Source organism: Myxocyprinus asiaticus, chromosome 30 (genome assembly GCF_019703515.2).
Source record: "Myxocyprinus asiaticus isolate MX2 ecotype Aquarium Trade chromosome 30, UBuf_Myxa_2, whole genome shotgun sequence".
Classification (NCBI taxonomy): domain Eukaryota; kingdom Metazoa; phylum Chordata; class Actinopteri; order Cypriniformes; family Catostomidae; genus Myxocyprinus; species Myxocyprinus asiaticus.
The window spans coordinates 39,508,116-39,632,862 of record NC_059373.1 but is presented as its reverse complement, the minus strand read 5'-3'; the positions used below and the strand labels follow the sequence as shown (position 1 = coordinate 39,632,862).

At 39.6% G+C, this 124,747-nt stretch overlaps 1 protein-coding gene across 6 annotated transcripts; it reads left to right on the top strand.

Moving 5' to 3' along the window:
* Positions 1-7,985: 7,985 nt before the first annotated feature.
* On the top strand, positions 7,986-101,043 carry LOC127420677 (transcription factor HIVEP3-like). 6 transcript variants are annotated; one of them, XM_051663131.1, is made up of 9 exons: positions 7,986-8,259; positions 28,757-28,821; positions 49,899-49,973; positions 72,783-76,902; positions 77,248-77,387; positions 91,069-91,244; positions 92,655-92,756; positions 95,061-95,707; positions 98,200-101,043. In XM_051663131.1, the coding sequence occupies exons 4-9, from the start codon at positions 73,159-73,161 to the stop codon at positions 98,749-98,751; spliced, it is 5,361 nt and encodes a 1,786-aa protein (XP_051519091.1). In that variant the 5' UTR covers positions 7,986-8,259; positions 28,757-28,821; positions 49,899-49,973; positions 72,783-73,158; the 3' UTR covers positions 98,752-101,043. The 6 variants fall into 6 exon arrangements, with proteins under 6 accessions (XP_051519091.1, XP_051519090.1, XP_051519092.1 ...); XM_051663130.1 differs by lacking the exon at positions 28,757-28,821; XM_051663132.1 differs by lacking the exon at positions 49,899-49,973.
* The last annotated feature ends 23,704 nt before the right edge of the window (positions 101,044-124,747 follow it).

Sequence of the window (124,747 nt, the reverse complement as noted above, 5' to 3'; positions counted from 1 at the left end):
AAATAAATGCATTGTATTATCAGTGCTTGCTTTTTATTTGCAGCTTTAAATAAATACATCGAAATCTAATATTTTAAAGGAATGTTCCATGTTCAAGACAAGCATAATTTTGATAACCACAAAAAAATTAATAATAATATTTCAACATGTCCCTCGTAAAAAATAAATAAATAAATAAATAAAAAAAACAATCACAGTTACAGTGAGGCTCTTACAATGGAAGTGAAAGGGGACAATCCATAAACATTAAAGTACTCACTGTTTCAAAAGACGTGAACATAATATTGTTCACGTTTTTAGTGTGATAAAATCGCCCTGTAAGCAATTTTATCACACTAAAATCATGTTAATGTGAATAATGTTTGTGTTGTGACTAAATTTTTGAATCGGTGTGTATTGTATTAAGATAGCAGTATTTTTCATCCCGTTGGATAAAACAGTAACACTACATGAATGTTCCCTTTGTTAAGAGTTTATAAAGGGGTTCATTAATGACTAATAATTAATTTACAAATGAATTATAAATCATTGATATGTGATTATAACAACATGCATAAAAAGATGACGCATGCAATTTCTGCCAAATATTGAGCCGTTATACCTTTCATGTTATAAATGTATAGTGACAATTATTCAACATTAGTAACCCATGAAAATATCCCATAATATAAAGTGGAGACATATAAAGCATTAATTAAGGAGTTGCCAACATTAAAAACTCTTGTACTTAAAGTTCAGTTGGTTTAATGGTCTTCAGGCTTTACTATATGATATCTGCTGTGAGTGCGCAGGAAGAGCTGGAAAGTGTTTTTGTAGAGAACTTTAGGTAACTAGAACTAGTTAAGTTGCGACAGCACTCGGAGTAGCACCATTCTTTTGACATCAACCTGACAACACAAGTGAGTCAAGACATTACAATAATGAATATAAATGCAAAATGACATAATCCCACTACAATCTATTTTTGCTTCATTGTGACATAAATTATTAATTAGGACATTTTATGTTTTTGATTGATAATAATGTGAATAAGTGATTATTAAGCATTTATAACAAGTACACTGCATGCACAATTATTAGACAAACTGTATTCCTCAGGATTCATTTTATTGTTGAACAAACACAATGCTCTCAGTCAATCCAAAATGTTATTGAACCTCAAACCTGAATGTTAACAAAGGAAAAGTAAGTTTTGTCTTCCTCAGGGGAATATACAAGTGTGCACAATTATTAGGCAACTATTAGTGTGTACAATTACTAGGCAACTAAATTAAAACTCAACTCAATTGTTTATTCTCAATTTTTAGAGTAAGTGCAACAAATAAGTAACAAAAATTGACAATTACATTTTTGGCCTTTCAAAAATATTCCAATACAGCCACACTTCTTTTCAATAACTGCCATGTTTACCTTGATCTCTTCACGTTCAACTTTCGCTGAAGCAGCAACCACAGTCTCCCAAATGCTGTTCAAAGAGGTGTATTGTCTTCCCTCACTGTAAATCTCACATTTGAGAAGGGCCCACAAGTTCTCAGTAGGATTTAAGTCAGATGAGGAAAGGGGCCAAGTCATTATTTGGGCATCTTTGAGGCCCTTGCTGTCTAGCCAAGCAGTGGAGTACTTGGATGCATGTGATGGGGCATTGTCCTGCATAAAGATCATAGCCTTCTTGAATGCTGATGACTTCTTCCTGTACCACTGCTTGAAATAAGTACTTTCCAGAAACTGGCAGTAGGTTTGGGAGTTGAGTTTCAGTCCATCTTCAACTTGAAAAGGTCCAACTACCTCATCCTTAATGACAGCCCATCCCAGTACCCCTCCTCCACCTTGTTGGCACCTGACTCGAAGTGGTGCCCTGTGCCACGGGCCCATCTATCTGGTCCATCAAGAGTCACTCTCATTTCATCTGTCCATAAAACCTTTGAAAAATCTGTCTTCAGGTATTTCTTTGCCCAATCTTGATGCTTCAACTTGTGAATCTTATTCAGTGGTGGTCGTGCTTCAGCCTTCTTGACCTTGGCCATGTCTCTGAGCACTTGACACCTTGTACTTCTGGACACTCCAGGTAGGTTGCAGTTCTGGAATATGGTGGCACTGGAGGATAATGGGTCCCTGGTAGCTTCAGGTTTAATTCTTCTCAAGTCTTTTGCAGTTAATTTGCGCCTTTTCTTCTCCATGCGTTTTTTGCGCCCCAGTTGACTATTCGCAACAAAACGTTTGATTGTCCGCTGGTCACGCCTCAGTAGTTTAGCTATTTAAAAGTGTTGCATCCATCTGAAAGGCATTTTACAATGTTTGACTTTTTAGGTGATAGTCACTTTAGCCACACCCTCCCTCATTACACAAATACATATCACCTGAAAATGATTGAATCCAATAAGTATTCAAGTTTATATGGTTTGGAGTTGGAAATTGTGCATGGAAATAATGATAAGATCAGAATACTCACTTGCCTAATAATTGTGCATGCAGTGTAAGTTAACATGGCTCACTATTTGGAAAGTTTTATATGAAAGTCACCCTTTTTATTCATGTTGTTATAACGGCATATGAATGATTTATAATGCATTTGTAAATGATGTAGCAGTCATTAATTAACACCTTTATAAACCCTTAATAAAGGGAACATTAATGAAAAGTGTTACCGACAAATCTCTCTCTCACTCACACACTGTCATCAGCTGCCTCTGCTTCCATGGAGTTTCCCAACCCATGTATCACTTCTGCTTCTACACCAAGGAATCCTCTTTCCTTTATGCATCATTTCACGGTGACCTCATGCTGTCTATCTCACTTTCAACCCACTGGCTGTCCCTCTGTGGGTACTAACTCTTTGTCTTGTTGTTACCCCTGATGGGTTCATGTAAACAGTGCTCTCTCTCTCTCTCTCTCTCTCTCTCTCTCCAGGGAGCAGTAGGCACATCTAATTCTGTTATATAACAAGAAACTGCATCATAACATAGTCTAAATAGAGACTGTGTGTGTGTCTACATGGCAAAAAAACAAACAAACATAAAAACAGTCATAATTCTTTATCAGTATTTTCGTCTTGTTTCCAGTAAATATACCTGAACATCCTAAAAACATGATACATTTACATTTTGATGGCCCAACGCAGGCTTTTTACAATACCAAAAGCCCCCTCTTCAGAAGCAGCAGACAGGGGAGGTTGATGCACAGGTTAGGGACACTATTACCCTCCTCAGATGCGTGAATTAGCTGTCAGGGTAATTAAAGATTCAGCTGCCCTGCCTCTGAGACTCAAGTGTTGTGTGTAGGGAGGCTGCCATGGTTATATAGCTGGAAAAACAGCAACCGTTTACACCTGCTCCATAACAACAGTAATTGCTCCTAATGTTGTTCATTGTGTTGTCCATTGGAACTCATTTTAGGCTCTACAGTGTGGTTAGTCTACCAGGGGAGAGCCGAAAAAAGCATTCAGCATGGAAATGGTTTTATAAATGCTGTTTAGTGGCCCTCATTTACACAGACTCAAACTCAATGTCCCTTATGCATTTCTTGTTTGAATTAGGTTACTATCAACTTGACATATATATATATATATATATATATATATATATATATATATATATATATATATATATATATATATTTAATTTATATATAAAAAAGCATGGGATGGAATAGGACATATGAATAAACAATGACCCATACAGAAATCTGATATATGGAAATGAAAAACGCATATATAGATTTTCATATGGTTTTCACTTACATTAAAAGTCACATACTTGTAATACTTATTATTTTAAAGAAAGAGCACAAGCACACTTGTCAAGCAGAACATTTGACAAAAGGTTTGTTAGGTTTAACATTTTCAAGTAATAGATTTTTAATAATAGTTTTTCAAAATCAAGACAAAGAGTATTCTGGCCACTTTAGTTGCCAAACAAAACTGTCCACACAATGCAATAAATAAATAAATAAATAAATAATTATGATAAAAAAAAAAAAAAAATTGGCAACACTTTATTTTAAGGGTCCACGATAATGCACTAGTTAGGCATGAATAAGACAGTAATTAATAATTCACTAAATGTTGACTGTCTTATAGCCATAATTTGCAACTTAATTAAACATAATTAAATGTCTTGTTTTTGTGTAGAAAGAATGTAAAGAATGCTCTATTTCAGAGTTCTTATATCAAGTTTACTAAACAATCTCAAGGCAGTAACTAAGGCTAATTAGTATTGGCTTTACAAAGCTGTTACTAATAAATTACTAAAATCTTCTATTAAAGACAACTTGATCCCCTGTTCTAAAGTGGAAGTTTTACCTATTCAAGGTATTTGTTTGTTTTACACATTTCAATTGCACTAAAACTCTCTGAAAATTTTTAAGTTTACAACAAATACTGTAAACACCAAATACTGTATATCTAAATAATACAAATAATAACTTGTGTAAGTAGATGTTTCACTTTGGGACAGGGAGTCTAATTGTTTTTATTTTAAGCAATTAATAAGTACGAATTTTTGTAAAACCACATAATCAATCTTAATTACTGTCTTAAAGGGATAGTTCACCTAAAAATGAAAATTACCTCATTATTTACTCACCCTCATGGTATCCCAGGTGTGTATGACTTTCTTTCTTCACCAGAACATATTTGAAGAAAAACAGTCAAATATCTTCGCTCAGAAGGTCCTTAAAATGCAATTGAATGGAGATTTCTCTCTTGAAGCTCTAAAAATCACAGACAGTCAGCATAAATGAAAAATATCAATATTTTTTAACTATAAACCAACTCTTCCGGTCTGCAGTGTTATGCGTGTGTAACATAATCGCGTTGGCATGTGAGACACATGAGAACTGACTCACATGAGTCACAGCCAGAAAAGCAGCGCTGTTTACAAGTGAGAAGGAAGAATACTAAAGAAGCTTGTTTGGTTTTGGTTTAGATCTGTATTTGTATCTGATTGTTTACTCACAATTTTGCATTTATGTGCTCATCCTGGATGTCTCCACCAAGAGAAGGACGTGAGATAATGTCTGTAACATGCAAACGCACTCAGCGCTCTCGTGAAGCTTAACGGAAGCGTTGGTTTATAGTTAAAAAGTACTTAAATATTGATATTTTTCGCACAAAAAGCGATCGTGTCGCTTTAGAAGACATTAATTTAACAGTTGGAGTTGTATCATTGACATTTATGTTGATTGTCTGTGATTTTTAGAGCTTCAAAGAGAAATCTCCATTCACTTGCATTTTAAGGACCTACTGAGCTGAGATATTTTTATAATTTTCTTCAAATGTGTTTTGGTGAAGAAAGAAAGTCATACACACCTGAGATATCATGAGGGTGAGTAAATAATGAGATAATCTTTATTTCTGGGTGAACTATCTCTTTAATATATTTAAACAAACTTGAATACCACCTGCAAAATAAACCAATAACTTGAGTAGGTTAAACTTTCACTTTAGAATAGGGGGTCATGATTTTAATAATTTATTAACAACTTTGTAAAGCCAAAACTAATTAGCCTTAATTACTGGCTTATTATTGTTTAGTAAATTACTGATTCTTGAGATAAGGGACCATTTTTTTTTTCTTTTTTTATACTAAATTAATTTGAAATGGATATATTTGTAGACAAAGGTCTCAGCTAATGAACAACGTAAGGGAACAGGTTTTTATAAAAACGCTTTTTTCTTTTCTTTTTCTGATAATTTACATTTATTCACTTCATAACTTGCATCTTACTGTCATTTGAGTCAACTCCGTCAGACACATCAAAAAGCGTGCTATTTTAATTTTATTCAGCCAACAAGTGTAAAGTCTTTAATTATCTAATAATATTGTTCAGTAAAGGAGTTAAGTGATAAAATACATTCAATATATATAAATATATATATATATATTTTCTGTTTTCATACTATTCTGAAAATTCTGACTGAGTTGACAAAATGTAATACTTTTCCATCTTAACCATGTGTTGTACACTGGAGCCATTTTTTTCCCCCCTCAGTTGAAGATGCCTCTATAAACTAAACTAAAATGCCAAAATTGATCCCACAATTTTAACAGAAATTATAATAATGTGAATGACGGAGTTGACAAGTTGAAGCTGTGACCGCAGAGATTTATACATTGTTGAAAATATGAAAAATATCAACCATACCAGACCACGTGTCCTAATGTTGCATCCACCATGAGCAGGAAGTGGGAAAGGAGTACTCGGAGTTAAAGCTGATCAGGACATTTTCTGATTTATTCAAGATTTTAAAAAAATCTGATGGAGTTGACGCAAAGTGAGGACACAACTGTGATAGGCAATTTTTTTTTATGGAAAATATCATTAAAAATGTTCTTAATGTATTGTTTGATATCTTACAGATCCCTACCTTTCATTTTATATTTATATTTATGAACTTGTTGCATTTCTAAACACTTTGTTTAGCAGTTTAACACTGTGACTTCTTGCTGAGGACAGGTTAAGTTACATGTGCTTCCAAGTATAGAGCATGCATTTTTAAAAATTCTAATGAAATTATTTTAAAATATAAGTTAAAAAAATGCCCTGAGTGTACACATTTCCTTTAGATTTAACTTTTCCAGTATTTTTATTGTTATGAATTTCTTGATTTTTAAAATAAAGATTACTTTTATATGTAAGACATGTTTTGTCCCTTATCTCAAGAATCAGTTAAACTTGACATATGATGGATCTCTGAAATTGAGCATTAATTGCATTAGTTTCCACATTAAATAAGCTGTACATTATGGCTTAGATAGCCTTATTATGAATTAAGTTAATTATTAATTACTTTCTTATTCATGTTAGTGCATTTTTGTCAAATAATTAATCGTTGTTATGTTACTCTGATAAAAACACAAATGTTCATTGTTAGTTCATGCTATTTCATATTGTATTAACGAATGTTAACAACTTTTAATTTTAAAAAGTGTTGATGTTGAAATAAAGTAAATGTTGAAATTAACATTGACAAAGATGAACAAATGCTGTTAAAGTATTGTTCATTGTTAGTCCATGTTAACAAATGTAGTTAACTAATGCTAATAAGTGGAACCCCATTGGAAAGTGTTACCAATTTGTATTTGTGTTTTTTAATTTAGTGTTTGTGTGTGTTTAAATGTGGTTACTCTAGGACACCTGTGCAAACATGAGGGGAACTGACTTCATATCCACTGGTTGGTCTAAAGTCATTGTAAAAATGGTTCAAAAGTGACATTAGTTCTGAGGAAAGTTCGTTTATCTTTTGTTTGAGATGACACTTGATTTGATATTTTGAACCGAATGCAATGACATTCATACATTTTAAAGGTTCAATATGTAATATATTTACTGTACTAAAATGTAAAATTATCATAATATGTTATCAGAGATTTAGGAAACATGCTAAGTTGAAATACTGGCTTCTCCGAAAACAATGCTACAGCCAGTATATTCTACTTTGAAATGTCCTTTTCCGAATTTCTGTTTGTTTTGGCCTGTGTGATCCCGCCCACTACCCACTCACCAATAGTATTTTGACACCCCAGGTTTCCAGATTTGAAACAAGTTAGTGGGCAAACACAGCACGCTGCAGCCATGGAAGCCAGCAATACATCTAGTTAACATTGACAGAGTTATAAAAAATCCATATGAGCTGGTTTATAATTTACAAACAATAAAATCAATGCAAACGTATACATTAGCTGATCAGCTTAACAGTGTAAGGCTCGTCGCTTGCAATGGTCAGTTTGCTCGTTCCTGTTGTGTGTCCTTAACCTGGCAACCCACGTGAGCTTCAAGTCTGGGGAGGAAGGGTCAGGGGAGACAACTCTCTCCAATATTTAGAATTTGGACTGCAGTACCCATTTTAAACTCTTGATGTCAGTGTTATATATTGCTCCTTTAAGTGTGACTCAAGTGTCCTACTTTTCCTGGGGCCTTTGTAGGCATGCACACTGTTGAAACCTTACTGTGTAACAAACGGGTTTTCCATGACAAGCGTGCTGCTGCACTGCCATTGATGACAGTACACTGAAGGAGGCGTGGCGCGGGCCGCTCAATGGTCTCGTGCGGGATAGCGTGGTGAGCGCGGCGCTTGCGCTCATCGAGGCAGCGTGTTCTGCGCGCGATTGCAGTTCAGCTTGTGCCAACCGCTGGACGCGAGGAGAGGCATGTGTACCACCATCCGACAAACCTGCCTCTCTGGACCTAAATGCAACTAGGCAATCGGGTGTCCGTTTCATCGTGGAATAATAGATGGAGAAGCAACAGCCAAGCCGTCAGGTAAACGTCTTTTCTGATATCGCACGAGCAGTTTACTTCCATATGTCCTGCAAGCTACACTAACTGTACGTAGTAATGCTGGTGCTTTGTGCGTAAAATATCCTTTAAATAATGCCATATATGCCAGATCCCCCTTACAGTGAAGTGAAATGTGTTGTTTAAAACCCCTTTAAATAAGGACATATTTGCCAGATGCTTGCAGTAAAGTCAAATGTAACGCTTAGTGCTTATACAGTGCATCACCCTGAGTGCCAATCACAGGGTGGGAATATGTTGCATTGTCAGTGGTTTAAAGGGGGGCACAAAATATGTTCACTACTACACTGATAGTCATGTGTTTCCAAGCTGTCCTCTTGTTGAAAGCCATTTTTAACGCGCGAGATCAGTCGCTATGTGTTAACGAGAGTAAACGTAAATATAGCGTAACTGAAGTAAAATGACATCATCGCTCGATGTCGTGAAAAAGAGGCTTTTCTATCGTTTATCGTAAGTGTAGCTTAGCATCACCGGGTCTTACAGCCTCACAAAAATGCGAAGCATTAAAAGATATCATGCAATGGTGTACGAACGCATATTGTTTACTGCAAATGCGCGAAGTCAAATGTTGATATCTACAACACGGCAAAGGGTGAAAGGGATTTTGTCGCTGTAATGCTCAGTTGGAGTATCCAGGCACACAGTATTCCCGGCATTGTTCACAGTGAGATGAAATCATCAATAATGTTACATAATCGCAGAATGCGGGATTGGGTTAAACGGGGGGTCATTACGACCCCGTCGATCCTGGAAAGATGTGAAATGTCACTTCATGATGACAGCCGCGTTTTGCAGATCAATCAATCAATGTGTCGCGCCGTTTATTAATCGCCTTTGTTGCATAGACACACGTGCGTTGAAAGCTGCACGCGGCGAGTGTTACATTATAGAAAACAGTGATTATTACACGAGTCTTTATTGCACGAGAGATCTAGCGCCCCATCCATACCGCTAAAATTAAAACATAGGCTACCCATTATAAACAACGGAGCTATAAGGGGGCGTTCACACAGGACGCGTTGTAGCGTTCCGTCTGCGCTGTTTTTTAATTGTTGTACACAAGACTGCGTTTTTAAGACGGCCTTTCAAGTTAAAATTCACAAAACGCTGTCTCAAGGCCCCAACATTCTGTTTTCACTCTGTTGCGCTCTGTCCAGCATTTCGCCAGCACTGGTCTTGTGTGAACGCCCCCTAAACAGCATAGTTAAATATAGAATCGGAGCGTTCCGTGATGTTCGCGTCGCTTGCACCTACCAGCGCCTTTGCTCTAAAGTTAATGTGGCCTAATTATAGTCCATCTTTTTGTAATTTCCAGTCATAGCCTGAACAAGGACACGTTATGATCACAATATGAGCAAGTAATAGAGTGTTGAGGAAAATCAAGCAGTATTTGATTTTTCAGTAGTGAAAAATTAGTATTACAGCTGATCCAGAAAGAAACATGGACTTTCATGCCGAGGTCATCTCAAATATAGGAACAATTATACACTATATCTCTGATATTTTACCAGCAGGTTTTGGCCCAGTTGTTATAAGGGGCTGATCTTAGCTGACATTTCCAGGTTGAAGAGTGTACCGGAGTATCTTGAGACTTGGGGCCAGAGCTTTTGGAAATGCGATCTGGCACTGTGCTTGGAATTTTTCCATTCCTTGTGTTTGAGAGATGCTTAGATTTTCAGAGTCAGACATGTTAATTGCATGCAGTATTTGGTTGAAATCATTGTTTCATGTTACAGCTGAGATCTTAGATAACACCTTGCATTACAGTGTTCATGTTGCTATTATTATCATATCACACAATAATATAATTGATTACAAGAGCCATAAACCAATGTGTAACTTAATACTGTTCCAGCAAAATAAAAATAAAATAATAATAATAATAATAATAATAATACAAATACATAGCCTAATATGGACATTGTCCATTACTTTTACACAGAAACATATAATAACACTGTAAGTTAAAGTGAGACCAGGGTGTAATGTCACAGTAATAACTATATTGGTTAACTGATTTGATTGATGACAGTGCCAGTAGCTATAAGAACTGGTTTATGCACAATTAGTGATTCTCACTAATCCTGTCAAGAAAAGGTTCTGGTCATATTTAACCCCAAATCAATACTAAAACAAACATTATATTCTTCATAAAGAACATTAGGCCTAAATTTGGAACAATTAAAATTTTTACATTGTGAATAGAGGTTGAACGATTGTGGATTTTGCAGATACAGATTAATAACTAAGGTGGTGGAAAAGGCTGAAAACCGATTAATCGGCCGATAATTTTTAAGTCGATTTATAGAATGTAAAAAAATTATTCTTAATGATTCATTACTATGACAGGCATAGATACAGAAGCTACAAGAGTACTAAAAGAATAAAATCCCAGACGCAGTTTATTGTTCAACCAAAATCCCAATAATAACCAGAAAAAACGAGAAGAAAAAAAAACAAGCAAAGATTTGCTGCATAACGTGGGACTTTTAACTGTAAACAAGCCCAAAACACACAAAGGCTCTTATTTTGAAGAGACCTGGTTCCATTATCAATGCTCTAAATGAAGCTTTTTATAGCCTATATATTCAGGGTTTTGTAAATATATATTTCACCAGTTGAGGTTTGAGGAATAAGTTTTATTTATATTATATTATTTCAGATATGAAGTTGGAAACACAATGTATGTGCTGGTGGGGCATATTTTCTTTGAATGGCCGACGGCTTAAATTTAGAACACTTGACCATCTAATCAAAATAACTAAATATGCATTGAAGTGAAAAAAAATATGGATGGATATTGTCAATGATGAAAGATTTAGATACAGCAAATCCCCACATGATTATATAAAAAAAAAAAAAGCTATCAGCAACTATAGGGCTGCACGATTTGGACAAAGATTATTTTGAAAAATTTTCAATTACGATTTGAACTGCGATATGATAAACAACAACAAAAAAAAAATAGTAAGTGATTCCTTTTAAACAAAATTGGCTAATGTTTTGCCTATGTTTTTCTGCCAATAAAAAGACAGGCTATTCTTTGAGTCCTTTTAAAAAGAACCAAACTCAGACCTTTTTACTTCTGCCACAAACAAACAAATAAATAATAAAACAGTGATAATTAGCAACTGCACAAGGTCATATTGTGATTTCGATTTTATTTCGATTAATTGTGCAGCCCTATCGTCAACTATCGGCATAGATTTTTGCAGATAACAACAGCTCCAAAAAGCAGCTATCTGCTTTTTTAATTGGTTAAACCGATATATCGGTCTGCCTCCAATTGTGACATTATTTTCAGGACACTTAAGCGCATTTAACCTCCCAATTTTCATTACCGCAACGTGTCTGGACGTTTAACTATAAACATTCCCATTGTTTCCAATGATGATTCTCGTTACTGTATCATAGTCATTTATTGACTGTGATACTCTGGTGTACAATATCCTGTTGTGGTTTTAAAAAGTAAAATCAGCTTAATTAATGTGTTAATTAATAAATGAGTAAAAAAAGATGAAAATAATACATTGCATGATTCATTCAGAGACCATCCAGTGCAGTCCAGTTATTAATTGAACTTATATGCCTGATTGAAGAACTGGACAGGAATGGGGTGTGATGGAATCAGTTCTTCACTGCAGCACCCACAAAGACACCTTTCCTTGTTTCTCTGATGGTCTCTGGCATGTTGACATACAGATAAGGCAGTTCTACTCATTCTCCATAGAGAAGTGGGGTTTTTCAGGTTGAGCCTGACAGACCATGCCTTCTCATGGCTCTCAGGAAAGCCTGTGCTCATATATATCTCTCTATCTCTTCATTCTTTTTTTAAGGGTGCTTTCACACTGGCAGTTTAGTTCGAAACAGAGCACGGTTCACATGAAAAATTGGTAATGCGAAAGATGTCATGCAGACCAGGGAGCGCACTGTGGTACCGAACCCAAGACTACCTGAAGGAGGTGGTCTGAGTTCGGTTGCAATGGAACTGTAGCGCGATTTGCGTGAATGTGAAAGCAACTCGGACTCGGGTGTGCACTCATTCAGGAAGTAAAGTAACCTGTGCATGCGTTTTAGCTGATGACGACATCATTAGTTTCGACTAATAAATATAGGGTATAATAGGAGATGACAGTGGCGATAACTTCACCTTGGACACGAGCGTGAGTAAGCGTGCAGTGTAAACAAAGATGCAAATTAATTCCTTGCAATCAGCTGTCTCCTCAAAAACCGCCTTCCCCTGGACATCTGATGAGTTATGCCATGAAGTGCACATATACGCAGTTGTTGTTCACTCTGCTGTGCATAATGGCACCAAAATAACAAAAAAACAAAAAGTATGATGAGTCGCGTTGTGTTCTCCATGCGTGTTTGTAATAACGTAAGATGAACGCAAATGGACCGGGGTTCGATAGAATCAAGTGAGTGTGAAACCAGACCAACGTTGTGGAGGGCACCAAGAACAATCGCACTCGGAATCGGACCGCAGCAAACGTGCCCAGTGTGAAAGCCCCCTAAGAGACATCCCCAGAGGACATAAGTGCAATGTTGCTCAAGATTGACCTAGGCTCACAAAGCCTACTTTTCTGTCTATAGCACCAAACTGCTAATGAATGATGATTAAAGGAATAGTTCACCCAAAAATAAAAAGTTTGCCATCATTTACAGTATATCGATGTGCCACGGTACGTAGTCCATATGACTTTTGTTGTCCATTGCAGAGCAGTTAGGAGGGACTGTCAGTGAACAACAGTCTGTTCTTCACACAAAGCTACCGTGTGGCTTCAAAAATGTTGAGCATAAGTCATATGGATTACTTTTATGATACTTTAATGGAGCTTTTTTGTCATTTTGGAGCTTAGAATACCCAGTCCCCAGTCACTTTGATTAGCCTATATGGAAACAAGTGTCACCTTCTGTGTTCCACGAAAGAGTGAAAGTCATATGGATTTGGCACAGTATGCAAGTGAGTGAATGATAAACAAACTTTTTGGGTGAACTTTTTCTTTAGGAAAGATTAAGCTCCTTTTTTTATGTTGGCCGGTAGTTGTTAGCTCAAATCAACATGCAATATGCCAACCAAGTCATGGCCAAAGTGTATAAATGACTGGCACACTTAAATGTACAAGTGAGTCCAACATTAAAGAAATAGAGAATACCAAGGAGAAGAAACAGGTTTTTAATACCAACCTTAAGTTGTGTGTAAATTGAATGGTTATGTAACTAAATATACAGATCTTTCTTACATCGCTCAATGGCTACCTCAAATAATCTGGAGTATTCCCTTAAACCCAAACCTGATGCTTAACTGTCCTTCCCGTAACTCCAGATGTAACACAGCTCTCCTCTTTGCTAAATGTGTTCTGCCAATGTAAGATTTACCTTACAGTGCCTTCTCTCTCTGTGGTTATTTAAGACAATCCCTCTGTAATCATACTTAAAGTCTCAGCTGTTATAGTCCCGAGGAATAAAGCCTCGATTGTGAAACTGATAGGCCCAGAGCCCAAATGGCACTCTGAAGGAGTGTCATCAGAGCCAATATGGAGTTTGATTTCTTGATACCTGATACACAAGCACAGTTCAGAAGGAATTAAACCCAATCTAGTCAGGCAAGTAAGAGCCAAGCAAGGGCCAAATCTGCTTTAGCCCTTTAGCTGTTTGATAAGTGTATTGATGAGTGATGACAACATGACTCATATTTGGTGATGCACACCATGATGAAGCTCTGGCCTAATTGCTGACTCTGCATTAGTTTACAGCTTGAGGAGATTACAGTCAATCCAGTTTTGGAGAGTGATTACCTGACTTGGCCAGGTAGGTTGCATTTAGGATTGTCACAATACCAAAATTTGGATTATGAACTGAGACAGTGGGGCCAGTGCCAGGGGCCTCCAAAGACCCTCTTGTGGCCTGCCAGGAAGCTGAATAATATTTGTATATATTTTTAGTTAAGGTGCCGCTGTGCTTATTGTATTTGGATGCAATGTATTGCGTGTATGTTATGTGTAAACCCTGAAATTTAGATTTATAATGTTGTGGATCTTGTTCATTTTCTTCTTATGATTCAGTTTCAAATATGGCTGTATGGGAGGGACTGCATGATGTTAGCCAATCATAACAGTGGCCATTTACATTTAAAGTCTTAAAGGGCCAGAGAGCTTAAAACCGGGCGTTTCAGACAGAGCGCCAGAGACAGGGTGGAAAATTATTAAATATTACTAAATTATGACTATTTTGGTGCAGAAAAACTTTACTACCATTATATGTGGACATCAGGGAAGATAATACAATTATAAAAAGTGTATGTCATGACCCCTGTAAAATCATGGGCACCTGCAGGATTTTATCTCAGGGTACGCACAAAAACCTGAACAAGTAAAGAAGTGTAGGCCTACCCTTATTGTCTATGGGCACCCTTGGGTATGGTCCCCTGGGAAACTATTTTGGCAAAAACAACACCAAGGCATTCAGTTCTGATAATCTTGAGAGAAGCTTTTTGTTTGTTTATTTATTTACATTTTTTATGTGTAGCATTCATGTAATTGCAGGCTAAATTATTTCAAAAAGACTGAAAAGAGAGGCCGTTCACACCAAACACGTTCTTGTACAATTTCATGAACACCCAAATATAGGAAGAAAGGAATAATCACAATTAATGCGTTGCCATGATAACAGTATTTAAGATATCAAATATCCCTTTACAAATTTAATTCAGCCGTGGCTTGATATTATTCTAAAGAATTTTGAAGCAATTCATGTAAATATAAGAGGGCTATTTCAAAGTCTGTTAAAAATGCCATTCTTCCTGCTGCCAATTGGTGGCGCTATGACCGTGACCCATAATAGCCACATAAATGTGATCAGCCCTCATTACCAAACATACAGCTGAATTTTCATCAAAATCATACAATGCACACAGAAGATATAAGGAACTTCCTGTTTCCCATTTTTCGCCATAAATGTATTGCTTTGCCATGGTGACAACGTTCAATATATCAAAAATCCGTATGCAATTTAGCATCTACAATGTCATGGCATGATGTTACACAAATTTGGTGCCAGTCACATGAATGTCCCTAGGAGGAGTATCTAATGATTATAATTATGAAAGTTGTCTGGCTTGGTAAGAACTATATATTTACCAAGTTTGGTGACTGTAGGTGAAAATGGGGGTGCTACAGAGGCCATCTTTACATGCACATTTTAAACAGGGCACTACAGACCCCCCCCCCCCCCCACGCACGCCAATGCATGAACTTTTGCCCATCCCTAATGGCCAATGACTCTGAAGTGTGTGCAAAATGTCATGAACATTTAAGCATCCCAAGTGCCTCAAAATCACCCAAATTTAGGAAGAAAGGTATAGTAACAATTTATGCATTGCCATGGCAACAATATTTAAGATATAAAATATTCCTGTACAATTTTACATACTCAGTGTCTTGACGTTATTCTAAAGAAGTTTGAAGCAATTCATGTGAACGCAAGAGGGCTATTTCAAAGTCGGTTAAAAGTGCCATACTTCCTGCTGCCAATTGGTGGTGCTATGACTGTGACCCATAATAGCTGCATCAATGTGATCAGCCCCCATTACCAAACATGCAGCTAAATTTTCATCAAAATCACACAATGCATACAGAAGATATAAGGCACTTCCTTTTTCCAATTTTTTCGGCATAAATTTATTGCTTCGCCATGACAACACCGTTCAAAATATAAAAAATCAGTTCGCAATTTAGCATCTACATTGTCTTGGCATGATATTGCACAAATTTGGTGCCAGTCACATGAATCCCCTAGGAGGAGTATTTAAAAGTTCAGAGCATGCGATTTTCAGAAAATCCAAAATGGCTGACTTGTTTTGTTCCTTATATCAATAATCAGTGATTTCACCTGTGCACACAAACACACACACACCTTTAAGCTATTGATGGAGTTGGTGCATCCACGAAGAAATTGCACATCCATGCAGAAAATGCACTTACACAGACTAAAATACTCTGCTGTGAGTTGTATCCACTCCACATCTGTTGTTGCATTTGTGACAGCAATGGAATTTAAATCTTTTTGGCAAATTCTTTTCTCTAGGGTTCATTTTTTCAAGCTAACTAAATATGGACATTGGATAACTTCCCTGAGGTAAATGAGGAGTGCTGATCGGAGAGATGCTATATGCAGCACTTCCTTTTACATTGTGAAGTGATTTGACACACTGCATTTAAAAACAAAATGCAACATTTGTAGTTTGAATTTTAGAATAACATTGACATAATTTGAAATCTGAGACATTGTTTTATCAAAAAACAATAGAAACCCCCCCCCCCCCCAAAAAAAAATAATAAATAAAAATAAAATCAAGTTTAAAACAAATTTTAAGTTTTTCCAGAAATGACCCATTGCTACCCCAGTGCGTTTCATAATGTGATGTGATAAATAACGCACACTGGTGCTTTTTTTTTTTTTTTTTTTTATAAAAAATGTGCATTATAAGTACTTATCTTCCTTCTTCTGTGGCACAATTAATCCTTAGTAATGTGCTAAGGATCCCAGCAGATCTCACCCCAGCTCTCGAGTGGCTGACCACATCATCCTGGAAAAAATCTTTATGCTTCCAGTAGGGATAGTGCACAGTATCCATAAGGTGCTGCAATGTGGCAGATGGTCCTTGCACTCTGAACAGCAGAAACCAGGACTGTCAATGTCCCTATATAATGCTGAATGCAGCCTTTTCCAAGCCAGTGGGGAAGGCATTTACCAATAGCCTTTAGTTTGGTGTAGGCTAGAAATGAACCTGGCCTTAACCAACCACCCAGATTGTGTTGAGTAGTTTAGTACTTTTACAGGAGGTCTGAACCAAGCTGTTTTGGCTTCTTTAGTGACCCTAGTTGTAACATTCCCTGAAACTCCTCTGAGACTCTTCCAGGGACTAGAATAAGCTCTTTTTCTTATGTGGTCCAAGGAAGGACAACCGGTGAACCAGCGACAGGTTCATGGGCGCCCAAGGCTCACTGATGCGCATGGGGAGCAGAGGCTAGCCCATCTGCTCCAATCCCACTGAAGAGCTACTGTTGCACAAATTGCTGAAAAACGTAATGCTGGCCATGATAGAAAGGTGTCAGAACACAGTGCATCGCAGCTTGCTGCATATTTGGCTGTGCAGCCGCAGACCAGCCATAGTGCCCATGCTAACCCCTGTCCACCACCGAAAGTGCCTACAATGGGCACGTGAGTGTCAGAACTGGACAATGGAGCAATGGAAGAAGGTGGCCTGGTCTGATGAATCACTTTTTCTTTTAGATCATGTGTACGGCCGGGTGCGTGTGCGTCATTTACCTGGGGAAGAGATGGCAGCAGGATGCACAATGGGAAGAAGGCAGGCTGGTGGAGGCAGTGTGATGCTCTGGGTAATGTTCTGCTGGGAAACATTTGGTCCTGGCATTCATGTGGATGTTACTTTGACACATACCACTTACCTAAAGATTGTTGCAGACCACGTACACCCCTGATGGCAGTGGCCTCTTTCAGCAGGATAGTGCACCCTGTCACACTGCAAAAATTGTTCAGGAATGGTTTGAGGAACATGACATAGAGTTCAAGGTGTTGACTTGACCTCCAAATTCCCCAGATCTCAATCTGATTGAGCATCTATGGGATGTGCTGGACCAACAAGTCCGATCCATGGAGGCTCCACCTTGCAACTTACAGGACTTAAAGGATCTGCTGCTAACGTCTTGGTGCCAGATACCACATGAAACCTTCAGAGGTCTTGTGGAGTCCATGCCTCGACAGGTCAGAGCTATTTTCGGGGCATGAGGGGGACCTATACACAATATTAGGCAGGTGGTTTTAATGTTGTGGCTGATCGGTGTATGTTGCAAGCAGGAGTCATCAAAAAATATTGGCTTGGAGTAAAAGGCCTGCTGCATTTCACCAGTGAAAAAGGAGGCTACAGTGTGAGTGCTTGTCGATTTCAGCCCTCCTGACGATAAACTCAAAGAATGAATGATATCTGCATTGTCTTTCTCAGATAACTTCAACAGTATATGGAGGGAAACCTGCAGGTGTTTAGACAGGAGGTGTAGCTAGCCACCTCCTGGCGGAGATGCAGTACACTGTTAAAAAAGTACCTGTTAATGTACAGTAATGTTAATTTTTTTATTTTTAAAGTTAATGCAGTTAATTTTTCAGCACAGATGCCAGTACATTACTGTAAATAAGTCGTATGGTACCGTAATTCTAATTTACAACAACTTACCATATACCAAATACATTTCGCTTACTGTTTGGGCTGTCACTATTGATTATTTAGGTAATCAAGTAATCTAACAATTTTTTTATGAGTAATCGAAAAAGTTATTTAATAACTCAGATTGCATAAAGTTTTTGAGGTGAAGTCTTGTTTGGCTAAAATGTAGGGTTGCCCCCTGATAGTCGACTAAAGGTTAGTCGATGAGAAGAGTCTTGGTCGACCAAGTTTTGATTGGTCGATTGGTCGCAGAAAAAACTCCACATAAAAACGATGAACACCGGTATTACTGCTGGTTGGATGCTAGGTGGTACTATGGGGTAAATTTCATTAAGCAGGTTTAGGGTTAAGCCTACACAATAAAGCAAGACACCTTGATTTCAAGCTTAGAACTTAATTTTTTATTTATTTTAACTAAAAATTCAAATGAAACTGGAAAAAAAAATAAGTGCAATTAAAAGGTGTGTTGTTCAACTTTTTGAAAGATGGTTTTACAACAGATGTCAACATTTTCTGGAAAGAACCTGCTTCATCTGTGCATTCTCTACCGGTCGGGTATTTCATTGTCTGGGTAAATACATCGTGTGTGAATACATTTGTTTTGTTCCCTCCTTCACGATATACACTATATTGCCAAAAGTATTCGCTCACCTGCCTTTAGACGCATATGAACTTAAGTGACATCCCATTCTTAATCCATAGGGTTTAATATGACGTCGGCCCACCCTTTGCAGCTATAACAGCTTCAACTCTTCTGGGAAGGATTTCCACAAGGTTTAGGAGTGTGTTTATAGGAATTTTTGACCATTCTTCCAGAAGCGCATTTGTGAGGTCAGACACTGATGTTGGACGAGAAGGCCTGGCTCGCAGTCTTCGCTCTAATTCATCCCAAAGGTGCTCTATCGGGTTGAGGTCACAGGACTCTGTGCAGGCCAGTCAAGTTCTTCCACACCAAACTCGCTCATCCATGTCTTTATGGACCTTGCTTTGTGCACTGGTGTGCAGTCATGTTGGAACAGGAAGGGGCCATCCCCAAACTGTTCCCACAAAGTTGGGAGCATGGAATTGTCCAAAATCTCTTGGTATGCTGAAGCATTCAGAGTTCCTTTCACTGGAACTAAGGGGCCAAGCCCAGCTCCTGAAAAACAACCCCACACCATAATCCCCCCTCCACCAAACTTCACAGTTGGCACAATGCAGTCAGACAAGTACCGTTCTCCTGGCAACTGCCAAACCCAGACTCGTCCATCAGATAGCCAGATGGAGAAGCGTGATTCGTCACTCCAGAGAACGCGTCTCCACTGCTCTAGAGTCCAGTGGCGGCGTGCTTTACACCACTGCATCCGACGCTTTGCATTGCACTTGGTGATGTATGGCTTGGATGCAGCTGCTCGGCCATGGAAACCCATTCCATGAAGCTCTCTACGCACTGTTCTTGAGCTAATCTGAAGGCCACATTAACTTTGGAGGTCTGTAGCGATTGACTCTGTGCAGAAAGTTGGCAACCTCTGCGCACTATGCGCCTCAGCATCCGCTGACCCCGCTCTGTCATTTTACGTGGCCTACCACTTCGTGGCTGAGTTGCTGTCATTCCCAATCGCTTCCACTTTGTTATAATACCACTGACAGTTGACTGTGGAATATTTAGTAGTGAGGAAATTTCACGACTGGACTTGTTGCACAGGTGGCATCCTATCACAGTACCACGCTGGAATTCACTGAGCTCCTGAGAGCGGCCCATTTTTTCACAAATGTTTGTAGAAGCAGTCTGCATGCCTAGGTGCTTCATTTTATACACCTGTGGCCATGGAAGTGATTGGAACACCTGAATTCAATTATTTGGATGGGTGAGCGAATACTTTTGGCAATATAGTGTATATATATATATATTGCAGTATCCAATTACATCGGCAACCTCACTTTATTCTTGCTTTAGTGATTTGAAAATTTGAAATTTACTGCATTGAAAATTAAATTAATTTATTTAAAAAACGAAAAACTTCAATCAAATACATTTCTAAGTTCAAATTGCACTCCAAATGAAAAACCAATTAAAATAATGAAGTGATAAAAGAATAAAATATATATATATATATATATATATATATATATATATATATATATATATATATATATATATATATATAAGTAACCACCTTTCCATTTACTGTCAGGCAAGAATCCGTCTAAACAGCATGGCAGAAAATTACTTACACAAATGAAGACATAAAAACAATTATAAATGTAAAAATAATAATTATAATGATGATAATAATCACTGAAATATAATTCATGTTTTGAGGTGAAGATGTTTTTGTAATATTTTATGTTTTAATCACAGATGTATAGGCTGAAGAGTTGCGTTCACAATAAACTGCTCTGTGGAAATAAAGTGAACTCAAAGCACCTCCTGAGCTGAGATGTCTGCAAATTACCTCAGACGATACTGTTCTTGCAAAAAAAAATACAAAAAATCGGAAGACAGAAACAAAGGGTTTAGACCTTTTAGATGCACGTGTTCCACGAGACTGCACGCCTCCGTACAAACAGTGCGTCATACATGTGCATAGACGGCTTTTCTGTCACCTGTTCTTAAAAATATAATAAAGTGTGTTTCTTCAAGCACGTGTCTGTGTGTCTACGGGCAAATTATTTGTAATATTAATTTGATAATAATAGCCTAATAATAATAATAACAATAATAATAATAATAATAATAATTTAATACATGGGAAAACAAGCCAAATATCGTCTTGACATGGTCAAAGGCATCAGCTATTGGCGATCACTCTGACCATCATCGATCCCCGAGATCATCATCTGTCGGCACAACCCTAAAGTGCATTTCTCTCTATAAATTAACAAAATGTTCAAACAGTCTCCTTGCTGGTTTTTCCGACACATTCAGAATCATTACAGCTTTTGCCGGTGTTGCTGCGGCTTGCTTCGTGCGTGCGCTTGTAAAATTTATATTTTAAAGGCTCGTTATTACGGTTTAGTATTTCTCTGTAATGAAGAATAATGTTAGCAATGTTACTTATAACATTCTTTCTCAGCCCTGGAACTCAAACCATTTTCTGATGCCCCTCAAAATATATTCAAGTAATTTAATTAATATAAACGTGCGACTAGTCAGAATGGCTTAAATTAACGACTACTAGTCGACTAGGAAAATCTTTGGTTGGGGGCAGTCCTACTAAAATGCATTAATTATCCAAAGTTTTGATGTATTTTTCTATTGAATAACAACAACAAAACAATTGTGCAAACAATATCTAAAGCCAACAGACACCCAAAGCAGATCTATAATATAAAAAGATGTATATTCAAGCTGACAGAGATTGGCTTCTCCAGGGTAGGACTGCACCAGCTGTGCGTAAGTTCTCACGTAAGTTAGGACGTAAAGTTCACACTAAAGGCTTAGTAACTACTAGTTAGTTTGTAACTAAGTCAGTGCTTAATTTGGTTGCACCACCTGTTCTTAAGGCAAGACTTAACTAGTAGGTCGTAAGCTCTCCGTAAAGTAATGCATAGTCGCATATTATGATGTTTACCTGTATTTTTCCAATAAGCAGCCTTCAAATTTATACACAGAAGTGTTAAAAAGCTGTGAACTTCAATTTGATCTTGTTACGGTTGATGTTCAAACCTTGTTTGCTCACGTAACTGTCAGCTGTAATAAATTATATCCCCATTAAAATATGATATGTAATAAAAGTAGATTTGATAAATAGTATATTTGCCCTGTGTAAATAACAATATTATAGGAACTGTATCTAAAATAAATCAAATCAAATCAAATCACTTTTATTGAGGGGTGATAAATAAATACTAATACAATAGGCTGGGAAAATAGACATTTATTCATTTTAATATCCTATTATATATATTTTGAATGTGTTGAAACTTGACAGCGGGTGACACCCTGAAAACTACACCGTTAGATCGGTTTCATGCTGAAGAGCCGCTTAAAAGTACGTTTTTTTTTTCCTCACTCTCGTAAATATAAACGAGTGTAAATGTCAACATCATACTGTATGTCGAAATGACAAAATATCAGTCTGCTTTTTTATTCCATCCGTTACTTCTGGTTGGAGGCTTCCGTAAATATTTAGTTTATATGTAGGGTTACGTCCTACCTAAGTTTAATGGTGCAACGCTCAAATATTTAGTAGTGCATAAATTGTGACTTAGTGCCCATTTACGCCACAACTAGGCTAAGTTTGAACTTACGCACAGCTGGTGCAACCGGCCCCAGGTGTGCCCAACTTTTTAAATGCAAGATCAACTTTTTTCTTTAACTAGTTCAACATGATCTACCCATTTTAGTTTAGAAGTCCAATAAACAGAACAGCTAAATCAATATTTGGTGTGAACACTTTTGCCTTTTAAATCATCACCAATTCTCCTATTTACACCTGGACACAGTTTTTCTTGGTTTTTGGCAGATAGGATGTTCCAAGCTTCTTGGAGAATTCGCCACAGTTCTTTTATTTATTTAGGCTGTCTCAATTACTTCTATCTCTTCTTGTAATCCCAGATTGACTCAATGTTCAGTGGGGGGCTCTGTAAGGGCCATGCCATCTGTTGCAGAGCTCCCTGTTCTTCTGTTCTATTCTATTCTATTCTATTTGCAAAAGGAATGTTTGGGAGTATAAAATGTATATTTCCTATTGACACACTAAAGTAGCAGATATAATAACCATCTTAAGACAAATGTTTTTGTGAAACATCTTATGTGCCTAAGACTTTTGCAAAGTATTGTGTAATATATTAGATCCCGACCGATATGGGATATTTGAGACCGATACCGATTTTAGAGAGGGAAAATTCACCGATTACTGATATGGTGGCCGATATAGTTAATTTTTGAACTGGAATGAAAACAGACCTTTTCTATGTGAATTGTGCACCGATTTTGACTGATATGACTATGCAAAGGTACTCAGAAGGCAGCTTTCTTAAACAAATATTTTTATCAAAGAATATTTGACATTATTATTATACACAGTCAACAAATTCTAGAAATGAACACTGAGAAAATAAAGAATAAATAAAAATACAACAAATAGCTTAATAAGCATCAGTACTGTATGTTTAGTATAAGTCAATGGCTGACCATTTAAATAAAGAATAAATAAAAATACAATAAGTAGCTAAATAAACATCAGTACTGTTTAGTATCAGTCAAATGCTGACCATTTAAATAAAGAATAAATTCAAATAAAATAAATAGCTAAATAAACATCAGGGGACGGTTGCACCAGCTATACGTATGTTACAACTTAGCCTTGTTGTGGTGTAAATGGGCACTAAGTCACAATTTACGCTCTACTAAATATTTGACCGTTGCACCATCAAACTTAGGTAGAACGTATCCCTACTTATAAACTAAATATATATGGCAGCCTCCGACCAGGAATAACTGATAGAATAAAAAAGCAGGCTCATTTAATGACATTAATAAGCTCATGTTTTGGTTGACAGGCTTCAGTCCTTTCGACATATATGATGGTGTTGGCATTTACACTCATTTACATTTACGAGAGAAAAAAAAATTACTTTTAAGCAGCTCTTCAGTATGAAACCGATCTAACAGTGCAGTTTTTAGGGTGAGTTGCCCGGCGTCAAGTTTCAACACATTCAAAATATATATAAAAGTTATTAAAATGAATAATGTCTATTTTTCCAGCCTGTTGTATTAGTATGTATCACCCCTTATTTATTTTAGATACAGTTCCTATATATTATTATTTACACAGGGCAAATATACTATTTATTAAATCTACTTTTATTACATATCCAATTTTAATGTCTGGAAAACCAGACTTTTAAATATTACATTTTATAAATGCAACGACTGGAATTGTTCGGTTGAAGGGGGTACCAAACTGTGAATCCTGAACAAAACAGTTTGGTGAATACGTTTACACGCTGACAAGGTATGAAAGTAGTTACGTGATTAGCTAGTTAGCTATAAGCTCGTTGCCACGGAGAGTAAAAGATGGACTTTATTTACTTTCCAGCATTGTGTCTAACCAACTAGGTAACAGCGAAGTGTGAAATCAACACTCACCACACACAATCCACCACCGCACCGATGTCTACTGAGCTGCAAAAAGATGCTCTGATGTTTACCTTGCATTGACAAACTATAGCTGGCTAACAGCAAACAGATGTGATAAACATGAGTGACATGGTTGTCAGGGACAGGGTTAACATTATATTAGTTATATAAAATGATGGGGTCATTTTTATTAACTTTCCAGTATGTATTTCACAAACTAGTTAGCAATTTAGCGAGAAGAGACTGCTCAAATCCGCACCGTTAAACTTCGCCCTGTCTGTAGAACCACCGTCAGCTCAGAGTCAGCTCTGTAAACAATGGACAAACTCTGCTGGACAAACTGCGCTATGACACCAATTTTAAAGCATTGTTTTCTGCATTATATATTCTGAAAAAAGTTTTCATATCGGTAAAATATACGCCGATACCGATATATCGGTGAAAGGCTAACATCGGCCGATAATATCGGCCGACCGATATATCGGTCTGGCACTAATATATATATATATATAGTGGAACCTGTTTAAATACTGCTTTACTGTAATTTTCATCTGATTATTTTACCTCAACTTTTTTCCCCGGAATGCACGTTCCCGTGTCAGTAATGATTACCGCATCTTTGCACACATGCACAATGAGAAAAAGGCACTTCACAGCAGACATTTTTCTGGAATGGTTATGTTCAGCCGCTCTGATAACCTTTATGTTGTAATGATGCTGCATGTACATGTTACTTTGAATCTATATTTATTCAGTTATTAAACAAGATAAAAGGTTAAAATTCATTTCATATTGTTCTTTGCATACTACTTCATTGTTGCCCATGCAAATGAAAAAGAAAGGATTAGCTTTCTTCTGGTTGGTCGATGTAACAGAAAAGGATAAAAAGGAAAGAGCACAAGCACATAATGTTCAATGTGAATACTCATTACAAGAGTATACATTGGTTTGAATCCTTCTGTGATGTCCTTCCAAACAAATCAGATATCCACACAATTCATTTGCATTGAACGTCTCCTTAATGTCCTTTGTGTTCTTTAAAGGAAAAAAAAAAAAGGTAAGAAACATTACTCCCTAATCACACATGCATGGATAGGACTCCACTCTCCTAATTATATGCTAAATTCCAAACACCTGTATGCCCCGCCTGCTGAGCTGCAACTCCTCTTAAAGGGCCATTACCATTTTCAGTGCCTGCTAAACAACGTAAAGCAAAATCATGTAAAACTTGTAAACAGTACAGATTATGCATGCAAACTACATAAAATATCTAAAATGCATAATAAATATGTAAATATTTGAAGGGGAAATGATGAATTATGAAATATATGCACTTAAATAGACTACTGAATTACGATGACTTCACTAAATAGGCTAATTTTGTGACAGACCGAGAGAAGGGGGGAAATTGAACTGTTGAGGTGTGGGTGAGTGGATATTGGAGACGGTTTCCTGTTCCACGTATCGAAACGTTTAATAAAATAAGACTGAGAAAGAGATTGGGAAATAAAGTTGCCAAAAGTAAACAAACTATCCATGATGTTAATTCAAGAAATGATCAGAAATGTCAAAAGTCCTCTGAAATTAGGTTGACCAGACCTTCCGGTTTACTCGGGGCAGTCCCGGTTTTACGAGGTGTGTCCCGGTGTCCCGACGATTCTCTGAAAAATTTTATTATGTCCCGGTTTCAGCTGTTAGGTTCACTGTTTTTTTTTCTTTTAAATTAAATATCCTCGACATCCTTCTAGGTATAGTGTCTGGTATCGTTTGCCTATTTTGTTGCATTGCATGTTAATTTGACGATACTTTCACTCTAGTCTACAACAATCCGCATACAGTGTATCTGGTCATGTGCTCTGTCATCAGCCAGCTCTAGTTAGAAATGGCCAAATGAAAATGCGTGTTCAACAGGCTGAAAGAAGCTGATCCATTTCTTTGCGCGACATGGGAAAAATTAAATTAAAGTGTTTTGCTGTCACTGTAAATGTTCACTTTCCCATGGCCACAGAGGTAAATCAGAGGTTGCAGGTCATATTCAGACAGCAAAGACAGACACACAGCATTTCTATACGTAGTACAAGCACCTAAATGTTGAAATGTGGGAATTGCATTTAAAATTTTAGGTTCCAATGTTGCATATAGTGTGTTAAAATGCGTAGTTGAAAATTCAAGTACTGACAAGTCATATTACACATGCAAGAGGACATCAAATAAAAAGGTATTTTAACATAAAAAAAGGTAAAATGTGGTTAAAATCGTAAAAAAAAAAAAAAAAAAATACATTTACAAAACAATATGTGTGTGTGTATATATATATATATATATATATATATATATATATATATATATATATATAATAAACACTTTCAAACACTGTGATGATATTGCATTCAGCTGCACATTTTGTGTTAAAACTTGCATTAAACTTTCTGCAATATATATATATATATATATATATATATATATATATATATATATATATATATATATATATATATATATATATTGCAGTCCAGTCCTGGTTTGAGAATTTTTTATAGTAGTCACACCGATCTGTGTGATTCATACAGAAAAATCTTACCACAATTGTTATTTTATCCTTACTGTATACATGTCATGTACATATATGGATGGGCTGACAATAAAAACTCTCTTGACTTAAAAAATAAATGTATTAAAAAGCTAATCTTGTCACATATCATATTATTATTATACAAGTGGTGAATTTAAACATTTGTCTTTCCTTTTTTCTCCAGTTAGCTCACAAGCTAATCGGTTAACCATTAGCTCACAGCTAGCTTATTCTCCTCTTCATTTTCATGGCATTTCTCCTCACTGTCGCCACCCAGTGATACAGCAGTATGATTGTGTCCAATAGAACTTTTAAAAAACTGAATATTTAATAATTTTTTCAACTTTTCATTTTTTAATCTTCGTGGTTAGGTTTAGGGGTAGTTGTAGGGTTGCTGCTGAACTCCAAATAAACACAACAAACACAGTGAGTTCATGTTACATCCAACTGTTTCAAGACTGCAGCATTTTTCTGGTTATTTAAAGGGGGGCATAACTTGTAGTGGGCGTGTCTTGTAGTAGTCTTGACAGATCTTTCTCGATGCAGCAGGATATGTTTGTTTCTCTTTCTCCACCAAAAAAAAAAAAAAAAAAACAGTGAATTGCTTAGTGTAGCAATATATATATATATATATATATATATACATTAAAATACATTAAAACCACCTGCCTAATATCGTGCCTCATGCCGCCAAAACAGCTCTGACCCATCGAGGCATTGACTCCACAAGACCTCTGAAGGTTTCATGTGGTATCTGGCACCAAGACTTTAGCAGCAGATCCTTTAAGTCCTGTAAGTTGTGAGGTGGGGCCTCCATGGATCGGACTTGTTGGTCCAACACATCCCATAGATGCTCAGTCGGATTGAGATCTGGGGAACTTGGAGGCCAAGTCAACACCTCGAACTCTTTTGGCACTTTTCCACTGCATGTTACGGTTCAACTCGAATTGACTCTGCTCGATTTACTTTTCTGAGATTGCTTTTCCACTGCAGTTTAGTGCAGCCTCAACGTGGGTGGAATTATAGGCTGATCATCATAGTTGCGCTGCCTCTACTTCTGTGACATCATCTTAAATGCGACACAAACACACAACAAAGGAGCAATGGAGGATATCGAAGGAATGATGTTCTTGATTCTCGGCATATGGCTGTTTTTCACAGCAAGACTACAAACTTTGTTTCAAAAGAGGCTGACAGCAGCAAGACAAAATACCGCTAAAAAACAGGAGTGTTTGGGAAATCATACACCAAAGTGCAGACGAGGACATCACCGTGTTAGCTCAAAGACGACGCACGAGGGTAAGCTAACCTGCCATCTAGCTTATAGCAATGATGCTGATAGTGACGATTTTCTCTGACCAATCAGTGATTTGCAGGGGTTTGACGTCACATTTAGTATCAGCTTGGCTCACTTGGAACCTTGACCGAGGTGGTATTAAAAAAAAGTACCATGTGCAAGGTACTATCCACAGTGGAAAACCCCCAAAAAGCGAGCAGAGTCGAGTCGAGCCGTACCGTGCAGTGGAAAAGCCCCATTTGTCATGTTCCTCAAACCATTCCTGAATTTGTTTTGCAGTGTGGCAGGGCGCATTATCTTGCTGAAAGACGCCACTACCATCAGGGAATACCGTTGCCATGAAGGTGTGTATGTCATCTACAAAAATCTTTAGGTAGGTGGTACATGTCAAAATAACATCTACATGAATCCCAGCACCCAAGGTTTCCCAGCAGAACATTTCCCAGAGCATCACACTGCCTCCGCCGGCCTGCCTTCTTCCCATAGTGCATTCTGCTGCCATATCTTCCCCAGATACACGACACACACACACCCGGCCTTCCAAATGATCTAAAAGAAAACGTGATTCATCAGACCATGCCACCTTCTTCCATTGCTCCATGGTCCAGTTCTGATGCTCACGTGCCCACTGTAGGCGCTTTCGGCGATGGACAGGGGTCAGCATGGGCACTCTGACCATGCTGCGGCTACACAGCCCCATATGCAGCAAGTGATGCCCTGTGTGTACTGGCACCTTTCTATCATGGCCAGCATTAAGTTTTTCAGCAATTTGTGCTACAGTAGCTCTTCTGTGGAATCGGACCAGATGGCCTTTGCTCCCCACACGCATCAGTGAGCCTTGGGTGCCCATGACTCTGTCACCGGTTCACCGGTTGTACTTCCTCGGACCACTTTTGGTAGGTACTAACCACTGCATACCGGGAACACCTCACAAGCCCTGCCGTTTTGGAGATGCTCTGACCCAGTCGTCTAGCCATCACAATTTGGCCCTTGTCAGAGTCGCTCAGATCCTTACGCTTGCCCATTTTTCCTGCTTCCAACACATGAAATTCAAGAACTGACTGTTCACTTGCTGCCTAATATATCCCACCCCTTGACAGGTGTCATTGTAACAAGATAATAAATGTTATTCACTTCACCTGTCAGTGGTTTCAGTGTTGTGGCTGGCCAGCTTAGGCCTGTCGCCATTATTAAATAATTGTCTGATTGCGATTATTTGATTGAATGCGCATATTTTAGATGACCGTGATTATTGTGCACTTCAAATTCCAATTACATTTTAAAGAGCACCTATTATGGTTTTTAAATGTGCCTAATTTAGTTTTAAAGGTCTCATGCAATAGATTTACATGCATCCAAGGTCAAAAAACACTTTAATTTGCTCATAATTTAAATTGCAGCATTACCTTTTTTTTCCCAGTGTCAAAAACGACTTGTTCAATGATTCGTTCTAAAGGATTCATTCTAAACTCCTCCTTTCAGAGAGCCTACTCTGCTCTGACTGGTCAGATGTCCCAGTCTGTTGTGACTGGTCTACCGCTTAGTGTAGTGTTTGGGGGTGGGTCAAAGCTGTTCCCGAGTAGCCAATAAAGACCAGAGGCGGGTGTTTTGTTACCAAATTACGTAGGTTAGTACAAGAAGTAAGTCTGGAATTACTAACGACTCATTTCAGGTGTTCAGAATCGGTTCTTTCTTTTGGGAGTCAGTAACTCCATTTGTTTTGCACTTTGATTTTTGAAACCTTGCAGACATTTTTACATTCACAGACAGGTATAAAACACACTACATGAAAGGTAATATTTGAAAAACCATAATAGGTGCTCTTTAATGCCCAAATAAGGGAATTTTAATCAAATATTTAAATTCTATGAACGGTGCGTTTGTTTATAATTCATTTGAACTCTGAGTGTCTCTGATCCGCACCGCGGATGTCAGCCAGAGCAACTCCTATCTGGAAGAATGCGTGAACTGCTTCTCAAGCGCTCAGATGCGTGCGCTGTCAGCAGAGGCTCGCCAAACTTCCGCGAAAATATAAACGAACAAATAGATACTTTGATAGTGAACGGAAAGCACATGCTTACTCTATTTCTGTGGAGTGATAAAATGATGAAACTAAATAATATAAGCATAATATATAAAAATATATTAAAAAAACATATTTTAGTTTTTATAAAAAAAAAATAGCCTAATATAAAGTTAAAAAAACAACAGTGTAAAAGTAAAATTTTTGAAATCTTTAAAAGAAATCCTATATCCCTATTTTAATATTTGATTTATATTTCTGAAGTTAAATATGTAAAAATGACTTTTTTCTTTTTCTTTTTTAAATGTTTTTTTTTTTCCCAATTTGGAATGCCCAGTTCCCACTAATTAGTAGGTCCTTGTGGTGGCGCGGTTACTCTCCTCAATCCGGGTGGCAGAGGACAAGTCTTAGTTGCCTCCGCTTCCGAGACTGTCAATCTGCGCATCTTATCACGTGGCTCGTTGTGCATGACACCTCCCAGACTCTGCATGTGGAGGCTCATGCTACTCTCTGCGATCCACGCACAAATTACCATGCGCCCCATTGAGAGCAAAAACCACTAATCATGACCACGAGGAGGTTACCCCATGTGACTCTACCCTCCCTAGCAACCGGGTCAATTTGTTTGCTTAGGAGACCTGGCAGGAGTTACTCGGCACACCCTGGATTCCAACTCGCGACTCCAGGGGTGGTAGTCAGCGTCAGTACTCGCTGAGCTACCCAGGCCCCGTAAAAATGACTTCATAAGGTGTATGAAGCACACATGTATCTTAAGAAATATGTCAATTAATTACAATTAATCGTGAAAGCCATAAAAGAGACAATTAATCATCATAATTGCAATTAATCGTCAGCCAAATTTCATAATCATGACAGCCCTAGCATTGCTTATTACTGCAAAATACTATAAAACTAAATTTCAGAAAATTTATAATTTTCTCATAAATTTACAGCAAATTCTAGCAGTGTAACTACTGTTTTGTACGATCCAGTCCCACAATGAGCTGTATGGAAATCTTGCTGTTGCAGAGTGGTCTGGGTGCTGGATCATTTCCTTAATCTGCCTTATTGCTCCATAGTTGTGGCAAGAAGAGTTTCATGGCGGAGTGGTTAATGTTGACCAGAGGGCTGCTGGTTCGATCTTGGCAAAGAATGATCTATGAACCATCAATATTGTTCCCTTGAGTAAGGTGCTTAACCATTGTTTAATCCATTTGAACAGTCCTTGTTGCACGCCTTGGAGTAAAGTGTCTGCTGTTACTCCAATGACTACTTTTATTTCTTAAGGCTCAGCCACAGTTACCTTTGCACAGCGAAATTGTGAAGACATGGGTGCATGTAAAGCACGTGTGAACCAGCAAAAACTACTTGTCAAGCAGCCTCTTTTTATGTTGCACTTTATACTCTGGAAGTGTGAAGTTATAAAGAAATGAACCACTAAAATGATTCCCATGTCCACTGTGAATATTCACTCTGGCTTTACTGTATGTACGAAACACGAGCCACAAAAAGGCAACTTCCTATTAGTCAATGCAGCGAATTTGGTTGTTAAAGTTCAACAAACTTGAAATCTCATGCAGATTCCCATTGAAATTACTATTTTGACCATGAACTTCGCATAGCAAAGGTAAATGTGATTGAGCCTTCACAAGATGATTAATCAGGACGTAAGGACTTGATTCAGAATGCCCTTTGCTTAAAACAAAAGCCAGCTGCTCTTTCTCTCTGATGGTGATGAGGTATGAGTGGTTTTCCGTACATGTTGTTTCCTCGGCCTGCCAGATTTGCCCCTGTCCACGGTGCTGAAGCATATCCTGTTTGGAACCATGAGCAAAGCTGACAAGTGTACAGAAAACTTGACCTCACAATATCTTATCTGCAAACTTTCAAAGCATATTTATCTCTTTTTCTGTATTTCTCTCTATTTTGGACAGAACAAGCTGTTAGCCAGAAGGAAAGGCGACAAATGTCACATTTACACACACATCCTCTCGCGTTGTGGAATCAGATTTCATAATAACAGAATTGATTTTGTTCGTTGTCTAACATTTGCTTAAAATCTTAAAAATAGATTTGAAAAACACATAGGTGATGTTGTCTTTTTCAGTAACCCCAGAGTGAAACAATCATAGTATTCATGATTGCACTTATATACACATATCAAACCCCTACCACCTGCTACTCTCTTCATCTCTCCATTTTATAGGATGTATGCTATGGATTTCAGGGCAGGAGGGATTTGGAAGTGTGCTTTTGCCTGTCTCTTGATTCAGTGTGGGTGAAATGAGAGAACATGTATCTGGTCTCTCTCCACATGACATCACTTTGATATCAGAACTGATCTATTTTCCGAGGCTGCTCTCATGGGGAGGAACCATAGTCCCTTCAATGCAAAAACCTCCTCCCTTTCCATATTCTCAGCTCTCAAAAACCAGAATCATCAAGTATAAACTTTCTTTGACTTATTGTGTGGATGTTTTCTAATTCAAAGTAATCTCATTCAAACAACTGCAGAGCCTTGGAGCAATTTTAGAAAGATTGAGAATGTTTAATTTTGAGAATGTTAATCGGTAGCTCCTTCATATCATTTTAAATAGTTGCAAATATTAAAAGTCATTGCATTAGGCCACCTCTGTGCTAGTCATGTTTCATGTTTGCCCTAGTGAATGCAGAGCTTTGCCTCCAGTTTAACATTAGCTGAGTGATAATGCATTCTGCCTAAAACCATTAGCATCGATCAATTCAGCGCCCCATCTGAAGCAACATACAGTGAGCGTGTTCAGAATGTTTCAAAATGTTACCTCTTGTGGTTAACTCTGTGCATTAAAAGTTGCCAGTCCTACCTTACTTTTATGATTTTGTGAACCACATTGCATAAATCTAATTATTCCATATCTTACCCCATCCAGTTACTCAACAGTTACTATTAAGCCAACACTTAATATATGCAGGTGATGAGTACTTTTCTATCATTGCTAATCCACAATTATTAATCCACAAAAGGCTGTGATTTAAAGACAGATAAACATGGTCTATGTGTAATTCAGAACAAACCGGTGATGCGCTGATCTGTGTGCATGCAAGGCAGCGCTCTCAGATCAGTTCAAGTGCATTGTGAAATCAAAGTAATGCAGGTTCAAGCGTTCGTGCAATTCCAAACATTAATAACCGCTACGGTTTTTATACAAATCTACAAACGCGGCACAGAATAACAGAAAAGGAGGAGACTACAGCGTTTCAGGAAACACAGAACATTGTAATCTGTCAAATACACATTGCCTTTTCTGTGTCAAAATAAAAGCTCCTTGAGAAGTTAAAAATGACAGCACTTTTGGTGTCAATATAAAAGCCCAGGTGAAGGTGAAGTAAACAGGACAGAAATATATTATTTTGTATAATGCAAAACTAACCAAAGAAATGGAATCACTGTGCTTTACTAGTTCAAGGGTGCGTAGATCCATAAACCATATACAGTCTCAAAAACAAAATGATTTGCACTAATGTTTCTCAATTTCTTTACATTTTGTTTTATATCTCACAGAACAGGAGATCACAGATGTTTCGGCCTCTCTGACTTCTTCATCTTCAGTATCTGTGTATTTAACACCAATCTAATAATCAGAATAAAAATGATAATTCAGCATTATATTATAATAATCAACCTGACGTGCCCCACAGTAATAATTTTGTATTATGCAATGTTCAACTGTGCTTTCAAAAAAAAGTCAGTGAAGTAGCTTCGCACATCTTGTTCATTCACAAAAATGTATTAATAAAAACATTTGAAGGTAAATAATGCTTTTTATTAAGCTACTATGTATTATTGTACAGTGGTGTGAAAAAGTGTTTGCCCCCTTCCTGATTTCTTATTGTTTTTGCATGTTTGTCACACTTAAATGTTTCAGATCATCAAACAAGTTTAAATATTAGTCAAAGATAACACAAGTAAACACAAAATGCAGTTTTTAAATGAAGGTTGTTATTATTAAGGGAAAACAAAATCCAAACCTACATGGCCCTGTGTGAAAAAGTGTTTGCCCCACCTGTTAAAACATAACTTAACTGTGGTTTATCACACCTGAGTTCAATTTCTCTAGCCACATCCAGGCCTGATTACTGCCACACCTGTTCTCAATAAAGAAATCACTTAAATAGGACCTGCCTGACAAAGTGAAGTAGACCAAAAGATCTTCAAAAGCTAGACATCATGCTGAGATCCAAAGAAATTCAGGAACAAATGAGAAAGAAAGTAATTGAGATCTATCAGTCTGGAAAAGGTTATAAAGCCATTTCTAAAGCTTTGGGACTCCAGAGAACCACAGTGAGAGCCATTATCCACAAATGGCGAAAACATGGAACAGTGGTGAACCTTCCCAGGAGTGGCCGGCCGACCAAAATTACCCCAAGAGTGCAGCGACGACTCATCCAAGAGGTCACAAAAGACCCCACAACAACATCCAGAACTGCAGGCCTCACTTGCCTCAGTTAAGGTCAGTGTTCATGACTCCATCATAAGAAAGAGACTGGGCAAAAATGGCCTGCATGGCAGAGTTCCAAGACGAAAACCACTGCTGAGCAAAAAGAACATTAAGGCTCGTCTCATTTTTGCCAGAAAACATCTTGATGATCCCCAAGACTTTTGGGAAAATACTCTGTGGACTGACGAGTAAAAGTTGAACTTTTTGGAAGGTGTGTGTCCCATTACATCTGGCGTAAAAGTAACACCGCATTTCAGAAAAAGAACATCATACCAACAGTAAAATATGGTGGTGGTAGTGTGATGGTCTGGGGCTGTTTTGCTGCTTCAGGACCTGGAAGACTTGCTGTGATAAATGGAACCATGAATTCTGCTGTCTACCAAAAAATCCTGAAGGAGAATGTCCGGCCATCTGTTCGTGACCTCAAGCTGAAGTGAACTTGGGTTCTGCAGCAGGACAATGATCCAAAACACACCAGCAAGTCCACCTCTGAATGGCTGAAGAAAAACAAAATGAAGACTTTGGAGTGGCCTAGTCAAAGTCCTGACCAGAATCCTATTGAGATGCTGTGGCATGACCTTAAAAAGGCAGTTCATGCTCGAAAACCCTCCAATGTGGCTGAATTACAACAATTCTGCAAAGATGAGTGGGCCAAAATTCCTCCACAGCGCTGTAAAAGACTCATTGCAAGTTAATCGCAAACTTGCAGATTGCAGTTGTTGCTGCTAAGGGTGGCCCAACCAGTTATTAGGTTTAGGGGGCAATCACTTTTTCACACAGGGCCATGTAGGTTTGGATTTTGTTTTCCCTTAATAATAACAACCTTCATTTAAAAACTGCAATTTGTGTTTACTTGTGTTATCTTTGACTAATATTTAAACTTGTTTGATGATCTGAAACATTTAAGTGTGACAAACATGCAAAAACAATAAGAAATCAGGAAGGGGGCAAACACTTTTTCACACCACTGTATATGAAATATATATAAAGTGCATATAAATGAAAATGATTGAATTTCATTCTCCCTTTTGTTTATTTAGTGAAAAACAAATAATTTTTGAATAGATTTTCATATAATGTCTTTAAAATATTGTATCAACTTGGCCACAATGTCTTTTTGGATGAAATGATGGATGAAAAACACTTTTGAGGCATTTTCAGTGCAAATACATAATTAGTGAGATATATATAGAAAATCGTCAATAGGCCGAGATTAAATTTTTAAAGACATATTGCCCAGCACTAGTTGTCTGTATAGGGCAATAAGCTTGTGGTTTTCAGATAGAAGTGGCTCTCAGGACACAGAAGGTTCTGTTTGGTGCTGCATTTTGTCCAGGATGCTGTATGAGAGGCATACGGTGTCGTGAAGAGGTAGACACACAAATATTCCCTTCTTCTCTAGCTGTAGGTTCGGGTCATTCTTAGAAAACTGTCAGATCATTAAAAGCATACTGAACTTATTTAATTTATATTAACGATTTTTTTAAAGAGCCCATATTATGCTCATTTTCAGGTTCATAATTTTATTTTGGGGGTCTACTAGAATAGGTTTACATGCTTTAATGTTCAAAAAACACATTATTTTTCTCATACTGTCATTGCGGCAGCACATCTTGTCACCCTCTGTCTGAAACGCTCTGTTTTAGCTCCTGTCTCTTTAAAGCCCCCTTTCTGAAAAGCCCATTCTGCTCTGATTGGTCAGCTGGCCCAGTCTGTTAGAGCGTGGGTTGGAAATGTAACACTCCTTACCATAACCCAAGTAGCCCTTAGGCGGGCATTATGCAAATGTGTTACATAGTAACATACAGTAGCTATGTCACGGAAGTAATGGCTGGACTGCAAACCAGGCAGTTCAGGAGCAGTGTTTTCTGTTGGAGACACTAACTCCCTTTGGCATGGACTTTGTGCTTTGTAACTTTGCAGACCTTTTACATGCACAAACAGCTATATTACACACTAACGGAAAGATAAAATCCCAAAAAGCATAATTGGGCCTCTTTAAAATAAAATTTGTATATAACATTTAATTATTGTATTGTTACATTTTCCTTCTAAATATTGGCAATTTGTATGTTCCCATTCATCACCACAACATTTTAAAGATTATATACAGGCCTAGATGGAATCTGTGGACATTTTCTTGATCTTTGGAGAAACATTTATGTTTTTTTTTTATTTTATTTTTTATATAGAGCTGAGAGTATTAAACTCTTACTGGTAGCTGAAAGTACGATGATATTATATGAAATATTTAATAAACAACAAAAATGCAAGGGGAGGTGGGGAGAGGTCAACCGATATATCGGTTTTGCCGATTAATCGGCACCGATAACAGAGTTCTGGAACTATCAGTTATCGGCAAAAATCCACACCTACAGTTTTTCCCCATTGCGTCCGGTGCTGGAGCGGCTGGGAAGGGTCCGCTGTCGTTATACAGTATGAGAGTGGCCTCTAGAGGCGAAATTAAAACTATAACTTCACTTATGCCTTGTGGTGTTTGTTTTGACACGTGAGACTACACTCTGCATGGAGCGGAACTTCAGATGTGGATTTAAAACATCAACAATGAAAAGGTATGTATACAGTACACTACAGTACGTTGTCTTATCATTATAAAGTAATTAATTTGTTGACTAGATGCTTCATTAGTAGAGAACAGTAGTATGTTTGCCAACAAGGCTGAGAGGATGCTAAAATTAAAGCTAACCTCAAGCGGTTAGAACAATATGATAAAAATACCCAAATGTTTAAATGTCATGATTGTTACCATCTATTACCATCTATTTGCATTAGTTTATATCCAGCTGGTCACGTTTATGCATTCGTTAGCTAGCTAAGTTGCACATTTAAAGCTAGTGACGTGAGAAAGCAAATGAATATCTTCATGCAGCTAAGAGAAACATATAAACAAAACAAAACTTGTGAATCACAGGCTTTCCAATTCTTGGGCCTAGTTATATAGGTTTAAAAAAATAGTTAACTATTAGTAAAATTAGTAACTATGGTTTCTTTATAAAGAACTATGGTATTTTTGTTATGAAAAAAAAAAATACATTTAGAAAGTTTTTCTGCCACAACTACCATAGGTAATACAGTACAGTTAGAGTTACTACAGTAAATGAATGGTACATTTTTGTAAGCATTGTGATCTGTGAATTGAAAAGCCTTCTAATTTATGTTTTCTTTTTCAGTGCCGTTTAGAATGTGGGGGCTGTTTGTGTCATCACCGAGACATTAGAGTTTAGCAACAGACAATTCTGTACCACATTCAAACGGGTTTCGCAATCCCCACTGCGCATCTCACTGGTTCATAAGCGCATTTAAAATAGTCTATTGTGGCAGGGGCAAGGCCAGAAATCTCCAAATGAGTGGACCTTGGTGAAACAGGGTGGACCTCCATTCCGTGCCTAATTTCAATGTGAATATAATGAAGCGCGCCCCTTTCCTCAGCCTTTTTGAGTCAATATTCGTTAATTTACCTAATACTTCGAGTTGCATAATTACACATACAATAAAATTATTATTATTTTTTTTTTTACAATTAAGTTTATTATTAGAAATTTACCTTAATAGGTCATATTGATGCAACTGTAATGGGGTTGTCTCTGCGTTGTGTTGAATAAAGCACTCAATTGACACCATCTCACACCTTTGTTGGATTTTATTCTGTTTAAACACATTGAAAAGCGGTGGTCAGTCCCAATAATAATGCTCACACATGTTCCACCACAACCACTCTCTCGGCTGGTGCATATCTTAATCTTTATGTATGAACAATATAGGATATATTATATAGGTATACAATAATTACACATATTAGTTCAAATATAAAGTCTGTACCTGTTTAAACACATAGAAAAGCAATGGTCAATCCCAATAATCATGCTCATGCATGTTGTATTATGAGGATGAACATTTAATCAAACATTACAATACTTAAAACATGGTAGCTTGAGAAGAGAGCATACAATACACTTTCATACATGACAAAACACAATGCATGTTGATGTTAACCCCCAAAAATAAGATAGAATTAATTAAAATATTTTTCTGGGGAACTCTCACCCACCACAACCACTTTCTCTGATGGCACGAATCTTAATGTCCCAACCGGAACCAGTTCGTTACACAGCACCAGACAGTGGGTGGAGAGTGCAGCTTAAATATAATTAAAGGTCATACACAAAATGAAGTAAAGCAAGTGGAATCACCTTTCTGACCCTGTTACACAATGAAAAATGAAATGGCCATAGAAATAAATACAATCAATTAAAATAAGAGATATTGCAATAAACATTATTATTAGACACTTTTCAGTCCTCCTGCTTTTCACAGGTGTTGGCTGGGTTTCCCGAAGCACTAAGAAGTTTAGTAGCACTTAAAGAGCACATATTATGGTTTTTCAAATATTACCTTTCATGTAGTGTGTTTTATAGCTGTTTGTGAATGTAAAAAAGTCTGAAAAGTTTCACAAATCAAAGTGCACGACAAATGGATTTATAGACTCCCAAAAGAAAGAACCGATTCTGAACACCTGAAATGAGTCGTTAGTAATTCCAGACTTACTTCCTGTATTAACCTACATAATTTGGTAACAAAAACCCCACCTCTGGTCTTCATTGGCTGCTCGCGAACAGCATTGACCCGCCCACAAACACTACACTAAGCGGTAGACCAATCACAACAGACTGGGACATCTGACCAATCAGATCAGAGTAGGCTCTCTGAAAGGAGGAGTTTAGAATGAATCCTTTAGAACGGATCATTGAACAAGTCGTTTTTGACACTGGGAAAAAAAGGTAATGCTGCAATTTAAATTATGAGCAAATTAAAGTGTTTTTTGACCTTGGATGCATGTAAATCTATTGCATGAGACCTTTAAAACAAGTTTTTAGGCACGTTTAAAAACCATAATAGGTGCTCTTTAAGTAGTACTTAATCTCTACAGTGTATTTCCCTTATCTAATCTAAGTAAAAACAGTTGTAAATTAACGAGAGCTTTGAACCACTCTTAAGTCCATTAAGTGCAACTTAAACGTATCTTTCTCGCATCTTTCACAGTTTATCAGAGACAAGGGGACATTGAATAAATTATATTAATATATTTTGATCATTGGAAACTACGGGTGTAATGGTACACAGAAGTCATGGTTCGGTACACACCTCGGTTTTGGGGTCACAGTTCGGTACAACAGGAAAAAGAAACAAATCCCAAATGCTAGGTTTCCTTTCATTTATTTTGAACAGACAGTAGTGCAAATTAAAGTTTGTTCCAGGGTATTAATAGTGTATTAAGCACTAAGCAGTAAAGAGAATGCACTCTTGCATATGCCATATTTTTTTGTAGGGTTGATAAAAAACAAAAGGTATTTGGTCACAATCAGCTACAAAACTGAAAAGCATATCTTGTGTTATAAAAGTACAAAATAAATAGAATAATGAAAAATAAAACTTGTGCATTAGGAGAAGCCATTCTTGTTTTGGGTTGGTGCATAGATGGTCTCTTCTTCTTCTGCTCTTTTTCCTGTTGTGGCGGTTAGCAAACAGCGTTGCATTACTGCGCGCGCCCTCTTCTGGATTGTATCGCCTGTGACTGACTCAGATGTATTCTTCGTCTGACTGCATGCACCGAACCGTGACGACAGTACCATGACAGTTCGGGATGAGTACATGTACCGTTACACCCCTATTGGAAAGCTATTATACACTGTTTTATAGGATACATTTTTTTGAAAAAAATCGCATTTAAATCAACTGGCAGTCTCCACAGTCTGCACATGCAACGTGATAGGTCTAAAGATAAATCTAAATTTACATAATTCACATAATACAGTATAATGTTTTTTGGCCTTATTTGATAATCATAACTATTATAGCAATAGAAAGATTATCTTATTAGACAGATTTCTTTAGACATACAGTACTGTGCAAACGTTTTAGGCAAGTGAGGATTTCTTAAAGAAATAATGACATAAATAGGTTTCATTAATCAATTAACATCATACAGAGTCCAGTAAACAGAAAAAAAGCTACATCAGTATTTACTGTGAACACTTTTGCCTTCAAAACAGCACCAATTCTCCTACTTACACCTGGACACAGTTATTCTTGGTTGTTGGCAGATAGGATGTTCCAAGCTTCTTGGAGAATTCACCACATTTATTTATTTAGGCTGTCTCAATTACTTCTGTCTCTTCGTGTAATCCCAGACTGACTCAATGTTCAGTGGGGGGCTCTGTAAGGGCCATGCCATCTGTTGCAGGGCTCCCTGTTCTTCTATTCTATTTGCAAAAGGAATGTTTGGGAGTATAAAATGTATATTACCTATTGACACACTAAAGTAGCAGATATAAATAACCATCTTAAGACAAATGTTTTGGTGAAACATATTATGTGCCTAAGACTTTTGTGCAGTACTGTATGTTAATACGTTTATCAAAGGAGGTTAGAGTGAGTGTGCAAGGAGAGATTCCCTTCATTTTGTTTAGAAAGGTCTATGAGTAGTTCAGTACTGATATCCGTTATTTTAATCCTGTTCTTTGTGCATCTGTTCAGTTTCCAGCCAAAGAAACAACACAAGCCACGTGAGATCCCCTTATTATGATCATATGATGTGATGCTCATCGGGTACATTCGCGTTACATGCACTCCTTGCGTCACTTTTATTAATCTCTATAAGCTGAGCAAACATCTGAAACCTTGTCTTACCAAAGCCATAATTATTTATTTAATTGAATTCTGTAATGGTTAATACATTTCGGTGCCTCGACAAGGTTACAAACAACTTCCATGTTTGTTAGTATTTCCACATTATTTTCATTTTGAGAAGACAAACACCTGGACATATTTCCCAGAGTGATCGGCACCAAGGTGACAGCTCCCGTAATGAAGCACTTAAGTTCTACTTTATAACGAGCAATCTACGTGCTGGTTTGGGAAACCAGTTACCGTTATCTAAACCGTTATTCTATCGTAAAATAACGAATGACTTCAGTTAAGATTATCGTAAAGGCTTAAGTTGCAACGTTATCTGGAAACCCAGCGTTGGCTATTTCCCCACAGATCGTATCTTTAAAATTTGACAACTCTCCTTTGGCTTACTTTCTGGGCTTCGTGGATCTGCTGCAGTGTCGCAAAATATTTACTTTGATTGTAAAATAAGAAGTCTTGTGAAAAACACGAGTGAATCTGATGTTCTATTTAACAGCTGTGCTATAGAGTTGGGGAATGTTACATTCAAATGGTGGCTAAAGAGTACACAAGCACAGAAGAGAAACTTCGTGTTCAAAAACCATTTCTGAGGTTGTAGCTACTGAATTATGACAATTCACCTGTCGTCCCAATGTCCTTGCATCCTGAGATGGTCTGAGATAATATTCAGTGTTCTCATAGACGACACTATTCCTGAAAATTGTTCCCAGATTACGAACAGGGAAGAAATAGTGAGAACTCGTCATACGCACGTGTTCCGCGAGACATGCTCGCGCTGTGCCAATAAACCTCTAAACACACAGCGAATCAATGACGCACATCGACAGCTTCTCTTTCATCAGTTTTCCAAAATATCCAAGTGTGCTTCTTCAAACGTGCGTATTTGTGTCTAACAGTGTTTCTTGTCATTTGTCACTCCGAGAAGTCTTAAAGGTCACCTGCCACACAGTTGCGGGTAGATGACGAGCAAAATTACCCGCTAATTTCATACACTGCCATGTCATCTACAGAAACATCTACCAAACTCCCAAGTAAAATAATAATAATGATAATAATAAATTAAATGAGACAAAGCATGGATACATTATCTTGGTGCTAAGCGCAGTAAGTGGATCTGTTTAAAGGCGTGACTGAAGAGAGCTGCGCAGAGCAGAGAAAATAAGCGACTCTGTAAGAAGCGTATCATATCAAACTTTTATTTGAAATAAAAACAAATTTTTCGAACTATATTTATAACAGGAATATGATGATTATCTTGCATGTGAGCTATTTTGCGTGCAACAAAATGCAGTTACTTTTTATTTGCAAACTGTTCTTATATTCCTGCAGTTTTGATTGGGTGAACCAGCTGTCAATCTGGGTGGACTAGTTCCATTCTGGCCTTTATGTGGCCTCGTGCCTGCTGTGCGGTTGTGACCAGTCCGCGAATTACCGCACCTGCTCTGCCCTCGTGCTGCTACGATTAAGTTGTTTTTAATAATTGACCCGTGTAGCGCTGTTTAATTTAGCTTTTGAAGTGAGCAAAATGTGCTCCAAAACATAGAGATGACAGGGGAAGTCTAATTTATATTCACGAGGAAAGCGCTAACTGATTGTTCAGTGAAACATTGTGATCCCCTGCCATCCAATGTTTCAGAAATAAGCTTGCGGGCCACTTGAAATGAAGTGAGTTTGACACATGTTGTTATGCGGTGACATCACTGTGAGTAAGTGTGTATATTTGTGTGTTTATGTGGTGGGGTCTCTTTCTCAGTGTACAAAGCGCACAGTTGACTGGGGGCTAGCAAGCGTTATTTTGTGTCAAGAATATTAAATGAGTGAGGGCCTGGGTAGCTCAGCAAGTAAAGATGCTGACTACCACACCTGGAGTCGCAAGCTCAAATCCAGGGCGTGCTGAGTGACTCCAGTCAGGCTTCCTAAGCAACCAATTGGCCTGGTTGCTAGGGTGGGTAGAGTCACATTGGATTAACCTCCTCGTGGTCGCTATAATGTGTGGTTCTCGCTCTCGGTGGGGCACGTGGTTGTGCGTAGATGCCGCGGAGAATAGCGTGAAGCCTCCACACACACTAGGTCTCCGCGGTAACGCGCTCAACAAGCCACGTGATAAAATGCGTGGATTGACATCTCAGATGCGGAGGCAACTGAGATTCATCCTCTGCCACCCGGATTGAGGTGAGTCACTACGCCGCCACGAGGACTTAGAGCGCATTGGGAATTGGGCATTCCAAATTGGGGAGAAAAGGGGAGAAAATAAAAATAAAAAAGAAGAAAAAACAAAAGAACATTAAATGAACCATTTGAAATCCCAACAGTGGCGTTCATAATTCAGCAGTGGTGCAGCGCCACTGCAAAATGCATATAGGGGAAACACTGCTGTTTATTTATGTAACTGTAAAATGCTTTATGCTTTTTTATTTTTTAGAGTTTGTCTTTGTTCCTTTGTTCAACCCCGTTATGCTGTGACATTTCCCCCTTTAAAAGTAATTGTTTGATATCAATGTCAATGTTTGATCTTTAACATCATATTTAATGGTGGGGCAACATACAGTATATATACACTACCGGTCAGAAGTTTTGAAACACTTCACTGAAATGTTTCTCATGATCTTAAAAATCGTTTGATCTGAAGGCGTATGCTTAAATGTTTGAAATTAGTTTTGTAGACAAAAATATAATTGTGCCACCATATTAATTTATTTCATTATAAAACTAAAAAAAAATAAAAAAAAAAATAAAAAAAGTTTTTGAAATGGATGACTTGGACCAAATAATAAAGAAAAGCAGCCAATAAGTGCCCAACATAGATGGGAACTCCTTCAATACTGTTTAAAAAGCATCCCAGGGTGATACCTCAAGAAGTTGGTTGAGAAAATGTCAAGAGTACATGTCTGCAAATTCTAGGCAAAGGGTGACTACTTTGAAGATGCTAAAATATAACACAGTTTTGATTTATTTTGGATTTTGTTTAGTCACAACATAATTCCCATAGTTCCATTTATGTTATTCCATAGTTTTGATGACTTTACTATTATTCTAATAAGAAAAAAAAAATATAATAAAGAATGAGTGTTTCAAAACTTATATATATATAATTATTATTATTATTTATTTTTTACCACATAGTTCAAACAGAAATCAGTTTCCCAGTCTTTACAATTATTTCATTATGTGTGTACATTATGTTGGCCTTGTCAAACTCAATAGTTCAACTCAACTGGGTTGACATGACTCAATAATATTTTATCTTTTAAAAGAGAACTGTATTCTAACAGTTCTAATGTGTCCTTTATGACATGGCACACCAAAATACAGTGATAATACTAGAATTTATTTTAAAATTACAAGTATATGAATTCCAAACTTTGTGATGGGCTGGAAATAATGTGACCTATTTTCAGAGAATGACCTGTATGTGAGTGTCTTTGTGTGCTGAAGGCGGAGGACATGGACTTCCTTTAGATTTCTGTCAAAATATGTGAATGTGTGCTTTTATGTCTTTTTAATCAGTAACCAAACCTCCTTTCTAAACCTCACCCACTCATTTTGAATAGTATCTGTCTGTAAAATATGGTCCTTTTTCCTCTTCTGTGTTGTCTCTTTTTCTTTCTCTCTGATGCACAACATCTCAATTGCCTCAGTGAATTACCATGTAAAATTTTTACGACTAAATTTTTTTTTAATTTCTTGATTTCCAAAAATATTTTAATGATTTCCTTGCTAAATGTCAGCTGCAGTGCTATAACTTTGTACACTATTTAAACCCACTGAGCATCTTTAGGTAAAATAACCAGGGTTTTTTCCAGTAAGCTGCATGGAAAGCAGTAATACTGTGCCGAGTGGTAAGTCAAGAATTAGCCTGTAAGGGAACTCAAGCGAGGCTCTTTACTGGAAGCAAGGTGACTCATATGCGATGAAATTTCTTTTGAGTTGTCCTACCCTCTCTGGATCTTGGTTTGATACAAACTTGTGTTCCTGTTTGTACAACAGTATAACATAAGTATTCAGAAACAAAGTTTCATGGGGTGAACTGACACTATTAGGTTTAGATTGGCATGTTTGGTTACAATTAAAAATACAGTTTATTTAACACACATTGACCATTTGTGACAACATGCCCTGGTGTTGGAACACTATATGGGGTAAGCTGTCACAGTGGAACTTGCCATTAAACAGATTATTATAGGCTTTCAGCTAAATTTAAACAGAAACATATTAATGAAAAGCGAATCAATTCATTACATTTATAACATTTCTAAAACGTACCACTACAAGTGCACCAATAAAAATGGGCCAACTTGCCCTAACGTGACATTTAAAATACCTGTGTACTGAGAGCACAATTCAACCTTTCGTTTAAAATCTACCTTCAATATTTGAAACTCTAAATATAAGCTCTTAATATTTACTCTTAATTTGGTTTGATTGTGTGCTTTTTTTCCCAACAGCTATACAAAAATATGATATTGGAATTTTGTTTGGAGGATAAGATTTACAACAATTATTCCAATTTAACAAAGTTTTATATTAGGTGTTTGAAACCAACTTAAAAACAAACAAACTCTACTTGACACATTGGTGTATTTACACTTTTAAGTCCAAATCTTATTATTACTGAGAAATAGCCCTTTTGAACACATCCCATGTGACAACTAGACCCAGTCTTCCCTATGAATTAGGATAACTGTTGTTAGCCTTGTTGAGCAATTAATGACAAAAATAATAAATAAAGAAATGGTCATAAAAAGCTGTCACAATAATATTCTAACCCCACTTTTTCCAATATGAACTACTACAGTATATTCCTATTTGCCACACATTGGTGGTATTATTTACTGTGCAAATATAGCATTGTTTTTACAGTTAATAACACGTCTACCAGAAAAACCTTGCCACACAGTACGTTTGTGTTTTGAATATTTTAATATGTGTGCAGGGGTCCCCTTCATGTCCTCATGTATTTTACCATTTTCAAAACACAGTTCTGTTAGGAGGAGCGGATTTTTTTTTTTTTTTTTTTTTTTTTTAATAGCTGGAAGGACCATCAGTTCCCTTGATTCAAAACTGTTTGTGTGGGTGTGTGTGTGTGTGTGTGTACATATGTTATGTATTAGTGTATATAGGTGTGGTTTATGGACAAGAGTGTGTGAGTGTTGGGGTGACTGCTGCCCCCCGCTCAGGGTAGTTATTTTTACCCCCTCAGGTGGCCCCTCTGGATGCTCACATGGAAATGAAAGACCCCCATTTACAGTGCATACATGGCACATACACTTACTTACACAGACTCTCTCACTCTTAAACACACACACTTTAAAGAAAATCCCTCATTCGCTGTGCTCATTCTCATTATTTTAATGCAATATAGATAGATAGACAGATAGATCTGCATGATTCTGGATAAATTGAGAATCACAGTTTCTTTGCTTAGAATAAAGATCACGATTCTGAAGAAAAAATGCTTATTTCCGTGATTTACAAAACCTGGACATAAGGGTACTAAACAAATTAATTTACTAGAGGTTCTGACAAAATGTTCTCTGCTTCAGTCTGTGCAAAAATGCAATAAAGTTGTATGTTCTAAGTCCACAAGGGGGTGCAATGTATACATTATACACCAAACAGCACCATGTTATTATTGCAAAAAAATTATAATAATAATAAATCCAGTTAAAAAATGCATAAAATGCATTTTTTTCACATGCTAAAAAGCAAAACGAGTAGAAACAAGCTTCATTAACAGTTCTATGTTAACCTGGTGTTGCACTGGTAAGCAAATATGCAATAAAACACTGTTATTTTAGAAAAGTTCTTTTTTAATATAAATATTAACAATTTAAATAAAAACAATGAGGCCTTCAGTGTTTCTCTGAGCTTCAAGTTTTTAAAGGAATTATTCATGAGCCAGTAATTAAATAGAGAACAGAGTAAATAGTGCTTTAAGTTTTTCAGCAACAGTAGCATTTAAACATTAAAAAAAAAATTATAATAAATAACATTACAGGAGCGTTGCATTCATCTCATGAGACACAAGTGCACGGGCAGACACACACATGTGAGTGTTTTAGAGCAGCCAGCTGTAATCAAACAGCGCACGGGTAACAAATTGAGTCAGATCTTGTTAATGCCGGTATTTTCTTAGCATCAGTGGCTATTAGAATATTGAACTGAGCAGAGATTGCGTCACACTCCTAGCTAATCATGGCTGTTCCCTGCAGTTTGTAAACCACTGTGCTGGACAAACGTCTTTGGCCATTGCGTTTTAGTTTATTCAGCGTCTCGTGCAGGAGCACTCTGTTTTGTAGATGCCATATAAAGTTTAAAAGATCAACATTTGGGAGCTCAGCGAGTAAAAACGTTGACTACCACCCCTGGAGTCGCGAGTTTGAATCCAGGGCATGCTGAGTGACTGCAGCCAGGTCTCCTAAGCAACCAAATTGGCCCGGTTGCTAGGGAGGGTAGAGTCACATGGGGTAACCTCCTCGTGGTCACTATAATGTGGTTCTCGCTCTCGGTGGGGTGCGTGGTGAGTTCTGCGTGGATGCCGCAGAGAACAGTGTGAAGCTTCCACACACGCTATGTCTCCGCGGTAACGCGCTCAACAAGCCACGTGATGAGATGCACGGGTTGACGGTCTCAGACGTGGAGGCAACTGAGATTCGTCCTCCACCACCCGGATTGAGGCGAGTCACTACGCCACCACGAGGACTTAGAGTGCATTGGGAATTGGGCATTCCAAATTGGGGAGAAAAAGGGGAGAAAATCACACACACACACACACACACACACACACAAAGATCAAAATTTAAAAAACATGTCTTGGAGTGAATTTCAAATCCATTTAGAAATGAGATTGTGTGGGTGTCTGAATTGAGATCACAATCTTTTAACGATTAATTGTGCAGATCGGATGGATGGATGGATGGATGGATAGATTGGCCTCGGTATTGATACAGATTTCCTGATTCAATTATGATTTACAAACTGCATTCATGCTGTGTGTGATTAGAATTAAACATTTCTATTTGCAGCTTGGTCTCATGAACATTATGTGACTGTGGCAACATATTTGCAAAACTAAATTATGTACACCAATACATATTTTGTTGCAGTGTTCCATTGAAATGTTCAGCTGGGGCACCAAAAGCGAGTGAAATGGTGTCGTTATCAGATGAGAGATTTAAACTAAATGTTAGATTTTGTTTTTAATGAGTAAAATGTACCTCCCTAACCTTAACCTAACCAATAATGATCTAAAATCAAATAAGAGGTGAGCAAAACAGACACCCTAAACCTACACCTAAAACTAACCAATAGTGTCCTATAAACAAATGCAACATGAAAAGCAAATTTTCTGAAGCAACCGCATCATCTTGTGTAGCTTCTACGACACTTTCATCTCATGTGTCAACTCGTGTGCTTGACTGGTCTCAAAATACAGACTCTATCAGGTGAGCTACCGTGCAACTAATCACATTGGAATAAGTGTGTAAATGTAGGTGAGTCTGCAACCCAAGGTTTAAAAGGTATAGTTTTTCAAATGATGAGTTAAAGTGTTTTTTGATATCATAACATGGCAGTTTTTCATTGATAAAGTGAATACAATTTTTATTTTTATAGTATATAAAGTCATAATCAGCCGTTGTACTCGTGATTTGTGTGAAAGTGAATAAAACGCACATTTGTGGTAGCGCCTGTAGTGTTAATTTCACCACCTGGCGAAACGTAGAATGCGGTAACTCAATTTGCAAAGATTTTGTTATAGTAACGTTCATTGTATGAGACCAGGTTTTCTATTTGTGTTGTTTTTTATTAACAACAGAGAAGATATAAAAGTTGACAATTATTCGATGGCAAATGGATTGCGTGGATCTCGTCTTTGGACACACAGAACAAGTCAAACCAAATTTGTACTCTCAACACACAGTGAAAGGATCTCAGTTCTTCACCACTATACTACTCAATCACTGGCGAGTGAATCTGAAAATATACCAGCCAGTGGCTAATCACTGACATTTTTAGTCTCATACCATGAAATTTGGTATAGTGTAATAGAGTAAAAGATCAATCTTGAGATTTTAAGAGTCGATATTGGGATCAATTAATCTGAAAATCGATTTAACCCAGGCTTACTAACTAGTATTCATTAGTTCTAGGTGTGTATCTAGCCTTTGATTTAGACTAGGTGAATGATTGTCTTTCTCTTGTCTGGCAGGTGACATTGAGTTTCGATTTTTCTTCTTTGGTGCAGAGAGTGGGATTTTTAGACGGAAACACCTGGAGGACACTGGTAAGACTCACCTAATGTCTGATGTTCTAGTCTAATGTGACATGACAGGCAAAGACAAGGACAGTTTGAATGTGAACTTTAACAAGGACATCGCAGGGATTTTTGGAATGGTTGAGTGTCTCAAGATGTACTGTATCCTGACTGTTGTCCGACTGTGCTGTTATCCTTGATTTTGCTGTGGGAGGTGGCCTGCTGCTATGACTATACTTATTCAGATGAATGTGACTGGCCGTTGCATCGCATCTCATGCTGTTTTTTAAGGTACAGACGTGAAAGTAAAAAACTGTCCAACTTCTAAAAAACCTGTTCCATTCTGTTGTGCTTTGTCTAGCTGTTCTTGACACAAGAAAACATATTATGTAAATGCCCCCAAAGTAATGTGTCCGAGTGGAGTCATTTGAACCCAAAACCAGTCTAATCACAAAGGGCTTGTTTTAAACTGATTTTTAAAATATGTAATTTGGTAACACTTTACATTAATATTCTCTTTGTTGGGTTTTTTTTTTTTTTTTTTTTTTTTTTTGAAGGGGTTCATTAATGACTAATAAGTCATTTACAAATGCATTAAAAATAGTTATAGCTAAATTAATAAAAAGGATGACTTTCCTGCAATACTTGCCAAATTGTGAGCATTTAAATTGCTGTTATAAATGCATAATAAACACTTATTCATATCTGTATTAATCAAAACATAAAATGACCTAATTCATGATTTATGTCACAATGCAGAAATATATTATTACTGTATACTGAGAAATATTGAGAGGAGGGATTATGCTATTTTTGCTAGTCTGCTTTGTGTTTATATTCATGACTGTAATGTTTTGACTCACTTGTGTTGTCACTTTCCTTGTCATGTTGATGTCAAATAATTGGTTTTATGTAGTCCTAAACTCCACTGCAAAAACATTTCTCAGCTCTTCATGCTCCTTCACAGCAGGTATCATATAATAAAGACCAATGACAATTAAACCATACTGAACTTTACAGTATGTACATAGATTTCTAATGTTTGCAACTCTGAAGTAAATTCTTCATACTTTCATATCACTTTACAGTAAGGTATATTTTCATAGGATTCTAATGTTGAATAAGGGCCCCAGCACACTCACAGTGAAGTGCTTCTTCGCTCAGAGCCAAAACGAAGTTCGAAACAGCTGAGCAACAGCACATTTTTTGCAAACATTCAGATACCCGTCACACCAATTAAACCAGGGGTGTCAAACTCATTTTAGGTCGAGGGCTGAATTGGACTGAGCATCACCGTATGCGAGCCAAACTGTTAATACATGCGTATACAGTATATTAGTGCTGTCAGTAGATTACAATTTTTAATCGCGATTAATCTCAGATTTTAAAAGTGCTAAAATTTGACTCTATATATACTTATTTTCTGTCAAAATGCATTTATTTTCTTCTTCGGAAAGAGCAACACAATAAAACAAAACAATATGTAACAATAATGCTTTATTAACATTTTCTGAACTCCACAGTAGAAAGACAGAAATTCACAAAAATAGCACCAATTCAAGTAATATTAAACATTTACCAAAGTGGGATGTTGACTGATTGATAGAACTACTATTCATTGCAATGCGCATTAAATCTCTTAAACCCTCATCCTTCTCAATATTTATCGTCATCAGGCTGTCTTTTCACTTTGGATATGGAATGCACATGATTTGTTTCAGGGCAGCAAGTGCTGCGTTGAACTCCAACTGAGAAGCATGTCTTGTTCTGCTTTTAGCGCTGGCACTGCCAATGGAAATATAATTCATCTGAATTGTCTGGTAATCATTAGCTGACAATTCAGAAGCTCGGCGGCAACAGGTACAAAGTTGAAATTATGTTACATTTGAGCTGAGCGTCAACAGACCCTCCATGTGGTAAAATGCTGACTTACAAAAGATGTGAAGAACTTAACTTTTGTCAGCGTTTCTCATTTCTTCAGCATGGACTCACTGTTTTGTGTTTGTTTGTAGTGTGTAACCGAGTGTAATGTCCCCGCTAGACACATTGCAAGGGTTCTGCCCTCTAACGAGTGTTCAGAAATCACATGGAGCTGAATAAAATGTCAAATCGGTACGTGCCTTAATCGCGATAAGAATCTTTTTTTTTGCATTGTACATTTTTAATTAATCGCACGCGTTAATGCGTTAATGCTGACAGCACTAGTAAATATATTATATACTAATATAGATATATATATATATACACACACACACACACACACACACACACACACACACACTACTGGTCAAAAATTTTGAAACACTTGACTGAAATGTTTCTCATGATCTTAAAAATCTTTTGATCTGAAGGCGTATGCTTAAATGTTTGAAATTACTTTTGTAGACAAAAATATAATTGTGCCACCATATTAATTTATTTCATTATAAAACTAAAATAAAATAAAAAATAAATAAAAAACGTTTTTGAAATGGATGACTTGGACCGAATAATAAAGAAAAGCAGCCAATAAGTGCCCAATATAGATGGGAACTCCTTCAATACTGTTTAAAAAGCATCCCAGGGTGATACCTCAAGAAGTTGGTTGAGAAAATGTCAAGAGTACATGTCTGCAAAATCTAGGCAAAGGGTGACTACTTTGAAGATATTAAAATATAACACAGTTTTGATTTATTTTGGATTTTGTTTAGTCACAACATAATTCCCATAGTTCCATTTATGTTATTCCATAGTTTTGATGACTTTACTATTATTCTAAAATGTGAAGAAAAAAAAAAATTATAATAAAGAATGAGTAAGTGTTTCAAAACTTTTGACCGGTAGTGTATATATATATAAATCATGTATTAAAATTATAAAACCATTTATAAAAAATTCTTTAACTTAACTTCATGTTATCATTTGAACAAGAAGTATAATGACTAGGGATGCGATGATATGGTTATCTCACGATTCGGTTCTATATACGATATGAGTTTCACGATTCTATATGATCTTGATTCGATATGATAACACTTAAATGACAAAGTATGGCAGAATTATTATTATTATTATTATTTTCATTTTTTTTAAACAAAATGCATATAATATAATTTATATTATATGAGAAATATAATTTCTCATCAAAATAAAATTCTTTAATACACAATTTAAATCTTAAACCTTTAAATAACAAGAGTTTCTTATATACCTTTCACTATAAGAAAAGATCACAAACAAATGAGCCTTCAAAAATATTGGGCTACATTTAATCTGATCAGGTGCTGAACAAGCAGTAGAACTGAAATGTATTATATGTGAAATTTATAGTTTGTCTTGATTATTATAATCACATTTTAACTTTTTAAAAATATAAAAATTCTACTTTCTATCAATTAATATTATTTCTTGAAATTGTATATATAATAATGAAATGAGCTGTCAATGTTAGAAATAATGTTCAATTTACAAGTAATAACATTGTTTACATTAATTTATATAACAAGCACTATAATGGTACTGTCACTTTAAGAGTTTAACGCGCATCTCACGCAAGTGTTGCGGTTTATTAACGAGAGAGAAGTCTTGTTTTTTTTTTTTTGCGCATCTGTGTCATTAGCGCATGTCATTAAATTTAATAATTTTTTAAAAACTTTTTTATCTGACTGTAAAGAACAGAGAGGACATTAAAAGACACATTATTCAATGAATGTGGAGTGAAAGATCTCATCTTTGGTGGACACATTACATGGAAAAAATTGTCTGTTTTAATCAAGCACTTTTCAACACAAGGCGATTTTCCAGGTATTCCAGTACTTAAATTTCTAAGAGCTAAATTCAAGCACTTGTGTGAACTGTAAACAGTGTAGGAAAAAGTACAGTAAGTGTAAAATCAAGCGATAGAGAGATTATGATGTTTGACGTTCATTTCATTTATGATCACACGCACTGAAAACAATGTTTCAAATTTCGAAATATTGAGTTTATATTATGGTTTGTCATTTATTTGGTTCACAATATATCGAAATTCTATATGTTTTGGGGTTATTTCATGGCCTTATTCAGTTCAGACTGTAAAATCAAAACTCAAATATAATTTCTTTAGTTGTGACGCTGAAGATACAGTGGTGGAGCAAAGTGGATCAGCGGAGCAGGAAGTACCGTAAATCCAGAATAAACTCTATGCTGCTTTAAGTACTAATGGGGTAATATAAAAGGGAGAATGGAATTTATTTCTCTCATTAACCAGAGGTTACATCATTTAGTAGTAGAGAATCAAGCAACAATATTGACAGAAAAAGAAAAAAATCACTCACTGCTCTGGGCTGGATAGCTTTAGCTTAAATAAACCATCTAAAATGGACACATAGAAACTGTTCGTACTTTAAATTACAAACCCACTTAGTAAAAATAATAATTCTGGAAATAATTGTAAAGTTATCACCTCTAATATTTATCCTTGTACGGGTCCATGTTGTCATTATTGCCATGAGAGACTTGCACAAACTTCACAGTGGGATGAATTGTCATGGCACTGTTGTGAAGACATGCAGGACATTCACTGATAGGCGTGAATCCGCGTGCGCTGAATGTCGTGCGTAATTAAAGAAATGCCACCGATGAAGCAAGTTATAACATTCATGCAACACCACAAATTAAAATTTTTATCTGCCCTGCTGTAGCTTAAAATGTCATCATACTGCTTTTTTTTTACTTAAATAATCCCGCGGGCCAGATTAGAGTCCTTTGCGGGCCACATTTTGACACCCCTGAATTAAACAAAAAAATTTGCCAAAAAAAATTGCATGACCTGTTCTTGGCAAATGTCTCTATGCGAACGATCGTACAGATGTAGGTAAGTTTGCACCAGCTCGCTAATAACTCTGCACACCGGTGTGTTCATGTTGACTGATCTTAACTGACTGAACAACATAATGGGAATCAGATGTCGACCTCAAAGTAGGTGGAGCCCCAGGTGACACCTGGACCAATAGCAGTAAGATGTTTAGTAGCCGGTAAAAAGTTTTCCTAAAAGGTCGCCGTGGCGAGCTGTTACGAACCACCCAAACAAACTCAAAAACAACTTCTTTTTGCACAGATTTTGTTCTAAATGACATCACACCCATTCGTTCTTTGATTTGTATAAAGTGTGCAGGGGCCTTAAGTATTCTTAAGCTTTTAAAACATGAGGTAAATGGCTCACTGTTTGGCAGGTATTTCATGAAAGTCACCCTTTTTATGCATTGTTGTAACTGCATATAAATAGTTTAAAATAGAGATGCACCGATACCTTTTTCTCTTCCGATCCGATTCCGATATCGGAAGTCTCAGTATCGGCCGATACAGATCCTGATCCGATAGCAGTGTTGTTGTTTTGCATAATCAGTTTAGAATATCTTTACATTATTGTGTGGAACTAATTGGGAGTACTCTTTAATATGTAAAGAAACACAAACCTCTAACTACACATTATTTCAATGTATAGCTTATTAAGAAAAACTTTATTGTTAACTAGTATACTGGATAATGTAGCAGCAAAATTAACGGTAATTCCAGTATAAGTCTTCAGTAGAAAAGAAGCCTTTTTTTTATTTATTTTTTTTATTTTTTTGCAAATTTTTTTCAACTTGTATCTGGACTTTAAAGGATTCAGATCTCTTTTTTGTTCAGTTTAGTTATCAGTTAAGATATCAGCTCACTTTTCATTCACAGTTATTTTTTGGAACCCATTCAACTTAAATATTATTATAATTTGTAAACAAATGATAATAATAATATATTATAATAGTAATATATAGTAATATATCTCAATCGTGCACCTTTAACTTTTAAACCCTCTGGCTTTTATTTTGACATTCTGAACTCTCCTGTATGTGTCTGTTTTTAGGCAAGTTTACAGTAGTTTAATTCACTTCTTATTCAAATTCTGGTAAAATGCTCATCCGGTGCCGTTCTAAATGCATATTATAAATGAACCGAACTATTGAGCATCTGCATCTGAGATATTGTTTGTGAGTAGTGCTCTAATATTGCACACGCGTGAAGACTAAAAATAGCTGCGAGTGCTAGCGGTTTGCGGTTTGCGTGCTTATGTGTGTGTGTGTGTGTCAACAGAGCAGCGCCATTCATTAACGCGCTGCGTGTTCATATTATATATTTACTTATTAAACACAGCCTTTTGTATACATAGCCAGAGCTATCACACGTCTTCAAGTGGCTTTGAATAAAATGCAAATGCACAATAAAATGCAAATGAGTCATATGAACTACTTTAATGGTGTTTTTATGGTTCTTTTATGTAATTTTTTGAGCTTGACAGTAACGAACTTGACTAACACACAGTATCGGATTTGCGTCAGGCTCGTCGGACCAATACCCGATCCATCTAAAAGCTTCAGTACCGGAGCCGATACCGATCCAGATATCGGATCGGTGCATCCCTAGTTTAAAATGCTTTTGTAAGCATTACATTTTATCATATTTTCACTTTGCTTTTAAAAACACTAGATTTGTGCTTGTTCATATAGTCCTTTTCAATATAGGCTACATGATTATCTTGCTTTAGAGTCAATGAAGTAAACACCAAGACAGTCTTGTCTGCTATAAAGTCTCTATAAAGAGACAAAAGCTGTATGTTTTATCACTACCTCAGAGGCACAGAGGCTTGTTTCTGTGTTTTGTATTAGCATTGTTTTGACAACCATGGCTGACCAGCCCTATTGGGGGGGGGGGGAATAGAACAACGAGGAATAGATAAAAACCAAGGAGGAAGGAGGAACATGAAACTAAGTTCAATGCATTCTTTTTTCTTTTCACAAAGTGCTCCAGTTTCATTTTAATTTAATGTTCACAGAATTGCAGATGTTCTTGGTCATTGTGAAACAGTGACATAGAGTAGGAGATGTCCGCTTAATCTTATCACTATGGAGATGATAGAATGAAGAAAATATATTTTCAAAAACACAGAATTTCAAAAGTCTTCCTTCATGCCAAATAAGACCTCCTGCCTCATGGATTTAATCTGAGAGCCTTAAAATAGCTTGTGAAAGTGAATAATTTAGGACAGGAATATTTTGCTATTGCATAATTTAATATATTATACTTTATTATTATATTGTAATAGCTATTCAGGTTGGCTGGGTTAAAAAAAACTAAAAACAACAACAACAAAAAGTGTAAATGTAAGATGGACCAAGGCTAAAACTGACCAAAAAGAGAGACATTTTTTAAGTATTTGGAAATATTTTAATATTTAATATATTATTTTTCATGTCTTTCTACCCCTGTGCAATATTTTTCAAGTTTTTAAAGCCTAAAAGGAAATCATATATCCCATATATGAACAAATGACTTCTTAAGGTGTGTGACGCACACATACACCTTTAGAAATATGTCAATTTGTATGACAATTAATTGTCATAATCGTAAAAGCCCTGAAGCGTCTAGGTTACTGTTGTAACCCCCATTCCCTGATGGAGGGAACGAGACGTTGTGTCGATGTAGTGACACTAGGGGTCACTCTTGGGAGCCCCAAACACCTCTGATGTTTGAGAGAAGGCCAATGAAAATTGGCGAGTGGAATTTTCATGCCACTCCCACGGATATACAGGTGTAAAAGGAGCTGGTGTGCAACCACTCATTCAGGTTTATGCTGAGGAGCCAAGACAGAGACAGAGACCCAGCTGGTTCGGCCTTTTCTCTTCTTCTTTCTTCTCCCGGAGAAAAAACTTGCTTGATTCCAGTTGGGGCCAAAAATTTTTCGCATCGGGGTAGGTGTCCTTGGAAAAAGACACCGCGGAGACCACACCCTGGACGAAGGGAAAGTAATTGTGTGGAAATGCGTCACATGGGCTTACCGATTCTTTATCGGCAGTGTCGCATGTGGAGGATATCCCCGTGGTAGGTGAAGACGGAGCTCTACAAACACGGCGACCGGTGGCAGAGGGGACTCAGCCCAAGGGGAGACACGGGTCTACCATTAGGGAGACCGTACCGTGTAAGATTACATCATATGGGGTTACTGGCAGGGAACCAACGCATATCCCAGTACAGGGGCTGAACTTAACAGGGCATACTGACACAAGTACTGGGCCTGGCGTCGAATTCCTGCGACGAATTTGGTTGCCGCAGGTGCTGAGGGAGGAATCCAGGGTTCACCGATCCCGGGAACTCACGTGGATGAAAGAACGCACGTCTTCCCCTCGGAAGGGGAAAGGCGCTTGTGTGCTAGCGGTACACCTGGCCAGCTGCCTGCATCCTTACCTGTTTGTACCTACCAACACACGGGACGAAACTGGCTCAACCCGGAGATTATAAAATCTCGCGAAGGTATTGGGTGTTGCCCAGCCCGCTACCCTACAGATGTCTGTTAGAGAGGCGCCGTTGGCCAAGGCCCAGGAGGAGGCTACGCTTCTGGTAGAGTGTGCTCGTAGTCCCAAAGGGGACAGCACACCCTGGGCCTGGTATGCCAATGCGAAGGCGTCTACAATCCAGTGGGCATCCACCGCCTTTCTTGGGCACGATGAAGTAGGGGCTTTAGAAGCCACCCTTCATCTCGGCTGGAGGGACAGGCTCTATTGCATCCTTCTGCAGAAGGGCCGCGACTTCCGCACGTTAAGGAAGCGAACCTTGTCGGTGTAGGGCTTTACTGGTTGTTTAGATCAGTGTTACTATCAGAAATAATTAATAATTATTTATTTAGTTATTAATTAATATTTAAATTAATTAATTGAATCTAACTCATTAAAACCTCATATGGGGCTCCAGTAAATGTAGTGCGCCACGTTTAGGAGCGGGTTTGGTTATTAGCAATAATTAATAATTATCAAAGATAATTATTAATTATTAAAATCAATAGAACATTGATGAGAATCAGTGTTAGCTTTTTTAATCATTAAATCAACAATTATCAAAGATAATCGGTAATTGTTAACATCGATGAAACATTAATTACAATTAACACTAGCTTATCGATCATTCAAATTCAACAATCATCAAAGATAATTATAAATTATCAAAAATCAACAGAATATTAATAAGGATTAACATTGACGGGGAACCACCCTGGAATCAGGGACTAATAACCAGATAGTATAACAGTCTCAATATTAGATTGTTTTCTTAGGAAAATCGACATCTGAAGAATATTGATTTTCGGGAAAAAACAATGAATGAAGGCTTGAATCCGAGCACTGACATCCCGTCAGCATGACACAGGTGTATGCAAAACAAACCAAAACACTTCTCTTTGTAATATAAAGTTTAAAGTTTATTTATGCAGTAATATCAATTAATAATTAATACAATGCAGTCAATAAACTTCCGACTTACAACTACAAACTAAACAGTGATACGATTAGATATGGAAATCAAAATAATATTATAACACATGAGGGAGTGTGTGTGAGAGTGTGTGTGTGTGTGTGTGTGTGTGTGTGTGTGTGTGTAAGGAGGGACGCACACAAAATGGCGGATGTGACTCTCGTGGAGAGTATGTCACGCGAGACTTCCGGCCAGGGAATATGACCGCGAATGTGGGCGGAGAGAAACCAGTCAACAGTAGCTTAGGGACAAAGCTGAACTTTATCACAAAGCTATCTACTAGCCAAAAATGTGTGCCAGAATGTTTGTGAGGAGTCGCGCATGTGTGTGTGTGTGTGTGTGTGTGTGTGTGTGTGTGTGTGTGTGGTTAGTACGAGAGAGAGAGAAAATTAAGTGATGGCCCCAAAGCCGATTTTGCGATCGTGGGAGAGAAAGCAGCTGTTAGTTTATCACTCAGAGATGCGGTGGACAGCCCGTAAACAGTCCCACGTTCTTTGATTCTTTAATGGATAAACTCAGTTTGCCGGTCTCACCCGCGATGGCGAAAATGCACAACTGCCCAGTGTGGTTGGACCACAATACAGCAAATCAAATACGTGATAATTAATACACTGAGTATTAATAATGAGTGGACATGGCGGTCTGTAAACTGTACAAGCAAAAACCTTGAAACACAAGAATAACACACTATAATATTCTATCTCTGCCCAGACGGAAACCTCTTACTTGAATCGCATGAGGATGCAGGTGGAATGTGTGTTCATCCGTCCTTTAACTCAGACTCGGTTCCTCGAGGCTTGGGTGATGACGGGAGGCCGTTTCCTCGCTCTGTCGGCAGGCGGTATGGCTGCTGATTCTCGGGGGGCTGGTGGAGAAATCAGAAACATCGACTTGATTGAAGATGGAAGAGAAATCTTTAATCTCTTCACTTCTGCAGGCAAACGGATGAAGATGCGGATTGCTCGGCGGTCTCCTTTGGATCCGTTAGAGTGTTCGGTTGAACACGGAGTAATCTCAACTCGTCCAGCGAGATGGAGATTGTATGGCCACAGTTTCAAGTCAGACGTTACTTCCTTGTGCCATGAGACTGCACCTGAGAGCAGCGATGAGCTGCATCTATACACGGCGAGCAACGTTGCTGGAAGCAAATCCCGGAAGCATTTCAGAGGTATTTCTACTCCTGATGATGTCATGGTTGAGCGACGTTCTGTTGTGTGCCTCATCCAATAGGAGTTGAGAGTTTGATCCTTTAGTGAGCAAGGCTTCATGGGATTTGTAGTCTGTTTGGGACTCCCTTTGTTTGATTTTGGCGCGGTTTTTATCAGTAAGATTTACGACTTGGTATGTGGGGGGCTGAGTTAGGTTTTACGACTGTGTTAGGCCTGCCTTTGTCTTCTATCTGAATACATGAGGCCCAACATCGGCATCTCTCATCTCAACCAGGTTGAGGCAAAGGTGGCGCTACTGGACCACCAACATGGACATTGCCTGCCCGAGAGGCTGTGACCTCCGTCGCTCGTAGGGTGTGGTCGGTTGCCGAGCGCAGCTCCTGCATTACTCCCGGGTCAGGACCACCATCATGCAGCTCTTTCAATGCCTTGGCCTGGTGGACCTGCAGGTGGGCCGTGGCATGCAGAGTGGAGGTGGCCCGCCCCGTGGCACTGTAAGCCTTCGCCGTCAGAGACAACGTAGTCTTACAGGCCTTGGATGGGAGCCTAGGACGGTTCCACCAGGTGGCGGCACTCTGCAGGCACAAGTGCACCGCAATCGTCTGCTCTATCTGGGGAACGTCTGTGAAGCGCCTGGCAGCCCCGCCAATGAGGGAGGTGAAAGCAGCAGAACTCGAAAGCCCGGTCTGGGCAGTGAAAGATGCCCGCCACGACTTTGCAAGTTCTTCATGCACCTCCAGGAAGAAAGGCATGGGGGCAGAGTGTGGCCATGAGCGTGACCAGGAACCAATCATCCAGCCGCGAGTGTTCAGGTAGGGTGGAGGGTTCCACTCTAGCCCGATGCTTGCGGCAGCCCAGGCAAGCATGGCCGTCAGCTCGGCGTCAGCCTCAGACTGGGCGACCGCATCCGAAGGCGGAAGCCCAGCCGAGACCTCCACATCGGACTGAAGCAGCCTGCTCTCCGATGCTGCTATCGAGATCACATCCTCCTCCTGAGTGCCGAATGAGAGGTCGAACCCGCACTGAGGTGGACTGCCTGACTCATCCCAGAACTCAACCGGGACACACGAGCGTGCTGGGGAATGGGAGGTCCATGGTGATTCACCAAGCGGAGTTACTCCCATTGAAGTCCCCAAATCGCCCCAGCGCTAACTGTCGCGGTCATGTGCCCGTGGGCAGAAGAACCTGGGAGGGGAGCTGCTGGAGTGGCTTTCCCTCTGAGGAAGGAAAGCTGCAATCACAATGTGGCCATAGTCATGCTCTCGCAATGCAGACATGAACCATCCACGAACGCTGTCTCAGCGTGTCTGGAGCCCAGACACGTAAGGCAGCGATCGTGACTGTCAGAAGCAGAGAGATAATGACCACAACCAGGAACTGCACATAACCGGAAAGCATCTTTACAAAGACGCTTTCCATCAGTGCCCAGTCTTTTAGGGAATATATACACTTTTAGGGAAAAATATACTCTTTTAGTGCTCAATGCGCGCTGTCGAAGCGCCCATTGGCATTCTCTGCACTTATCTGTGCGAGAGGGGGAGAAACCGCTATGATGCGCTTTCTACGGAGGCGAATGGATTGGCAGTGGAATACATCAACACCGCTCGGCTCCGAAGAAAAAATCTGAATGGGTGGTTGCACACCAGCTCCTTTTATACCTGTATGTCCGGGGGAGTGGCATGCAAATTCCACTCGCCAATTTTCATTGGCCTTTTCTCAAACATCAGAGGTGTTTGGGGCTCCCAAGAGTGACCCCTAGTGTCACTACATTGACACAATGTTGAGTGAGTGACAGATAGGGAACAGAACATTAATCATCATAATCATGAAAACCCTAAAACAGATAATAAATTGTCATAATCACAGTTATTTGTTTGACAATTAATCATCAGCTAAACTTCATAATTGTGAATGCCCTACTGATACTCCTAAGTCTGGCTCTGTGAGACTAGGCCACAGTTGGTATTGACCTACAGGCCTTGCAGAACATGACCATGTCTCCCTTTTCATCTTCTTAGACTCAATGGTGGAGATTTTCTTTACATTTAGTGTTTACAGAGCTGATTTAGAGATTTCAAAACCACACCATATTAGCTACAAGACTATTGTTGGAAATGTCCTAGTGAACAGCATGACTATGCTGGTCCACCAGATAAAACAGACCAGGGATAATAAGCTTCAACTAGTCTGATTTAATCAATGCTGGTCTAAACTGGTCTTTTCAGGAAGGATGTGTTTGCCCCCTTTTTCCTGCCAGCCTGGTTCTCTCCTGCACACATCTGCTGGGCTTCGCTCTCTTTTAAATTCTGTAAATGGAAAGGAAAAGAAAACTATGGTGATGTCCTGGTCTTATTTCAGCTGGATTTGAGGCCTTTTAGAGAGTTTGGGCCAGCGACATGTGGACGATCTTTAGAGCCACTCTCAAACTGGACCCCCATTTTCCATCTGCGGCCTGATTCTTTCCATCTCCTGTTGATTCACGGCTGATGGGAGAAGCTGAAAGCTGAATGGGGAAGTGTGTTTGACGTATGTCATTTTCCTGGAACCCTGCCCCCCCCCCAAAAAAAAATAAAGCAGCATTTTCAAGAATATCTAGAAATTGCCTGTTGGATGCGGGTGAGGGACCTGATGATTTCTCCCAGCGGCGAGGACTCCATTGTGTATCCTTCCTTCTTCCCGGGTTTCGGCACCAGTGTGACAAGGTTCTTGCTCCCTCTCAGGGAGGAAGCGGGGGCCATGTGAACAGTTCTCGTAATTATTTATTTTTACAATGCTTTTCAGCTGAAGTCAAATGGTTTGCTTTTCAGCCCAAACAAAAATGCACACACACACAAGTTCACGCTCGTTTCTCTCCCCTCTCCTCTGGCGGTCTGGATTGCCCTTTAAATCCCTCTCTGCTCTCACTGCAAACACAAAACAGCTGTTAGAGGTGATTTCCCATAGGTGTCAATCCTTACCCTACTCACTCTCTCGGTCTCGGCTCTCCACAGACGTTGCTCAGCCACGCCTCCATCACCACATAAACACTCTCCTTTAATTTGAAATGAGTGTATATTTTCAAAAAACAAATTAAATTCACAAGGTTGTTGTAGTGTTTTCAATATAGCACTGGGTGAATAGAATTTATGAATCACTCCTTGTTGTTTTAATTTTCCATATTGTCCCAAATTTTTCGGAATTGGAGTTGTAGAAAAAAATAGAAATTAGCAAAGTGAGAAAACAAGAATCTCCCCACATTAGTGCAGTAGACCATGTTACCTGTCAGTCCACCATCCACCAAGCAGAATCACACCTCCCCTTTGCCTCACGGTTACCGCGCTAGTCTACGACAGCTCATTCATATATTCACTCTCTCTCTCTCTCTCTCTCTATCTCTCTCTTTCTATGACTCACTTGCCCTCACTCACAGCCTTTGCTTAAAGCCTGACTGCTCTCTCATATTAGCAGGGCTGGAGAGGAGACCTGCAGCTAACAGGTAAAACACATTGATGATTGCTAGTCTTAGCTGCTTGATTACCAGATTTCAGACACATCCACTTGTGCCGAGCTCTTGAAGGCTGTCTGTAACATTCATTATAAAGTTGTTTGCCTTTAAGGTTGCTCAGCTAATCTGAATGTCTTGTGTTGCATTATAATCAATTGTGAGAGGTATATCTCTGGTCGTACAGTGCGTTCTGGCTGGCGATGAGTCTGGGAGGCTGTGTGCTGCCCATAGTGTTTGTGTGTGTGTGTGTGTGTGTGTGTGTGTATTTCAAATGGCTATCAGTACAGAATGCAAGCAAGAATGAATGAACTGACTGTACTGCGTATGTGTCCCCCTCTATGCTGCTACCATATGAATGAGTCTTGATGCCCGGAGTGGCCCGGAGGCTCTGCCTCTGGAAAGAGAGGAAATTTAAGTCCCAGGAGATGGACACGGACAGTGTAGGTGAAGTCACCATGATTAAGTTGACGTTTTGCTCAAAAAGCATCTGGTGTAGGGAAGATAGAGAATGGATTATTAGGGAAAGGAAAAGATTGCTTTTTCCAAAATGCATAAGAGCGATTTCTAGAGCATCAACAGAGGCAGTATGACTGCAGAGCTGAGATGCATTGTGTTGTTTATCTCTTACTGAATGAGTAATGCTTTATATAATGAAAAGTTATGGAGATATTTTATTATGGCCATGAAAATACTGCAGACAGAACATTCTCTATATCAGTTTCTAATTTGCTTGAAAATATTTGTGTCATAGCTCAGAATTTCTCTGATACAGTTAATGTAGGCTCTTCGATATTGTTTAAAATGATAATCACAATCATTTTGCTCAATTTTAATCACGGTTATAAATCACAATTATTCTGTCATTTGAAAACAAAAATATTATAAGGCTGCATGATTAGGATGAAAAAAAGCTTAGATATCAATTCTAAAAGAAAATAAATAAAAAAATAAATTAATCAGCAGCTCTCATGTTGAACAAGGTGTTAAAACTAAAAACTAGTAAATGTTTCCTTTTGACCAAAATTTTTTCCATGCTTTACTGCCAATATATGAGTTACTCTGTAGGGTTTTCACACTTGAGTCCTTTTTAGATAATGTTTTAATGGCAGTGATGTTAATGCACAAGTGTGCAGTTGAAGCAAATCCGGAGCGCTTTAAATATAACACGATCAGCACACTTTATTGACGTGCACAAACCGGTCCGAACTTAGAGCACAGCTGTTTTGTGTTTTACACATAATTAGAGCATGAGATGGAATTTGTGTGTATCGAGCACAGAAGCACGCTGAGACCGCTGAAAACACTGCATTATGAGCCTCATGAGTAATACACTGCAGATCAGAGCAGCGCACATACAAAACAAACAAAACTCGTAAACATCTGCGGTTCTGTATTTCAGAGCGTGCTCAAAAGTGAAACGTGATTGGTGAGCAGCAAACTTATGAAAAGAGCGTGATCAGGTCAGTTTAAGTAACAATGAACTTCAAAAGAACTTGTGCTTTGGTCTATCATTCATAGACACAGTGAGATATAATGAAAATATAATGAAAATGAACAACAATTTACAATTTCACCTGACTATAATTTCTGCTTGCTATTGGTTACTAATATAGCAGACGGTCATGCTTAATTAACCGTGAGAGGCAGAAATTGTGATCGTGGTTAAAACATGATTAATTGAGCAACCCTACTTTTTGTATATATATATATACAGTACTGTGCAAAAGTTTTAGGCACTTGTGAAAAACTTTCAAAGTGAGGATTTCTTAAAAAAACAAAAATGACATAAATAGTTTTCATTAATCAATTAACATCATACAAAGTCCAGTAAACAGAAAAAGAGCTAAATCAATATTTGGTGTGAACCAATGCACCAATTCTCCTACTTACACCTGGACACAGTTATTCTTGGTTGTTGGCAGATAGGATGTTCCAAGCTTCTTGGAGAATTTGCCACTTTTATTTATTTAGGCTGTCTCAATTACTTCTGTCTCTTCGTGTAATCCCAGACTGATCCGATGTTCAGTGGGGGGCTCTGTAAGGGCCATGCCATCTGTTGCAGGGCTCCCTGTTCTTTTATTCTATTCTATTTGCAAAAGGAATGTTTGGGAGTATAAAATGTATATTACCTACTGACACACTGAAGTAGCAGATATAAATAAGTATCATAAGACAATTTGTTTTGAAATCTTATGTGCCTAAGACTTTTGTGCAGTACTGTGTATATATATATATATACACAGGTGCATCTCAATAAATTAGAATGTCGTGGAAAAGTTCATTTATTTCAGTAATTCAACTCAAATTGTGAAACTCGTGTATTAAATAAATACAGTGCACACAGACTGAAGTAGTTTAAGTCTTTGGTTCTTTTAATTGTGATGATTTTGGCTCACATTTAACAAAAACCCACCAATTCACTATCTCAAAAAATTAGAATACATCATAAGACCAATAAAAAAAACATTTTTAGTGAATTGTTGGCCTTCTGGAAAGTATGTTCATTTACTGTATATGTACTCAATACTTGGTAGGGGCTCCTTTTGCTTTAATTACTGCCTCAATTCGGTGTGGCATGGAGGTGATCAGTTTGTGGCACTGCTGAAGTGGTATGGAAGCCCAGGTTTCTTTGACAGTGGCCTTCAGCTCATCTGCATTTTTTGGTCTTTGTTTCTCATTTTCCTCTTGACAATACCTCATAGATTCTCTATGGGGTTCATGTCTGGTGAGTTTGCTGGCCAGTCAAGCACACCAACACCATGGTCATTTAACCAACTTTTGGTGCTTTTGGCAGTGTGGGCAGGTGCCAAATCCTGCTGGAAAATGAAATCAGCATCTTTAAAAAGCTGGTCAGCAGAAGGAAGCATGAAGTGCTTCAAAATTTCTTGGTAAACGGGTGCAGTGACTTTGGTTTTCAAAAAACACAATGGACCAACACCAGCAGATGACATTGCACCCCAAATCATCACAGACTGTGGAAACTTAACACTGGACTTCAAGCAACTTGGGCTATGAGCTTCTCCACCCTTCCTCCAGACTCTAGGACCTTGGTTTCCAAATGAAATACAAAACTTGCTCTCATCTGAAAAGAGGACTTTGGACCACTGGGCAACAGTCCAGTTCTTCTTCTCCTTAGCCCAGGTAAGACGCCTCTGACGTTGTCTGTGGTTCAGGAGTGGCTTAACAAGAGGAATACAACAACTGTAGCCAAATTCCTTGACACGTCTGTGTGTGGTGGCTCTTGATGCCTTGACCCCAGCCTCAGTCCATTCCTTGTGAAGTTCACCCAAATTCTTGAATCGATTTTGCTTGACAATCCCCATTAGGCTGCGGTTCTCTCGGTTGGTTGTGCATCTTTTTCTTCTACACTTTTTCCTTCCACTCAACTTTCTGTTAACATGCTTGGATACAGCACTCTGTGAACAGCCAGCTTCTTTGGCAATGAATGTTTGTGGCTTACCCTCCTTGTGAAGGGTGTCAATGATTGTCTTCTGGACAACTGTCAGATCAGCAGTCTTCCCCATGATTGTGTAGGCTAGTGAACCAAACTGAGAGACCATTTTGAAGGCTCAGGAAACCTTTGCAGGTGTTTTGAGTTGATTAGCTGATTGGCATGTCACCATATTCTAATTTGTTGAGATAGTGAATTGGTGGGTTTTTGTTAAAAGTGAGCCAAAATCATCACAATTAAAAGAACCAAAGACTTAAACTACTTCAGTCTGTGGGCACTGAATTTATTTAATACACAAGTTTCACAATTTGAGTTGAATTACTGAAATAAATGAACTTTTCCATGACATTCTAATTTATTGAGATGCACCTGTATATATATATATATATATATATATATATATATATATTCGTGTGTGTGTGTGTGTATACAGTATATATACAGTTTACATACATTTAGGTTGGAGTCATTAAAACTAACTTTTTAACCACTCCACAGATATCATATTAGCAAACTATAGTGTTGGCACATCTACTTTGTGCATAACATGAGTAATTTTTCCAACAATTGTTTACAGACAGATTGTTTCACTTTTAATTGAATATATCACAATTCCAGTGGGTCAGAAGTTTACATACACTAAGTTAACTGTGCCTTTAAGCAGCTTGGAAAATTCCACAAAATAATGTCAAGCCTTTAGGCAATTAGCCAGTTAGCTTCTGATAGGCTAATTGGCTAACTGGAGTCAATTGAAGGTGTACCTGTGGATGTATTTTAAGGCCTACCTTAAAACTAAGTGCCTCTTTGCTTGACATCATGGGAAAATCAAAAGAAATCAGTCAAGACCTAAAAAAATAAAAATAAATTGTGGACCTCCACAAGTCTGGTTCATCCTTGGGAACAATTTCCAAACACCTGAAGGTACCACGTTCATCTGCACAAACAATAGTTCACAAGAATAAACACCAGGGGACCACGCAGCCATAATACCACTCAGGAAGGAGACGCATTCTGTCTCCTAGAGATGAACGTAGTTTGGTGCAAAACGTGCAAATTAATCCCAGAACAACAGCAATGGACCTTACAGGTAGACAAGTATCTATATCCACAGTAAAACGAGTCAAATGTCGACATAACCTGATAGGCTGCTCAGCAAGAAAGAAGCCACTGCGCCAAAACCACCATAAAAAAGCCAGACTACAGTTTGCAAGTGCACATGGGGACAAAGATCTTAATTTCTGGAGAAATGTCCTCTGGTCTGATGCAACAGATATTGAACTGTTTGGCCATAATGACCATCGTTATGTTTGGAGGAAAAAGGGTGAGGCTTGCAAGCCAAAGAACACCATCCCAACCGTGAAGCATGGGGGTGGCAGGATCATGCAGTGTGGGTGCTTTGCTGCAGGAGGGACTGGTGCACTTCACGAAATAGATTGCATCATGAGGAAGGAACATTATGTGGATATATTGAAGCAAAATATTGGTATTGGAGTGGCCATCACAAAGCCCTACCCCAATCTGATAGGAAAGTTGTGGGCAGAACTGAAAATGCGTGTGCGAGCAAGGAGGCCTACAAACCTGACTCAGTTACAATTGGAATGGGCCAAAATTCCAGCAACTTATTGTGAGAAGCTTGTGGAAGACTACCCAAAATGTTTGACCCAAGTTAAACAATTTAAAGGCAATGCTACCAAATTGTAACAAAGTGGATGTAAACTTCTGACCCACTGGGAATGTGATGAAAGAAATAAAAGCTGAAATAAATCATTCTCTCTACTATTATTCTGACATTTCATATTTTTTAAATAAAGTAGTGATCCTAACTGACCTAAGACAGAGAATATTTTTCTACAAGTAAATGTCAGGAATTGTGAAAAACTGAGTTTAAATGTATTTGGCTAAGGTGTATGTAAACTTCTGACTTCAACTGTATATATTTATGTACTGTATATTTTCGTACATGCATCATTCATCTTTTATAAATGAGCTGAAAATTACAATATTACTTTCTCTTCCCATCCACATTTATTTAGTGAAGATGTAAAAATTGTTATTTGTTTGAAGTTCCATGTTTATATTATTTTATCTGAAAATAAATGCTTTTAGATATTATTTCCCCCACATGATGTCCATAACCACCTGTCTAGAACAATTAACTAAATGCGATGTTATAGCTAAAATTGGTCATTATATTTTTTATTTTATCTTTTTTTTATTCAATAGAGTTCATTTTATTCTTTTATCTTTATTTAAACATGATGTATTTGAAAATAAATGTTGCTTGCACATATTATCACCACCTGTCTAGAAAGATGAGGATTTTTGGAACAGTTATAGAGCTGTGTTTGAGGTAAAATTAGTCATTATGATTTATTTCTATTATCTGTATTTGAACATGAAAATAAATACTTTATATATATATATATAAAATGTATTTATTTTTTATTTTTTGATATCCATCACCACCTGTCTAGAAAGATTAGGATTTTTGGAGGGAAGGGGCACCTTGACTTGTCAGGCACTCACTCTGTAATCAGGGAGGATGCTTGAAGATAAATTTAGCCTTCCAGCTTGGCTTCCATCTGCCATTGCATGGTTTCGGGCCGTTGCCATAGAAACCACCACTGGGTGCCCATTAGTGAGAGAGGGGGGAAAATTGGCGAGATTTCTCAACGTAAAATTCAAACGTATTTAAACAACATATTTTAGACTTGGTTATGTGTACCGTAAAGCTTCTTTTTTTGTGTGTGTTTGTGGTTTTAACAGAGTGGACGAAGCTTTATACCCTGTTTTTAACCATCTGAGCTTGGCAGGATTGTGTTGTGGTTGGTTTGGTAACACTCGTCATTAAACTCGTTAGAAAATATTTTAAAATGCTCACAGGTGCCCAGTGACCGTACATTGTAAAACTTGCTATTTGGCATGTATTGGATGTTTTCATGTTCTCATCTCACCTCATCTCATCATTTACTCAGATGTCCACCTTGCCTGGCAGTGGTTTCTTTTAAATTATAGTTACTTGCAAACATTGGGTACATCTTAATGACAATGTGCTTGATATACTGTTTCCTTGATGGCTAAAATTGTCATATTAAACTAAAACATTATTCATGATTTGTCCGTTTTGCTGCCACAATGCCTTTTAACTTGCACATGTACTGAATGTCTGAGGTCAAGGGTACCATCATGGGTTGAGTTGATTACCTGCAGAGATTTTATGAGGTTACCTCAAAAGACTTCCTTGTGTGTTTTGAGTTAAATCCTAATTCTGACTCATAATCAAGAACATGCTTGGAAAAACAGCTGTACATTCTGTCCACCTCTGAAAGCAGCCAGTCTTTAGGAGACTGATCATTCTCTTTGTAGAAGCAATATGTGTAGCTCGAGTACAGAACTGTGGAACAGTTGTAGAGCTGTGTTTGAGCTAAAATGAGTCATTATGATGTGATTGAAGGTCGCTAGTTTTTTTTAAGTGGGAGAACTGAACAGGTGGTTGTAGAGAGATGAATGCTTGCTTGACTCACATCCAAGTCCAGACAACCAACATGTTTTAGGCCTCCCACACTATCCGTCCAACCTACTTATCCAAACCAAACATATTTAGAGAATGATGAACACCAAATAGTGACTGCAAACCAGGGTTGTAGTTTTATCTTATCTTAGTGAAAACTTAGGAAAGGTCAGAAATTTTGTTTGAGACCTTTATGTTTTAAGAAGAAATAAGAAAAGGTCCTACACACTGCTGTCACTTGCAAAGAATACTTTATATTTATTTACACAGCACCGTTTCGGTTGTCAGAGGGGAGCACACATTATTTTCCAAATTTTCCTTCCTTATTTTGTTTATTCATTTTTTAAAATCTTCTAATCACAATACACCTTTTAAAACACAAAAGGTGGAATACACAATGGATGAACTGTGCCTGCTGAAAACGACATTTATTTTAACATGCTGTCTGCTTTATTTAGTGCTATAACTTACTAAAGGAATTATGCAAATGAGATAACGGCAAAAATGCATACACAAAATTAGTACTGAATGCATTTTGCGTGCCGCAATTCCTGCCATCTTGCAGCTCGGTTCTGAGTGGCAGGTTGTGGAGGATGCAGCAAAATACTGCGTTCTGATGTTCTTTACTGGGACTGTACAGAATCACTCCACTTTGATCCAGACTTCTGAATCGTGCACTTAGCACCTGGTTGAACTGAATTGAGTGTGGTTAGTGAACAACACGCAGGTTTTTACAAAGAAACCACACAAATGCGATGCAACTGTTAAGTTAATCTGCCTCAAAGATTTTTTTAATTCCAGTGGCACTGGACAATCTATCATAAATCCATTGTTTTGAGAATTAATAGTAATTGAAAGTAATATTCACATGTCATTTTCTCGACCCTAAACGGTGTATAAACAAATTCAGTGTTCTTAAATAATACACCCATCAATATGTTCTATTCTCACCATTATTGGACGTCTGTGAGCACTTAGAGTTGGATCCATCCAAGCTGTGCTGGAATGCATAGTTGGCAGTGATTTGGATATATACCAGCATGATCTTCTGTAGATCCACACCTAACCGCCTCCTAAAGCAAAGTGTGGGTGCCAGTACCAGCTGGTCAGTGAGTGGGATGCCTAATTCCTTACTGTGTTCTAGTGAAAGCAGTGTCCAAGGGTTTATATTCAAAAACATTAATGTTGTCTTAAATTGTGTTTTTGTTAAGAATATTAAACAGCCAGTAGTCTTTAATCTTTTTGAACTACTAGTTACACCTCTATCTCTTTTTCACACACAAACTTGTTTTTATATCATTGTGGGGACACTCCATAGACTTCCATGCATTTTATGGATTTTATATAGATCTAACGATCATTTCTATCCCCTAAACCTAACCCTCACAGAAAACTTTTTGCATTTTCAAATTTTCAAAAAAACATCATTTAGTATGTTTAATAAGTCATTTCCCACTGGCTGGGCCCCACAAGGTAGATGATCTCAGGTTTTACTATCCTTGTGGGGACATTTGGTCCCCACAATGTAGTATAAACATGTACACACACACACACACACACACACACACAATTACTCAAAGGTATTTTAACATGTTTACTAATTACAATTTAATTACCAATTAATCCAGAAGTATGTTAAGCTAAGATCTCTTATCATTTAGCCATTTTTAATTACTTAATTATAATTATTAGTTTTTATCATTTTAATATTTAATAGAAAGTAAATCAGCATTATTGGAATAAGCTGCCTCAGATTTTGTTTTAGGGAATTTGACACATCCCCTTCAGTATTCCAAGATAAGATATGATAAGATAGTTTGAGGTTTTGGGTACCACCACACTAAAGTTGTATTGTATTCTATCTGCTATAATCACATTGAAATGACAGTTCCAATTAATTCTATTTATTTCTGTTATTTCACAGAATTTCTGAAGTGGATGAACATAAGAACCAGATGGAGCTTAAACCACATGCTGAAGGCCTTTAAAACCAGGCAGTGCATTCATTAAAGGAGACATGGTTGATGTGGATTTCCAAACAAATAAAAGGAAAGAAATGGGGCAGAACTTACTGTAATTAATAAACCTACAAGTTGTAGTGGTAATTCGTAGCATTGCTCTAAAGAAATTTCTCACATCAAGCAATAATGTGTCCAGAATACTTCAGTTGTGACAAATTTGTACAACACTCGTATATCACGAATGGAATAAAATACAATGCAATGAAACTCTAGATGAAGTAGTCTGTTGGTGATTTGTAAAGTCTGGATTAAACAGTACTCCGGCTTTCTCCCCATTTTATGGAGACCTCGTGTAGCCAGTTGACCACAGGGGAACAATCTGGAGGTTTAGAAAGGCCTCATAATGAGTCTTCATTGGAAAGCTCCCAGCCACGGTCAGCCCCCCTGTATCATGAACAGAACAAGGCTACAACATCCACAACAAGGCAGCACCATCAACAGCAGCCAAAACGACCTAATATTGAGAGAAAACGTCTCAGGTTACAGAGGAAAACTGCTCAGGTGACAGACACTATTGAAATGGTCAAGTCATCAAGGGCATCTGGTAGTTCTGAATGTCTTGATGCTAACATGAGGCAGTCTGGTGGAATGCCATCAGGAACTTCAGGTGCACCATCCTGTTCCATGGACGAGGTTGTGGAAGGAACGCCTAGACAAAAGCGCGAGCGTAAACCTCAAAAGCCTGGAAAGTATGTGTGCTCCTACTGTGGTCGAGCTTGTGCTAAACCCAGTGTGCTTCAAAAACACATTCGATCCCACACTGGAGAGAGACCTTACCCTTGTGCACCATGTGGCTTCTCCTTTAAGACTAAAAGTAACCTTTACAAGCACATGAAGTCCCACACACATAGGGTGAAAGCTGGTCTGACTGGAGACAGGGAGGGACCAAGTATGAGTTGTTCAGAGGAGCCAGTTACAGAATCAGATGAAGAAAGCCAACCATCTTCCTCTTCCATCTTAGGAAAACAAAGGATGTCCATTCAAAGGCCAAATACAGCAGAAAGGTGCTCTGAGGGACAGGCACAAGGTTTAGATGACTCCCATGCAGTTAAAAAGAGACTTGCAATGAGACTAAGCAGAGGAAGACGTACACCTGTAGGATCATCTGATGAAGCATCATCCTCATTTGGTCTGAGCAGCAAAGGAAGCACAGAGTCTGGCTATTTTTCTCGATCTGAGAGCACGGAAGTCTCTCAGGACAGTCCGACAAACAAAAGTGCCAAAAGCTATGCAGAGGTCATCCTTGGAAAGTTTGGTCGCCTTGGCCACTTACAAAGGACTTCTCATCAACAACATGTGCATCCTGCAGGGCAAGAAGGGAAGAGAATTCCATTCACTGTACCCAAAAGGCAAGTCATTGACCACATCACTAAACTCATCACCATCAATGAGGCAGTAGTAGACACCAGTAAGATTGACAGTGTTAAACCCAGAAAGTTTTCACTCTCCAGGAGAAGCAGCACAGAGTTGAAGCCGATCTACTCTAAAGAGCCATTTCTTTATAGTCCAAAAGATATAGATGTGAGCTCAAAGAGCAGTGGCTCCATCACTCTTGGTGTACCTTGTGAGAAGTTCCAGCACCATTCTGTCAGTATCCAACAACCAGCTGATCCAACATCCACTGCTCCTCTTCTGAGAAGTCAATCCATGCCCTCAGATGCAAGTGTTAGTGATGTGTCTGAAACTTCTCGTAGCCTTCGCCTCAGCCAATCCTTTGATGACCAGCAACCAGTTCAGAATCGGCGTCATGGTATGCTAAGACGACAGCCTGCCATTGAATTGCCCATCGGTGCTGAAATTACTATGGAAGAGCAACCCCATTCCAGCTCACCATTTCATCCCTCTGATCACAGCCAAAAACAAAAACCATTTGAGTGTGATGTGTGTGGTATATTTTTTAATGACTGGGAGAGATATCAAACACACAAGCAACACTGCTGCACACCTCATCTCTCTCAACAAACTGAAATTCCAGTCTGTCAAGTGGAAGATCCTCAAAGAATCGCATCTCGTCTTGGTGTTTTTGGATTTCGAAAAAGAAGAAAAGAAGAAAGTCTTGAACTTGAAGATCCTCCTTTACCATCAGTTTCTTTTACACCACTAAAAAGGTATACATCTTGCGAAAAGTCTATAAAAGGGACCATTGGATTAAGTCAAGAACATGGTCCAGAAGCTGCTTTGAAAGGAATATCAGTCATACAGCATACTAGTTCATTTGAGAAACATGATTGCACCTTAAATACCCCAGGACCAGATGATGTCTCTCACTGTCATGATGTCAGTCTCTCTTCCCCTCACTCACAATCAAAACAGCAGACAACAAAACCAAATTTCAATAAACTTGTACACCAGGACAATGTCCAAGTGCCAGAGATTCTAGTCACAGAAGATTCAAACACCAACACCATGGCAGTATCACCCCCTCCGACTGTCCTTAAAATGAAGGACATTGAAAAAGTCAGTGAGTTCCAATGGCCCCAAAGAAGTCTAACTTTGGCCCAGCTTCCAATTGAGAAGTTACCACCTAAAAAGAAGCGTCTCCGTCTTGCAGAAGCTGCCCAGTCCTCAGGGGACTCAAGCTTTGAGTCACTCTCCCTGCCTCACAGTCCGAGTCAAGACAGTTGTATGTCTCACACCTCCAGTAGATCAGCTTCATTTGAGGAGTCTTGCAAAGCTGATGCAGACGTGATGCCAACTAGGAGATCACGGGCCACTCATACGTTGACAGTTCCCACAAGTTCTCACAGAGAAATGCGACGTTCTGCATCTGAGCAGGCACCACATGTTCCTCAACATGCTAACCTTATCACAGAATCTCGCAGTAAGTCATTTGACTACAGTTGCTTGTCCCCAGATCGGACCCCTGCTGGTTGGAGAGAAAGGAGGAAATGCCTTCTAATGAGGCATTCTGCGGTGAGAGAACCTGAGGAGGAAGACCAACCTTCAAAGGTCTTCAATGCCAACTCTCCTACTCTAAGAACTAGATGCCACAGACCAAAGACCTCCCATCATTTGTCTTCAAGCAATACTGTGCACTTATTTGGTGAAAAACAGATCATGCAGTCACAGAAAGTTTTATCAGATAATGCCCCACATAATGTGATGCAACTGACCCCATTCATTCATACAGATCAACACACAACAGAAGGAAGTCTGCTTTATCCATCATGTGCTGCCAGAGCTCATTATTCTCCAGTGACTACAGGACTCAAGCTTGAGATCCTTATTCAAAATTACATTGGGAATTCTTCTACAAGGGTCAGCCAACCATACCTCACTCATCGCCACCATCAACATCTCGATTTTGATGTTACTTCAAGTCCTGGGCGGCTGATGCCTTTACCAGTCCAGAGAATTCCAGTCCGTCTTAATTCACACCTTCCACTCCATGCTGGCTCCATTTATACCACAGTTTCACAAACATTTGGTGCAAGGACCCAGGAACATGGCTACTCTGGTGTCAGTTCATTTGCAGCGGTTTCCAAGTGTGAAACGATGGAGCAGCAACCAATGTCTAACTTATCCAAATCAGAAAGTGCTGGGGTGAACAAACATGTGCTGTCCCCCACAAGCAGTGAGGAGCTCAGCCCAGAGAGCAAACAACAGCAGAAACATGTGAAAGAGGAGAAGGAGGATAATAACCAAGGAAATGAAAGGGGACATGATGACATTTTGATTGAATGCAAGGAGGAAAGATTGAGTGAGCAAAGTGTCATCTTTCCAACAGAAAACAAAGAACCAGCATTTGCCACTCTTAACACTAACCTTAATTTTACCTGGTGCTATCTAAACTACATAAAACCCAATCCATCCATCCAGAGTGAAGACCAAAACTCAGTTTATTCCTCATGGTCTACAAGCACTAGCAATCCATACCCTCCTGGCCTGACAAGCAAGGAAATGCTGTCCCTCTTGCACTGTAGACAAAGACATGGACCACTCATCTACACCATGGCAGCAATGTCACCCTTTCTGGATATAAAACAAGAGATACCTGACTCCCCAATACAAAAAGTTACTGAGGTAAATGTATCAACTCTTGCATTAATTGTCAGTGTTGCCTGAATGACTGAGATGCTTGCTAACATTGATATTATTATATTGAGGGCTGGCCAAACAACCAAAGAAAGATGATTGTTTTTACTTGGCTCTACAAGAGTTTAAGTAGTATGAAAGGTATTAGGCCTACAAATGTGAAAATTTGCTCACAGTAAACTTTTTGTCTTGTTTTAGGGTTACATTTGGCCTAGCCAGCTAAATTAGTTTTAAGGCTATCTGCAAAATGTTGAATGAGACTTCCCCCATCTCTGTCTCCCTGGGCGTCCGGAGTAGGGTTGGTGAACTTGCCCGTGTCTCTCTCGAGTGTAGGTACATGCCACTCAGCCCACAGAAACAAAAGAAGTCCAGCAAGCTGAGCTGACAGAGACAGAAAAGGAATCAACGGAGGAGAAGGAGGATCAACTGTCTACCTCCCAATGCACCGCACGGGTACAGATTTGTGAGGGAGGGTAAGTAACACTTTTACACACTTTTATGAATGTAGATGTACAGTATATCTTAGTTACATTGCTTGCAAGGCAGCATTGTTCTTTTTCTTAACAATTTTCTGCCATTTTGATTGGTCTTCTTTCTTGCCTCAGTTAGCATACTGAATTGTGATTGGCCTTTTCTTTCTTGCATCTGTTTTAGCATCTTTAGCTGTCTTTCTACTGTCAAGACAGTGTTGCGTTACGTGTCGTTTCACTTGTACAGGCTACTGATAACAATGTGCTGAGTGTCATGACAATGGTGGATCTGATACATAATTTCAATTACCGTATTTTCTGGAAAATAAGTAACTGCTGAATAGAAGTCGCACTTGGTCAAAATCATGTTGTTGAGAGAAAAAAAACACTGATAAGTTGCATCCATGTTCAAGTCACAGCCTTACAGAGGGTGTAAAAGTGCCAGTTATTTGTTTGTCACTAGGGTTGTTAATGATTAATAATTTTATGATTATTTGCTATTCATAATTTAATCAATCAATAATAGTAATTAAACAGTAGTAATGGGAAAGTTCTAAAGCATCTACCTGGTTATTCAATGAGAGGAATGCAGCATATATCCAAGAGGCAGTAGGACTCAGGAGTAGCCGATTTCTCTTTAGCCATTTAACATGTCATATCACTCCTTGAAGGTTGACACTGTTTACATCTGGTATTACGATGCATTACAGTTGATCCAATAACAAGTGGCCAGTGTTAAATACAGGTGTAAACAGGCTGCAAAATGTTTTGTGATCGGATCACAAAAAACATGTTACCACATCGCATATGAGGTGTAAACACTTATTCGTTCTGAATGCGTCCCAGACAGCACCGAAGCACATCCCCTCACCTGTCAATCAACAGCTGCACTTAAACAAGAGTTTAAACTTTGCCAGATACAAGCGGCTTTAAAAGAAATATTCTGATCAGTAAATTTGATAAAGCAAATACATATAGCATGAGATCTTCACAGATCGTCATCAGTGTGTCTGATATTAACATGCAGTGAAACAGATGAGAAGCACACGCGTCTGAAGATCAACTTACACAGGTACTCCACTAAAATAATGGATAATTCTGCTCGAAATGTTGCGTTTGTGCTTAGATTAAATTTCAGCTGCATCTGGGAAAAACAGGGCACCATATTTTTTTGCTTTCTTTGTCTTGTATGACTTTTTTGTGGTTTATTATCATGCAGTAGCACACTGACATAGTGATTGATGTATGTCATCATGAAATAAGAGACCATCTCCTCAAAATCAGAACACAAGTTGTCACAGGAGACACATTTATACAACCAGATGTAAACAAGGATGTGTCTTGTCTGACCACATGTGATCGGATCACCCAAGACACATCTTAATACCAGATGTAAATGGGGTCATTATCTCAAGTTGTAAGCATTGTGTCAAGTTGTATTTGGGCTTGTTTTAATCAGGTGCATTTGCTTTAAGTAATCGTGTGTGACCATTTTTTAAATTTTCTGTTTATGTTTCATGAAAAATCCCAACAACTACCCTGTTAAAATCTGTTTAAAAACAACTTTTTCTCGATATTTGTGAATGAGTGAAACAATATGCTTGTCTGTGAGTGAAACAATATTCTTGTCATATTCTATTAATTAATGTTAATGAAAATCAATCAAGGATATCTCAACAAAAATCTGCAACCCTGTTTGCTATGCACTGATTGATGTTGAATGTCAGTTTGTGAGGAGTTGCTTGTGACAGTGTTTTTTTTGTTTTTTATGTTTTTTTTTTTGTAATCCTTTTGTTAGCACAATAATTTTTAGCTACTCTGCTACATTTCAATAGGCTAGATGCGTTTATGCTATATAACATGCCAGTTAATGGCTACTGTCTCTATGACTGAGGTTTTGTAAGCATATGTGTTTTGGTCTTTGGTTTGGTGTTTTGGTCGTTTTGGTCTACAAGTCACAGGACCTTCTAGAAATGTTTTTTTTTTTTTTTTGTTTTTGTTTTTTTTTTCAGAATAAATACTGTACACAGAATCAAAGCCTTAAACCTAAGCAGACCTAAAGCTTTAACACTAGTCTTTTGCTGCCTTGAAAGCACTGGTATTTTCTTGGGAAATGCAAATCCAATTATTATATGATATTTACATACAAGCTGCTGAGATAATTTTCCTTTTCCCATTCTTCTCAGATCTGCCTGCTATATTATTTTATTCTATCATAATGCCTGCACTGTGGCCTGTGCTCACATATGCAGCAGCTTTCTGTCACAAGTTTGTCAGTATTTCGAGCAGTGTTGTTCTTGCCCCGCTGCAGGAGATCCGTTGGTTGTCAGAGCCAACACGGACCGTCTGTTACACAGTTCGAGCCAGGAAACTACCTAGCCTGGCGGTCACTTCCTGTGGAACCCAGCAGAGGGCCCATTTACGCCAAACTGCATCAATGATTTTGGTCATTGAGCTGAAGGGATAGTGAGATGGGAGAGAGGCAGCACACTTCATATTTTAAGGTGTTTTTAGATGAATGAAAACCAACATAGGATTTAAAGCCTGGCGCACACTCTTTGATTGTTTTATGTTCTTTGCGATAGTTGCTTGTCAGATTGTACAAAATGAGCCCAGTGAGATCTTGGGCAGAAGGAATGGAAGACAGTCTATTATGTCAGACTGTATGATATACATCTTAAGACTTTGGTCATGACTGACAGCACTGACTGGACATTTGGCATTACATTTCAGTCCTGCCATTCTTAAATCCTATTTGACACTGAAAATTGAAATTTTACTGCACAAACCCAAGCAAGCTCTTGTGCTAATGTAACCAATATTTTGCATGGAAAAAAAAATAATGAGTGCAAAGTCAGAGTGTCTGGAGTGTGTTGAGGCTGGGCAAACTCAAAATTTCTGATACTGTCAGATCATTTGTCGGAAGCTACGATTCACAGCAAAGGCAATTAATCAGCTGTGAGTGCAGCCTGATCACACAGTAAAATTGGAAAGAGTAGGTCGACTTTTCTTTTGTAAAAATCGGTTTATACTTACCAAAATTTAACACACTGCCCCCAGTGGTTAAAGTGGTAAGTGTTGTAGGGCGTATAGGCACGTGTGAGCTCCATTTATGTCCAGGAGAGGTCGCCAAATGCTAGTTGTGAAGCGAGTTCTTTTCAGCTGTACAGGATGTAATACAGTGAAGAGGAATGCATGTTTTATTGACTGTATCCCCAAACCTAAACCTTACCATTAGTAGACTAAAAGTGGAATGTTAGAGGGAAAAGTGCAACCTCTGAATCACGCTCGTCACTGATTATGTGAACGCAATTACTTCCTGGTTTCAGTGTGGATATGAACCTGGGTCTTTCATGCTGCTGATGCAACATGCTGCCGGTCGAGCCACGGGGGAATGTAAACACACTGAAACCGATGCAAAAAAGCCTGGTGGGCAATGCTGCACATCAGTGAGTCGGCACACTGTCGCCGATCCTAGGATACCGGAACTTTCGGAAACAGCATGCCGACTTCCTGTGTGATAATGTTTGTCGCTGAGCATTTGTCATCTGATTTTTGTCTGACGGAAAGATGGAAAGAATTATTTATAATTCTCGAAATTTGCCATAGGTGGTAAACACCTGGCTTAGGTCTGCTCCCCTTTTTTGTTTCAAACAGAAGTTTTTTACAGCAAGAGATTATTCTCAGGAAAAGAGAGTGGTCTAAATAATATGAATGAAAATGAAAATGTGAATCATTCTGGCTAGAAGCCATACTCTAATGAACCACAATAGAAGTCAGACATGCTACTACAAGAAAGGAATGTAATTCTTCAAGCTTATGTATGATGTGAATTGGTAGGTCGTGACTGAAATCAGTTTACAGAGACAAGTCTAACTAGCAACAACCATTTGTAGCGTTTCTGCAGGATGATGGCTAAAGTGAACCCTACTCAATATACTGCTCACAGCAGCCATCAAATTGACTCATATTTTGGTAGTACTGTTCCACCATCTTTTTCTTGTGTTTGGGGAGTAATAAAGACACATTTCTGTCTTGCACTATCCAGAGCCAACCAGTCGCTCCAGAATGAGCGGACTTACGGTGGTTAAGGTGGTTTGTGCATCTTTAAATGGAAGCTCTGAGGCTGTAGTTGATGAATGAGGGGAGTGATTTTGTGTGAAGGCTCAGAACTCTGATTTAGTCAGCGATTCAGGTGGAGGGTAATTATGTGGTTTCTGGACACATTATTTCCACTTAAAGCACATGTTATTAATTTCAGTGGTGTGCTAAGGCAAGTATCACTATTAGTATTGCTCATACTTAGTGTTAGGGATTTGAACAGACCCTTTACCCTACATTGCAAAAATAATTATCTTAAACAGTATTTTATATATATATATATATATATATATATATATATATATATATATATATATATATATAAAATAATATATTATTTTTATATTATTATTTATTTATTTATTTTTATTTATTTTTTTCAGTAAGAATATCTAAACATCCTTAAAACAAGAAACATTTACTTGTGAAGCAAACTGACATAATGGGTGTTTCGCCAAACATCATTACATACCTCTGGTCTTTAGCGACCCAGCATGCATATCTATCACAAATGGATCTACAAAATGCCCAGATAGTGTGAAAATGTCAAAGCATTTTCAATACAATTAGAAAAGAACAGAATAGAGTATATTCTGTAATATTTTATTATTTATTTTTCATACATCAAAGAGCTGATCATAGGCATTGTGTGTGTAATGCTGGGGAAGGCTTAGCCGTAGTGTGGATTAAGGACTACAGGTATTGATGGGGAATTCTGATTGCCACTCTGGGATAATGCTGCTCATTACTGCTGGTCTAGAATCAGTTTCCTACCTCAAACCCAAACCTTAATTACTGGTGAGATGGGGAGAGCTGAGTCTAGATAAATGGCTGCGGACGTTTTTCATTTAGATTGCTTGAGTGGCTGTGGCTGATCGCTGCATGCATGTGCAAGGAGAATGTCTTCATTTCTGAAATAATTTTACATTTTTAAAACAAATATTGAAAATGTTGTAATTAGTGAATTCAAACATATTTAGTAGATCATGGTAACTTTGAAAATGAGTTCACCCATGTTTGTAATGTTCCTTTTTAATTATCAATCAATTCACATTTAAATGAACAGCCAACCTACCAACTTTGGTTCAAATAAATTCTTCAGGCACATTCCTTGAACTTGTGAAGAAGACTCTCTCCACTGGATGTTACAGCCTGTTCTCTTGAACATTACATGACCTTGGAAACATTTTTGCAAACCAAAATTCAGTGCTTCATTATACGTTTCCCACTGCAGTTCCCTATCTGTCACTCACTCGAAGTTGTGTCGATGTAGTGACACTAGGGGTCACTCTTGGGAGCCCGAGACAACTCTGGTCTTTGATAAAAGGCCAGTGAAAATTGGCGAGTGGTATTTGCATGCCACTCCCCTGGACATACGGGTATAAAAGGAGCTGGCATGCAACCACTCATTCAGGTTTTCTCTTCGGAGCCGAACGGTCGATGTTTACTGAGCTGACTGTTCATTCACCTCTGCTGGATCTGACGGCACATTTCAGTGGCTTCTCCCTCCTCTGCACTGGTGCACTGTTGCGCCTTGTGGTCGGGCCCTGGCTGCGTAGGCACATCAACTGCCTCGAGTTGCTGGCAATTCTGCTCGCCCTGCGGAGGTTCCGGCCATTGATCCATGGCAAGCACATGTTAGTTCGGACAGACAACATGGCAACGGCAGCATATGTCAACCGCCAAGGCGGTCTGCGCTCTCGTTGTATGTCACAACTTGCCCGCCGTCACCTTCTCTGGAGTCAGCAGCACCTCAAGTTGCTGTGAGCCACTCACATCCCGGGCAACCTCAACACTGCAGCGGACACACTGTCATGGCAGGTTACCCTCAGGGGAGAGTGGAGACTCACTGGGGGAAATGCATATTTGCGCAGGCCAGGGGGCCAGCTGTGTGCCAGCACGTCTATACCGAGAGGTGCCTCGGTACCTCTTGGTTACCTGTATGCCTTTAAGTGGCGTCTGTTCGCTAAGTGGTGTTCTTCCTGATGGAAAGACCCCCAGAGATGCGCAGTTGGATCGGTGCTTTCCTTCCTGCAGGAGAGGCTGGAAGGGCGGCTATCCCCTTCCACCTTGAAGGTGTACGTAGCCGCTATAGCAGCACACCACGACACAGTCGACGGTAAGTCCTTAGGGAAGCACGACCTGATCATCAGGTTTCTAAGAGGTGCCAGGAGGCTGAATCCCTCCGCGCCTCATTCCCTCATGGGACCTCTCTGTAATTCTTCAGGGTCTACAGAGAGCCCCCTTTGAGCCTTTGCAGTCAGCTGAGCTAAAGGCGTTCTCCTTGAAGACTGCCCTCCTGACTGCGCTCACCTCCATCAAGATGGTAGGAGGCCTGCAAGTGTTCTCTGTCAGCGAAACGTGCCTGGAGTTCGATCTGGGCTACTCTCACGTGATCTTGAGACCCCGACCGGGCTATGTGCCCAAGGTTCCCACGACAGGTTTTAGGGACCAGGTGGTGAACCTGCGAGTGCCGTCTCAGGAGGAGGCAGACCCAGCACTGTCATTGCTGTGTCCAGTGCACGCTTTACGCATCTATTTGGATCGCACACAGAGCTTTAGGATCTCTGAGCAGCTCTTTGTCTGCTTTGGTGCACAGCGGAAAGGAAGCGCTGTCTCCAAGCAGAGGATCGCCCACTGGCTCATTGACGCCATAGCTATGGCATATCATGCCCTGGCCCTGGCCAGGGGTGCCTCTCTAACAGACATTTGCAGAGCAGCGGGCTGGGCAACACCCAAAACCTATGCGAAGTTCTACAACCTCCGGGTGGAACCTGTTTCATCCCGGGTAGTGGCAGACAATACAAGCGGATAAGCCCGAGATAGCCGGCCGGGTTTATCGCTTGCACATAGCGCCTTTCACCTCCTCTGAGCTGAAGATGTGCGCCATTAACTCCCAGTAGTGTTCACAAACTATGTTCCCTGGCTAACTTCCTCCGAGCCCTGTGGCAGTCAAGTTTTCGGAGAGACTCGCTGCCGGCCCAGTACATGTGCTAACTAAAAGCCCTGTTCTGGGGTAGGTGCTCCGCATGTGGCGGTTCCCTGTAGGTAACCCCATGCGATGTATATCTTCCGCTAATTTGTTTCCCTGATGGCAAACTGTGTCTTCCTTGGGCAGAGGCCCCTCTGCCACAGTCTCCATGTTTGTAGCAACTCCTCCCCCGTTGGGTAGGACCTACCATGAGACTTCTCCACATGACATACTTCCGACATAGTTCGGCAAGACCATGTGATGTATTTTCCACTTAAATATCCCCCCTCTCTCTGGGCGAGGTGTGGTCTCCGCGGTGTCCTCCCCTTGAGAAAGACAACCCCCAACTAGACGTGGTCGGCCCAGTCGGATATTCCCCCTTTTTTTAGGGAGTGGAAAAAAGAAGGGGAAAAGAGGCCACGACTGGGCAAGCCTGTCTCTATCTTTTGGGTAGTCGACTTGTCCCCAAAGGGCTGTTCGACACTCATAACTATGTTGGGGGAGGTTACGTGTCGGCCTGGTGCGCCTGGCTACGAGGCACACAGTTGTCTGCCCGTCACACACCGCCAGTTCACGTAACACAGTTCAGCCAGTTGCGGCGTTTTGTATAGGGACCCCTAGTGTCACTACATCGACACAACGTCGAGTGAGTGACAGATAGGGAACGTCATGGTTACTTGTGTAACCTCCGTTCCCTGATGGAGGGAATGAGACGTTGTGTCCCTCCTGCCACAACGCTGAACTACCCGCTGAAATGCCTGGACCTTGTCTCGGCTCCTCAGCATAAAACCTGAATGAGCGGTTGCACGCCAGCTCCTTTTATACCCGTATGTCCGGGGGAGTGGCATGCAAATACCACTCGCCAATTTTCATTGGCATTTAATCAAAGACCAGAGGTGTCACAAGCTCCCAAGAGTGACCCCTAGTGTCACTACATCGACATCTCGTTCCCTCCATCAGAGAACGGAGGTTATGCAAGTAACCATGACGTTTCCCAGTAAAACTTTTAGATTAATGATTTAATAATAAAACGTACCTCCCTAACCTAAAACTTTAACCTAAACCTAACTAACAGTGTTCTAAAAGTAAATGTGAGGTGAACAAAACAGACATCCTTACCCTTAACCAACGCCTAAACCTAACCGATAGTGTTTTAAAATGCGAATGTGACATGAAAAGCACATTTTCTGAAGCAACCACATTATTTTTTGTCGCTTCTATGACACTTGTTTTCCATTTAATTTTGTTTCGAGAATCCTTGGCTGGACTTGAGCCTCAGTCTCCGAGTTCAGAGTCCAACACTCTGTCAGGTGAACTACTGCAGAAACTAATCACTTTGGAATAAATGTGCATATCTGCCGTGGCCTGTGCATTATAAGTCTAGGCCTTCAGTGTGATTCATGCCATTAAGAAATCACAGTTTTACAATGAATAAGACACAGTATACACGTAATGCACATACATTACATGGCAGTCAACTAATAATACCAATTGACATTTTAAAAACACATCCACGCACGAAAGCCAGAACCAAGAAGGTCTAATACTAAGAAAAAGCTCTTTAATAATATTTGAGATTTATATTTTGCTTGCAATAAATTTTGTTTTGTAAAGTTGCACGGCTACTTTTCAAAACTTGACCCAACACTGTATGCTCAAGCAGCCTAATTTACACTTAGAAAATTCCTGATGTTGCTATAACAATACAAAAAGCACTTACCAATTTACTTGAAGTGAAAATCAGTCCTCCTTTTCCTGTTTTATTAATCAATTGCTCAATCATGCAGAAAATCGTAGGTTTTTAAATCTCTTTCTCAACGGCAATACCAGCAGTGATGACAGCCGATCGTCAGCAAGATCTCGCACTCTTCGCTTTCAAAATACGTACATCACTTAAAGCGTGATTGCATCACTCAAGGCCAGCTAGAAGGCCTGGACTGGGACATATCCTAAAGACCACACCCACAAGAACAAAATAAATCAATCTGATTGGCTGATGAATCTGACAATCTGACTTTAGATGCCTATTCTCTTACACTGTTGAGGGCTGAAATTCTGAAGGCCTGACAGGGTGGAGCTCAGACTCACGCGCTGCTTCGTCTAAGGAGCATGGCTTCAGGCATGCAATTTGTGAAACAGTTGTCACACTTTGCTTGTAAGCATCAAGGAATAAATTCTGATTGGATACATTTTTGTGTTTTTTGCTATTCGTTTGTAGATTAATTAGGAGTGGAAAGCGATTGAAAATACATAGGCAAAAAGGTCAATGAGAATGAAAGGCTGAAAAAATATTTAATTATTAGGCATGTTACGCCAGCAGAGAAGGCTTTGCTGGCCCTGAGAAATCGGCATTGGTGTATATACTGTATAGGTGGGTCTGTAATACAAGCGTTAAAATGTATTGATTTTAAAATGATGCGTTATAGTAAAAGTGTTTCGATATCATAACATAGCAGTGTGCGAGTAATAGTGCGAAAAATACGTGTTTATACATTCATAACCAGTCGTAAGTGAATAAAACGCACAGTTGTTGAAGCGCCTCTAGTGTTAATTTCACCAGGAAACTGCAGCAAAATGTAGAATGCAGCAAGTAAAACTCAGTTTGCATAAATGTAGTTATAGTAACTTTCATTCTGTGAGACCAGGTTGCAAAACTTAATCTCTGAATGAAGTCATCTCTGCATGACATTGTCGGTATGGACTGCTTAATATTATGGCATATACGAGGTACAAGCGGTTCCATTTTGATTTCTTTTTGCTGGGTCACTAATAACCATATACACTTTTGGTAATCAATCAATCAGAAAATAATATTTGTTCCAATTAAATGTTTTTTATTTGAATTGTTACACTATTTAAGTCGTCATTTTTATTTATATAGCACTTTTCACAACACATGTTTCAAAGCAGCTTTACAGAAAATTATGCATTAACAAAAAATGAAATTGTAATATCTATAAAGTCTTAGTGTGATCATTGTGTAGTTTGATTAAATATGATTGTAAATTGTGTATAACAATTAAATAATAATTGTATTTAGAACCCCAGTGAGCAAGCCGAAGGCAACTGTGGCAAGGAACACAAAACTCCATAAGATGTTGGTTAATGGAGAAAAATAACCTTGGGAGAAACCAGGCTCACTGTAGGGGCCAGTTTCCCTCTGGCTATCATCATGAATATAATGGCAATATTAGTTATTTGTGTGCAGTGCAGGTCATGGTTTAAGATTAGTAAACTAAGTAAGTGTTAAGGGCCAGTGTTTAAACAAAGATTTTATATGAACTGTAAGATTAATGACTAATATCTTTGAAGTCCATCCTGGATTAACTGCAGAAGTTCACATAGATGCATTGTCCTTTGTTAGGCTGATGAAGGTGTTTGTTGGCAAATAACTGAAAGTCCATTTTAAGAGTGTAGTCCATCATTAGACCAAGGTGATGCAGGCCGAGATCAGTGAGGTGGATCGCAGTTCAACCAGCAGGTAATTTCGTTGAGGTCTATCCTAAATCCAAGGTTCAGGCAGTGGCATATGAAGTATCCCATGTCTTAAAGTTGGAGTTGGCAACAGTTCATTCTCTGAAGTCCATCGTAAAAGACTGAAGTGATGTCCGGCTGGCACCGACTGCATTTAGTCATCATCACTCAAAGACACATAGCAGTGGAGTCCAATACCAAGCAGAAACAGAGCTGGATCTGGCCAGCTCAGGTAACATCGAGATATGAATCCCGAGGTTGAGACATGGAAACAAATTGAATAATATTAGCGTAGATGCCATTACATTTTTTGCAGAGTTATAGATCATGATAGATGTTTCTGGTTCCGGCAGACCTAACTAAAACAGCCTAATTGTGAGTTGATGGATAAATTAGGTGTATTCCTGGCTAAATAGATGAGTCTTTAGTCTATTCATAAGAGTAAGTTTGAGGAAACGCTAAAGAGGTGGGGACATAACTCTTAAAAATGGATGAGGTAAAAGGGGTTGAATGAAGTCCCGGGTCACTAAAAACCCGACATATGCATTTGAAGGTAAAACAAAACTTTTTGTGAATGGAATAAGAAAAATAAACGTTTTTTCTTACCCTCATTTTTTGTTGGGATCTTTGAAGGACGTTTAGATATTTTTTACTTGAAACAAGACAAAATACTGATTAAGAAAGTGGTCTTGTTTTGTTTTGTTTTGTTTTGTTTTGTTTTGTTTTTGCAGTGCAAATATGAATCTTTGGAACCTAAATCGTCCCGCACCACAACAACCTAGAATTGTGATTCTTAAATGTTTTTTTATAAATAAATATTAAGGCTTTGTCTTTTGGATCCACCTAAAATTTATATTGGAATTCACCTATGAACGTTTTGGAGATAGTTACAATGACATTTATTATTGTATAATTAATTAACACTAGTCAGTTATTTGAGAAATATATCATATTGCACCACAAAATAAATAGCTGCACAGCATAAAACTAAAAAAAAATGAGCCCACCAAAACTGAACTCCATTATACAGTAGTTGTTATTTTTAAGAAACTTGGCACACAGTTCTTGATTTTTACTCATGTTATTGGTTGTGAGCAGCTGGTTGGGTCCAGGGTTTCCGTCCCTCTCAGCTGTTTGCATTGGCACATATGCCTGGGCTCTGGGCACAGAGCGCCAATGCAAGAAGACCATGTTTGAGCTGGGGGTGGTGGTGAAGGGGGTCGGAAGGGAGGGGGGCCCCAGTTCTTGACATTATAAATGGCCCTCTGTTTGAGGTCAAGTGGAGGACCCGTTTTGGGACTTTCTGGACACAAGCGGGTGAACACCCAGCCAGACTACACGTATGTATGTCTGTGGGTAGGTGGAGGGGGTGTATGGATATATATGCGTGTGTGGTTTCTAAAAGAGGGTCTGTGCCAAGCATATCAAGTTGTTTAACAGTACCTTTAAAAGCATACTGTGCAGGTGCTATAGATTGCGGATCAGGTCTCCCACACAGACCTGTGAGATAAATGTATAGCCCTCTTTATGTGCATATTCCAGTCCAGTGGCTATGGTCTGCTAGTATTTTAATTAACCTAGAGGTGACATTGAGAACTTGCAGTGTCCAAGTCAGCCTAAATGTTTATCTGCTTTTTTAGATTCCATTCTATTTGTTTAACTCATTACACTGTGGAAAGCATATTGCCAGTCTGAACATTATGTTGCATGCATTTAAGTCAGTTAAAGGGTTAGTTAGGTTAAATGAAAATGTTGTCATAATTTTCTCCTCATCTATTTCCTTCTTCTGTGGAACTCAAAATGAGATGTTTAGCAGAGTTGCTCTTTTCCATGCTATGAAAGTGAGTACGGAGGCTGTTTAGCTCCAAAAATGAAAAAAAAAGAAAAAAAAAAAGAAAAAAAAAGCACAGTTAAAATACCATAAAGGTAGTTTATACAACTAGTTTAAACAAGTCTTCTGAAGTCAGATGATGGCTTTGTGTGAGGAACAGACAGAAATGTAAGTAGTCATTCTGGTCAATGAAGTGACGTACATTTTTTTGTCCATATCTATATAATAAAAAATAAACATTAAAAATGCAATTCACACAAAACGATTACTTGCATACACCTCTTCTATGATGAACATGTTTTCAATTACTGAGTTCATTAACTGACTACAATTACTGAAGTAATTGTGATATTTTTTTCTGGGGCTTGTGGTGTAACCATTTGGAGACAGTAAAAAAAAAAAAAAAAACTTTTTGTAACTCTCTTTAAAAGCTGAAATTCTTGAAAGTTGGCAAGAGTAGTGCAGAATAGCTTTTATTATTATGTATTTATTTATTTTTTAAAAGCAGTGAAACAATTTTGTTTTAAAATATGATTAATATTTAAGAGACGTTTGTCAGGTGTACCAACATGTAGGTATCCATTTTATTGTCATGTGACCAAATAAACCCCCACAAAAACAAAACATTGAGACCTGATTGTGTGTGAAGTTGTAAAAAATATCATTATTTTGTCATATTATTAAATATCAATATTTTGACTTTTCAATGAAAACACGCATTTTGTTCAGGTCATATAAAGTGACCCTTAAAAACTTCTTGATAGTCAAAAAAATAAAATAAAATAAATGACCTTGAAAAATATTTGTGTACATGACTTATTATTATTATTATTATTATTAATAATAATAATAATAATAATAATAATAATTTGTAGAAAATGCTATAAATGTTTTTAAAAAATTGTGAAACAAACATGGACACAAAGTTTACATTTCTAAGAACTTGACACATGTATTAAACTAGATTTTTTTTTTAAATCTTGACATTTTAATAATGAGGAAAATGAATTTTCTGGTGTCATGTACTCACCCTTCTGTCATTCTAAACCACTATGACTTTGTTTATTCTGTGGAAGACAAAAAAAAAAAAAAAAAAAATCACACATTGTGTTTCTCCATCAGTATTCAATAAAAATAAATTTATTTTTTCAATCTTCATACACTTGCAACCAGAAAACAAAACAAAAAAAATTCCTGAAGGGAGGCTTTTTTCCCCTTTTTAGCTTATCTGTTAATGTCTTCTTACCAAAAGCATTTGGCCTTTTCATACAACATTCAATTCCTCACTCTTTATGTTGTGTTTTCAGCTACAGGTCAAATGAGGAATACGTTTATGTACGTGGCCGGGGAAGAGGGCGATATGTATGTGAGGAGTGTGGGATACGCTGTAAGAAACCCAGCATGCTGCGCAAACACATACGACTGCATACGGACGCTCGTCCTTACATCTGCCAGCACTGTAACTTTGCCTTCAAAACCAAAGGTATGTAACAGCTGTCATATCACCCTGCAGCTCTCACATGGTTGCTCACTAAAGTTAAGCAGGGTTGAGCCTGGTCAGTACCTGGATGGGAGATCTCCTGGGGAAAACTAATGTTGCTGCTGGAAAAAGTATTAGGGAGGCCAGCAGAGGGTGCTCACCCTGCAGTCTGTGTGGGTCCTAATGCCCCAGTATAGTGACGGGGACACTATACTCTAAAAAGGCACCGTCTTTTGGAAGAGACGTTAAACCGAGGTCCTGACTCTCTGTGGTCATTAAGTATCCCAGGGCACTTCTTGTAAAGAGTAGGGGTGTACCTTGGTGTCTGGGCCAAATTCCCCCATTGGCCTTTATCTATCGTAATCCCCATCCCTGAATTGGCTACATCACTCTACTTGCCTCTCCATCAATAGCTGGTGTGTGGTGAGTGTACTGGTGCAATGTGGATGCTGCACACTGGTGGTGGGTGAGGAGATTCCCCCTATGCTATGTAAAGCATTTTGAGTGTCTAGAAAAAGTGCTATATAAATGTAAGGAATTATAATTTTTAAGCTGAAATATGGAAAAAAAAAATATTGTTTTTTGTCCACAGAATGATGTTTGTCAGACCTATTCAACTGGCAGCCCACGGGCCAAATCCGGCCCATTTGAAAATAGCAGTGGCCGCCTGAGGTTGTCAGTTGTCTTAGGGACGTTCACACCAAATGCTTTTTGTGTTTTGTGTTTGCACTGATTTTCAATTGTTTTACTATGTAAACTTGCACTATACGGATGTAGTATCAGTCTGATTTACTCTCTCTGTTATGGACCAATTATGAAAACACTTTTTAGTTGATTTGTTACTTGTAATTTTTTCAGAATTTTCTGCTAGGTGGAAAGGTTTCTCATGGCAAAATAACATTTAAGCTATAAACAGATGTTTTATTTACAGTATATAGTGAACAAATATTATAGCCCTTCTATAACACAATATCTGTGGATAGAAATATTCTGGTTTGGCCCGCATGCCCCGAAGATTTTTTCAATCAGGCCCACTTGTCGATGAAGTGGAATAGCCCTGATGTATGGCGTCTACCAGCAGGAACTATCTGCCCTTGCTAACTAGTCAAACCAAATCTCCTGCTTACCAATGACTAGCAATACCATGTAGCAAAAAAACAGTTTTGCCAAGTTGAAATGTAAACTAAAGCCTATTGGCTATTTAAAAACAAGGACAATCCTTTGATATGTCGCACAACTATTTCATGGGGTCTTGAATAGATACTCTCACTGTTTCTACAACATCAGAAGTTGTTTTTATGACAAAGGTGAACTAATTCTGCACCTGTACTGTCAAGACAAGGCACTTGATATACATGGGCTTTGTATTTCTTTTGTTTCCCTGTTGAAATTCTCTGCACACACTGTCCACAGGGAATCTGACCAAGCACATGAAGTCAAAAACTCATGGGAAGAGATGTCCAGAAGGAATCGCTCCGGGACCGGTCCAATGTGAGCTTGAGACAGATGATGGAGGTGGGTCTTCAAACATTTGTGTTTGATATTTGGCCATTTCATGATAATTGACAACGGCGGATAACTGTTGTAGTTCTCCCTTGTGTCATTTTCAAAATATACATTAGTCTTCAAAATCTAAATAGTGTAGTAATATACTGTTGGGTTTGTCAGTAACTATGGCTGTTTCTCAGTGTGCGTCCTTTTGTGTTTTACGTTCTCTTGTCCGACATCATCATCCACTGCCGAAGTTCAATTCCAATACTCAAGAATGCGAATATAAAGAATGCATTAAATTACCCAGATTTGTTCTTGATCAGGTCGAATATCGAGGATGCATCAGATGGTGACTTGTGGGCAAGAAAGAACCCGGTTCTATGATGGCAGAAAAATGATATTTATCATTGTGTTTTCCCTCAAGAGTTTCCTGCTATAAGCTTCTGCTATAAGTCTGACGGCTCATGAGAGTCATTATACTGCATCAACATTTGTTGTTTTGTTGGGCATCATTTTAATAAAGTAATAAACACATGGAGGAAACCAATCTCAAAGCTCGCAATAGATGCGTTCTACGTCCTCCTGTTCTTCCGAGTTCGTTTTTCCATGGTAGCTTGGCAAGACTGATCTTCATAAGAACGCAAGTCCGTTCTCTGCGTTCTTTGCATTGAGAAACACTCTATATCTTCTAAAATAATGTTTGCCTTTAATAATTTTACTTAAAAAATAAATAAAAACTTTTTAAAAAAACATTTGTGTCCTTAATATTTTAATTATGTGGTAACCATTACGGTTGAAGGGGTTGTAGACAGTTCATTTCACATCATGCCTAACAATGACTTTAGCCATGAAAATAATCACAATATAGCACAGCCTCTTGTACCTTATTGCTTAAATGTCATATTGTATAACATAGTAGTACAGTAACACATGTGGTGTTTTCTATTACTTAAGCACGTTCAGTCCTGTAAAGTAAAATACCTTTAAAAAATGTTTTACACTCTCACTAGTTTATTTATTTGTCTACTAACAGTGTCTATTAGTGTATGTACATGCGTCACAGGAGATTTTTGTCTTTTTTTTTTTTTTAATGAAAGTCACAAATTCCCACCACAGAGATTTCTAGCACATCTTAAAGGGATAGTTCAAACAAAAATGAAAATTCTCTCATTTACTCACCCTCATGCCATCCCAGACGTGTATGACTTTCTTTCTTCTGCAGAACACAAATGAAGATTTTTAGAATAATATTTCAGCTGTGTAGGTCCATACAATGCAAGTGAATTGTGATCAGACCTTTTATAGCTCCAAAATCACATAAAGGAGACATAAGTAATCCATAAGACTCCAGAGTTTAAATCTGTCTTCTGAAGTGATATGATAGGTGTGGGTGAGAAACAAATCAGTATTTAACTCCTTTTTTACTATCAATCTCCACTTTAACTTTCACTTTCAGATGTGAGAGTGAAACTAAACAGGCACCACATGTGACTTTCTGGTGTGAAAGTGAAGATTTTGAGTTAAAAAAGGACTTCAATATTGTTCTGTTTCTCACCCACACCTTTTATATCATTTTAGAAGACATGGATTAAATACTGGAGTCTTATGGATTATTTTTTGTTTCCTTTATGTGATTTTTGGAGCTACAAAATTCTGGTCACCATTCACATTGTATGGACCAAGAGAGCTGAGATGTTCTGCTAAAAATCTTCATTTGTGTTCTGCTGAAGAAAGAAAGTCAAACACATCTGGGATGGCATTTTTGGGTGAACTATCTCTTTAAATTCTGATGGTGGAAGTGACGCTGATGGAAAAGACATTTTTAACGGTTTTGAAATAAAATGGCTGACTCCTTTGTCTTTCTAAGATTAAAAAACTTCATTAGGGGAAAAATGGTTTGGTGTGGTGGAAATGACGCCACAACTCTGGGACAGTTGTAACTTTTGAAAAGTTGATAGAAATCATTTTTACTCAACAAATTTAAGTTGTTTATTTTATTTCTGTCTTTGTTTAGATTAGATTTAGATTGTCATAGTTTTAACGTATTAATTTCTGTTTTTATAATGGATTTTCCTAGTTTAAGTTTGCAAGTCTGGGTCTGGTTAAAAAGTTCCAATTCAGTTTTAATGAGACCCTCATATAACAAAAAGAAAAAAGTTAATCTGTTTGAATAAGTTTTAATAAAAATCAACTCCACTGGGAAATAAAATTGGCTGAAGTATATTCAAAATTCAGTAGTGCAGAATCATAAATATTCTGTCTTCATTTAACATCATAACTTTTCTTGTTTTAAATTTGCTTAGTCTAACACAGTGACTCTTTCTGTAGGTGACAGAGGAAAGCTTTTCTTTGAGACGGAGGTGGTGGTGGATCATCAGTTCTCTGATGCTGAGGAGAGCGACGTGGAAGAGACTGAAGATAACGATGAGGGTGATGAACAGGCATCTCGTTCCTCGTCCTCTGTGAGCAGACATCTCTCCAGTGATGATTACGACTCCCGTGAGCTCCTTGGGCTTTCCAACCCGGGCTGGGAGCAAAATCCTATAGCCCCTGACAGTTTGAGTCCCTGGAGGCCAGGACACTACGGAGAAGCTGCCTCTCCCAAGACCACAAAGTCCATAGCAACACTTCCACACCTGAAACCCACCACAGGGAGATGCTCGTCCCCCATCCGCAGCCTCTCTCCGGGCCTGCAAATGTCCCCTGCTTTGCCACAGTCTCCTGGACGAGACCTGTCCCCTTTACGCTGTCCCTCTCCATCTTCTTGTCGGTCCTCGCTGTCTCCTTCAAGCCGTCCAACTTCTGCGTTTCCTGAGAGACGTGTGTCCCCCATCAGAGCCCTGTCCCCCATACAACCTTCATCGCCGAGTCTTGCCTTGACCGTTGGGGCCAGTGTGACTATTCAGTACCAAGCTGGCGGACCCAGAGATTTATCAAAGGTCTCACCCAGCAGACTGAACCCCAAGACTAAACTGGTGAGCGTTCTTGTTTTCTATGAAACTCTTTATGGCTGCTTGTTTGCTCCTTTCCAAAGGCACGTATGATTTTTCCTTTTCTTTTGTTTTGCTTTCTTTTATTTTCAAGTACTGTAAGTGTGCCATTTGTGCCTGCTAAGTTTGTGCTGGTTACTGCTAAACTTTTAAGAAGAAATTGTTCATTCCTAAATACATGGTTACAACCTCGCAAAGTAAGGTTTTGCTCACTTTAACCGACCATTCAGCTGTCTTTGAACAGTATGTTAAAAGTGGATTTCTGGTCTTGATAGCTAAACATGCAGATGCTTCTTTCTTTGTCTGAGTTTGTATTAGTCCACATATAGAAAGATGGTTTTTATTTGTGCACAAAAGGCAATTCATCTGAAAACAAGACAGCCAAATATATCTAAAATAAATATCCTAAATAAATACCCTGATGCCGAAAGTGCACCTTGTATTATTTTAGTGTCACAACTTTATTAGAAATAGAAGCCAGTCTTTACATACAATTAAAGCCAAAACCTTAGATACTAACCCTTAAACTGATGGCTGAGCTTAAATATAAACTTGTCTGTTTACCATCTCCTGTCTGAAAGATAAATTTGGGATGAACCAGGACTATCTTTAGCTGTCCAACACTGTAGCCACAAAACAAGGCTTACCACATTGTTTAGAAATACAGTCCATTACCCTAGAACAGGGGTCTTCATGCTTTTTCAAGCCATGGATGGAACAAGGTCCCACTGTTACATATTGTATCAAACTGAGTGTCGTATTTAAGCCTGGCCTTTCAAAGGATGCATATAGTACCACATAAGCCTTATTTATATACTTTGTGATACCTCTATTGCAAAACCATTAAAGTAAATGATCACAAAGTCTTTTTCTTGTACATTATTATTATTATTATGACAAGAAATGTTGTTAGACACAAAGACACGCATGAAAAAACACTCTGGATTATATTTTTAAGAACAGATGACAGAAAAGCTGTCAATGCCCGTGTCTGATGAGCTGTTTGTTCAGAGGCGTGAAGCGCAAGGAACATGCACATGGAAAAAGTTCTCACTCTTTCTTTTCTATTTTAGTCGTCTGAAAACAGTTTGCAAGAATAGTGCCATCTATGAGAATGCTGCAAATGATCTCCGATCGTCTCAGGAGGAGCTCGGAGATAAGTTCGCTTTATTTCCACAGAACAGTTCGAGCTTAACAGGCATTGTGAACACAACTCTGTTCACAAATCATAAAATAATACAAAAACACCATGAACCTAAAATTGATTTATATTTCAGTTATTATTATGTTTGCATTTACCATTTTCTTTAGATCTTAATGAAAATGAATAATGTTCCAACGTTACGGCAAATGAGAGGTGGTTAAATACAAATTTTTTACCACTTTGTTTCTTTAATTGCTTTTTTGTTTCTTTTGAAGTGCAATTCCAATTTTGAAATATCTCTGAATTATGTTTTTCATGTTTCAAAAAATGAATTTAATTTTGAAAAAAAATCAGTAAAGCAAAAATGTTACATACTACATCCTCGGCAGTGGGGACAGGGGGGTTGATGATGTAATCGGATATCACAATATTTTTTTATAAATAACATATTTCTTGCGTATCACCCAGCCCTACGCTTAACTTAAGCATTGGTTGAAGTTAGCTTAATATTGTAGTTTGGTTTAATGAATATGTTTATTTCTTTTCATTGTTTGAGATCAAACAACAATTGGCTGACCCCCTGTAGTACTGGCACAGACACTCTAGGGGCTGTAAACCCTGTTAACCCTTATATAGAGTAAAGATGATGTCTGCTCTAATGGTGATACTGCTAAGATTGAGCAAAATTCAGAATTTCAGAATTGTCTCCCTTTAAATTCATGAGTTGGAATTTTAATTGAATGGGTCATGCCCCTCAGGATGTTGAATTGGAATGATAAAAAGAGGAATTGTACACAGCAGTCTAAATCCCATTGATTTTCTCCACTCAGGAATTGATTTTTAACTAGGACTTCTGAAACCTTTAAATACAGACCTCTGAAGGAGATTGTATATGCTTCTGTTGAAGCCATCAGTCTGCATCATTTCTAACTTTGTGTAACTTTGTGTTTTTGTCCAAATTTATTTATTTATTTATTTATTTATTTATTTTTGCTTCTGGTTTGTAATGTTGTAATTCACCTCGAAGCTGGATGGTTTGGTTCAAGGCATAGAACTCTTTTATGAAGATTTTTATGAAAACCCTTTGGAGAAAATGTATGGGAAAAATACTTCCGGAACCATGATGGTTTATTGCAATTCAACTAGATTTTGTGTAACATAGTATATAGATAAATAGTGTTTTCCACCATGGTCCAAAAAATGGTGGACTTTAAATTAAATTCTACTTCAAAAATTGCATTATCATTCTAAATTTAATTCTGCATTAAATTATCTTTATCCAGCAAACCACAAGGTGATTTCCCTAAAAACTGTTTTTCTGGCTTCCCTCCAGAAGACACATAGTCCTCAGAGAAGGATGAACATGGCACAGTCCTGGCCTCCACCACACGGCCGTCTGTCCAGGAACCTGCAGCCCAGGGCAGGCCAGCGAGTGTTAAGTCACCTGCCTCTGCATTCGCAGCCTCAAGCAACAATTCCCAATCTCAGCCTCACCATTCCTATTGGAGGAATCCAGATGGTTCAGCCACGCTCCAATATGCTCCTGAGGAGCGCATCTCTGAATCCCAGTGTGGCTCAGATGAGGGTCACATTGCTGAAGAAGGACAAAGGGGCTGACGGGAGTCCTCCAAGAGAAGTTCCTCATCGTAGAAATCACCTGATAGTGTTCACGGAGCCATCGGTGGAGATGAGTTCAAAGAGTTCTGACACTTCCTCTGATGGAGGCACTTCATCAGAGGTTGTATTGAAAAAGAGGGAGGTTCCAAGTGTTCCCATGACGACTTGGAAGAGTATCTCTCAAGGAAAGCTGAGAAAGCATTCTCGTAGTCCCAAGAAACCACAATCAGCGGACAGTTCAAGAACGTCCATGAACACTAAGAGTTAAAGGAATCGTTCACCCAGAAATTAACTTTCTGTCATCATTTACTCGGCTTAATAACGTTCCAAACCTGTATGATAAACAGAATGTTCAGTTCTCTTTTCCATGCAATGAAAATGAATGGGGAGTAATGCTGTTGTGACAAAAATAATCCATTTTACCATTTGTCTTATCCACCATATTTAGACCAAAATTTGTTTTTCATTGAAAATCTTCACCTCCACTGTAGCTCTCTAATCTTATTCAAACCTGGCACGTTGTGTTTCAAGACGCATGACAACCAATGCCATTTGGCAATATTGACATCAAATTTTTAAGTGCCATGATTGAATATATGGGGCATTGACCATTAATGTTTCCATGATGATAAAAATGTTAAATCTTTTAAAAAACGAATTTAAAACACGTGTATCAAGGTCGTAGAAATGTAATATTTGTTTCCATGTTGGTTTCGTACATTTTAAAAAACTATAGCATTTTCTATAAAAAAAAAAAAGAAAAATAATGAATGGCTTAAAATGTCAAGTGGTGCAACCATCAAGACTTAACTTGAAGGTGTTGAAAGTGATTTTTTCATGTAAAATTATGCAAAAAACTTCTCCCTTAAAGATGTTAATGAAATTAGTGTCCTGAGATCTCTCACCAGTCTCTGTGACAGCTGTAGACTTTGTAAACAGCAAACAAAAAGTGTCCGTAGACAATGGACACTGACGCTTTTCACCGGTCAATCATTTTGCTCATTCTCATAGCGCTGTATTTGAAGTGGATCATTGAGGATATGATTCACAATGTTTGTCTGTTGAGGGCGCTATTGTGCCATTGTTGAATTTGACAGCCACAGGAACAAACAGTGCTGCTCAGTTTTAGTCTCAAAATTACCTTTGGAGGGCGGGGTTTTGGAATGAGGGGGCGTGGTTAATTCAGCGGCTCAGTCACGTGAAAGCTTCAGAATGCTAAAATCTCTTACAGCACCTTTAATCAATAATATCGATAATAAAGCAATAACCTTGAACAACTTAGTCATTATCGCTGAATAACAGCTTATATTTCAGTCTGTTCCTCACAAATAGCTATCGAATGGCTTCAGAAGACTGATAGTTATGGATATAGTAATTGTGTCATATGGACTACTTTTATGGTGCTTTTGGAGCTTGGCATGTTCCGTCCTTTTTTACTTTTATTGTGTGGAAATCAAAAAACAGTGTGAATATTGTGCCTAACATACAGATTTGGAATGACATGAGGGTGAGTAAATGATGACAGAATTTTCATTTTAGGATGAGCTAACCCTTTAAGGACTCTGTTGTTTGTCTGACTAACCTGAATAATTTTTGCTTGGTTCAGCATATATGCAGATGTGTAGATAAATTATGTAGCCAATCTATGTATATTTTCTTGTCTGCAGTCTACTTTTTACACACACCGTACACACATGCACACATATCTGTGTGTGGTATGCTGCTGTATGTGTGTAAAATGAATGCATTTTATTATGTATGTATTTAATACAATTATATATATATATATATATATATATATACAGTGCTAATAAAATCAAACCACCTATGGACATTTTCACATTTTGTGTTACAGCATGAAACCATTTAACCAAGAATTTTCTCCATTCATTTTTCCAAGTACAAAGCACTAAATGTCCTATACTGTAAATCTTAATAGAAATCCTACTGTACAAATGTTTGTTTTTATATGCATTTATACTATATTCTAGGACATGGCCATGCGTATTTGTTTTTCTTTGTTGTATGTGATGGTCAGTAGAATATTGTTGGCCAACAATTTAAAGACTTGTGCATTTGCAGTAACTAGTCTAGAACATGGTCAAACTCAGAAGATGAACAGGTCTGGTTGATGTTCAGTTGTTCTTGTGGTGTTGATTGCTTCAGATATGGGACAGTGTCAGTAAGGTGTTCCTCCTGTTGTGCTGTATTCAGACAGAGAAAGATAGATCTCTTCCTTGTGTAATCATTTAAAGGAGTCACTCATGATAACAGACAGGACAGAGTATTATCACAGATTATAAAAGAGTAATAAGAACTTATACTACAAGATAGTTTCAAGAGTTTGTTGTTGCTTTGGCTATGTTTATTTTATAAGATAAAATATGCACAAAATGGACTTGTGTCCTGTCATAATTTTATAATGTCAAAATATATGCAAACATATTCAGTGGAGAGGCATCTTAATTTCTTTACAGTTTATTAATGAAGGCTGTTAATTACATTTCTAAGTATTTATGTAAAATATTTTAAAGTTCTGTGGTCAAATAAAAACTAGTTAAAAAGCTGTTTCTTTCATGCTTCCAAGAGGGCTCATACATTTTTTATTATCTGTTTTTGTTATTTATTTATTTTTAATTTTTTTTCTCATTTCATTGCTTTTTTATCAAATTAATGTATTTTTTAAATGGCATTTTATTTATTGAGTCTCTTGACCACATATCAACTGAAGTACATTATCTAATATATATATATATATATATATATATATATATATATATATATATATATATATATATAATACTTTAAGGCAAATTTTGAGAGATGACTTATTCTTAAGACACTCACAACATTTGAAAAAGCATGATATATAGATAGTTAGGTTGTATTAAAGGATTACTGGTAATCTAATTTAAATATCAAAGCAACGTATTCATAAAACAAATGAATTTACTCATTTATAAACTCATTTATAAAATCTGAAATACAATTTTAAAAGGTGATTAGAAACCCAAATGAATGTTCATCCCTCAGTGTGCCAATAGATGTCGCTGTAGAGCCATTTCTGTTCATACAACCTCAGATTACATACTGAATGTAGTACATACTACAGTGTCTACATACTAGTACACTCCAGATAAACTAATCGATTTTGTACTCATTTCAACATTTTATACCAATTCAGTTTTATAGAAATCTTCGATAAATTAATGCACTGAATTCTTTCAATTTTGTTATTTGGGAAATGGAATGCTTTTATGAAATGGGAAGATTATATAGATAGATAGATACTGTATATACAGTATAAATATACAATATTGTAGTTAAGTCCAGCATCAACTTTACGCTGTTGTAATAAACAATATTAGGCAAAAATACACAAACACATACAAAAAAGAGCACCTGGAATTAACTAATTTAATTTACCAGAAAGCTTTAGATTTCATATAAACTACACTGTTTTTTCAGATTATCCCCCTTAACCCCCATTAGTTCCCTATCCCCCTCCCAATCCCCAATCCCAACAAACATTCCCGTGGTCCAAACCTGAGTCTACACATATAAACACGAAGAAAAAAAAGGGGAAAAAAAGGTTTCTCTCCACATGGCCCTCACTGAGAGCCTTCCAGAAGGGTCATGTATTTGTCCCATGTCTTACCATGTCCATCTATTCTGCCAAACTGTTTATATGACATCCTATCGAATGCAGCCACCCTGCCCAATTCGGTGAACCATTCTTGAAATGAAGGAGTGCCAATTGACTTCCATCCTCTAAGAATTTTTGTCTGCCAATCATTACACTATTTTGGACCCAGCTTTTTGTATATTTGTCACCTACTTTAATAACCGCCCCATCAACCAATATACATAATCTGGGGCAGAATAAAATTTGAGTATCTAAAAGCTCAGATAAAATTCTGGACTCTTAACAAGAATTCTTGAATCTTAGCACAGAACCACAGAGCATGGGTGTAGAAGACCTTCACAACAGGCGGGAAGGAGAACACAGGGAAGCAGGTTTTTCCTGGCTCAGGTTGGACTTTTAATAGGCCACTTAAGTGCTTTAAAACTTCACAAACTCATCAGCTTCACAGGCACGTAGGCATTTAACACATCAGCTTCATAAACACGAAGTCACTTAAACACATCAGCTTCATAAACATAACAGGTTAAAAGTAGCAGCTTCAGCTTCAGGAGCACCATGGCCTTCTTTGTGCCAGACTCTCTCACCCTCTCTGCTGGTGGTGTGGCTGCTTATATGCCGCTCTCCCCATGCTCACTGGAATTAGAGACAGGTGTTACACATAATCTAGCTCAGGTGCAAGCGCCCTTACCGCTTTCTCTCTCTCTGGATGGACACTCGACCACGCCCCCACTGCCACAATGGGCTATGTCCCCATCCTCCAACTGGCAGCTGTAAGTACCTGAAAAATTGAGATCTGGGAATCCCACACCACTGTATAATATTTTCAAAGGATCTCAACGCTCCACTTTCATACAGGTCACCCAGTGTTGTTACTCCCTTCCCAATCCATTCTGTCCAGCAGAAAGGGGACTTGTGCACAATTTAGGGTTTAACCAAATACTTGCGGCAACATTCAGATAAATGTCCAAATTGAACACACGAGAAATTTTGTCCACACTAAATGCATGTGCGAGATAACGGGATGTGTCTTTACTTCTCTGGGCAGCTTGGTAGAAAGACTTTGCAATGGCAAGATAGGGGCAAGGACCTCCTGTTCAATAAAGAACCAGGGAGGAGCTCTCTCAGGTGAAGCGACCAATGCGCCAAATGTCTGAGACCAAAAGCATAATAGTAAAACAAAATCTTGGGGAGACCTAACCCACCTTTGTCAATTGGCCTGTGTAACTTGTTAAAATGCATCCGAGGACATTTGCCATTCCAGATAAAGGATTTGGCTGTACTATCAAATTGTTTAAAATAAAAGAGGGGAACTTCAGTGGGGAGAGAGTGTAGTAGGTTGTTGAATTTTGGAATACAATTCATTTTAATAACATTAACCTTCCCAGATAAATAGATAAATGTAATGAAGCCCACCTGCTCAGATCACTCAAAAAACATTTTTTATTAAGGGGTCAAAATTAACTCACACAAATTTGCTGGGAATAAAATGCCCAAATACTTAATGTCCTGTTTGGGCCACTGGAAGGCGCCCAGCTGTAAAGCCGTTACTGGGCAGTACGCTGTCAGAGCCAAAGCTTCGGATTTAGAACAATTGACTTTGTATCCTGAGAATTTAGAAAAGGAATTAATAATTCTGTGGAGACAAGGCATAAATCTAGTAGGGTCGGAGACGAATAATAAAATATCATCTGAGTAAAGCAAAAGCTTATGCGCCATACCTCCCGCCACCACCCTTGGAAAATTATACTCTTTTCTTATCGCGGCTGTTAATGGTTCCAGGGCAAGACAGAACAATAATAGGGAAAGAGGGCAACCTTGCCGGGTGCCCTTATCCAGAGTAAAATAATCTGAAATTTGTTTGTACCGCCTCTACCGGGTGTCTATAAAGTAGCTTAATCCATCCAATAAAAGTATTCCCGAAACCGTATATTTCCAAAATCTTAAAAAGATAATCCCAGTCTACCATATCAAATGCCTTTCCGGCGTCAAGCGAGATGGCAGTGACCGGAGTCTGATCATTCACCACTGACCACATGATATTGATGAAACGCCTAATGTTATCAGAAGAGCTACGGCCCTGAATAAAACCTACCTGATCTATATGTATAAGAGAAATCATAACTTTACTCAATTGATTAGTCAAAATTTTTGACAGTATTTTTATGTCTAGCTGGATCAGGGAATTGGACGGTAACACTTACACTCACTTGGATCTTTGTCCTTTTTAAGAATCAGACTGATCCGTGCTTGTGTCATGGTTGGCGGAAGCTTTCCATTCTTTAATGATTCCGTATAAACTTCTAGCAAAAGTGGAGCCAGTTCTGTAACATAAGATCTAAAAAAATTCAGCAGCAAAGCCGTCCAGCTCTGGAGCCTTGCCTGTAGGCAAGACCGTAATTACCTCACCAAGCTCCTCCACGGTTATCTCAGAATCAAGATAATTTTTTTGCTCAGTCGTCAGTTTAAGGAGTTCTAATGGTTCCACAAAGTTTCTAATATCTTCATCGGTGGACAAAGATGTGGAACTATAAAGATCAAGATAGAATATTTTAAAAGCATTATTAATATCAATGGCTGAGGTAAATATTTCACCATAAGCAGATTTCATTGAGGGAATGGTGGAAAAGATTCTCTCTGCTTTATACATCTAGCCAAAAGCTTCCCTGATTTGTCCCCTGACTCAAAGTATGACTGTCTTGCCCTGAATAGCCAAAACTCTACCTTCTGCAACAAAATAGTATTATATCTGGTCAATTCTCTGAGGCCATCAGACGACATTTGGCACTCCAGCTCTGCCTCAGCACTTTTAATATTCCCTTCCAATTCCACAAGTTCTCGTGCTTTGGATTTTTTGATGAATGAGGCATACTGTATGATCCGACCCCTAAGAACCACCTAAAGTGCCTCCCCAGCCACGCCCACAGATGATACTGAGGACCAGTTGGTCTCCATATAAACACTGATTTCAGCTTTTAACATTTGTTGGGTATCAGGATTTTGCAAAAGGGATACATTAAAGTGGCAACTATATGATTTCTTTTTCTCCGTATGTGGCAACACCTCTAAACTCACCAGGGCGTGATCTGAGACTAAGATGTTTCCAATTGAGCAATCAACAACAGATGAAATGAGGGATTTGGATATAAAAAAAAAATCTATTCTAGAATAAATCTTATGGACTGATGAAAAAAAATTATAGTCCCTACCAGATGGGTTCAAAAGTCTCCAAATATCTGTATGACCAAGATTTTTACACATCCTGTGAAGCGTCAATGTTGCTCTAGGGGGCTTACACACTTTTGCTTCACTATGATCAAGGACTGAGTCCATCAAAAGATTAAAGTCTCCTCCCAATATTATATCATGAGGGGTGGCAGCGGTTTGCAACATCCCAAGATATATAAAAAAAGCCCTGATCATCAGCGTTAGGTGCGTAAATATTAGCCAAAATCAACCTTTGCCCCTGAATTTCTGCTAAAACAATAATGACTCTTCCTAATTTATCTCTAATCTGTTTAAGACATTTGAATTGTAGATGTTTACTTATCAATGTAATGACTCCCCTGCTCTTACTTGAGCCAGCACTAAAGAAAACATGTCCACCCCATATCTTCACAAATTTTTCAGCTTCCTGCAGGGAAAGGTGTGTTTCTTGAAGAAACATTATATCATATTTCTTACATTTAAGAAAAGAAATAACCTTCCTTCTTTTTATGGGGTGCCCCAACCCATTCACATTCCACGTGGAGAGAGACAATCCACTCATATTAACATTTGACATTTGACAAAAAATAGATTGTGTGTCAAAAATAAAATTATAAAGACCACATTCCACATTGGTGCAACAATCAAACCCCGAACTTCCCCCAGAACCAAACAAACAGAAAAAGAAAAATGTGCGCATTAACAACAGCGCCAACTGGCGTCCATCCTTTTAAACTCAGACAGTCCATGTATGCCTACAAGAGTCCTCGTGACAACTTTGCTGTCGGATTGCTCAAGTCTGGTGCTTCTGTACAAATTTTGTGAGACAGAATTACACAGCAAAAAATAGTCTATAAAACAAACTCCAGCCCATAAGCCTAATAAACACACAAAAAAACTAAACAAAAAAAAACATGTAGATTCATCCACTTAACTGTCTCGAAGGTGTGTGCCTCCACAAAACAAGCTCCAGCCTCTAGTGTAACCAGCACAAAAAAAAAAAAATGGCCCATTCAGTTCTTCGGACAGTCAAACTCACTCCAATACCCTGCAAGAAATATTCCACAAAACCAACTACAGCCAACAGGAGGCATAAGCACCCAAAATGAGCAATTCATCCACAAGTTGTCCTGAAGAAATAATATTACACAAACAAACTCCAGCCGCTAGGCGGAACCAGCACAAAGAGAAACGAAAAAGGCACTCAGCTTCCTTGGACATTCGAGTGTATGTATAATGAGACTGGTCCACTTGACAGCAACATGAAAATCACCAAAAGGCTTACTCACTCCAATGTTTTTATGAAAGACAATGCTTGCTGTGGGCATGTAAATACTTTGTGGCCATTATTAGTATCTATTCTCAGTTTGGCCAGAAACATCAGAGCAAAAGCGAACTTCCGTTGATGTAAGAGATTCTTGCATTCCTTGAACCGATCACGTTTCTCTCTTGTTGAATTTGCAAAGTCTGGTAACAAGAAAATGCTGTGGTTTTTCCAAGAAAACTTTCCTTTGCTCCTCATCTCACGCAACACGAAATCTTTATCGGATGATCTCAGAAATTTGGCCAGCATTGATCGGGGCCTGTCTCCCTCCACGGATCTCCAAGCTGGGACTCTATGAGCTCGCTCAATTTCCAGCTTATGGCCTGTTATGTCGAGCAGACTCGGGAGGAGCTCATCTAGGAACTTCACCATATCTCGGCCTACTTCATGCTCAGGAATTCCAACAATTTGGACGTTGTTTCACCTGCTACGATTCTCAAGATCTTCCAATTTTTCCCAAATGCTCTGCAAATCTACTTTGGTCGCTTGCGGATTAGCAGCTAATTCCCTCTCCAATGACTCCAGATAATCGATCCATCTCTCGACGTCCGACAATCTTGTAAACATCTCAGAGAATTTTGTCTCCATCACAGTAATCGATCGATGTATTACAGCAAGATCCTCCAAATCTGCAATGACTTTCATCAGCATTGCCGACACATTCATCAATTCACGGCGGATTTCTTTCAGTTCACCGTCCGAATTGAGTCCGGGCTTTCGACCTGTTTCTCAGGGGAATCAGCCCGAGCACATAAGTGTCTTTTAATATCTCCAGAGCCCGAGGATTTTGAATTTTTTTGACTTATTGTCTTCCTAGAACAGTTAAGAATCAGGGTGTATCGAATCTTACCGGTTTATGACACCAATAGTAACAAAATTAGCAAAGTGCGCAGAGCTCGCCGCTCACACGTCTGCTCCTCGAATGCCGTCAAATGACTCCACATCCCTAGACATATTTTTAACATTTTTTAAAACACTTTCCCACTCCCCATTCTCCAATAGCAAGTTCAAATCTCTTCCCCATAACCTCTTAAGAGCTGTTAAGGCCCCATCACCAAGACACTGTATCAATGAGGAATAATACACTGAAGCTTCATGCTCCTTTCCAAAGGCTATGAGCATCATACAAAGAGTGTCTGCAGCTTTAGGGGGCTGAGTACTACCAAAAATAATGAAAAAATTAAATCCCCAATTGTTGTGTTATATTTTCAAATGATCTCAAAGCTCTGTTTTCATAAAGGTCACCAAGTATAGAAACACCCCTCTCCATCCATTCTTTCCAGCAAAAGGAGGACTTGTAAATACATAATATGGGGTTCGGCCATATGCTTGAGGAAACATTTAGGTAAGTATCAAAATTGAACATACGGGAATCATTTGTCCATACTGAATGTAAGTGTGAAATAATGGGATGCATTTTTACATCTCTAGGCAATTTATTAGAAAGACTTATGTAATGGTGAAATTGGGGCAAGGATGGCTTGTTCAATGTTGTACCAGGGAGGGGCTCTCTCAGGTGGAAGAGACCAATGGGCCATGTGTCTAAGATTAAAAGCATAGTAAGGCATAAAATCCATAAGGCCTAAACCTCCTTTGTCAACTGGTCTATGAAACTTACTGAAATGTAACCGAGGTCGTTTCCCATTACAAATAAAAGACAGATATTATATCAAATTGTTTAAAATAAGAAAGAGGAACTTCTAGAGGGTGAGACTGCAGTAAATAATTGAATTTGGGGATACAAATTTTTATAACATTGACCTTCCCAGCCATAGACAAATTCCACCTATCCACATCACACAAGAACTTGGTTGGCGGTAGTTCACCTTTCTTTAAAGACTCTGTGTAAACTTCTAACATAAGTGGAACCAGTTCTGTGACATAAGTTTTGTGACAAAATTTCTGACCCTTACCTGTTTGCCAAGGCTTTAATTACCTCAATAAGTTCCTCCAAAGTAATATCAGAGTCAAGAAAGTATTTTTTATCATTCGTCAATTTAGGAAGTTCTAATGGCTCTATGAAGTTGCTAATAGGGATGTGCCCGAAGCCGAATACCTTATTCGGAAAGGCATGAATAATGACTTCAAAATGAATAATGGATTCAACCGAATAATATAAAAGATATTCGTATGACTAATTATCCAAGAAGCTCAAGGATAAAGAGACATTTTAAATAAACATATCTTAAATGTATGAATCTGTGCAGCCAATATTTCTAAAGTGTAAACCTTATGAACGAAAATGCACATGTTGTGATTTCAAATCGGATGGGCACAGTCTCATCTCCATTTGCAGACTCTGCTAATTGTTCGTGTCTGGAGCTTGTCAAGTGTAACATTAACTAAGATACAGCAACGGCATCATATACACTTTCCACTTCTTGAAATGTCAAATATTACCTTTCATGTAGTGTGTTATATAGCTGTTTGTGAATGATTTTTGAAACTTTGCAGACTTTTTTACAAAGTGCACGAAATATGGAGTTATTGACACCCAAAAGAAAGAACTGATTCTGAACACCTGAAACGAGTCATTAATAATTCCAGACTTACTTCCTGTACTAACACACGTAATTTGGTAACAAAAAACCCACCTCTGGTCTGTTTACGTGTACAGCCAGTGCAGGCTTTTAGCCTGTTAGCTGTTAGCCTCTGCTAACTGGCTAACTCATGTTATTGTCAAACTACATATAAACTTACCACAGAGAAACTTCCTGTTTTCGTCGTGCTTGCAATGGTGGTTCGGGTTGATCTTCCGATTTATCAATATCGGACTCGGGCTCAAATTGGTAAGGTAAAACAGAAATTTTTTCAGATGAAGCTGAAACTCGGATATGGTAGTGGGCATTTCCTTTCCGACACGCACTGTAAGCAGTAGACCAATCACAACAGACTGGGACATCTGACTGAAAGGAGTTTAGAATGAATCCTTTACAACAGATCATTGAAGGAGTCGCTGTTGACACTGGGAAAAAAGGTAATGCTGCAATTTAAATTATGAGCAAATTAAAGTGCTTTTTGACCTCGGATGCATGTAAATATATTGTATGAGTGATTCCCATGTATTAATTTATAGCCTAAACCTGAGCACGATGTTAAATTAATTAAGAGACGAATGCATGTAGACAAGCTGCGACGTGAGGATTTTCACGTCGCAGCTTGTCTACATGCATTCGTCTCTTAAAGTTGACAACATTTATATCCACATTAGCAATTAAGGTAATTCTGGTAAAGTAGTATTGTGCCTATATTTGAGTCAACTCTGTAAAACCATCGGATGACATTCTGCGCTTCAGCTCTGTTCCAGCACTTTTAATACTCTTTTCCAATTCTATGAATTCCTGTGCTTTGATCTTTTCAATGAATGAGGCATATTGTATGATCCGCCCCCCTAAGAACTGCCTTAAGCACCTCCCATGGCACGCCCACAGAGGTCACTGAAGACCAGTTGGTTTCTACATAAATATTAACATCTGTCTTTAATATTTGTTTAAATGCTGGGTCCTGCAGACGGGATGTATTAAAGTGCCATCTATATGATTTTCTTTTCACTATATGCGGCAACATCTCAAAGCATGACCTGAAACTAAAATGTTCCCAACTGAGCAATCGGTGGCAAATGGAATAAGTGACTGATATATATATATATATATATATATATATATATATATATATATATATATATATATATAAAATCTATTCTAGAGTAAATCTTATGAACTGATGTAAAAAAAAGGTGTAGTCCCTCCCAGATGGATTCAGAAGTCTCCAAATGTCTGTAAGACCAAGATTTGTACATATCCTCTGTAGTGTCAACATTGCTCCAAAGCAGGAATGGGCAACTTTGAAGGTGTGAGGGCCAACATTTTTTTCTCCATTCTACCAAAGGGCCGGTTTACAAATCCGCACTCTAACAATGTTCACCCCTTTACTCAATTTCCTCATTGTTGTGGGTAATCTATGCACAACTAATGCAATGTTCTTTTAAAGATTTTGTTACATATATTAACATTTTTATTTAACAATATTTATAAAAACAAATATAATTATTTTGTAACTAAAACATGCTGTTCACATGTACAAAATACAAATTCGCCCTAGCGCCCTCTATTGGCCAGCCACCACTGCCTTTTACCCTTGTATTTTATTTACCCTTTACATCTGTGAGGAGAGCAGCTTTGGTGTATGTATCTCTCATACTGTACGTCTCTTTGATCAGTTGATCAATGGTGTATTTGCGAATCAAATTGAAATCTTTAATGACACATTTTGTATCCAGGCGAACAAAAGACATTGGTTCCACCTGCGTACATTAACAATAGCGTGCACAATAGCGCGTTTTTATCAGTTGAAGAAGTTCTTTTTAACTTGACACAGCGTCTAAAAATGCAGCGCTCCCGTGTGAGATGCCAAAAACACAGTGAAACATGATGCAGTTTTCAAAAGACATCTATCTAACGAATGTTTATATGGAAAACAATTGAAAAACAGCACGAAAGGATGCAAAAACACGTTCAGTTTGAACAGCCCCTTGTTCACATGACACAGCACTAGCTCAAGCAGGCCTGGCTCCAGCTCTAAGATGTAAGGTGGGCCATAGGACCCGCCGGGTGGGCCGAACAGTTGGAGATGTTCATGATTGGGTGGGCCAGGCCCACCCAGGCCCCCTTGTGGAGCCGGGCCTGAGCTTAAGTTTCTCAAAGTTACCTCTCAAAAAGACTTTTGTTTCAGTTAATTGTTGGTACCTTTCCACTGTATCCAGTGCTGTTTCTTCTCTGTATTCGTAAATATCCAGAAACTGTGTGAGAACCCGCTCCAAATGATTCAGTGAGAGAGCGGACCGAACGAATTGTACTGAATCACGACTGTTTTGCAAGCCTGTTTGGCCAAGTCACTGAAAAGAACCGACTCAAAAGAATTATTCATTCGCAAATTGGGCATTGCTAGTTCTTTTAAACAGCCAACAGAAATACGGGACACATTTCATGATTGGTAAAATATTCTGAGAGTAAATATTTCTCAGGGCAGTCGGAGCGCTCATGGTATGCACAGTGCGTACGGCCATACAGTTGCAGGCGCCCCTGACTGTATATTGTTAAACAACAATACTGACCTTCAAAGGCAAAACACAGTAACAACACATTTTGTCAAAATTTAGCGATGACTGGGGTCTCTAAAGACTCTTTAGAAGAAAAAATGTTAACCTAAAAATATGCTTTATGTGGTGACATCTAAATTATTGCTAAATGGTTTGACTGAAGTAAAAAGTGTTGTTTAACATAACTGAATTAACTTAAAGCTACACTATGTAACTTTTGTCCCTCTTGTGGTTGAAGCATAAAACTGCTAGTTACTTCGGAGGAACACTGTCATGGTAATTACATGAGATGTGCTCTGGCTCTGCTCTTCTGCGCGGATGAATCTGATGGTTTGAGGAGTACCGGTGTAACCATGGTTACAGTGGCTTAACTTATAGAGTGAATGTCATTAACGACATCAATACACGCCCGCTCCTTTTGGCATTGTTACCAGCATAAAGTTTATTTTTCCCCATTGTCCTTCCTCGAAAATGAAATCAAGCACTGCAGTACCACAATCCATAATAAAATGACCCATTTGAATGGCTAACGCTATCTAACGAACTACCGCGCTAAGAGAGTTTCCTCGCTAACTGTTGGTCCGATAAAATATCTTACCTGGAGAGCAAGATAAACTCCATCTCTGGGGCAGTTTTAAATCCTTTCAGATCTCGGAGTTGTCGCCACCTCTGAAAAAGCCAATCCTATGTTTTTTCCGATGTTTTATTATTACGGATTCACTTTTTGCTTGCAGACTGTTCTCAGTTCGAGGTCTCTTTATTTTGAAAACGGGTGATTCCCCAGACTGGTTGCCTTTTTGAATGATTAATTGTCAATGTTGCTCATTTGTTGTGGCTACAAGCTTTCAGCATCAAACTACTACCACAACTATCACCGCACACATACACATGCTGTGGTAGCTCTGGGCCTTCTTTTCTGTATTTACGGACATGATGTAAACACGCACCGACGAATGACGGAAGTATGCAATTTCCCACCAAATCCATCCTGACAGCTCTAAAATATAAATAATAATTATAGGCTTACCATAGTAAATCGGGGTAAGGCAAATACATGGTTTGAAAGACAAGATTGTTGTTGTAATCGCTCATTAATTCGATTTTTTTAAATTTCTAAAAAAAGAATCTTACAAAGTGTAGTTTTAACTCCATTAGGTTACAATACAAAAAGCCAGGGGTCAGATCAAGTTCTCCTTAATGAAACAATTGCACGTTACCACTTTTTACAGTGATCTGTCCTGCAACAGACGAGTTTGTCTCAACTATACTAAGATTCAGAGAAAATGAAGTGTGAAAATTTGATAGCAAAAATGTTGCTGGAAAATAAATATAAAAACTGTGAAACAAGTTTCCTCAGTTTCAGTGTTGGTTGCAGCATTTTGCCAGAATTTGACAGTAGCTAGAGAGAAACACTCTTTGGCTGGATAACGTTAGATTTTATAAGCCATTTCACCACACATTATACATAAATGCATAATTAATATGGCTAATTTTAATTTACAGACCTACTTCTCTGATAAACTCAGACAATAAAGAATCAGTTGGCTACTGAATTATATGATCATGATGATAATTCAGTGGAGACTTTTTCCTTGTGCCTTCCATTATTGCCGTGAGTGACTCACACAATCGTCAAAGTGGGCAAATGAAATGGTATGCTCTGGAACAGTTATTTAACCACTGCGATCCAGTGTTGGATGAAAAGCATAAATTCATTCTTATGCCACAAGCCAGAGAGCCGAATGCGTGTGTAATTAACAGAAAGCTTCTTCTGCTTTCAGATGTGAGCTATAATACCATCATAATCTAAAAATCACATTATACGTTTGATAATATATAATCTGTCCTCCAGTGCATCTGCTGTGAAGTGTAAGGTGACATTTTTTAATTACAGTGTGCATTAAAAAATCATGCTGGGGGATCCGTCAGTGCAGAAGAAACGTTAGCCGAAGTACAGCTGAGGTGTGGGCTAAAAGTGGGAGGTCCGTAGCCCCGGTTCTGGCACCCCTGGATAGATTGGTTTGTGTGTCATAGTTGTTTTACTGTTTAAATTTTTCTGAAAATTCATAAAATAACAGATAATGCTTTTTAAACCTTTTTTTAAATCTAGCGTTCTGGCAAACTTACCGCAAATTCACTACTCATTATTTTCAAGTGCAAATTAGCTTGTTATTCGCTGCAGATGTTTATCAGAAGTTTGCAGCTCTTCAGCGTATTGGTGAAACAGCAGCAAACCTTTGTTGACAATGAAGAGTTTCCTGCAAATCTCAGTTGCATGTTTGCAGCCAGTTTGTGGTAACTCTAGACTTTTTGTAAGGGTTGATTAGTCACCTCTCGACACATTTCACCTTTTTCATTTGTTTTATGATTGTGCACATTTTCTGGTTCCTGTTCCTCTTAAAGAACAAAAGTACACACATTTAAAGACATTTATCTTTTTAAGGATGTTTATCATTCATTTAGCGATTAACCAGATTAGCAATCATTTATAAACTCAAAAGCACGAAGGAAAACAGCACCAAAAACAGCTTCAGGATGATACCTTATCTTCAGGATGATACCATTTACAGGATTTCATCTGTGTTCCTTCTTAGATTAGACGGCTTTAATACTCAGCAACAATGTGCACTGGGTTAACATTGTTAGTTGCATATACACTGTTTATATTATCTAATGATTCACATTAGAATTTATTTTAGTTTTTTCATACAAAAGCTGTAAATACAAAAGTAAGATCCCAGACAGATGCTTTTTTGCTTGATCGAATGGACATTCATGTCAACAGAAAAACAACAGTTCTGGAGCTTTAATTTTTGTATTATTATTTGTATGAATTTAATTTAGAAAAGGCATTGTAAGAGATTTAATAAATCCATATATAAAATCAACCCTGTGATTTCAGGCTCTACCCTCTTTATTGGCATTGATGTGACCTTATTCTCAGGCAGTGACAGTAGTTTGTATCATTATAGATGTTTAAGAGTCTTGGCAGAGGATCTGTATCTGATAAGGCAATTCACTGCTGTACTGTGTCACCTAAGGGACTGGCGCCAAAATGATCCACCGGTATCTACAGCAATCGTTTGTCACAGGGTTGGGTGGGTAACAGTATGCCAGACGTTTACTGGATCAGAGTACAGATATTTAAGATATGCAGGTGTTTTAATATCACAGTGAGGGTTTATCAGTCAAACCCACATGGTGTCAGACCTCCAAACGGCAGTCCTCAAATGTTGTTTACGTTCTTGATTGCGATGCAGGCCATAGCTCACACAAGAAGAATGTGAGGAAATGGACGTGTGTTTGTGTGTGTGTGTGTGTGTGTGTGTGTGTGTTTGTGTGCACCCTACTTCCATAACTCATTGCCCCCTTAGATGTTCTCAAACATACTGAATGATCACTTTCAACTTTCCAACAGAGTGAATTTTTATGTTTGAAATTCCATACACATCACTCTGACAGGGAACATAAAATACTGTAAAGAGTATAATGAAGTTCTCATTAAAACTAACTTTTTTACCAGACCTTCATTATTTATTGTTTGCCACTCTTCAAATGCCTATTATGTATAGATTTTACAGTTTTAGCCTTGTCCCAGACCCAGACTTTCAACAATAAAATATGAAAATCCATTATAAAAATACAAAATATTACATTTTTAAAAATATAATTGTTTTAACAAAATTGAAAGAAACATTTCAATACTTATTGTGTGAAAATGATTTCTATGCTTTTTCCCCTCAAAAAGTATGACTGTCCCAGTTCCCTATCTGTCACTCACTCGACGTTGGTGTCGATGTAGTGACACTAGGGGTCACTCTTGGGAGCCCGAGACACCTCTGGTCTTTGATAAAAGGCCAATGAAAATTGGCGAGTGGTATTTGTATGCCACTCCCCCAGACATACGGGTATAAAAGGAGCTGGTATGCAACCACTCATTCAGATTTTCTCTTCGGAGCTGAACGGTCATGCTCATTGAGCTGAATACTACTGTTCATTCACCTCTGCTGGATCTGACGGTGCATTTCAGCGGCTTCTCCCTCCTCTGCACTGGTGCACTGCAGAGAATGCCCCTGGGCGCTTCGGCAGAAAAACTAGTGAGTATATTTTCTGAAAGAGCATTTTTCCCCTCTAAAAGAGTATATATTTCTCTAAAAGAGCGCACACACGGAACGTCTTTTTAAAGACGCGTCTTTTTAAAGATGCTTTTCCGATTGTGTGTTATTCCTGGTTGTGCTCATTATCTCTCACCTTCTAACGGTCACGATCACTGTCTTTCGTGTCTGGGCACTGCTCACGCGGAGACAGCGTTCGTGGATGGTCATATTCTCATTGCGAGAATATGTCCATGGCAACGTTGCGGTCGCGGCTCGCCTTTGTAAGAAAGAGAGCCACCGCAGAGGCTCCCGCCTCGGTTCTTTTACCCACGGGTATGAGGCCAGCGCGGCTAGCACTGGGGGCGATTTGGGGACCCCAATGGGACCGCCTCCGCCAGGTATCCCCCCGCGGACCTCCCATTCCCCAGCATGCTCGTCTACCCCGATCGGGCTTCCGGGTGAGTCCGCCGGCTCGTCTCACGGCGAGTTCGACCTCTTATTCGGAGCCCGCGAAAGTGATGAGCTCTCGAGCGCAGCATCGGAGAGCGGGCTCATCCAGTCTGAAGCCTCAGCTGGGCTCCTCCCTTCGGGGTCGATTGCCCAGTCACAGGCTGACGCGGAGATGACGACATGCCTTCCCGGGCAGCCGCGAGCATCGGTTAGAGTGGATCTCACTGCTCTTCCCTGAACCTTCGTGGCTCGGTGATTGGTTCCTGGGCTCGCGGCACCACTCAAAGCCACGCCCTGCCCCCGTTCCTTTCTTCCCGGAAGTGCATGAAGAGCTGACAAGGTGGCGGGAGGCACTTTTTACTGCCCGGTCCTGATCTTTTCAGCTTCCCCGCCCTCACTACCCTCGATGGTGGGGCGGCCAAGGGCTATTAGGCAATCCCCCGGTGGATAAAGGCGCTCGCGGTGCACCCATGCCCGCAGAGCACCGCCACCTGGTGCGGGTGCCCAAAGCCCCTGTCCAAGGCCTGTAGGTTTACGTCATCTCTGACGGCCAAGGTCTACGGTGCTGCTGGACAAGCCGCCTCCGCCCTGCATGCCATGGCTCTCCTGCAAGTCCGCCAAGGCGCTAAAGGAACTGCACGAGGGTAGTTTCGCCCCAGGATTGATGCAGGAACTGCGCTCGGTGACCGACCTCACTCTCCGAGCGACGGAGGTCACGGTGCGGTCTCTCGGGCAGACGATGGCCACACTGCTGGTCCAGGAGCGCCACCTTTGGCTCAACCTGGTCGAGATGGGTGAGGCCGACAAGACACGATTCCTTGCTGCCCCCATTTCCCAGGCGGGCCTATTCGGCGACACCTTCGAGGACTTTGCCCAGCAGTTTTCGATGGTAGAGCAGTAGATGGATGCTAGCCGGCATATCCTGCCCCGGCGCGGCTCAAGATCCTGCACCCCGTCTACTCATCGCCAAGGGCGTCCCCCTGCGGTGACTGCATCGGCTCCACCACAGCCCGCCCCTTCGGACCGGCCCCGGCGTGGAGCCCACCGCAGGAAGCAGACGCCACCCGTCTCGCGGCCGCCCAGAACCCGTGAAAGGCTTCAAAGCACCCTTGAGACGGGCGACCCAGGGACAACGAAATCCGCTGCTCTGGAGCTGGTAAGCAGATCTCCATCTTTTTGTTACCTTTTGCATTTAATTGCGCTGCATACCCAAGTGGCTGCAGTACTCGAGCTCAGCAAGAGCGGTTTCCTTGTTCCCTGGGTCATGTATCCGGTGTGTACAGCCGTCATCACGACCACCGTCCACCACTCTATTTGGCAGGTTTGGTGCTCCAGTGGCGGTCTCCCGCCCCTGAGCGCCCAGTTATGGCACAAATCCGCCCCCGATGTGACAGTCTCCGTGGGTCATGAGGACAGGCCTCTTACTCCCCCGTCCCAGGCTGTTCCGGGGGTAGTCACAAGGAGCCAGGTAAGTGCTTTGATATCCTTGACTCAGCACGGTGTGGTGTGGCACCTTGAGCTCCGCCCCGCCGCGAGGCCCCACCTGCCGGTATGTCTGATGACGTTGTCCCTTTGGTCCCCCTTGCGCGGAACTTGGACACATGGCTTGCACTTTCCAATCCATCACGAGGGCTGGTCCGGACCATCCGACTCGGCTGAGCAATTCACTTCGCCGGGCATCCACCCAGGTTCAGCGGTGTCCACTTCACCTTGGTGAAAGACGAAAACGTTGCTACCTTGCGCGGAGATCGCTACCCTCCTACAGAAGGGCGCGTGTAAAAGATGACGCAAGAAGCAGTTTTCCTTCTTCAGGTGAAGCTTTATTTCCCCTCTTCCTCGACACCTCTTTACAGTTACCTTTATACGCTGTCTAAACCCTAACACACACTGTTTCTACAAATAAACTCACTACTAGGGAATCGTTGCTCTGGCTCGGCTCTGTCATATCCAGTCTCTCTCTCGACTGAGTGTTGTGTCGCTCTCTTTATGCCGCTCTCCCCATGCTCACTGAAATTAGAGACAGGTGTTAGACATAATTTAGCTCAGGTGTAAGCGCCCTTACCGCTTTCTCTCTCCGAAGAGATGCTTGACCACGCCCCCGCTGCCACATATCCCCACCGCCCGACTCAGGCCGGGGCGACATCCGGCCTGCCTACCATTCCCCCCATTCCTGGAAAGGAAGTCGGCGACAGCCATCTGCGCCCCCGGTCTGTGGACCAACTTGAACTTAAACGGCTGAAGAGCCAGATACCAATGGGTGATCCGGGCATTAGTATCTTTCATGCGGTGGAGCCACTGGAGTGGGGCGTGATCCGAGCAGAGGGTGAAGGCCCGCCCCAGCAGGTAGTATCGGAGAGTGAGGACCGCCCACTTGATGGCAAGACACTTCTTTTCCACGGTGCTGTACTTAGTTTCCCTTAACGAGAGCTTACAGCTAATGTACAGCACCAGGCGCTCCTCCCCCTCCACCACCTGCGAGAGTACGGCCCCCAGCCCCCTGTCTGAAGCATCTGTCTGTAAAACAAAAGGGAGAGAGAAGTCAGGTGAATGTAAAAGCGGCCCCCCGCAAAGTGTGGCTTTAACTTGCGTGAATGCCCGTTGACACTGCTCCGTCCACTGGACCGGATCTGGAGCTCCCTTTTTAGTGAGATCAGTCAGCGGGCTGGTGACGTCCGAATAATTAGGCACAAACCTTCTATAATAGCCAGCCAGCCCCAGGAACTGTCTCACCCCCTTTTTGGTCTTGGGTCTCGGGCAGGTCGCAATCGCCGCTGTCTTGTCAATTTGGGGACGCACCTGCCCGTGGCCCAAGTGGAACCCCAGATACCGTACCTCCACCTGTCCAATCGCGCACTTCTTTGGGTTCGCTGTGAGTCCCGCTCGGCGCAGCGATCTCAGAACCGCCCTCAGATGTCGCATATGCCGCTGCCAATCATTGCTATAAATGATGATGTCATCTAAATAGGCAGCGGCATAAGCTGAATGCGGCCTGAGGATTCGGTCCATGAGACGCTGAAACGTAGCCGGGGCTCCAAACAAACTGAACGGAAGTGTCACAAATTGGTGTAATCCAAACGGTGTGGAGAAGGTGGTTTTCTCATGGGAAATTGGTGTCAAGGGGATCTGCCAATAACCCTTCGTCAAATCCAATGTCGAATAAAACCGAGCAGTGCCCAACCGATCGAGCAACTCATCAACGCGAGGCATTGGATACGCATCAAATTTAGACACCGCGTTGACTTTTCTATAATCCACACAGAATCGCACAGACCCGTCGCTCTTAGGCACTAGAACAACTGGGCTGGACCAATCGCTGTGGGATTCTTCTATTACCCCCATATCAAGCATCGCATCCAATTCTTCCCGAACAATTTTCTTTTTGTGTTCGGGTAGTCAATAGGGGCGGCTACGTACCACCACCCCCGGCTCGGTCTCGATGTGGTGATGGATGAGGTTTGTACGTCCCGGTAGAGGGGAGAACACATCTGCAAACTCCTGTTGCAACTTGGCAACCTCCGCGAGTTGACTCGGTGAGAGGTGGTCTCCGCAAGTGACCGGGGTGAACTGTTTATGTTTTGAACTCACCTCCGGTCCGAGCTCCGCCTTCTCGGGAACCACCATAGCCAACGTCACGGGGACCGCCTCCCTCCACAAGTTTAGGAGATTGAGGTGGTATATTTGACGTGCGTCCCCTCTATCGGTTCGTTTAACCTCATAATCGAGATCTCCCACTCGTCGTGTGACCTCAAAGGGTCCTTGCCACTTGGCGAGTAATTTAGAGCTCGATGTGGGAAGCAATACAAGCACTTTATCTCCCGGTGCAAATTCCCTTAGCTGAGTTCCCCTGTCATACAGTCGGCGCTGTCGTTCTTGAGCTTGGAGCAAATTCTCCTGTGTTAGTTGCCCCAAGGTGTGGAGTTTTGCTCTAAGATCAAGAACGTACTAAATTTCATTTTTACTGTTTGAAGGTCCTTCCTCCCAGGCCTCTCGCATTACATCAAGCACGCTGCGTGGGCATTGCCCATACAGCAGCTCGAATGGGGAGAAGCCAGTGGAGGCTTGCGGGACCTCTCGTACTGCAAATAACAGGGGGTCGAGCCATTTATCCCAATTTTTAGAATCATCGTGCACGAACTTACGAATCATGTTTTTGAGGGTTTTATTAAATCGTTCCACCAGGCCATCCATTTGAGGATGGTATACACTGGTGCGAATCGATTTAATATTTAATAGTTCATACAGTTCGCGTAGTGTTCGTGACATAAATGTTGTGCCCTGATCGGTGAGGATTTCTTTCGGAATCCCCACCCGGGAGATTATTTTGAAGAGTGCCTCTGCAACACTGCGTGCTGAGATGTTGCGAAAAGGCACGGCTTCCGGATATCACGTTGCATAGTCCACTAGGACCAATACAAAGCGATGTCCACGTGCTGACCGTTCTAATGGCCCGACGAGGTCCATTCCAATTCTCTCTAAGGGGACCTCGATCAGAGGAAGAGGGCGCAATGGCACTTTTGGGGTGGCCGGTGGGTTAACCAGCTGGCATTCGCGACATGCCGCACACCACCTGCGGACATCGCCGCCAATGCCCGGCCAATAGAAACGGGCTATTAGACGGTTCAGTGTTTTCCTTTCTCCTAGATGACCTGCCATGGGATTATAATGAGCCGCCTGGAATACCATTTCCCGACGGCTCCTTGGAATCAAAAGTTGGGTTGTATCCTCTTTGGTCCGAGTATCCTGTGTCACTCGATACAACCGCTCATTTATAATTGCAAAATAGGGGTATGAAAGTGTGATGTCAGGCTGGAGTCGTTGACCATCGATGACTCTCACTTGGTCAAAGGCGTGTTTGAGGGTATCGTCTCGTGACTGCTCCAAAGGGAAATCCCCCTCAGGGAATTCCCTGAGAAAGGGAGGGGCTGCAGCCTCTCCCCCTCTCTCGTCATCATGACATGGAGCTGTCGAGGACGGCCCCGGCTCCGCCTCCCCTGCCAGAGCATCGCACATCACACATCTCCCTATTTTCACACAGGACCCATCCGCGCAAATTCCCTTTAATAACACTCTAAAATCAGGCCAATCAGTCCCCAAAATCAGCGGATGGGTGAGGCGGGAACTAACCGCAGCCTCCACTCTATGCTTTTTCCCCCGAAATTTAATTGTCAGGGTCACAACCGGATACTTGTGAATATCCCCGTGTACACACTTCACCTTCACCGTTTTGGATGTGACCAATGCCTCGGGTTGAACCAGGCTTGGTGAGTACCCCCCTTGACACTTACCAGTATCCGGTACGCTCCGGCCCGGTCGGGGGCAGCCTGTGGGAGGTCAGAGACCCGCACCACCATCCCCAGCTCCATCAGAGGGCACTGATCTCAGAAGTGGCTCGGGTCTCCGCACCTCCAGCAAGCCGGCCCAGGCGCTACGCCCGCACTTGCGTCGGCGGGCGCCCCCCCCGAGGGGGAGAGCAGCTGGGCATTGGAGTAGGGGAAGGTGTCGCCTCCCACACCCGGGGAACTGGTCTCAGGGGCTGAGTTCCTCCTTGTCTGCGTGGGGCAGGAACGGGACCTGGAGAGAGAGCAGACCAGAGAGAGATAGGGGAGGGGGAAGAAACAGAGGGAGGAGAGAAAACGTAGGAGGGATCTTCCGCTCTCGGGATCGCCGCCATGTGGTCCTCCGCAAGTCGGATTGCTTCCTCCAACGACACCGGGCGGTGGCACTGGACCCACTCCGCCGTCCCTTTTGGCAGTCGAACTATGAACTGTTCCAGTACCACCTGGTCGATAATTCCCTGGACGTCGCGATCCCCCGCTAGCAGCCATCTTCGGCAGGTGTCACGGAGCCGCTGGGCAAAGGCAAACGGGTGGTCAGAGCTTTCCAACTTCAAGCTCCGGAAGAGTTGACGACTTTCCTCCGGAGTGCGACCAACCCATTGCAAGATGGCTTTTTTTAGATCTCCGTAGGCCAGGAGGCTCGACGCTGGCAGTTGTTGAGCTGTGAGCTGGGCTTCCCCGGACAATAGTGGGATCAATCGGGCTGCCCATTGGCCGAGCGGCCAGCACCAGATCTTGGCGGTCCGCTCAAACAAATCCAGGAAAGCCTCGGGGTCGTCCGCCGCCCCAATTTTCTGTAATGCTGGCGGGGGTAACGGCGTGGGTGTGTCCGGGGTCGTGGCTGAGGATGCCCCCTGGCTGAGGAGGCTCCGGATCGCCTGCCGGTCCTCGGCTTGAGCATGCATGAGCTCGACAAACTGGTGGTCTTGAAATTGTCGGAGCTCAAGCAGCGTTTGTTGGTGGTTCCGATGTAGGCTGGCGAGGGCTTGGAGGATCTCCGCCAACTGGGAGGACTCTACGGGACAACCTCCATCCATCTTCGACCCAAACTTCAATCCCGGGTTTCGGCACCAGTGTAAAAGATGACGCAAGAAGCAGTTTTCCTTCTTCAGGTGAAGCTTTATTTCCCCTCTTCCTCGACACCACTTTACAGTTACCTTTATACGCTGTCTAAACCCTAACACACACTGTTTCTACAAATAAACTCACTACTAGGGAATCGTTGCTCTGGCTCGGCTCTGTCATATCCAGTCTCTCTCTCGACTGAGTGTTGTGTCGCTCTCTTTATGCCGCTCTCCCCGTGCTCACTGAAATTAGAGACAGGTGTTAGACATAATTTAGCTCAGGTGTAAGCGCCCTTACCGCTTTCTCTCTCCGGAGAGATGCTTGACCACGCCCCCGCTGCCACAGCGCGATAGAACCTGTCCCTCCAGCCGAGATGAAGAAGGGGTTTTTCAGCCCCTACTTCATCGTACCGAAAAAAGGCGGTGGGTTGAGGCCAATCTTGGACCTGTGAGTTCTGAACTAGGCTTTACAAAGACTCCCGTTCAAGATGCTGACGCAAAAACGCATTCTGGTGAGCATCTGGCATCAAGATTGGTTTGCGGCGGTAGACATGAAGGATGCATACTTCCACGCCTCGATCCTTCCTCGACACAGACCCTTCCTGCAGTTCACGTTCGAGGGTCAGGCTTCTCAGTACAAAGTCCTCCCTTTTGGCCTGTCCCTGTCTCCTCGCGTCTTTACGAAGGTGCACCTGTTCACCTACCAAGAATCCTCCCCACTGCCCGCTCTGGTACGCCCTGACCGAGGCCCCCTTGGCATAGACACGTTGGCACACAGCTGGCCCCCTGGCATTCGCAAATATGCATTTCCTCCAGTGAGCCTGCTTGCACAGACCCTTGAAGACTGCCCTCCTGACTGCGCTCACTTCCATCAAGAGGGTAGCGAAACGTGCCTGGAGTTCGGTCCAGGTTACTCTCACGTGATCCTGAGACCCTGACCGGGCTATGTGCCCAAGGTTCCCACCACCCCTTTATGGACTAGGTGCTGAACCTGCAAGCGCTGCCCCAGGAGGAGGCAGACCCAGCCCTGTCATCGCTGTGTCTGGTGCGCGCTTTACGCATCTATTTGGATCACACGCAGAGCTTTAGAATCTCTGAGCAGCTCTTTGTCTGCTTTGGTGCACAGCGGAAAGGAAGTGCTGTCTCCAAGCAGAGGATCACCCACTGGCTCATTGATGCCATAACTATGGGATATGTTGCCTAGGACATGCCGCCCCCGGTAGGGCTACCAGCCCATTCTACCAGGGGTGTAACGGCTCCCTGGGCCCTGGCCAGGGGTGCCTCTCTAACAGACACTTGCAGAGCAGCGGGCTGGGCAACACCCAACACCTGTGCAAGGTTCTACAACCTCCGGGTGGAACCGGTTTCGTCCCAGGTAGTGGCAAGCAACACAAGCGGATAAGCCTGGGATAGCTGGCCGGGTGTATCGCTTGCACATAGCGCCTCCTACCTCCCTTGGAGTTGAAGATGTGCGCCATTAATTTCCAGTAGTGTTCACAAACTTTGTTCCCTGGTTGACTTCCTCCAAGCCCTGTGGCAGTCGAGTTTTCGGAGAGACTCACTGCCGGCCCAGTACATGTGCTAAGAGCCCTGTTCTGGGTTAGGTGCTCCGCATGTGGCGGTTCCCTGTAAGGCTAACCCCATGCGATCTATATCTCCCGCTAGTTCGTTTCCCTGCTGGCAAACTGCGTCTTCCATGGGCAGAGCCCCTCTGCCCCAGTCTCCATGTTTGTAGTAACTCCTCCCCCATTGGGCAGGATCTACCTTGAAGGCTCTCCACATGGTTGGAAAGACCATGTGACGTATTCTTCCACTTAAATATCCCCCCCTCTCTTTGGGCAAGGTGTGGTCTCCGCGGTGTCTTCCCCTTCGGAGGGACACCCCCCGACTAGACCTGGCAGCCCAGTCGGATAGTCCCTCTTCTTTTTTAGGGAGTGGAAAAAGAGAAAGGGAAAAGAGGCCACGACTGGGTTAAGCCTGTCTCTATCTTTGGGTAGTCGACTTGTCCCCAAAAAGGGCCGTTCGACACTCATAACTGTGCCGGG

Excerpts from the sequence above, each read along its gene's own strand:
- LOC127420677 (XM_051663134.1), top strand. The coding sequence starts at position 73,159 with ATGGAGACCTCGTGTAGCCAGTTGACCACAGGGGAACAATCTGGAGGT. Across the intron at positions 76,903-77,247 it reads CAATACAAAAAGTTACTGAG|GTACATGCCACTCAGCCCAC; the intron begins GTAAATGTATCA and ends TCTCGAGTGTAG. Across the intron at positions 91,245-92,654 it reads CTTTGCCTTCAAAACCAAAG|GGAATCTGACCAAGCACATG; the intron begins GTATGTAACAGC and ends CACTGTCCACAG.